General features: G+C 42.1%; 1 protein-coding gene across 1 annotated transcript; it reads left to right on the top strand.

The window, feature by feature from the left end:
* The first annotated feature begins 30,691 nt into the window (after positions 1–30,691).
* Positions 30,692–143,726, top strand: TBC1D15 (TBC1 domain family member 15). Its single transcript, XM_089674099.1, has 17 exons — positions 30,692–30,834; positions 48,380–48,478; positions 50,543–50,617; positions 53,952–54,084; positions 69,093–69,303; positions 77,016–77,118; positions 81,275–81,472; positions 89,932–90,060; positions 92,290–92,393; positions 105,746–105,840; positions 117,919–118,035; positions 126,539–126,639; positions 127,513–127,612; positions 127,707–127,804; positions 134,437–134,553; positions 136,819–136,905; positions 140,350–143,726. The coding sequence occupies exons 1-17, from the start codon at positions 30,811–30,813 to the stop codon at positions 140,563–140,565; spliced, it is 2,007 nt and encodes a 668-aa protein (XP_089530225.1). The 5' UTR covers positions 30,692–30,810; the 3' UTR covers positions 140,566–143,726.
* Positions 143,727–144,179: the final 453 nt, after the last annotated feature.

Genomic DNA, 144,179 nt, shown 5'->3' with positions numbered 1-144,179 from the left:
TGTAGAAATTTGAAAACCCAATAAAACGCTGTACGCCCTTCTTATCTGCGGGTATCGGCCAATCTAAAATTGCCGTGACCTTCTGAGGGTTCATCGCGACCCCTGCGGGGGAGATGACCAGTCCCAAGAAAGTGATACTATGCTGTTCGAAACAGCATTTGTCAGCCTTAGCATACAGCCCATGTTGGCGTAAGCGTTCCAACACCCTCACCACATGATCCCGATGAACCTCGAGTGAGGGGGAGAAAATTAAGATATCGTACAAATAGACGACCACGAAAACATCAAGGAAGTCACGAAAGACATCATTAATAAAGTGCTGGAAGGTGGCCGGGACGTTGCAGAGCCCAAAAGGCATAACTAAATATTCGAAGTGACCGAATCGTGTACGAAAAGCCGTCTTCCATTCGTCACCTTCCCTGATGCGAACCAAATTGTAGGCCCCCCGCAAGTCTAACTTAGTAAAAATCACCGCGGTCTTTAATCTCTGGAGGAGTTCGGGGACCAAGGGTAACAGATAGCGATTCTTTATCGTGATCCTATTCAAATCACGGTAATCAATGCAGGGCCGCAACGACTTGTCTTTCTTTTCAACAAAGAACAACCTGGCCCCGGCTGGGGACGTGGAAGGGCGAATAAATCCCTTCCGGAGATTTTCATCAATATATTCCCTTAGTACTCCTGACTCAAGCTCAGACAACGGGAAAATACGGCCGAATGAAATTTCGGACCCCGGCAGGAGGTCTATAGGACAGTCATATGATCGGTGTGGTGGGAGAACGTCTGCCCCTCGTTTGCTAAACACGTCCAGGAAGTCGTGGTAGGCCGGGGGAATAGTCTGAGTCAGGTCTGTGTCTCCATCCATGCATAGGAGAAGTTGGGGCGCCACGGGCCCTGAAACGTGGCAATGTTTTTGACAGTATGGGGACTGAAACCGAACTGTTCCCTTCTCCCAATCAATCTGGGGGTTATGGGCCTTCAACCAAGGGAGCCCCAGGATGACTGGGAAAAGGGGGGACGCGATGGCGTCTAGACGGAGAAATTCTCGGTGATGGTCAGCAACTATGGTGTAAATAGGGGGTGTCTCCTGATCTACCACCCCTGATTTAATGCTGGACCCGTCTGCTAGGAAAATATTAAGCCCCATTTCTTTGGTTTGTAGAGGGATTTTTTGCCGATGGGCAAAAGTGAGATCCACAAAGCAACTACATGCTCCCGAATCAATGATTGCTGTCACCGACACGGTTCTTCCGGGGAGCTGTAAAGACACAGGTATAGCCAGGTAACTAGACTGATTAACCCTCTCTGCTGATAAAGAAGAAAAACTGGAAGCGGACTTACTCATTTTTGCCGGACAGGTTCGCACCAGATGACCAGCTTCTCCACAATAGAGACATAGATTCTGTACCTGTCTCCTCTGGCGTTCTTCAGCCGATAGTGACGGCCGGGCCAGTCCCAGTTGCATGGGTTCCGAGGTGTCCCCAGGTTCCGAGCTCCGAGTACCTCTCCACGGGGCTGGAGCTGCTCCCCTTGGTGGAGTCCATGCTGCCCTTTGACCCTGGCTGCTCCTCTCAAACCGGCGCTCTCTTAGCCTGCGGTCAATCTGGATGGCCAACTCAATCAATTTTTCTAACAAGTCAGGAAGGCCTACCCGTGCTAACTCGTCCTTTAGGGCCTCAGACAGCCCGATGCGGAATTGGTGGCATAATGCCGCATCGTTCCATCTTGTATCCCCCATCCAACATCTGAATTTGGACGCATACTCCTCGGCTGCCCGTCGGCCTTGCCGCAGAGAGTACAGGGCCGTCTCTGCGGAAGCAACTCGCTGCGGATCGTCATATAAAATGGCCATGGCGTCAAAGAATACTGTCACGGATTCAAGACGGGAGTCGTGATTCTCCATCAGACGATGAGCCCAATCCTGGGGCTCATCCTGAAGTAGAGAGACTATAAATCCCACCTTGACGGTCTCGGTGGTGAAACTGTGGGGCTGTAGGTCAAAAAATAGGGTGCATGCATTCCGGGAGGCCCTGAAGCGACTCCGGTCCCCACGGAAGCGTTCCGGCAGGGGCACACGGGGTTCAGGAGTAGGTGATGCGGCTACTGCTCCGGAAGCTGGGGTAGCTGGCGACTCCCCGGAAGGTGACGCAGCAGCAGGACCCTGGGCAGGGGGTGCAGGTGTGACTAGCGTCTCCATACGATTCTCTAAATGGTTGTAGCAGTCGTGCAATGTCTGGACGGCCTGGGTTAGCGCTGCTAGGTGCTGGCAAATATCCTCTAGGGAAGCCGGTCCTCTTCCTGGCTCTGTCATGGCCGCAAGGTACTGTTACGAATCTGCCTGGTGGTGCCTCTGGCAGCCCACTAGGCAGGATTACCCAGAGCGTGGAGTCTAAGTCCCGGTCTGCGTGTTCACCAGGGCCCCTGATGGTGGGGATGGACTTGAAGCAGACCAGGACCAGGTCACGACCTCCGAGCAATCCCACCCGTGGCAGAGGGAACCCCCGGGGATGGATACAGGTGGAGAGCCAGATGTGAGGAGGCCGGCAGGCCCAGGCAGGATGGATGGATGGACGGATCGTGGTCAAACTAGCCAGTTGTCACCGAGGGGGCAGCGAGGTACAGAAACGGCAGGCAAAGGATAGTCAGGTCACACGCAGGGTCAGTATAGGAAAGGTCAGTCTGCAGAGAGGTCAAAACAAGCCAGGGGTCAGGACAGGAGAAGGCAGCGTAGTCAGGGCAATCTGGGTCAATATTAGGAGAAGGCAGCGTAGTCAGAGCAATCCGGGTCAATATTAGGAGAAGGCAGCGTTGTCAGAGCAATCCGGGTCAACAATGGTACAGGCACAGGAACACAGGAACTCAGGTACAGGAAGAGACCTTGCGGCAATCCATGACAGCGCAGGGCATCTTTAAATACCGCGCCCTGCGCTGTCATTGGCCGCCCAGCAGAGACTCGCGGCACCTACTGCGCATGCGCGAGTCTCCCTCAGCCGCGGCCGGCCGGGACCTAGTGCCCGTATCCCGGCACGAGCTGACAAGACCGCGCATGCGTCGGGCGCGATGCCGCGGCGGACCCTGACACTGATGTTAAAAGGGAGAATCTCTTCAGCTTTCTCCCCAGGCATGACAGCCTTTTCTAGTGTCCCAGCAGGGGGTGTCTACTGAAGCCAAGGGCCAATTGCCTCATTTGGGGAGGGGTGTTAGTCAGAGACCCAGGCTGTGACCCAAATCCCTTGCCAGTTTATACCATTGTCAATAACCTTCCATAAGTACATGTAGCATTCTATACACTGGTATAATAATATGCAGAATCATATTCTGAATGTTCAGACACCAAATATGACATATCTGGCTGTGACGGATAAAAAGATATTGCTTTCTACTCTCTGGTAGACGTTACCTAGGGGTGTAAGGTATCAGGTGACTTATATTAAAATGACATATCTGAATATATGCTTTGTTTTAATAGGCCTTGTTCCTGTCGGGATTTATGAATTTGTATGAAAAAGTGATTCAAGTGGGATGTACATTTTACAGCCACTCTGAGATAAGGTTTCATGTCAAGTGAAGGACTGAATTATAGTTTTACGACCTGGCCAGATGAAAGGGTGTATCAGACATGGTGGAACCAGACTAATTGGGGCTACAACCATGAAGCTATCCAGCTGTGCCTTATGCACTTGTGACCCCAGCACACACACACAGACCACATTCCTGCAAGTGGAGTGGGACTGGAGGGAGAGAGAATGGTATTTGCAGGGTCTGATACAAAATATGGTTGTCATCTGTGCGCACAATTATCACAGCAACAACTGCAATCAAGCATTTGCCATATCTGGCAATGAGTCTTTCACATTGCTGTGGAGGAATTTTGGCCCATTCTTCTTTGTAGAATTGTTTTAATACAGCCACACTGGTGGGTTTTCGAGCATGAATGGCTCGTTATATGTCATGCCACAGCATCTCAATCAGATTTAAGTCTGGACTTTGACTAGGCCACTCCAAAACCTTACATTGTGGGTTTTTTTTGAGCCATTCAGAGGTGGACTTGCTGGTGTGTTTGGGATCATTGTCCTGCTGCATAACCCAAGTGCGCTTGAGGTCACGAACGAATACCCAGACATTCTCTTCCAGGATTTTATGGTAGAGCACCAGGGGCGGACTGACCATTTGGAAACTCGGGCACTGCCCGAGGGTCGGGGGTCAGTAGGGGGCCCCATGAGATGCCCCTGGTACCTTTTTCATGGGCTTTTTTGAGTTTGGGCAAGGACACAGGGGCCCCATGATTCCCTATTACCCGGGGGCCCCATGAGTTGTCAATCCGCCCCTGTAGAGCACAGAATTTATGGTTCCATCAATTATGGCAAGATGTCAAGCTGCAAAGCAGCCCCAAACCATCACACTACCTCCACCATGTTTGACTGTTGGTATGATGTTCTTTTTATGAAATGCTGTGTTATTTTTTCGTTAGATGTAACAGGATGCAAACCTCCCAAAAAGTTCAACTTTTGTCTCATCAGTCCACAGAATATTTGCCCAAAAGTCTTGGGGCTAATCAAGATTTTCTTTTGGCAAATATGTTATTTTTGGTCAGCAGTGGCTTTTGCCTTGGAACTCTCCCATGGATGCCATTTTTTCCCAGTCTCTATCTTATTGTTGAATCATGAACACTGACCTTAACTGAGGCAGGTGAGGCCTGCAGTTCTTTAGTCGTTATTCTGGATTCTTTTATGATCTTCTAGATGAGTTGTTGTTGTTGTGCTCTTGGAGTAATTTTGGTTAGCCAGCCACTCCAGGGAAGGTTCACCACTGTTCCAAGTTTTCTCCATTTGTGGATAATGCCTCTCACCGTTCTTCCCTGGAGTCCAAAAACCTTAGAAATGGCTTTGTTACCTTTTCCAGACTGATACATGTCAATTAATTTGTTACTCATCTGTTCTTGAATTTCTTTAGATCATGGCATGATGTGCTGCATTTTTAGATCTTTTAGCGTGCTTCATTTTTTCAGACAACTTTTATTTAAGTGATTTCTTGATTCAACAGGTCTGGTAGTAATCAGGCCTGGGTGTGGCAAGCAAAATATAACTTTGATCATCTGAATCTTTTAAGTGTGACAATTATTTAAAAAAAATAATAATAATCAGGAAGGGGGCAAATACTTTTACACAGCACTGTATATGGGTGTACATTAATAAATATAAAAGCCCAATATTGTTCAGATGATTATTAACTTCAAATATTTGTGTGGGATTATTTTCAGATTAAAAATAAACCATCTACAGATGTTGAATGGGTTGGAGTAATAGATAAATCTATTTAACTTCAAAGCAACCCATATGAGAAGCTAAACACGAAATAGGTATAAACGCACAAAAAATTCTGTGTTTAGTACAAAAAAAGAGGTAATGCAGCAACCTATGTTAAGAATTACAAAAAATACTTAATCTAAAAGGTGCACAAAAACAGTATATCTGTGGTGATCAATACAAAAATATGGGTGTGCAAAATGAACTTAAGTCATATTAAATCATAACGAACAATGTGCATCAAATAAATGGTGAAATAGCAGTCCCATAACACTGTATATACTATAATTCACTTATGCATAATAAAGAAGTCAACTTCAAAGAAAAAGATATAAAAGTCCAAATGTGAAATCTTGAAAATGATGAAAGTCCATGTGTAAGAATCCCAAACCACCTCACAGACAAGTGTATCAGTTCCCTTACCAAACAATAATGAACTCCAAATGATAAGAGATCAACAGCACAGAAATCCAATTGGGGGGCCACTGACGGTCATTCATTGATTATCTAAAGCCAGCAGTAGAGTAGTATGCTAAATGATTTAGTAAAAGTAGATATACTCACAAACGTTACAAAATAACACAGGCAAAACACACCACATCAGGGATCAACAGATGAAATGCATGTAGGGTGAGGCCAGTGACATATGATGTTGTACACCCGCTGTTGATCCCTGGTGTGGTGTGTTTTGCCTGGTTGTGTACCAGGGGAATAGAGGAAAGAAACTTACATTCAGCTATGTTCCTGCCCTGGCAACAAGAGGTGGGACGATCCAGCATTGTCCTATATCACCACTATGTGATACTATACTGAAGAGGTAGAGGGGCAGGTCTCTGAGTGGTGGTTGGCTAAAAAGGGGAAGACTGAATAGAATGGCTTGGCTAATAAGGACAGGTATTTTCTTTCATTATACCCACTTAATGTCAGGCAATTAATAACTATAGAGCTGTTAGTGGGACATATCAGAATACGGGACAGTTGGGGGGAGTAAACCAGCACCAGGATCTCCTTCCCATACACAAGTGCTGGATGGATCAAAATGCATTTCACTGCATTTCTTGCTCAGCAATGTCCGCCACAGTTGGGCCCACCCCTCCTTGGGGCCATGTGCACCGCATACATTGCGCCCACAAATGATACGCCACCGATTGTAGTTTTGGATAGAGTATGAAAGAGTCAAAACCCTTGACTTTTTTTTTTTGCTGTCTTTGCCCTGTTCAGATTTTTCTTCACTTCCTGACCAGACACATCAGTTAGAGAGATTTACTCTCTCTAATTGTTCTAATCACCAATTTCACCAGGAATGACAGTGAGGGTAAATCTAAAATTCTGAGTTGCTAACAGATCAGGTACAGAGGAGAAATCTCATAACGGAGACACTTGTTCCCATAACAATCGTCTAAAAGGGGATTTCCTTCATTGGAAAAATATTGTCTCACAGTCACTGCCTAGGGTGGTATAATAGGTTCTATCAGAATAAGCAGAGCTTCGTTGGTGTGATCTGTTGTACTTTGTATTGCTACAATCAACCTTTATCTTCTTTCATCACTATATCATTGTTAGATTTTAGAAATTCCAGTGCTGATTGTCCTAACTTAAGCCTAGTACACATGGGCCAAATGTCGGGCAGCATTGGTTGGTTCAATAGAAGCCGTCCGACATTCGGCCCGTGTGTATGGCAGCTGGTCCGACAGAAGCCAGATGTTCATCCGGCTTCTGTCGAAGGGACATGACTGATAAAGGTCTGACTATCGGCTCCCGATCCCAGAGTGTTCTGGCGGAGGGGGGCGGGGGGGTCTCCAGTCAGAACACAATAGCACAGCTGAGGATATTGCTGTACTGACATCGGTTAGTTAGTATAGGGGCTCCTCCTAAGTTGTCGGGGTTTTTTTTGTTCAGCCTGTTGGGTTGAACAAGAAAAAACCTAGTAGTATGTACTAGGCTTTAGTGAGATTGTGTGTGATTGTGTTTTCACATCTCCTGTATATCTCCTGCACACAAACCTCGATACCTTGTCTAATATGGAATATCATACTAATCTCCACTCCCTGTTCCATTTCCGATTATATTTGCGAATTGGATTAGGTGTATGGTGTTTTCCTTTTCTTTGGATTAATAGAAAATTAGGTAAATGGAAGAGAAGAGGCTGAGGCATAGCAATATTAATTTTTTTTGTAAAGTATACATATCTGCAAGCAGGGGCTTGTGGGGAGTCATTAAACATATTTATGCTGTTGTATTCATTGTACTGTGTAATGCAGACAGTTACAGGCTGCCCATGATGGGAAGGGGTTAACTGTGACTAGACCATTTTCCTGATCTTTGCCATGCCCGCTGCTGCAAGCCAAATAAAAACAAGAAGAGGGCTCAGAGCTCTCTCTGTTCCACATAGGATTTACAGAGGAACATCTGCTGCAACATATAGTCCTCTGAAGCACGTGGCTCTCTTCTGGGTCTTCTGAAGACCACTGATGACTACCCCTGCTTGGCATGGACACCTGCTCTGCTGTTAGCAAGACCTAAAGGCATTTGTGCCACTCTGCACTCCAGCACCTTCTGTCAGGGGCCACGAGTCAGAGGTGTAAGGGAGCCCTTCTTCATCATATCAGGCTCTGCTACCAGATATGTGAATTGCACCAATTACCTTTACAGAACTAGTTAATACTTTTAATGAGTAGCAGTGATATCCAGGGGCGGACTGACCATTCAAGCACTCGGGCACTGCCCGAGGGCCCGGGGTCAGTAGGGGGCCCCATGAAATGCCCCTGGTACCTTTTTATAGGCTTTTTTGGGTGTGCTTTGAGTGTGGGCAAGGACACAGGGGCCCCATGATCCCCTATTGCCCGGGGGCCCCATGAGTTGTCAGCCCGCTCCTGGTGATATCATCACTGTGCTGTACATAGCAGATGCAGAAAGCAGAGATGTGGGAGGGACCAGCAGATCCCACCCACTGCAAACTGCCTGTGGAATACTATTGGAAGGGACAAAGACAAGACCTGTCACCCTGCACAAGGTAAAGAAATCAGCAGTGACTGGTCTTTATTACAGAAAGCTTCTGCACAGAGGCAAAGTTTCACACTGGATTATTGCACAGATTTCAAATAAATACACAAAGCAAACCAAGATTCAAGGAAGAATACCTATGACTCCTATATTAAGACAATATTTGCTTTTCTCAGAGTTCAACTTTAGGCTTTGTGCGCACTAGTGTTTTTTGAGCTTCTAAAAGATGTTATTAGCATTTTTTTCTGCTCCTAGAAGCTAAATACACTGCTCAAAAAATTAAAGGAACACTTTGAAAACACATCAGATCTCAATGGAGAAAAATCTCATGCTGGATATCTATACTGATATGGACTGGGTAATGTGTTAGGAACGTAAGGATGCCCCATCATCGTTTGATGGAAATTGAAATTAATCAACCTACAGAGGATTGAATTCACAGACACCCGAAAATCAAAGTGAAAAAATGATGCAGTAGGCTAGTGCATTTTACTGAAATTTAATTGCAGCAACTCAAAATGGTACTCAGTAGTTTGTATGGCCCCACGTGCTTGTATTCATGCCTGACAACGTTAAGGTATGCTCTTAATGAGACGACGGATGGTGTCCTGGGGTATTTCCTCCCAGATCTGGACCAGGGCATCACTGAGCTCCTGGACACTCTGAGGTTGAACCTGGCGGCGTCGGATGGACCGAAACATGATATCCCAGAGGTGTTCTATTGGATTTAGGTCAGGCGAGCGTGGGGGGCATTTAGTATCAATTCCTTCATCCTCCAGGAACTGCCTGCATACTCTTGCCACATGAGGCCAGGCATTGTCGTGCACCAGGAGGAACCCAGGACCCACTGCACCAGCGTAGGGGCTAACAATGGGCCCAAGGATTTCATCCCGACACCTAATGGCAGTCAGGGTGCCATTATCTAGCCTGTAGAGGTCTGTGCGTCCCTCCATGGATATGCCTCCCCAGACCATTATTGACCCACCACCAAAACGGTCATGCTGAATGATGTTACAGGCAGCATAACGTTCTCCACAGCTTCTCCACACCCTTTCACGTCTGTCACATGTGCTCATGGTAAATCTGCTCTCATCTGTGAAAAGCACAGGGTGCCAGTGGCAGACCTGCCAATTATGGTGTTCAATAGCAAATGCCAATTGAGCTCTGTGGTGCCGGGCAGTAAGCACAGGGCCCACTAGAGGATGTACAGCTCTCAGGCCACCCTCATGAAGTCTGTTTCTGATTGTTTGGTCAGAGATATTCACACCAGTGGCCTGCTGGAGGTAATTTTTTAGGGCTCTGGCAGTGCTCATCCTGTTCCTCCGTGCACAAAGGAGCAGATACCGGTCCTCCTGATGGTTAATGACCTTCTACGGTCCTGTCCAGCTCTCCTAGAGTAACTGACTATCTCCTGGAATCTCCTCCATGCTCTTGAGACTGTGCTGGAAGACACAGCAAACATCCTGGCAATGGCACATATTGATGTGTTATCCTGGATGAGTTGGACTGCCTGTGCAACCTCAGTAGGGTTCAGGTATCGCTTCATGCTACCACTGACACTGACCCTAGCCAAATGCAAAACTAGTGAAAAACAGTCAGAAAAGATGAGTAGGGAAAAAAATGGCAGTGGCCTCCACCTGTAAAACCATTCCTGTTTTGGGGATCGTCTCATTGTTGCCCATCTAGTGCATCTGTTGTTAATTTCATTAACACTAAAGCAGCTGAAACTGAATAACAACCCCCTCTGCTACTTAACTGACCAGATCAATATCCCAGGAGTTTAATTGACATGATGCTATACTCTGATTAAAAAGTGTTCCTTTAACTTTTTTGAACAGTGTAGTATTGTCCCATGCACACTATTTTAGGCTAGTAGTGTTTTTCAAGCTTCAGTGTTTAGGAGCAGAAAAAAAATTGTTTTTGTAGAATTTTTGGGAGTGTTTTTTGACAGAAAAAACGCTAAACGCTACTAAACGCTAATAAATAACGCTAATACCAGAGTTTTTTATCCAGTGTTTTTTTAGCTTAAAAATGCTAGTGTGCGTGGAGCCTAAAAGCAGTAGTAAAGTCTGCTATATGATTTTTACCTACAGGTAAGCTTGTAATAAAACTTACATGTAGGTAAAATGAATATCTCCAAAATGTGCACTGTTTAGGAAATATTCGCTCTTTTGGCAGCTGGCACATGCGCTCTGAAGGAATGCCATAGCTGTACTGTTCCTTCAGAGCACTGTGCTGTGACCTGTGACTCCCGTCTGCATGCGCGGGAGTGACGTCATCGCGAGTTGGCCATTCAAGCTGCATACTAGCACATTATGCAAATGCATTGCAGGGGATTTTTTTTTTTGAAAGCCGTTGTTTACTACTGCTTTAACCACTTGCCAACTGTGCTATAGCCAAATGACAGCTACAGCGCGGTTGTCCAGTTCTGGGAGGGTGTTATATGACCTCCTCCCAGAAAGAGCCCTCCTGCGTGCCACCAGCAGTGTGCACCCTGCAATCTCCATGATCGCTGTGTCCTATGGACACAGCTGATCACGTGATGAGGTAAAAGGCTAATCACAGCAACCTTTTACCACGTGATCAGCTGTGTCCAATGGTTATCAGCTGCACTTAACTCACATTACTCTCAGTACTGCTGATAACTGGCGATTATCACAGAGCAAATCAGCACAGCACTGATCATGAGAGTACTGATCATCAGTGCCCTCATGATCATTGCCACCCACAAGTGCCCAGCAGTGCCACCCACCAGTGCCCAACAGTGCTGCCCATTAGTGCCCAGTTAGTGCCGCCAGTCAGCACAGCCCATCAGTGACACCTATCAGTGCCCATCATTGCTGCATATAAGTGCCTCCTCATCAATGCCCACCAGTGCCGCCTCATCAGTGCTACCTCATCAGTGCAGCTTATCCATGCCACCTCATCAGTGCCCATCAGTGCTGCATATCAGGACACCCTAATCAATGCACATCAGTGAAGGAGCAAAATTATCTGTTTGAAAAAAAAAAAATTCTTAGTTTCTATTATAAAATTTAGCAAATTTTTTGCTCTTTTTTTGTTTATTGTGCAAAAAATAAAACACCCAGTGGCGATTAAATACCACCAAAAAAAGCTCTATTTGTGTGAAAAAATTATAAACATTTCATATGAGTACAGTGCTGCATGACCGCGCAAGACCGCGCAATTGTCAAAGTGTGAGAGCACTGAAAGCTGAAAATTGGCCTGGGCACGAAGGGGGTAAAAGTGCCCAGTAGGTCACTGGTTAAAGACTACGCTGGGTGAGTTTTTCCTGCTGGAAAAATGTTTCCGATACAAATAGAAAAAGATTCAGAAAAAAAGAAAAACTGGTGTAGGCAAGTATACATGTTATAATAAGAGGATAATTTAAATGTTTAAATCCAATAGAACAGTTAAGAGTTCAAAGTGCGAGTGGTGGTAACATGTGATATCAAGAATGTAGCATTTAAAAGAATGTGCTATCTGATAAGATATCTCGGAAGGAGGTGAAGAAAAACATCATGGTCTTGTACAATCCCACAAACAACCACCCCAATACCATCAAAAACAATAATCAATAACAATAAAAAAAATCAGGAAATCAAAGTGTGGGAAAATATAGCCACAACCCTTTATTGTGGTTTAGGCAGGATATGATAACAACTTTTTTATAACAGACCTGTTTAGCTTTAGACAAACACAGCAAAAATGTTAACACTTTAATGCATACCTCTCAACTTTTTGAGATGGGAACAAGCTATTAGCAAATGTATGTAGGCATAGGAAACACACCACTGCCATGCCCCCCATAAGGAGAATTACACAAAACAAAATTAATTTGTTGAACGTACAAATGCTTTTTTTTAACCACTACTATTCCTTTATATTGGCTTTTGAATTTTACAACTACAACAATCTAGCAGCTGGATGAAAGGTTTAGCACTGTCAAACACTTTTTTGAAAGATAAATATTTTATATTGTATATACAACTATACAGATAAGACCAAAATGAGGGAAAAATTTGGAGTAAAGAGGGACAGAGGAACTTTGTTTCAAATCAGGGACAGTCTCTTGAAATCAGGGACAGTTGGGAGCAGGGGCGGACTGACAACACATGGGGCCCCCGGGCAATAGGGGATTATGGGGCCCCTGTGTCCTTGCCCAAACTCAAAAAAGCCTATGAAAAAGGTACCAGGGGCATCTCATGGGGCCCTTACTGACCCCGGGCCCTCGGGCATTGCCAGAGTTTCCAAATGGTCAGTCTGCCCCTGGTTGGGAGGTATGCTTTATTGATAATCACATGCTCAGTCTTCAAGACTAGAGCACCAATTGCCTATAGTCCAACCACAAAGGTGGGAAGCATTACTATCACCAGCCAGGTCTATATCATCAGTGAGAAAAATGAGCCATCACCATTGCTCTGATGAAAATAACATTTACTTATATTAGTACAAAGTCACATGCGTCATGTAATGTCAAAATTTTGGGGCCACGTAGGGTCCCTTCCAAAGGCAAAATAGCGACTACCTAGTTAAGCTAGCATATGGCGCCACGTAGACCACAGTAATAAAGATAAGTTGTCACCAGTACTCTGATACAAATAACATACAGTTCTTCAAAAAAAAAAAAAGTGGCCGCAATGTCCCTTTAAATCCAAAAGTGCCAATGTACATATATTAACCACTTTCGATGTTCCAGGTGGACGTCATACAGTATGACATCCTCCTGGAACGAGCCTTGCAGATGACTGATTAGTGTACCAGCTCGCTTCCAGTACCAAGTGATCGCTGTGACCAATTACAGCAGATCACATGACAATTGGAATCAATGAATGGTTTAGATTCATGCCATTGTTACAATTGTGGTATTAGCTGTGATTGATCATTGTGGTCACATGATACAGACAGGGGCAATCAAAGCCCACCTGTACCATGTGATTAGCTGTAGGCAATCACAGATAATCAAAACAAAACAAACTAAATTAATCAATTTCATTCAGTAAAACACTTGCTTATAGCAGTGAAATTCACTGCTATAAGCAATCATAATATGTAAAAAAAAAATCCTGATCACTTCCCCCAGAGTAGTACAATATTACTATGGTAACATTATATTGCTTTGGTTGCAGTGGGGTTTATTTACTAAAGCTGGAGAGTGCAAAATCAGGTGCACTTCTACATAGAAAACAATCGGCTTCCAGGTTTTATTGCCAAAGCTTTAGTGAACCAGCTTTAGTAAATCTCCCCCAGTGTGTTAAAAAAATCATTAAAAAAAGTGTAATAAAAAAGAAAAAAACATTTAAATTTTTTTTAAATTTCTTCATTTTCCAAAAAAATGTTCACAGTGCAGTGTGTTTAAAACCATAGATGTTTAGATGTTTATTGATAGGCTATCAATACCCCCTGATGAAGCCACGTGACTAGTGGCGTAACGCGTAGGGGTGGGGCTGCAACGTCACTCGGAGAGAGCCGGAATATTACACGGACGGCAGGTGCATGACTCAATGGTCGGCGGAGGACCCGCTACATTTTGGATTGCCGCATACCGTCTTCACTATATGTGAGTGTACTACTTGGAAGGAATAAAGCAGTGTTTTAAAAAGATAAAACACTATGTCTGGCATTTTTTTCCTGCATGTGGAGAAACGCATGGAGAGGAGAGTATAGGGGTCTGTATCACTGTGAGGAGTGATTAACCCCAGAGAGGATAATCAGCTTTAAAGGATATTCCTGCTCCGTAATTTAAAGAGAAAATTCTAACAAGCAGGTCCCAAAGGAGGTGGACCAAAAGTGTATATAGCCTAATTGCAGGCATATCAGGAGGTGAGCTTACATCTGCACTAATTGGAGGATTCACAAATATTTTTATCACGGATTCACAATCAGTCACGGATTCAAGATTTTTAGGACACAGAGTCACTTTACTTATATTTTCATGATTAATGGGACTATGCTTTTGCACTAAAAATTAATTTATTTATTTTATGAGTATTTATTCACGGTAATTTTTATATTTTGTCACTAAATTATGATTCACAATTAATTATTATTTATTATATAATCACGAATATGGATTAATATTATATTTTTTTATATATTAAGTTATTATTTTATATATGAATTTATGATTATTTATGTTTAGGTAACTTTTTTATATTTGAACATTATGAAATATAATATTCACTTTGTCACTATAATTTAATAAGGAGCGCAACACAAGATGATGAAATAATTTGTGTACACAGTGGTAGTTATGTGTTGGGTGTTTGCGATCCATTAATATCAAGGACATATATTTTTGTCCTGAGTTGTGCCACAAGGTGGCTATTTGTCACATAGTGCTTGGCTCGCAAGATATATACAGATTTGCATGTGTGTATATGTTTGTTTATTCAAATTTTAAATTGTCCATATGTACATTTGTTCCTCTGTACAGATTCAAAAAAATATTTTTTTCTATTTTATTTTGTTACAAATTTGTATGTACTCAGTTCACACCATTAGTACCTTTTTATAGTTTGATACCATAATAAGTTACAACTTTAATATATGCACATTGGCACTTTTGGATTTAAAGGGACAGCACGCCTACATTTCTTGTATTTCTTTATCATCTAGTATCTAGATTGTGTAGTGGATGCAGTCCTCATTTATGTTTTATTGACCAGCGCAAGGTCACTAGTACAAAGTACAATTGACTAGTACAAAGTCACATATGTAATGTAAGGCCAACATTTTTTGGTGGCCATGCAGAGTCCCTTCCTCAAGACGACATAGTGACCACCTAGTGACACTAGTGGATGACACCGGTAGAGCACAGTAAGAAAGATAAGCCATCACCAGTACTCTGATGCAAATCACACACACTTTTATTAGTGTGAAGTCACATGCGTCATGTAAAGCTAACATTGCGCAGGGCCCCCTTCTTCAAGGCGATATAATGACCACAAACACCCATCGGTCACCAAGGTTGAACGGTCATAGGAGTGTAGTCCACACCTACAGTGCTGCAAGGTTTATACCAATTGCAGCAATCTCAGGCATGGGCTGGCATCAAACATTAAAATTATCATAACCAATATCAGACAAATGAACAAAACAGGAAAAAAAACTTTCATCTCAGAAAGGCGGAAAGAAAACCTTTCAATGGTAGGCATTTTCTAATGTTGTCCATGTACTGAAGTTCAGGAGAAGAAGCCCACAACAGATGAGGGACAGTTTCAGAGAAAGCTAAAAAGAACATAAAGCATGGGCCGAACTTATAACAACAGGTTAAACAAATATTCAGCCAGGCTGTGCCATCTAATGCTCCTACTACCTTTAAGAGAATGAGCAGCTTGTCTGTTAAAAAGAAAGATTCTCTGTGTAAACTCTTGTTAAAACACTTCTAGTTCTATGGGCCCAAAAGCCAAAAGATTTGGGTTATGATTCAAGCTACTGTAGTGATCTACTGCCCTCTATGATCTGAATTATTAAATGCCTGTATATACATTACGTATGCACCTCTTGCCCATGGGTCATTGGTTTTGAATCCCTGGAAGGAAGAAGTGGGGAGAGAGACAAAGACTCAGCCACATGTCCTGCCCATGCTACTAAATCCTGGACCAGAAGAGATTATTATACACTACTTAGGAGGGGCTGCAGGAAAGTGAGGGTCTACATCTCCCAGCATGCCCAGGGGTGCTGTACTGTTGTGAAGGAAACATGTAGAGCACTGCTGTGCTGTGCTCATAGTTCCCAACTGTCCCTGATTTCAAGGGACTGCCCCTCACTTTGGATCAAAGTCCTCTGTCCCTCCTTCCCCATCATTTGTCCCTCATTTTGGTCTAATGTATCTAGTTGTATATAATATGCACTATTTATCTATTAAAAAGCGCTTTAGCATGCTAAACCTTTCATCTAATTTCTAAATTGCTGCATTTGTACATTTTAAAATCCAATATAAAGGAATAGTAATGGTAAAAAACACACTTTTAGGTTTAACCAGTATATTTTTTGGATAGTTCTCCTTTGAGGGGGGTGTGAAAGGGAGTGTGTCCTAAGCCTACATACTTTTTCTAATAGGTGTCTCTCATTTCCATCTTAGAAAGTTGGAAGGTATGGTTTGCTGCATCCACAAGAGACTGGGTTGTTGTGACCGTGTTGCCCAAGGAGAGCTGCCCGAGACTACACTGTAGAGGAGAGCTATTACAGGTACTGTGCTGCGCTGCTGTTGGAGACTCCATGAGAGAGAATAAAAGACTGCTGCAGAGGATATCAGGGACCATCTGGACTGGGGCTGCTACTGCTGCTATATTTTCACCCATATCATCAACCACAGGGGTAATGAGACAAGATTATGGAGAAGGTGGGAGATGAAGAGAAAATAACTCTACCTAACCTTGTATATTGGTTTTACTGGTACCACACCCCTAGGAAAATAGTTGAAAAGACCCTAACCAAAAAAGCTAATGGGGCTTTAAAAGTACCACACCATAACACTAGAAATATAGTAGACACGTACGTGGCACCTGTGGGTCGGCGGGGGCACGTGCGCGCCCCCTCAGTCCACAACAACCGTGGGAGCGTGAATCACTTATATATACGTGATCCTGCACACAGGGGCTGCCCTTTAGCAGTAAATGTACTGTAGGCGCTCCTTAAGCAGATATTATAGTTTTTAGATGCTATAACTTCACACAAAGCAATCAATATACAGTTCATCCAGAAAGTATTCAACGCGCTTAACTTTTGCCACATTTTGTTATGTTACAGTCTTATTCCAAAATGGATTAAATTAATTTTATTCCTCAACATTCTACAAACAATACCCCATAATGACAACATGAAAGAAGTTAGTTTTGAAATCTTTGCAGTTTATTAAAAATAAAAAAAACCACATGTACATAAGTATTCCCAGCCTTTGCTCAATACTTTGTTGAAGCACCTTTAGCACCAATTACAGCCTCAAGTCATTTTGAGTATGATGCTACAAGCTTGGCACACCTATTTGTGGGTAATATCTCCCATTCTTTTTTGCAGTACCTCTCAAGCTCCATCAGGTTGGATGGGGAGCGTCGGTGCACAGCCATTTTCAGATCTCTCCAGAGATGTTCAATTTGGTTCAAGTCTGGGTTCTGGCTGGGCCACTCCAGGACATTCGCAGAGTTGGCCCGTAGCCACTCCTTTGTTATGTGGGATGTGTGCTTAGGGTCGTTGTCCTGTTGAAAGGTGAACCATCACCCCAGTCTAAGGTCCAGAGCGCTCTGGAACAGGTTTTTATCAAGGATGTCTCTGTACATTGCTGCATTCATCTTTCCTTCGATCCTGACTAGTCTCCCAGTTCCTGCCGCTGAACAACATCCCCACAGCATGATGCTGCCACCACCATGCTTCACTATAGGGATGGTATTGGCCAGGTGGTGAGCGATGCCTGGTTTCCTCCAAACATGACGCTTGGCATTCAGGCCAAAGAGTTTAATCTTTGTTTCATCAGACCAGAGTTTTGTTTCTCATGGTCTGAGAGTCTCTCAGGTGCCTTTTGGCAAACTCCAGGCGGGCTGCCATTTGCCTTTTACTGAGGAGTGGCTTCTGTCTGGCCAGTCTACCATACAGGTAGAAAACATATAGCAGAATACATTTTGGCCTAAATTTATGACTCACGTTGAGTTTACTATATTTGTGCTCTATTTGTGAAAAAAGGACATAAATTTCATTTATGTAAGGCATTCCATGACCGCGCAATTGTCAGTTAAACTAGTGCAGCGTGTATAGCAAAAAATGGCGAAAATTGCATTATCTATAACATAGTTTGTAGACGCTGTAACTTTCACACAAAGCAATCAATATACACTTATTGGGATATTTTTTTTACCAAAGGCATGTACCAGAATACAAATTTATGACTAACTTTGGGTTTACTATATTTTTTTTATAGCCAAAAGTAAAAAATATAATTTTTTTCAAAATTTTTGGTCTTTTTTTGTTTATAGCGCAAAAAATAAAAATCACACAGGTGATCAAATACCACTAAAAGAAAGCTCTATTTGTGTGAAAAAAAGGAAATTTAGTTTGGGTACAGTATTGCATGACTGTGCAATTACCAGTTGAATTAGTGCAGAGCCGAATATCAAAAAAAAGGCTTGGTCAGGAAGGGGGGGTAAATCCTCAGGACGGCAAGTGGTTAAACATGTCCAGTAAAAAAATTTTAAAAATCAAATTTCATCATAAATTTTGGCCAAAATGTATTCTGCTACATATCTTTGCTAAAAAAAATCCCAATACGCATAAATTAATTGTGCACAGCCATGCAAAGCAGTGTGCACGAGCTGACAGGGAGGAGAACTATATTATTTACATACAGCTTCCCCCCCCTTCGGAGATCCTAGGCAATCACCGGGCGCCGGCAAGTAATCACCGGCCAGGACACGGTGATTGACAGCTGTGGCCGAGAATGGTGGCGTGGGTAGGGCTCGTGTGCGCCCCCTATCCGGAAATGCAAAGTCACGTAAATATACGTGATTTTGCGCACCCGTTCCGCCCTGTGGCAGTATATCTGCTATAGGGCGGATAGGAAGTGGTTAAAGTAAATTCTTCAATAACTCAAAATATGCACTTACACTTTAACCGCTTGCCGACAAGTCACAATAGATATACTGTGGCAGTGCGGCACCACTGCACAAAATCACGTATATATACGTGATTTTGCATTTTGGGTAGGGGACGTGCGCAAGGGGTGTGACCTCCCTACCCACGCTGCCGATTGCTGCCGCGGGTGTCAATCACTGGGTCCCAGCCGGTGATTACCCGCTGGAGCCAGGCGATTACCGGCAAACACTGACAGGGAGGATGGCTGCATTGTTTTCAGTGCAGCTCTTCTCCCTGTCAGTTTGAGCACACTGGTCCGGATGGATGAGCTCAGCTTTCCCAATCAGTGTGCTTACAGTTAAGCAGATACCCCTGCCCACTAGTGAAACACTCCCATCACACAGTTAACCCTTTGATTGCCTTCTGTTAACCCCTTCCTCCCCAGTGCCATTAGTACAGTGTCAGTGCTTTTTTTTTGCACTGATCACTGTATTGGTGTCACTGGGGATGTCAGTGACCCCAAGTCAGTTCCAGCCCAGTGTTAGAATGTCCACCGCAGTCCGCAGTCCCACCATAAGACGCCGATCGCTGTCATACGTCTCTGATCGCCGCCATTATTAGTATAAAAAAAATAAAATTTCCAGCATCTATACCGCCATTTGTAGACGCCATAACTTTCACGTAAACCAATTAATTTCCACATATTCAGATTTTTTTTAGCAAAGACATGTCGCAGAATACATTTTGGCCTAAATTTATGACTAAATTTGATTTTTACATTTTTTTACTGGACATGTTTTATAGCAGAAAGTTTTTTTTTTTTTTCAAAATTGTCAGTCTTTTTTTTTATAGCGCAAAAAATAAAAAACGCAGAGGTGATCAAATAGCACTGAAAGAAAGCTGAATTCTTGGGAAAAAAAGGACATAAATTTAATTTTGGAGCAGCATTGCATGCGCAATTGTCAGTTAAAGTAACACAGCTCCGTAACACAAACCGCATCTCTAACTGCTTCCTAACCGCCCTATATCAGAACTACTGCTACAGGGCGGCACAGGTGCGCAAAATCACATATATATATAAGTGATTTGCACTCCCGTGGTTTTCATGCCCCTCACAGATAGCATCAGATTGTCCGTCAGTACACCATTAATCACATTTAACCCCTTGATTGCCAGGAACACGCTCATACACAATAAACCTCCATTGCTAGTATAGTGTCTGAACGGATCAATATCTTTCATCAGATCAGCACTATACCAGCGTTCACATTAGTATAGTGTCCCCAAAAACACAGCATTAGCGGGATCAGCCCAGGCACCTGCGTTTAGTCCCTATGCTTACCCCCCACTTCTCCCCCAGCAAGTGCAGTGTCAGTAGGTCGCTGTCACTTGATACATTGCACACAAAACCACAGTGTTCGCAGATCAGGCCTGATCTCTGTTAGCAATAGCCAGTAAATTTTGATGACTCTCATATGCAGCAGAGTGCCAGTACTAGTGCCACGCTACCTTTTGGTGAACTGGCAAGCACCAGCGGCCTTGTAAATTCTGGTCTTTCACATACCAGCACTGCAGTATCTCTTGGTGACGTGGTGAGTCCCATAAGTGCAGTGCAAGCTGGGGTGGTAGCGAGCACAAGTGGTGTCCCGCAACCACCAAGAATTCGCACATAGGCCCATAGAGCCCCTAGTATCCTTCCGGATGTGCTTGCAAGTCCCGATTGGCAGCCCACGAATTCTGCAGCACCCGTACTTCCCCCATTCACTGCCCAACCCAGAATTCAGGTGGAAGCAGCAAATTTAACTATTCCCCTTAGTTTTTTGGAGCTGTTTTTCACGGAAGATCTGTATGCATTGATTGTGGATCAAAGCAATTTATATGCACAACAATTTATTGCCGCCAACCCAAATTCAAACCTTGCCAGACCATTCGCATAGAAACTTATTATTTTTTGGGCCTAACCTTCAACATGGGCATTACTAAAAAAATGAATTGCGGTTGTATTGGTCCACAGACCCCATTCATCATATCCCATGTTCTCTGCTGCCATGACCAGGCATAGATATGAGAGTATAATGTGTTTTATTCATTTCAACGACGATAGACTCTGTCGTCCTTGAGGTGACTCTGAATTTGACCAGCTCCACAAATTTCAGCCGCTCGTACAGTTGTGTCCAAAATTATTCAACCCCCACTGAAATTGAGTGTTTTGGCCAGTTTGACATTGCTTTTGATCATTCAGTCATCTTGCTTACATTTACATTAAAGAGGCACTTGTAGGTCAGACAAATATAACATAACAGTTATAATGAAATAACCACAAATGTCTTTTCTGTGCTCACAGCATTATCAGTTTTATTCAACCCCCAAGTGACATTCAATCTTAGTACTTAGTACAGCATCCTTTTACAGTTATAACAGCTTTTAAACGTGAAGCATAGCTTGACACAAGTGTCTTGCAGCGATCTACGGGTATCTTCGCCCATTCTTCATGGGCAAAGGCCTCCAGTTCAGTCACATTCTTAGGCTTGCGCACTGCAACTGCTTTCTTTAAGTCCCACCAGAGGTTCTCAATCGGATTTAAGTCTGGTGACTGCGATGGCCACTCCAAAATGTTCCAGCCTTTCCTCTGCAACCATGCTCTAGTGGACTTGGAGGTATGCTTGGGATCATTGTCCTGTTGAAAGGTCCAACGTCTCCCAAGCCTCAGGTGTGTGACGGACTGCATCACGTTTCCATCCAATATCTCCTGGTACTGAAGAGAATTCATGGTACCTTGCACACGCTGAAGCTTCCCTGTACCTGCAGAAGCAAAACAGCCCCAAAGCATGATTGACCCTCCACCATGCTTCACAGTAGGCAAGGTGTTCTTTTCATCATAGGCCTTGTTCTTCCTCCTCCAAACATAGCGTTGATCCATGGGCCCAAACAGTTCTAATTTTGTTTCATCAGTCCACAGAACACTATCCCACAACTTTTGTGGTTTGTCCACATGGCTTTTGGCATACTGCAGTCGACTCTTCTTATTCTTTGGAGACAGCAAGGGGGTACGCCTGGGAGTTCTGGCACGGAGGCCTTCATTACGCAGTGTGCGTCTTATTGTCTGGGCTGAAACTTCTGTACCCACATCTGACAAATCTTTTCTCAGTTCCTCAGCAGTCACACGGGGACTTCTCTCCACTCTACGCTTCAGGTAGCGCACAGCAGTCGAAGTCAGCATCTTCTTTCTGCCACGACCAGGTAGCGTTTCAACAGTGCCCTTTGCCTTGAATTTGCGAATGATGCTTCCTAAGGTGTCTCTTGGTATGTTTAACATCTTTGCAATCTTCTTATAGCCATTGCCCTTCCTGTGAAGAGAAATCACCTCTTCTCTTGTCTTCCTGGACCATTCTCTTGCCTTCACCATGTTTGTAACCACACCAGTAAATGTCTAGAAGGAGCTGAGTATCACAGTCATTTTAAAGCTGCCTAATTGGTGCTTATTATGCTTGATTGCTGCTCGGTGACATCCACAGGTGTTTTCAATACCTGATGGAAAGCACCTGTATGAACCTCTGTTCTTCAGAGTGGTAGTCTTTAAGGGGTTGAATAATTGTGGCAATGAAGAAACCACATAAGAACCATTTACTACTGTATTACATAAACAATTGATGTCATTTTAGTTGCATTTGGGTAGTTACAACGTCCTTGTAGGATTTGATTCTGAATACAATTCCAAATGTACACTATAGTCCCTAAACCCCTTTACAGCATTGGGGGTTGAATAATTTTGGACACAACTGTAAATCACCTTAACCAAAAATTTGCAGATGTCTATATTCCCCAGCAAAACATCTGCGTCCCTCCTTAATTTTTCTGGCCGCCCTGCATTCAATTTCTCTCCAGCAAGCATGGCAGATATGGGGTCAAGATATATAAGACCTGTGAGAGGGCAACAGGCTACACATATAAGTTTTGGATTTACGAGGGAAATGTTAGTTACGTGGAGCCCCCCAGATGCCCAGACTACATGGGCAGTAGTGGCCAGATAGTGTAGGACTTGGTGTTATCCTTTTTTCCATATGGGGTACCACTTATACGTGGACAATTTTTATTCAAGCGTGCCACTATTTAGACATTTGTACAAACTTGGAACTGTGCCACCTAATGTGTGCCCACCATTAGAAGTAGGAGAATGCAGGGTGGTATATTCTAATGGTGGGAATACCACACACTTTTTCTGGCAAAGATTTCTTCTCTTTTTTTCATTCAGCCCACAGGCTGCATACAAAAAAAAAAAAGAACATAGCATATATATGCAACAAGAACCAGCGACGTACTGGTACATCACTGGAATTTGAATGGTTTTTGCAGGATGATGCCTACAACTGCAGGCATCATTCTGGTATCGTTTTTTTCAGCCGGCAATCGGCTTTCATGTAAAAGCAATCCTAGTGGCTAATTTGTTGCAGGATTGCTTTTACAAGCAGCAGGAAATGATGCCCCCCCTCCCCCACTGCCTTCCACGGCCTTCTCGGGCAGTCCCGTGCCATCGGGGAACCTGAGAATGCAGCCAGTGTTTCTGCCAGCTGACCATAGAGCTGATTGGAGACCAGAATGGTGCCAATCATCTCTATTGTCTAAGAAATCGGAAGCTACGAGCATTTCATCATTTCAGTTTCGCAGGATATAAACAGCGCCATTTGTAAATTGTGAAAGCATCTGATCACACCGATCTTGGTGAGATTAGATCATGTAAGGGCAGAGGAGATATCTAGAGTCTGATAGACCCCAGATTTATCAAAAAAGAATATATGACAATGCCCATTGAAGTTATAGGGGATATTTGAATTCCCTGTGATAGCATTAAAAGTGATCAAAAAAATAAATGAAAGGGACAGTGTAAAAATAATAAAAAAAAAAGAAAAAAAAAAGCACCCTCGCCCCCCCTGTGCGCACACAAGCGTTGACCTTTGTGCGAGCGTTGACCTTGTGCCGGTATGTAAACAGCGGTTGCACCATGCATGTGAGGTATCGCCGTGAGCGTTAGATCAAAGGCAGTAATTCTAACATTAGACCGCCTCTGTAAATCTAAAATGGTAGCTTGTAAAGGCTTTTAAAAAGTTGCCTATGGATATTAAAAGTATGCAGTTTGTCGCCATTGCATGGGGCATGTGCAGTTTTAAAGCATGTCATATTTGGTATCTATTTACTCGGCATACCATCATCTTTTATATTTTACCAAATAATTGCCCATTATATTGTGTTTTTCTGTATTAAAAGTAAAAAACGTAGTGGGAGTGCTGGGATCGGTAAGTGGTGTCCTCTCTCTCTCTCCTGTGGCAGTAGTGCCCCCATCTGTGTTCTCTTATTTCCATTTTTCTTTTTCCCTGGTGCTAGTGCTTGGCTATAGCAGCTGGAGCACAGTGCTGCGCTCCAGGCTGCCGCATGCTGGTCCACAATTCTTCCGGCATACTGCACATGTGTGAACCAGCCTCAGAAAGAGGCTTGGCCTTGCGCTTTCGCAGTATGGAAAGATGGCGGGGTTCTAGGTCCTGTGCAGTATGGCGGTGGTGATGTCATTACTGGCGGCAGATTTAAACAGCTGTCAGAGCTGTTTTAAATGGGAACCCTTGCGGGCTCAATGCCGCAGCTTCCCCAAGTGCTGTGGTAGACTGTGAAAGTCAGTACCTGTTCCCTCCTGCCCCCCCTGGTGGTGTGTTGGGATTCTGCTTGTGACATGTCATCCTTTTTTTTTACAGCTTGGTTGCCTTCACAGCTGACCCGGCATGGATGTTTCACCGCCTCCTTGTGGCCAGCCGTTGCGGAGTAGGTACAAATAAGTGGCTTTATCCCCTTGATCTTCCACTAGTGCCTTTCTGTGACTTTTAATTATTCCCTGTTCTGTGTTTTTCAGCCCTTCTTGGTCTGATCGTCACTATACGGCACTTGCTGACGGAAGTGCTTCAAGGTCTCGACGCCATCACTCTTCCTCTAAATCCAGACACCACAGGTCTCCTTCCAGCTCCAAGCGTCATAGGAGAAGTTCTCGTTCCTCCTCCAGGCATCACGTTAAGCGTCTCCAGCAGAAAACAGGCTGGGAGTGCGAAACTCAGGTACCTGACGACAGGTCGTTGTGTGACTCCAATTTTACCTGGGCGACCGGCGAGAGAGAAAGTGCCAGCTAACAGGTAGAGGTTTTGGTTAGGTGGGTGGTTCAAGAGTCCCTGAAAGAAATAGGCATTAGTCGTACCCGCAGCCCAACGGTCGTGGTGTGCTTCCCTCCCAAAGATCCGCAAGAGGGATTGAAACCTTCGCAGCCTAGTCACCAGTCAGCTGGAGCTTCAGACATTGACGCGGAAGGATCCGTGTGTGGGTTTCGACTTCGCTTAGCTGAAGTGGGAAGAAGCCGTGCAGTCTCCTCCTAAACACAGAAAATTCTTTAAACATCTAAAAAAAGATTGTCCAAACTTTTTGTTCCTGGAGGAAAATTTCACTGAGGAGTGGAGCAATGTCGATAGGAGGGCCTCCTTGCTGAACAAATCAGTGAAGCTGTATCCATGCAAATTAGAAAACGTCAACTATTTAAAATCTGCCCCTCTGGTGGATGCAGCCTTGATGAGGCTTGCTAAGAACATTGCTCTCCCTCTCGAGGATTCGGTGTCCTTCAAGGACAACCTGGAAAGGAGAATCTCAAGCGAATCTACACAATGGCAGGGATGGCTTGCAAGGCCTTATCCAAAGCTATGGAAGTATGGTCGGATAACGTTGATGCAGCTCGCAGAGGAGTTCTGGAAGAGGTGGTGAGGAATTCAACCATCCGGGAGCTGAGGTTGGCATCTGCCTTTCTGGGGGAGGCCTCGATTGACCTTACCCATCTGCTGGCTTGGGTTATGCTGTCCTCAGTTACAGCCAAACGTGCATTGTGAATTTGACCCTGGTTGGCCAATCTGGCCTCTAATCAGGCATGGTGCAAGATCCCTTTTGAGGGTTCTTCCGTTTGGGAACAAACTGGACATCACTATAGCCCAGGCTACAGGCAGAAGGTCTGGTTTTCTGCCCCAGTATCGTCGTCTGTTAGGCCAGAAGAGGGCTCAGCCCAAAAGTCAAGGCTCGGAATGAGAAAGGGACGCGTGCCTCTACAAGCCGGGCCGCAAATTCAAAAGAAGCTGGAGAAGTCGGTCATCTTTTCAGAAATCCTCCAAAGGCTTGACCTCTGGAGGTCATGAGGCCACAAAGTCGTTTTGAGATTGTACCTGCTCAGGCAGGCCAGGTGGGGGGCACGCCTTCGCCATTTTTAGCATATCTGGGTGACTTCAATCCAGGCTGTCTGGGCTGTCAGCACAGTATCTTCAGGGCATCTTTGGGCATTCAAGAGCCCTCCTCATCTCAGGTTCATCCCTACGGACTTTCCACATTCTGGAGAAGGGAGGAAGAACCTGCTGTACTACATGAACTCTCTACTGGCACAGCAGCATCCTACATAAGGGGACAGGGCAGGACCCGCAGCCTGTCCCTCTTGCGAGAGGTAGAGCCAATCATGACCTTGGCTAAGAGAAACCTGTCCAACATATCAGCAGTATATGTCCCCGGAGTCCAGAACTTGCAAGCAGACTTCCTATCCAGGGTGTTTTCAGGTGGAAACTGACCCTTGGGATCAGTCCGGAATTCGACCTGTTTGCCTACCCGTGCAACAGCAAACTGGAGATGTACTACAGCAGGAATCGCTATCCCCAAGCCTTTGGGGTGGATGCTCTGATGAATCTGTGGAGGTTTCACACAGCCTATGCTTTTACCCCGGTCCCTGTCATTTTCAGGTTTCCTCGGAGGCTCAGAGCAGAAGCAGTGGAGGTAGTGGCCGTAATTCCATACTGGCCAAGCAGACCATGGTTTCCCTTACTGGTGCAGCTCAGCTTTTGGGATCCAGTTCCTCCCACTCTCAAGCCAGACCTGCTGTCGCAGGGGGCCATTCTTCACCCTTGCCCAACCCGACTTTATCTAATGGTCTGGTTCTTGAGAGGGGGAAGCTGGAGGTCTTAGGCTGTGCTGCTGAAGTCATCCCTACCCTGATGAATGCCAGAAGACCAAGTACCAACAGGATCTATGGAAGAGTATATCTCGGCTGTGGGCGTTCTGGGATTCCTACAGTCAGGCCTGGACCTGCCCGTCAGTCAGTACCCTTGGGGTTCAAGTGTCAGCCAACTCGGCCTTCACTGGAGTATCATGGGCCGACCATTCTCTTGTCCGGCAATTCTTCAAGGTGGCAGCAAGGTTGAGGCCCCAGAGAAAACTGAGCTTCCCTAAATGGGACCTCCCACTTGTCCTCAACTTCTTCTCTGGAGGCATCCCAGAATAGGTTGGTCCACCCATAGTGAGGGAGCTCTCCATCAAGGCGATCTTTCTGGTGGCGGTTACATCAGCAAAAAGAGTCTCTGAAATCGGGAACCTTGGCTGCAAAGAACCGTATTTGACATTCTTCCTGGATGGGACGGGGTGGTCCTCATCCCTATGCTAGGTTCTAATCTTAAAGTTACCTTGAAAACTAAAAATTCTTCCTGCGCCCAGTGAAACACCCTACTTCAGGTTCTATCCTGCTGCTGTGCAATGTGGTCAACACAAATTGTGAAAAATAAAGATAAACAGCGCAAACATAGACCTCTACATCAAATCAACATACAAAGTGCAAACATATATAGAAAATTAAATTGATAGTGAAGTCCATCAAAATTAATAAACCAAAGTTCAAAAAATCTCAAAAATATTTTTGGTGCAAAAAGAAATTTTCAAATTCTTCTTCTATTATAAAGAAACTTCCACCTTCCACCCGTGAAAACCAACATCAAATGCACTCACCAGATTTAGGTGAATGAAACGCCTTTAAGGAATTTATGGGCTCCTAAACCCTCTTTCGTATCCACTCTGTAGGAATCCTCACCTCCAGCATAGGCTCCACCATCCGACCAGGGAGAAAAAATCTCAGATAGTGTAATATTGCAAAACACCATTCATAAGTGAAATCAAGGATTAAGGCCACTCACATTAGAATCACTTTAAAAAGGCATATTTATTAGGACCAGCTTCTTTCCAGATGAACAGTAGATGTAAGGCAACCTCCCACGGAATCTCACATCGCAGCTCCAGGTTACAGCAGAAGCTCCACAGAGACCACACATATGAACAGTAGATGTAAGGCAACCTCCCACGGAATCTCACATCGCAGCTCCAGGTTACAGCAGAAGCTCCACAGAGACCACACATATACTGTATATGTGTGGTCTCTGTGGAGCTTCTGCTGTAACCTGGAGCTGCGATGTGAGATTCCGTGGGAGGTTGCCTTACATCTACTGTTCATCTGGAAAGAAGCTGGTCCTAATAAATATGCCTTTTTAAAGTGATTCTAATGTGAGTGGCCTTAATCCTTGATTTCACTTATGAATGGTGTTTTGCAATATTACACTATCTGAGATTTTTTCTCCCTGGTCGGATGGTGGAGCCTATGCTGGAGGTGAGGATTCCTACAGAGTGGATACGAAAGAGGGTTTAGGAGCCCATAAATTCCTTAAAGGCGTTTCATTCACCTAAATCTGGTGAGTGCATTTGATGTTGGTTTTCACGGGTGGAAGGTGGAAGTTTCTTTATAATAGAAGAAGAATTTGAAAATTTCTTTTTGCACCAAAAATATTTTTGAGATTTTTTGAACTTTGGTTTATTAATTTTGATGGACTTCACTATCAATTTAATTTTCTATATATGTTTGCACTTTGTATGTTGATTTGATGTAGAGGTCTATGTTTGCGCTGTTTATCTTTATTTAAAGTTACCTTGGTCTTCCACGAGAACCAGGAGATTGTCCTGCCAATGTTTAGAGCCTCGGGAGTCAATGATGTTCACCCTCTGGACGTAGGTGAGACCTTAAGGCTGTACTTGCAGGTTACAGCATCCTTCCATAGGTCAGACCGTCTATTCATCCTTTTCCATGGGAAGAATAAAGGAGACCGGGCTTCTCCCAGGTCAATTGCGGCCTGGATTGTGCAGGCCATCCAAATGGTCTACATGGCTAAGGGCTTGGCGCCTTCGGAGGTGGTGATCGCACACTCAACCAGAAGTGTGGCTATGTCCTGGGTGGCTTCCCGGCACGTCACCCCTGAGATGATCTGCAGAGCGGCCTCATGGTCTTCAATCAACACTTTTATGGTTCATTACTGTGTAGAGCCTGTTTCCTTATCCTCTGTAAATTTTGGTTTGAAAGTCCTTTCGGTTGATGGGGGAAATTAAAGTTTTTGTTTGAATAACAGTATAGCTAGTTATTTCTCATACGTATGCTATCATGCAGTCTGTCAGGAAAATGGAAAATTTCCTATCAAATAATTACCGTAAATTTCCTTTGCTGATGGACTCTATGGCAGCAGTACCCTTCCAATGCCATGAGTAGGCTAATTATGGAATACGGTCTCTGGTGAGGAGCTGTCAGGGACTCCGGGAGTTACCATGGCGCGCGAGTCTGCGCCTGCGCAGTCTGTCTAGGTGCACTAGCATGTGGGCGCTAGGACCTGGGCGCCCACGGCAGCAACGGCGGCCGCGCATGCGCACTCATGCTCACGGACATGCGCCTGGCAACAATGAGTGCACAGGGCGTACTATTTAAACAGGCTCTGGCAATACTCAAATTGCCGTATGGTCTTTCCTGCTGTTCCTGTTATCCTGTCCTGAGAGATTGCTAGTTGCCGACCCTGATCCGTTGACCGTCTCCTGCTCTGACCCCTGGCTCGTCCCTGGCTACTCTTCTGCCTGCTCCTGAATTATTTTACCTCCTGTTGCCGAACCTTTTGCTCATGACCCGGTTACTCTCTGCCTGCTGCCTTGTACCGTTCTGCCTCTGCTGTTAACCGACCTGGCTTGTCTGACCCCGCTATACTCTATACTGGCATCCACCCATCCATCCATCCCGCTCGGATCCAGTCGCCACTGTCCAGGGCCTGGCAGTCTCTTCACATCAGGCTCTCCTCCTGTACATACCTCCGGCGGTCCTCTCTACCTCAGTTGGGCGTACCCAGGGGCCGCGACCTGGTCTCAGTTCTGCTCCAAGTTCATCCCCACCATCAGGGGCTCTGGTGAATAAGCAGACTGGGGCTTAGACTCCGTGCCCTGGGGAATCCTGTTCTGTGGTTCACTAGAGATACTGCTGGGTGGTACATAACAGGAGCAAAGGATTTATGAGAGTGGGGTCCTATAGGAGAGGAGAGGGTGGTGCTAACACACATGTATGCTTCCATGGAGTCCATCAGGAAAGGAAAATTACGGTATTTGATAGGAAATTTTCAGTTTTTTCTTTCAAAACTTTGGCCTTTTTCGTTTTTATATATATTTTAAAAAAAATCCAGTGGTGATGAAATACCACAAAAAGAAAGCTCTAGTTATATGGAAAATATGATATAAATTCCATTTGCATACAGTGTTGCATGACTGCACAATTGTCAACTAAAATAGCACAGTACCGTATAGCAAAAAATGGCCTAATGGGGTAAGTTCTTCCGGAGGGCAAGTGGTTATGAAGCATTTGATATTTCACAATGCATAGGATTTACTTTTCTATAAATAACCCCCATGTGATCATGTACAGGTTCTGAAAATAAGAGCAGGCTGTTGATCTGACAGTGAGGTTCGTAACTCATGACAGCATCAGGTGACATCTATCTGGTAGCAAGGCTTGCAGCATGTGACAGAGACCTGGGAGGCTTAAAACGCTGGGACACGGATATGGTAGAAGTTTGGAACACAAGGTACTGATCGGGGAGCGAGGCTTGGAACGCAAGGTACCTATCCAGGAAGGAGGCTTGGAACGCAGAATACTGATCCGGGAGCGAGGCTTGGAGCGCAAGATCCCGTAACGGGCTTTGCCTATGTTGTGCTGGGGCACGTGAAGTGTGCGACGTCATCATAAACACTCGTAGGCAAGATGGAGGCGCATGTCACAGGAAAGGTAACGGAAAAAGGAAGTTTTGTTTTCCCGGTGAGCCCGGAAGCTGAGTGAAGCGCGGGCTCGGTAGTGCACGGTGTGACATTCTGTGTACAGGCACCGCACTGTGTTCTAGTGTATGGTGTAGTACAGTTCCTGGCTGCCAACCTGTCTCTACTGTCACCTGTCAGTCACAGCCCCCTCCCTGCTCCAGGAATAGGCCCCTAGTGGCCTCCCCTGTTTGTTTACATGATGACAGTATATCCCAGTCCCGTGTATAGGTCTCACTTCTGTATGAGTGAGGGTATCAGATTTCTGAAACATAGACTGACACTGCAAGGGCTCCTTCATGAAGAGCAATGCACATTGGATTCCTCTTCAGAGGGTATTTGACAGGCGGTGACACTGCCTGAATTAACCCTGCACATGCTGCTTCACTGACCACACGTGCTGGACACAATAGACTGTTTAACTACTTGCCTACCAAGCACTTATACCCCCTTCCTTACCAGGCCAATTTTCAGCTTTTAGCACTGTCGCACAATTTGAATGACAATTGCGCAGTCATGCAACATTGTACTCAAATTACATTTTTATAATTTTTTTCTCACAAATAGAGATTTTTTTGGTGGTATTAATCGCCACTGGGTGTTTTATGTTTTGCGCTATAAACAAAAATAGAGAAAGAAATTTGAAAAAAAAAAAAGTTTTTCTTTGTTTCTATTGTAAAATTTTGCAAACAGGTCATTTTTCTCCTTCACTGATGTGCGTTGTTGAGGCTGCAGTGATAGGTGGCACTGATGGGCAGCACTGATAGCTGGCATTGACGGGCACTGATGGGTGGTGCTGCTGGGCAGCACTTATGGATGGCACTGCAGGACTGCACTGATAGGCACAGGTGGGTGGCACTGCTGGGCACCGATCATCAGGGCACTGATCATCAGTTCCGTGATGATCGGTGCCGATCCCTCCTCTGACAACTGCAGATTCTCGGCAGTACTTTCCTCACACTATGACAACAGCGTGAGGAATGTGCAGCTGATAACCGGCAATTGCATTTCCCGGTGATCAGTGTGTCATTGGACATGGCTGATCACGTGGTAAAAGGCTGCTGTAATTGGCCTTTTACCATATTACGTGATCAGCTGTGTCCATAGGACACAACAATCACGGAGATCACCGGGTGCATGCCCTAGGGGGCGTGCAGGAGAGCTCGTTCTGGGAGGACGTCATATGACATCCACCCAGAACTGGCCGGCCGCAGTGCAGCCATCATTAGGCTATCTGCAGTCGGCAAGAGGTTAATGTCTGCACAGCATAAGTACAGCCCTGACAGGCTGCACGTTCATGTTGGGGGGCAGTAAAACCACAGCTCAACTTACTGGTTTTTCCACCCCACTAGCTCCGTGTGTGAGCGCCACCCGCCGCAGGAGCTTGGTAGTTTTGGGTTTTCTGTTCTGCGCCTCGACTCCAAGAACAACCTGGGTCTCTCTGACACACCTTGACTAAAAATCACTGCAAGCACGGATACATACACAAATGTAAAGTACCTTTAGCTGCTTGCTCTCCAGAGGATTTACCCCCCTTCCTGACCAGGCCATTTTTTAAGTTACGGCGCTGCCTTAATTTAACTGACAATTGCGCGGTCATGCAACACTACACCCAAATGAAATTTACTTCCTTTTTTCGCCACAAATAGAGCTTTCTTTTGGAAGTGCTTGATCACCTGTTCAGTTTTTATTTTTTGCAGTATGAAAAAAAAAAAGCTGACAATTTTGAAAAAAAAACAATATTTTTGACTTTTTGCTGTTAAATATGTCCAGTAAAAAAACGTAAAAAATCAAATTTCGTCATAAATTTATGCCAAAATGTGTTCTGCTACATGTCCAGATTGTAAGCTCCGAGGAGCAGGGCCCTCCTAACCCTCTTGTATTGAACTGTATTGTTGCTGTATTGTCTCCCGTTATCTTGTAAAGTGCTGAGCAAACTGTTGGCGCTATATAAATCCTGTATAATAATCATGTCTTTGCGAAAAAAAATCCCAATATGTGTAAATTAATTGGTTTACGTGAAAGTTATAGCGTTTACAAATGGCGGCATATATACTGGGATTTTTAAAAACATTTTTACTAGTAATGGCGGCGATCAGAGATTTATAGTGGGACTGCGGCAGGCATTCTGACACTGGGGGGAACTGACTTGGTGTCACTGACATTCCCAGTGACACCAATACAGTGATCAGTGCTAATGGCACTGGGCAGGAAGGGGTTAACATGTTGGGTGATCAAAGGGTTAACTGTGTGCTGCTTTACTTGGAGCTGTGTATGTGTGCGCTTCACTGACACTGGGCAGAACTGACTTGGTGCCACTGACATCCCCATTGACACCAATACAGTGACACTGTACTAATGGCACTGGGCAGGAAGGGGTTAACATGAGGGGCGATCAAAGGGTTAACTGTGTGCTGGGTGTTTTTTACTATGGGTCTGTGTTTGTGTGCTTAACTGTAAGCACACTGCTTTGCATGGCTGTGCTGTGCACAGCCATGCAAAGCAGTGTGCTGGAGCCGACAAGGGACAGACAGCCGTGGCTGCGAATGGCAGCGCGAGTAGCACGCGCCTTGTGCACACCCCCTACCCGGAAATGCGAAATCACATATATATATATATATATATATATATATATATATATATATGTGATTTTGTGCACCCGTGCTGCCCTGCAGCAGTACTTCTGCTATAGGGTGGACGGGAAACGGTTAACCTGGCTGTGGGTTACTACCAATAAATAGGAAAATGCCCATTTAGTGGTAAATACTCCTAATCTATTGATACGGATTGGAATAAATGGCAATTTGAACATGAATGAGCACATAGCTGATAGATTATGACACAGTCTGCTAGACAAAGAAATAACTATGCCAATTTGTCAAAAAGTAGATTTTATACCCCTATCTAGAATCAAAAGGCAAGTTAGCAGATCAGCGATAAACAATATTAATGAAAGTTGAATGCAATGTAGATGACGATAATGCTACACTGGATTAGAGGGATTGACTGGGGTACAGAGTCTTTTAAGAGGTACCTCTGTAACTAAGCAAAGGGACAAGGCCTCAGGGCAGCAGCTGTTAGAAGCAGTCTTTAGTCCTAACTCTTCAGCCGGCTAAGCGTTGAGGTCCGGTAACCGTTGGTGCACTTGGGCAGTAAGTAATGCCTGCAGGCAGTATTAGGCTGCATGCACACTGGGCATTTTATTAAGGCTGGTAGTGTCAGCTGTGTAAAGTCAAGTTAAAAACATGAGTTTATTAGCGTTTTGCCACATTTTTCTGCGTTTGGGTTTTTTGACCTTTTCTTTTTTTAAATTTTGCTAAAAAAAGGCCAAAAATGCCGGTTTGCCGTGTTTTTCAGCGTTAGAGCATTTTTACAGCTAAAAAAAAAACTCCTCTAGAAACCCACTGGTTCTGGGTTTTTTTCCAGCCAAAAAATGCCCCTGCCAAAAATGCTGATTAAAGCCTATGTGTGCATGGACAAGTAGGATAACATGCTGGGCAGTTTACTGGTTGTAGGAAAAACCACCAAAAGCCAAAAAGAGCAGTTGCAAAAATGTCCAGTGTGCAAGAGGTCTTAGAGCTATAGGGTAGATGGTAGGCAATTCCTAACGGCTCAGTCTCTAGCGGTGGTAACAAGTAGCGGCCACAAGGCCTCCTCGCCAGACTTGGCGACACAGCAGCAGTGATCCCTCTAATCAGGTGTTTGTTCACTCTGGGTTGGCCATGGTGACTCTGGTAGGCAGCACAACAGGTCCATACCCTGACATTAGCTTCGTCCTTCCGTTCACTGGTCATTCTCTGTACTCTATGGTAGTCGCACACACGGTAGTGGATGTTCGATTGCATAGGTGTAGCAAACTTGCTCATCAGAGTTGGACGCGGAGTTCCCCTTTTTTATTAGAAGTATGCCTCAATCCTTCTCCTTCCCCCTCCCTTCCTGAGTGGCACAGTGACAGATGTGTGTGTGTGTTAAAAAAGTCACTGGCAGGCTGGAGAAGCAGGGGGCCCAGAACTACAAAGTCCCCCCATAGAGGCAGAGCCTCTCCATCTAAGGCCCGTGTAAACTCACACCTCCTAACCAAGATAAGAAAGTTCCTTTCCTGGACTTGAAAGAAGTTGGAACCTCATAAACCCTACCAGCCAGGTGACAGAAAGTAAATGAACATTCCTCAGGTCAGCTGTCACCTATGTTTCATATCATGGATTATGAAGCTGTCAGTTTTAATGCAGAGCCCATCCGAGGATCCCGCCCAAAACAGGGTATTGGCCAGTATTCAGAGCCACACCCCCCCCCCCTGCAGGGGGACTTTAAAAGACAGGCTGGCAAGCCTAAAAAAGTTAAGCTAAAGAGATCTCCTAATTTTAACATCGTAACAGCAGGAGATCAAAGACCCTTTTCGCTCTGCAACTTGGATCTGCTTACCTTAAGGCTGAACATGGCAAGTAACTTAACCTTTTAACTTCTTCCTGTTATCTCTTTGCTGTGCTGGCTGTTTCCTATTTTTCTATATATAAATATATATCTAGTTACATTTTCTTTGTAAATATTTTATTGCGCCTGTTTGACTCTTTTAGTAATAAATCTTTCTTTCTGAAAGTGTTAAACTGTTTCCAAGCGCTTACTTGCAATTTATGAATTCCTGCCTTTTGAAGAGACGCTACTGTGTTTGTTTAATCCTCTGCCCAATCGGCCTGCGGTGACCGTATTGGACAGGAGACTTTCAACCATTACAGTGTATATTGGATAAAGAGAGTTTCCCCTTTCTCTGTACAAAAAGGGGTGGTGGCAGTGAAGGGTTAGTTGCGTGATTAACCCGACACAGTAACAAGCGCATTCAGGCTGCCGGTGCGTCGATTGTGTTCCATTAGCTGGACAGTCGTTGTGCAGGGTGCAGCTGAGTTTGGCATTGTTACGTGCGTCGCATCGCGGTTTTAGATCGTCCGGTCCTTTGGTCGCGAGTTTGGTGAGAAGGTCTGGGGTCTGACGCCGCGGGCATGACGTATTATTGTTGGTCGCGGTTGTGCGATTGTCGCATGTTGAGGGTGGCGATGGGGCGACCGTGACAGTAGGCTCTCTTTCCCTCAGACGGCAAATCCCAGCATGGTCCTCTTGCACACTTTGCCTGGGTAGCACGCAACTGAGGAGAAAACGTTTTCTGTAGCTCATCCTCCATTATTTCCAATGGGCAGCCTATCTCTGGGGACTACATGTCCCACCCTCCTCCTATCTTCCCTGATGATTGGTCTATTGCTGTTGGTAGGATGGAGGGGGAAGAAGAGTCAACGCACACAGTCCGCTCTTGTGGTTAAACTCCACACTGCTGACAGGAGGAGGGGGGCAAGCGGGGAGTTACACAGACAACCTGCAGCTCACCTCCCCCCTGTCTCAGCACAGCCGGCTGTTTACACAGTAAACTGGTGAAGAGGGCAGGCAGGTGAGCCGGGAAAGATCGGCTGTCCAGCTACATAAGTCTAGTGAGTATTCCACAATATAGAGCTTTCTAGTTTGTGCCTTAAAGTGGTTGTAAATCCTTCCATAAACCCGGTGAAGTGACTGGCTTCAGGTGTTAAAGAGATTAAACAAATATTCCTATATTAGTTTATGTTTATCTGCAGTCTTCTCTTCTCTACATCCATTCAAAGCCCAGAATTTATAAAGTTTGAGTGTTTAGAAAAAAGGTGCACAGAGCTGAAGTTACACTGTACCGAGCTCAGTGAGGAGAGCTCTGATAGCTGATTGGAAGGAAGGCACACAACACCTACACACAGCATGCAGGAACAGAGCTGAGGCTGTCAATCAGCAGGAGCTCCCTCTCTTGTCACCTTTTTTCTCTTGGTGTCAGGAAAACTTGTCAGAAGTGACTCATGCTGATAGCAGAGGAATGAGGCAGACAGAAATGACAGTTAGTGCTCTCGATAAGACAAGTACACGCTCTGGAGGAATATTCTTTGTTCATATTTTATGTCTGAGGTTTACAACCACTTTAAGGTAGGACCCCTTTCAGATGGGGCTGACTTTGTTTAGATCCGCAGGGGATCTGACTGCTGATCCCTTGTTGATCAGCGCAGAGTAGGTGGAGGACACATCCATGTCCATTCTGCACTATGGGTGGCTGGGAGTAAATGGACTCCATTGTCTGTTTACTTTCTGATCTGATCTGCCTAAACAGAGGAGGATGGATCCCCTTCTTTTTTTTTTATTGGGCCGGATCAGATTGGAGGTAGGTGGGTGTAAACAGACACAAGTCTGCTTACTCTAGCCAGCCCATAAGGAAAATGGACCATCTGCCCAGGTTTTCATGAAAAACTGACAGGCAGATCTGATCGGACCCTTCGTGTGAAAGGGACCTACATGTGAACAGTCAATTCAGTTCAAAATAGAAATGTAAGCAAAATATTTTTGACTTTTTGGTATTAACCACTTCCCAACCGCCCTATATCAGAAATACTGCTACAGGGCGGCAGGGGTGCACAAAATCATGTATTTTGCATTTCTGGGTAGGGCCGCACCATTCGTGGCCACGGCCGTCAATCACTGGGTCCCAGCCAGTGATTAACCGCCGTGCCCGATGATTACCGAGCATCTCCAACAGGAATTAGCACTGTTTTGTTTACTAACAGTTCTCCTCCCTGTCAGCTTGGGTACACTGCTCTGGATGGATGTGCACAGCATATCCACCACAGTCCCTCTATAAGTCGCTGATCGCCGCCATTACTAGTAGATATAAAAAAAATTCCAGTATCTATACCACCATTTGTAAACGCTATAACTTTCACATAAACCAATTAATTTACATGTATTGGAATTTTTTTTTTTTTTAGCAAAGACATGTAGCAGAATACATTTTGGCCTAAATTTCTGACATATTTGATTTTTAAAATTTTTTACTGGACATATTTAATGCAAAAATTCAAAAATATAGTTTTTTTTCTCAAAATTGATGGTTCTTTTTTTTTTTTTTCTCATAGCGCAAAAAAAACAAAAAAAACCAGGCAATCAAATACCACAGAAAGAAAGCTCAATTGGTGGGAAAAAAAGAATGTAAATTTAATTTGGGTGCAGCGTTGCATGACTGTGCAATTTTTAGTTAAAGTAACGCAGATCCATAACACAAAAAATGGCCTGGTCAGGCCATTAAACATGTCCAGTGAAAAAAAAATTTTAAAAATCAAATTTCGTCATAAATTTAGGCCAAAATGTATTCTGCTACATGTCTTTGCTAAAAAAAATCCAAATACGTGTAAATTAATTGGTTTACATGAAAGTTATAGCATCTACAAATAGCGGTATACAGTGGGGCAAAAAAGTATTTAGTCAGCCACCAATTGTGCAAGTTCTCCCACTTAAAAAGATGAGAGAGGCCTGTAATTGGCATCATAGGTAGACCTCAACTATGAGAGACAAAATGAGAAAAAAAATCCAGACAATCACATTGGCTGATTTGGAAATAATGTATTTGCAAATTATGGTGGAAAATAAGTATTTGGTCAATATCAAAAGTTCATCTCAATACTTTGTTATATATCCTTTGTTGGCAATGATAGAGGTCAAACGTTTCCTGTAAGTCTTCACAAGGTTGGCACACACTGTTGCTGGTATGTTGGCCCATTCCACCATGCAGATCTCCTCTAGAGCAGGGATGTTTTGGGGCTGTCGCTGGGCAACACGGACTTTCAACTCCCTCCAAAGGATTTCTATGGGGTTGAGATCTGGAGACTGGCTAGGCCACTCCAGGACCTTGAAATGCTTCTTACGAAGCCACTCCTTTGTTGCCCGGGCGGTATCTTTGGGATCATTGTAATGTTGGAAGACCCAGCCACGTTTCATCTTCAATGCCCTTGCTGATGGAAGGAGGTTTGCACTCAAAATCTCACAATACATGGCCCCATTCATTCTGTCCTGTACATGGATCAGTCGTCCTGGTCCCTTTGCGGAGAAACAGCCCCAAAGCATGATGTTGCCACCCCCATGCTTCACAGTAGGTATGGTGTTCTGGATGCAACTCAGCATTCTCTCTCCTCCAAACACAACGAGTTGTGTTTCTACCAAACAGTTCTATTTTGGTTTCATCTGACCATATGACATTCTCCCAATCCTCTTCTGGATCATCCAAATGCTCTCTAGCAAACTTCAGATGGGCCCGGACATGTACTGGCTTAAGCAGGGGGACACGACTGGCACTGCAGGATCTGAGTCCCTGGTGGCGTAGTGTGTTATTGATGGTAGCCTTTGTTACGTTGGTCCCAGCTCTCTGCAGGTCATTCACTAGGTCCCCCCGTGTGGTCTTGGGATTTTTGCTCACCGTTCTTGTGATCATTTTGACCCCACGGGGTGAGATCTTGCGTGGAGCCCCAGATCGAGGGAGATTATCAGTGGTCTTGTATGTCTTCCATTTTCTAATTATTGCTCCCACAGTTGATTTGTTCACACCAAGCTGCTTGCCTATTGCAGATTCAGTCTTCCCAGCCTGGTGCAGGTCTACAATTTTGTTCTGGTGTCCTTCGACAGCTCTTTGGTCTTCACCATAGTGGAGTTTGGAGTGTGACTGTTTGAGGTTGTGGACAGGTGTCTTTTATACTGATAACAAGTTCAAACAGGTGCCTTTGATACAGGTAATGAGTGCAGGACAGAGGAGCCTCTTAAAGAAGAAGGTACAGGTCTGTGAGAGCCAGAAATCTTGCTTGTTTGTAGGTGACCAAATACTTATTTTCCACCATAATTTGCAAATAAATTATTTCCAAATCAGCCAACGTGATTGTCTGCATTTTTTTTCTCATTTTGTCTCTCATAGTTGAGGTCTACCTATGATGCCAATTACAGGCCTCTCTCATCTTTTTAAGTGGGAAAACTTGCACAATTGGTGGCTGACTAAATACTTTTTTGCCCCACTGTATATACTGGGTTTTTTATTTTTACTAGTAATAGTATCGAGTAGCGACTTATAGCGGGACTACGGCATTCTGACACTGGGGGGGGAACTGACTTGGTGCCACTGACATCCCCAGTGACACCAATACAGTGATCAGTGCTATTATTAAGCATTGACACTGTACTAATGGCACTGGGCAGGAAGGGATTAACATCTGTGGTGATAAAAGGGGTAACTGTGTGCTGGGTGTATTTTACTATGGGGCTGTGTCTATGCTTCACTGTAAGCACACTGCTTTGCATGGCTGTGCTGTGCATGAGCTGACAGGGATGAGAACTGTTTTGTTTACTAACAGTACAACACCCCCCATTGGAGATGCTCAGCAATCCATGAGCTCTGGCAAGTAATCACTGGCCGGGACTCGCGGCCACGAATGATGGTGCGGCGCACCCGTGCCACCTTGTAGCAGTATATCTGCTATAGGTTGGATGGGAAGCGGTTTTTAATAAGTGATCACATATCTCCTGTTCTCAGTTGCATAACAGGCTTGGAGAGGTGGGGGTGGTGACTGCATGGGGGAGTGTCAGCAGGAGCCAGAGAAAAAGCAGCACACTTATTTTCCCTGTGAGTAGCTGTGCAGGGAAGTTTTCAGCATAAGTCTGACCACTGGATTAGAGGTAGCCTGGGATCCTAAGTAGAATGCAAAGAAGAAAACCCACTACGTTGGGAAGGATCTGTCTCATGCATAGTGAGGTTAGTTTGTAATAAGATAAAAGAGAAGAACAGGGGGCGCCAGCTAAGTGAAGTAATTAGATGCTGTATTTAATAATCTAGAATTAAAAACACTCACAAGAGGCAAAAAAATGAGAAGCTCATCTGTGTAGGGGCATGAGGCCACTCCTCTCCGTCCTGCAGGTACCGCCGATTAAACACCTAGGGTGCCATGGATGTAAGCTGGAGCAGTGTGGAGCCGTGTATGCTGGTTGAGAGACCACCCGGATGTCATGGGGATACAGCAGAGCCAGTCCAATGCCGTCTGGACCAGGATGAGTCTGCACTGACCAGCGTGGAATGTACCTGCGGAAGTAATGTCACAGGAAGAGGCGGAGGGCCGGATGTAGAACACAGAGGACACAAAGAACACTAGCAAAGAACACAGGCTACGCGCTCGGAGCCTCTCGCTCCTTCTACAGGCCCAATTGTACATGCAATGAGTGAAACCTTAAATCTCTCAACCAGCACACACGGCTCCACACTGCTTCAGCTTACATCTATGGCACCCTAGGTGTTTGACCGGCAGTACCTGCAGGACGGAGAGGAGTGGCCTCATGCCCCTACACAGATGAGCTTGTCATTTCTTGCTTCTTCTGAGTGTTTTTAATTATTAAATACAGCATCTAATTACTTCACTTAGCTGGCGCCTCCTATTCTCTCTTTTGTTTTTGCATGTAGAGTTGGCTTTACTCTATAGGATGGCTGCTGTTATCTGACACCCATAGTCCCAGAGACTTTTTAAGATTTGGTTATGTCTATGGGCATTTTATGATTTATTCTTTTGTATTTCAATAGTTTTTATTAATTTATAACAATTAACACAGGAGCAACAAATCACTCCCATGCAGGGGCTATCAATTGCACATAGAGGAACTAGAAATTAGAGAAATCAGTGCTCTAACACCAACAGGGCAAAAGATACGCCCAGGCAGTGGCCATCAATGGCACTTAAATAACAAAACAGAACTATAACACTGATAATAACTCAGACTAAATGCAGCTATCCACTGCCACACCAAAGCAAACAGAGAAAAAAAAGGGGGGAAAGGAAGGAGAAGTACAAAAGAAAAAAGGATAGCCAAACCAAGAGCAGGGATCCAAGAATCCCAAGGTCGAACAACATCACATCCCCAGGCTAGCCGGGAGGAGCGTGGGAAAGGTATATTGCAACCACGGCTCCCATATTTTCAAGAATTTCCATTGGGAGTCGTTACAGATACTCGGTATCTGTTCACTGAGCATCATAGCGGTCATACGATCCCGCACCCCCTGAATGGGGACAAACAGGCTCTTCCAGGCCTGAGCAATTGTTCTAGAGGCCGACAAAAACAAATAGGAAGCCAACTTCTGCTGGTGAGCCAAGCGGCCCAGTATGATGATTTATTCTTTTAACAGTGTTGATTTACATTCAACCTGTGCCTGTCTCTAGCACAGAATTATGCATATAAAAGTTACATATACACATGTCATTTGCCTTGTGGGCATCTGACATTATTCATATTGTTTATAATTCATATTGTATCACATTGGAATAATCTCACCTCTGTGCACCAGAATTTCTCCTTTATTGCTAGTTTGTAATAGGAAAGCAGAGGGACTGGCAGTAACACCAGGAGATTCGTACAAGGGAAGCAATATTAATAAAACAGGATACTTTTTAATAAGTACATGGTACAACAGGCACATATCAGGAATATGAAACTTTAAGAGCTAGTTCACATTAGATGTAGTTCAGTGCGCTTTTTTTCTGCATCAAAAATGCATGCACAGTGTTTTCCATGTATTCCAATTGCACTGGTTCACATTGGTGCAGTCAGTTTCTGGTGCAGAAAAAATGTAGAACATGCTGCATTTTTTTCTGCACAGAACCATACTGGAACATAGCAAACTGCATCAAAACTGCACAGGAACGGAGTGTGGTGTGAACTGTAAGCAAAAACGGACCTGGAGTGCATTTTTGTAGTGTGAACTGGCCCTAAAGCTTAGGGTTGGACATAATAACATTGATCTAGCTTGGACCAATGTAAGTGTGCCTGTTCCATACCTGGCCAGTCCTTGTGATAACTGGAAATCTTTGTCTGGCATTTCTTCTATAGTGACCACTAACCTCCAGACCCAGTGCCAAGTGACTGCCCTGCTGTAAAGTGAACACAGGAGGTCACTCGCTCTCACAGGTGCCATTCAGGGAACACTGCGTTTTTTTTTAAAGTACAACTAAAGGCAAAACTTTTTTCTACTTTTTGGATAGAGTGCAGAGGGATTAGGACACCTGTCACTGTTTCTTGCTGTCTGTGTCCGTATTAGGGAGATTCACACTCTATTAGGGAGATTCACACTCATCCCCTATGGAGCAATTTTTACATTTTTGCTATGGACTTATTTATTTAAGAGATAACTTTGTCATTACTTAAGGCTAGGTTCACACCTATGCAGTTTGTGATTAATCCATTTCTGCAGTGTTTTTTGCGGTGTGCTTTACATTTTTGCACATGCGATTTTGATGCATTTTTTTCCAACTTGTTGCTGGGCAGATTCAAATGCATGAAAAACACACTACATGCATTTCTGCAGAGTCTCCATTGAAATCTATTAATCTAAAAATGCAAAGTTTTGCATTTAAAAAAAGTCCTGACCCTTTCAAAAAAACACATTGGGTGAAAATGCAGAGATGTGAACCTGTCCCATGTTAAATGGGCTGCAGTGCGTTTCTGCAAAATGCAACAGAAAACGCGTAGGTGCAAAAATGTAATACATATATTGTTTTTTTTTTTAAGGACAAACCAGGCTTTTTTTGTGATTGTCTTGCAAAAATGTTTTTTTTTCGCAATCCTTAAACAATTAAACATAACAAAACCCACTTTTTCTTTTTTTGAGCCGTGTTAGTTTACTGTGCATAAAATGTGCAGATTATTTTTCTGTAATTTGTCCTGTTTTAAAATGACACTAAAATTATGATTCTGGTATAAAGCATTGCAAAGTTACTCACAAATGAAATAGGTTTTTTTTTATGTGAAATTTTAAAAATATGTTAACAATGTACAAATATAATGACCAAAACAAGTTTAAATAATAAAATAGAAATTAAAAAAAAATCAGCAGGAAAATAATAATTGAATGGAGGAGAATAAAGAGTTAATTAGGGCTAATAAGAATAAACTAGGGGGTTAAACAAAGGGACATTTAATTAAAAAAAAAAAAGCAGACCCTCTGCAGATAGAAGTTTATCCCTTTGACCTGTAGATGAATAAACAAAATGAAACATTGTTTCTTTTGAGCAATGTTGTTGATAAACATTGGCAAACTGCTTTTCTTTGACAGCTCCAGCTGTCAGAACTTTCTCTACAAGGCAATTCCTGCTTTGATTAATCAGAGCTGAATTGCTGACAGGGGAGGTCCTGGAAGCAGGGCCGAAAGACTGGATGTGTTACACTGTCTAACACATTCCGAGTTTGCAACTGGTTACCATTATCATCCAAAGTGAAAGAAAATCCCACATTTTTGGGTTGTTCCCAGAAAAGCAATAGAGGGGAAATCTTCCAATGGTGACACTAGTTCTGGTGTCCTGGGGGGTCCCCAGGGAATTCTCTTAATTTGCAGGGATTTCCTTCACTTTCTGTTTGGCTATGTGACAAGAAGTGAAGGTAAATCTCCCCAATGGGATACAGATGGCAAAAAATAAACTGACGCGTTATAACCCTCCCTTACGCTATCCAAAATGGAAAAAAAAAGGTTTTGCCTATAGTTCTACTTTAAAGAATTCAAAGTGTTCTTTAATTGAACAAAGTGGAGATTGTGATGTTACCACCTCAGCTCTCCACATCATCCAGTCAAAGAACCCTTTGCATTCTTTGAGAAAATGCTTTATGAACAGGGGCAGACTGACCATTTGGAAACTCGGGCACTGCCCGAGGGCCTGGGGCCAGTAGGGGGCCCCATGAGATGCCCCTGGTACCTTTTTCATAGGCTTTTTTGAGTTTGGGCAAGGACACATGCGCCCCATAATTCCCTATTGCCCGGGGACCCCATGAGTTGTCAGTCCGCCCCTGTTTATGAATATGCAAACTGTGAAGGAGAACAACAAAAGAGAAGCGCACCAACCTTGCGCATTACCTCAGTAACCAAAATTTATTAAATAAAAGAATGGTACTCACAAACAGCGAATAAAAACAAGCATGTAAGTCCTCAAAGGGACTTTAGAGGCAAGATGCCAATGCGAATCCCATCATGGAGGAAGCCACTCAGTACAGTTGACGCGTTTCGAAGGACATGCCTTCTTCCTCAGAGCTCTGAGGAAGAAGGCATGTCCTTCGAAACGCGTCAGCTGTGCTGAATGGCTTCCTCCATGATGGGATTCACATTGGCATCTTGCCTCTAAAGTCCCTTTGAGGACTTACATGCTTGTTTTTATTCGCTGTTTGTGAGTACCATTCTTTTATTTAATAAATTTTGGTTACTGAGGTAATGCGCAAGGTTGGTGCGCTTCTCTTTTGTTGTTCTCCTTCACAGTTTTGTTTGGGCTTCCCCAGCCTTGGTGTGGAGCTGCACGACCTTGTCTATTCCGGTGGTCCCTTCCTTTTTGGAGTTTTATTCCATCTACTCACCACCGGCCTGGGTCCCGGAGCGCAGGAGATATTGCATTTGGTTTATGAATATGCAAACTCCTGTGTTCACAGTGCAACAGGGCAGCCACTCAGCATAGGACCTGGAAGCTAGTGGATCTCCTAGATTGTAAGCTCCAAGGAGCAGGGCCCTCCTTTCCCTCTTGTATTGAACTGTATTGTCTCCTGTTATATTGTACAGCACTGAGCAAAGTTGGCGCTATATAAATCCTGTATATTAATAATAATCCGTGTACTAGGGGCGTATGATACAGGTATAGCACATACTTACATTGTGCAAGCTGGACCAATGTAACTATGCAAAAATATCTATACCTGAACTTCAAATTTAACGTATGATTTAAAGCTGAATTCTGGAATACTAAAAATTCCTCTCTTGCAGTGGGGATGCGCCACCCAGCAATGGTTGATTCATAGTCTAGAGCAGCCTTTTTCAACCAGGGTGCCCAGGCACCCAGCTGTGTCTTCAGGGATGCCTTGGCAAAATGCCTAAAAATTGCCCAAAAATTGTATACAAGCCAGCAGATGGATCAAGCCTGCCCTTTAGTTACATGAAGAAACAGGTTTTCATTGTGCACCATTACAACCTTCTAACCACCGGCATCCTAACAACCAACAATGTCATCAGATAAGGAGGACGTCGGGCGCCTGCACAGCATCCTTGTTTGTTCCTCTTCTGCCCTTCTCTGTCCACACTAGGGTTCCATTAGCTGAGTGAGGGAGAGAAACTGAGGGAGAAGAGAAACATTGAAATACTAGTCACTACCAGTGAACAAGGGAGGTGTATTTGCTTTATAAGACTAGATCACCTCTAATGTTGGGTGTCTTACGTGTGTGGATATTGTTGCATTATGGAAAACTAATATTTTAGTTTTTTACATTTTAGAATGGGGTGCCCTGAGAGTGTGCAGGATTTTAAGGGGTGCCTTGACTGAAAAAAGGTTGAGAAACACTGATCTAGTGGACAGGAAAGGCCATTTACTTGCCTGATCCTCCACTACCCCTGCAGATGGTGCTCCCCTATGCTTCAGCAGTGGATTGTTTCTCAGCATCTTCTCGTCCAGTGCAGGCCATGGACTTTGCATCACTCTTGCTGTGCTGTACATAGTAACTAATCTGGTTCCATCCTCAGCTTGTTCAATTAAGTTTTAAAAATTAAAGATAGAAGCTGATTGGTTGACAAGCACAGCAGCTTCAGATTCTGTCTGCTCCAGTTTTAGTAAATTCCCCTCTTTGGCTTCATGTGTATGGGCTTATGAAAATGAGCAGTATTTTTTTGTCAGAATTTGGCAGAAAAAAATGTCTCTGATGTTACAGTATGCACAAATGCATTCTGCTGGCCAAAACATGTTTACACACATATTCACGTATGCATGTTTTTTTTCTGCTCAAAAGTTTCCTTTAGAATGTGCCTCTCTGTAATAAAATAAACTTATTTGCCTGATCACAATCTTCTTCAGAAGGTACACACAGGATTGGAAATCTTGGGAAGTCTTCGAATGAGGATTCTTGTTCCTATGACAACTGTCTAAGTCCCTTTTTCACATAGAGTTTTTTTGCATGCTTTTGCGCATGTGCTGACACTCAACATCAAGAATCTTTACATTCGAGGCATATGTTCTTTGAGCATACAGCTGTTACTTATCTCAGCCTGTTCAAAATGGAAATGTAGAATATGACTTTTTGTGGTAGCGTAAAGATTAGATGCTGCTTGGCAAGAAGCAGTCAGTGCGCACAGGTTCAAGTGGCGTAGTAAAGCCCAACAGTTCTAAACAAATGAGGAACAAATGGGCAGAAACACTGGAGTCAATGTCTGTGACAGAACTGTAAGACATCGCCTAAAGAAAATGGGATTTACATACAGAAAGCCAAATGAAAACCATAATTAACACCTAAACAGAAAAAAAAACAAGGTTACACTGGGCTAAAGAAAAGCAATCATGGACTGTGGATGACTTGATGAAAGTGATATTCAGTGATAAATCACGAATCTTCATTGGGCAGGGTGATGATGTCTTTGTTTGGTGCCGTTCCAATGAAATCTATGAAGATGACTGCCTGAATAAAACATGCAAATTTCCACAATCATTGATGTTATGGGGTTGCATGTCAGGTAAAGGTACGGGGGAGATGAGAGTAAATAAATCTTCAATAAATGCACAAGTTTATATTGAGTTTTTGGAAACTTTTCTTATTCCATTAATTAAAAGGATGTTTGGTGATGATGACATCATTTTTCAGGATGATAATGCATCTTGCCATAGGGCAAAAGCCGTGAAAATTTTCCTTCAAGAAAGCGACATATAGGGGTTTATTTACTAAAGCTGGAGAGTCCAAAATCAGACTCCCTTCTGCATAGAAACCAATCAGCTTCTAACCTCAGCTTGTTCAATGAAGCATTGGCAATGAAACCTGGAAGCTGATTTCTATGCAGAAGGGAGTCTGATTTTGGACTCTCCAGCTTTAGTAAATAAACCCCATAATGTCAATGGCATGGCCTGCAAATAGTTTGGATCTCAATCCAATTGAAAATCTATGGTGGAAATGAAAGAAAATGGTCCATGACAAAGCTCCAACCTGCACAGCAGATCTGGCAACTGCAATAAGAGAAAGTTGGAGCCAGATTAATGAAGAATACTGTTTGTCGATAGGTAAATCCATGCCTCAGAGAATTCAAGCGGTGGTGAAACAAAGTACTAGTGGTGTACTGTTGTGTTTTTTTCATGATTCCATAATGTTTTCCTCAGAATTGAGCGTTTTCAGATTTTTTTCCTCTGCTTGGTCTGCAAAATCAGTTTCAATTGAATGCAGTTTTCTTTCTTTTTTATTTTTTTTTAAGTGTTTCTTAAACAGAAGATTGGAATGTTAAATGAAAGTAGTTTTGAGGCATGTCTGTGATTAGTTTTTTTTCTATGCAATTAACCAATTGAATGCATATTTTCCAAGAGTGGTGATTCCATAATTTTTACCAGGGGTTGTATTTAGCAATTCAACAGCTCCGATATAGGATATAGTAGTTATGTTGTAGCATTGTAATCTGATTTACTTTTTCTGTATGTTAGTCTGTTTATGTTTCTCACCTTATCTATATTTACAGTAGTGGATTACCCAATGTTCTAAAAAAACCCCCCCCCCCTCTTTTTATTATGTATCAGCAGTTGTTAGCAACGTATTTCACAAAAATCTAATCCTTTGTTGTTGTTTTTTTTTGAATGACTGCTTATTTAACTTAAAACATTTTCTCTTTCATGTAACAGATTGTGTATGACCAGGAAGGAGTGTTTATACATTCCTCCTGTGGAAAAATGGAAGATCAAGACAGTTTAATTCCGGGAATATTACATGTTATAGAAAAGGTAGAGTTGCCTTTTTTTTTTTCATTTGTTATTATGAATGACAGTTGCAGAGCACTTATGAGACAAAAATATGGCACAAAAGAGAGAGGATATTGAGTTCCCTGACCGCAGGAGATTGCAGTCCACATTGTGTCATATAAACTAGACAGTAGGAAGTTGTTGAGCAATAAAGTAATCCTCATTTCTGCAATTTAAACAATTGCATTAGCCATAGTGCAATAAAAACATGATTTAGCATGTGCAATGCATAAATAACGATTAGTTGTGTATCAGTAGTGAAAAGTACAATTCGTGATGAGATCTCCACTGTACAGATATCTCCCTCATCCTACACTCCTTGTATACCTGCACAATCTATACTTCCCTTGTTTAACCCAGCTACTATAGAGGAGGTTGGTAAACTGTTTTCTAAAGCCCACCTAACCACCTGCCCCCTGGACCCTGTTCCCTCACAAATACTACGGTCACCCTCTGGCTCTATCCTTCATTCTTTAACTCATATCTTCAATCTCTCCCTTTCTACTGGCATCTTCCCCAACTCTTTAAAACATGCTCTAGTTACCCCCATACTTAAAAAAGCCTCACTTGGACCCCACCAATCTTGGCAACCTAAGACCCATCTTTTTACTCCCTTTTGCCTCCAAACTCCTTGAACGTCTAGTCTGCAACCGGCTGAGCTGCCACCTTATTGAAAATAACCTTCTCGATCCCCTTCAATCTGGATTTCGCCCACAACACTCCACAGAAACTGCTCTCCTAAAACTCACAAACAAATTACTGTCTGCTAAAAACAATGGTCACTATTCCATATTCTTGCTCTTGGACCTCTCTGCTGCCTTTGACACAGTTGACCACCCCCCCTCCTCAAAAAACTCTATTTACTTGGTCTCTGTGACTATACTCTCCGTTGGTTTGAATCTTGGCTATCTCACCACACCTTCAGTGTCACTTACAACTCTACTTCCTCCTCTCCTACCCCTCTTGTTGTCGGGGTCCACCAAGGTTCTGTCCTTGGAGCTCACTTATTTATTCTCGATCTACACTCCTTCCTTAGGTCAGCTGATATGGTTTCTAATACCATTTCTATGCTGGTGACACACAAATCTATCTCTCTACTCCTCAGCTCACCCCATCAGTTTCCACACACATCATCCATTTACTAACAGATATATCAGACTGGATGTCACTTCACTTCCTAAAACTCAATCTATCCAAAACTGAGCTCATAATATCTCCTCTCCCACGTGCCTCTTCCCCTAATTTTTCCGTCAGGATCAATAGCATCACTATCAACCCATCCCTGCATGCCAAGGTGCTAGGTGTAACCCTGGATTCTGAACTATTCTGTCAGGCCCACATCCAATCCCTGTCAAAATCATGCCTCCTCAACCTCCGCAACATCTCTAGAGCTTTTGTTTCTTGTTCAGGCATGGATGTAGTTAAAGTGGAACTGTGGTCGGATTATGGACACTGAAATATTTGCATATTCCTAAAAGCAGTATATACGCTTTGAAATGAACCCTCAATAATATCTGTAGTTACAACCACCATGGATCAATTCATCCTCAAAGTTCAGTTGTCTCTCTCCTCTCTTCCTGTGCACCTGCTTAGTGTTTTCTTTACAGATTAGAAGATCAGCAAATTGCTAAATCACTGCTAGCAGGAGGGAGCTGGTCTGCAGGGAGGAAGTGGAACTAGGAAGCTTCTGCTGCAAACCTTAAGAATTAATTACTCCAGAGTGTCTGCAGCAATCGAGTTCAGGGCTTGTTTTAAAGAATATTTAGTGCTTATTACAGATATGTAAAAATTTCAATGTACATCGTCTGGCCAGTTTTACTTTAAAATCTCTTTCTTACCTGTAATATGATGTTTAGGGAATCTCAGTTGTTCACCTGTGTGGAACATGTCCATGTATCCCTTTGTACTTATTGTTGTCTCTCACGTAGGGCCAGATGTCCAATACTGTATGGCAATAGTACAATATGCTGAGTAAAGCTTCATATTTATGTTTAACTGCTGCATTGAAATTTGTGTTTTTGTTTTTAATAATATTTTGTTTTATAGGATGTTGACGTTATAGTAGATTGGAGACCTCTTGAAGAAACTTTGGATTCATCAAACATTCTGTGTGCTGTAAAGGTATTTTACTTATGAGTATCCATCCATCTAAAAAATAGTAAAGCTTTTCAACTTTGAGGAGGTGAAACAGAGAATGATGGGCACTATAGTACCGTACATGAGAAACTCAATGCTATTGTTAATGATACCCCCCCGAATTTCTCAAAGCCTGGTCCCTTTGACTAGAGTATAATTGCCATATGAATTTGGAACGTTCTCTTCTCTCACTCTAAAACTGTCTCCAATGAAACCAATGTTGCTTTGGGTTTGGTTGGGTGGCACGGGTCTCCCTGTTTCCTCTTTACTCCTTCTTCCTTTTCTACCCTTTAATGTTTTCTCTCTATTCTCTTATGCTCTTACCCCTTCTTTATTCCCTTTTCTCTATCTTCCTTTTCCCCTCATTCCTTTGTTCTTTTCTCTTCCACTTCTCCTTTCTTTTCCCTTTTCTAGCTAGATTCATATGTTCTCCGTTTTTATGCCATTTTTCTTTCAACCGTTGTTAGAAACTAGGACAATTGTCAAACAGTCCTGCAACATATTGATTACCCCTAACACTATGACCTTCGGCACAACTTGTAAATTGCAGATTGTATGACTTAAACCACAGTTGCCAGCTGTCCTCTCAGTTTGTATGCATATACTTACCCTTGCACACACACTTTCTGATTTTGGATCTATCTGCCCCCCTCTTCTTTATATGTTCCTTATCTTGTTGCTCTATACCCCATTATCCCTCTACTATTAAAGTGTTATTATAACTTTATGTATGTCTTTCTGAAACTTTCAAAACCTAATAAATGCTTTGCAAGGCTTTATTTACTCTAGCGGTGTTCTGTGAAGAGCAGTCCGCATTCAGATCGCTCTTCAGAGATCATTAACAGGTGGTGAGGAGACATTGTATCATCTTCTCACTGCCTGTTTAAACCCTTTAAATGTCGGGCTACCGCGCAGCAGTCATGTGCAATGTGTGCAGTTACGTGGCGGTTGCAGCATGCCCTCATTCACTTCAATGGGTTGCCTTTGGTGGGCGGCTGCTGAACGCGACAGGGAGTATAATTCCTGCTGTGGCTGTGCCATGTGTACACCCCTGGCTGCTGCCTTTCCAGCTAAAGAGGAAGGGGGGTGGTTGGTGGATGGTAATAAATGCAGCTCAACCATGGGCCTAACCCTGAATCCCCCTTGGTTAGCTAAATGACCTGTTTTATATTTAGCAAAGATGTATAAAGTGAGTTAGAGTGGTTGTTAAGACCTAAGGTTTTTTTTTTACCTTAATTCATTCTCTGCATTAAGGTAAAATAACCCTTTAGGTACAGCCCCCCCCCCCCCCCAATACTTACCTGAGCCTGATCTCGATCCAATGCTGTACCCGAGAGCTGCGGCACTGCGTTCTCTCTCCCTGCTTACTGGACTCAGTGACAGCAGCAGGAGCCATTGGCTCCTGTTGCTGTCAATCAAATCCAATGACAAGGGAACAGGGGGCCAGGGTCGAGCTGCACTGTGTATGTCAATAGATGCACACAGTGTGACTCTGAATTGAGCATGCGCAATACCCCTTCCCAGGAAGTGGCTTGATATGGGGGGTACTTGGAAGGCAGGAGGAGTCAGGAGCAATGGCGGGGGACCCTAGAAGAGGAGGATCAGGGCCGCTCTGTGCAAAACCAGGGCACAGAGCAGATAAGTATAACATGCTTGTTATTTAAAAAAAAAAAAACACAAAAGGTGTGTAAGTGTAAATGTATGTCTATATGTATCTTGCGAGCCAAGTAGTATCTACTAAATATCCACCTTAAAGCACAAATCAGGACAGAATATGTCCTTGATATTACTGGATCGCAAACACCCAACACATAACTACCACTGTGTACATAAATTATTTCACCTTCTTGTGTTGCGCTCCTTATTAATATCTCTTTAGATACTTGCAATCTCAAAATAAATAATCATATATTACTTAGTGATCAAATATAAAAAAGTTGTATAAACATAAATTCATAATTTTCATAAATTCATATATAATAATAACTTAATATATAAAACATATTATTAATCCATGTCCGTGATTAAATAATAAATTATAATTAATTGTGAATCATAATTTAGTGAAAAAATAAAAATTTAAAAAATGCCGTGATTAAATACTCATGTAAAATGAATTGATTAATTTAGTGCAAAAGCAAAGTCCCATTAATCAAAACAATATATAAAGTGACTCTGTGTTATAATAAATCTTGAATCCGTGACTGATTGTGAATCCGTGACTGTATTTGTGAATCCTCCAATTAGTGCAGATGTAAGCTCACCTCCTTATCTGCCTGCAATTAGGCTATATGCGCTTTTGGTTCACCTCCTTTGGAACCTGCTTGATTAAGATTTCTCCTCTTTAGATTGTGGAACAGGGATATCCTTTAGTGCTGATTTTCCCCTCTGGGGTTAATCACTCCTCACGGTGATACAAGCCCCTATACTCTCCTCTCCATGCGTTTCTCCACATGCAGGAAAAAAATGCCAAACATAGTGTTTTATCCTTTTAAAACACTGCTTTATTCCTTCCAAGTAGTACACTCACATATAGTAAAAACGATATGAGGCAATCCAGTATATAGCGAATCCTCCGCCAACCATTGAGTCATGTACCCGCCGTCTGTGTAACAATCCGGCTATCTCCGAGTGACGTTGCAGCCCCACCCCTACACGTTACGCCACTGGTCACGTGGCTTCATCAGGGGGTATCAACCCCTTTATTTCATTGATGTACTGCAATTTTTTTTTTTTTCGCTCTTACACTTTAGATATTGGAGTCAAATCTTGTTCTGATAACTTTACAATAGTGCTTTGTTCATTTTTTTTTTTTTTTTTTTTATATATAACTTTAATGTAATATTAGAGTGAGATGCTTTTATTTTATTATAACCTTAAGGCTGAAGCTTAGTTAAAATGTTACAACATAGCTTAACTCTAATGACATGTATCCTATGTCCTGCTGGTTACTGTAAAAAATTTCCTTTTAGTGATTCACAGTGGTGAATTTCAAGACTGCATGTGTTACCTGCCTCAGCTCTAACAGAGAAGTATCACGCTGCTCTCTCTCCCCTAATATTATTGTCGCAGATTACAACGCTTTTTGCCTGCCTCTCCTCCAATCACAGAATGCTTTGCATCACTGAAAGAAGAATCTGGCATTACCAGCTTCCAGCAGAGGATGTGGGATACAACTAATAAAATGAAGTTATGTTCCTGGTGCTGTCTACCCAAAACATTTTTAATTAAACTTCAGCTTTAATGGAAAGTGAGAGTGAGCATTCTCATGAGAAGCTTTTTTATGAATATCTTTTATGAATAATCTTTTATTTTTTAGGATTCTAGTTCAGTTGTAGAGTGGAATCAAAGTCCAAAAGAGCGGCCTGTCTGCACTGAACATCAGAACAGCTATGAAGCAGAGTGGGATATGGTCAACACAGTTTCCTTCAAGAAGAACCTTCCAAAAGGGGGTTTGTATTACATTTGTTTTGATTGACATGAAGGAATACTATGATTAGCCTGTGTATTGTTTATAAGCACAAACTACTGTTACTTAGAATGTTTTTTAAATATTAACCTCTTCCTGCCTAGCCCTGGGGTCCCTTTAACTGGGCTATTATGCCCAGGGGCAGGAAGGTCTGCTCGAATATGTGACTATTGTGATTGGCTTTCACAGTGGTCACATTGTGCTGCCAGCACTTGATGATTAGTACAGACCGAGAGCTGTCTTTTTTTTTTAACTTTCTCTTTATTTCAATTTAAGAAGAAGAAAAATCACAGAAAAGAGAAAAACATACAATGGTAGAGTACAGAAATACTAGGCATCCAAAAAAGTAGAGTAGAATGGTACAATAACAGTACATGTTGTACAGCATAGATCCAAGAGATATCCAAAAGAAAACAAGAGAGCTGTCTTCAACAGCTCAGTCACTGTGCTGGGGCATGCAGTGAGCATGCTTCCAGCACAGAAATCCCTGCTGCCCATGGACACATATGTGCGGCGTGTAGGCGATAAAGCCCACCTTCTTTGTCACCGCACATATGCGATATGTGGGTGGCAACAGGTTAAGGCGATATTCTGCTTCCTCACACAAGATCTGTGTAAATGAAATGATTAAAAACCAGGTACAAATACTTTTATAGTTTTAGATAAAGTGGGGTTCAAATCTTTGTCAGGTTTTTATTGCTGTTTGTTTATGGGAAATTCCTCTATTTCCTATTTCCCTGTACCAGAGAGAGATTGAGGGGAAATCCCTCCAAAGTTGAAACAAATCCACAAACAAAACACCCAAGGATTGAAGAGAACTAGAACAATTGTTGGATAATTATGCCCGCCTGAGTAACTTTTGTAGTGGAACATAAAGGGGTTGATTTAGTAAAGGTGGATAGTGCAAAATCTGGTGTAGCTTTGCATGGTAGCCAATCAGCTTCTAACTTCAGCTTGTTCAATTAAGCTTTGGCAAAAAAACCTGGAATCTGATTGGTTTCTTTGCAGAGCTGCAACAGATTTTGCATTCTCCAATTTTAGTAAATCAGCCCCAAAATGTCATTACCCCTGACAAATTGAGAGCAATTTACATCTTCTCCTAAGTAACTCAGATGTCCAAGACATCATAGCATTGGAATTTGGTAATTGTCATATGTAAATTAGAATTGACTTTAACACCTCCATTCATGTTCCTGGACAGGCACAATCTACTGTGACACATTTCCTAACACCATGGTGATTGGTTTAAAGTGGTTCTAAAGGCTTAAGGTTTTTTACCTTCATGCATTCTATGCATGAAGGTAAAAAACCTTCTATGTGCAGCAGCCCCTAGCCCCTCCCCCCACACACAAACAATTCTTACCTGATTTTCTTCCGATCCAGCGATGTTTACAATAGCCATGGCTGTATGGGGGCCCTCCCTCCTCTTCATTGGCTGAGATAGCAGCTGGAGTCCATTGGCTCCTGCTGCTGTTAATCGTAGCCCGCGAGCCAATGAGGAGAGAGCGGGGCCGAGCTGTGGCACTATGTGTCTTATGGACTCATAGAGCAGTGACTCCAGGGCAAGCAGCTTTTCCTGGGGGCACTGCTTGAGGGGGAGGAGCCAGAGCACCGGCGGGGGACTCGAAAAGAAGAGGATCAGGGCAGCTGTGTGCAAAACTACTGCACAGAGCAGGTAAGTATGACATGTTTGTTATTTTGAAAAAAAACAAAGCTTAAGTATCATTTTAACCTCTTGCTGCCCACATAATGCATATGACCGAGTTGTCAAAAACAGCTCTTGGTCCGTACTAATGAGTTGGTGGGACTGGTTCTCGATCATGTGACCACTGTGCAAGCAATCACACTGGTTACGTGATTGGCAGTTCATTCCACCCCCTGCGCATACAGACCCTATTAAAGGGACTCCAGTGCTGGGTATAAATACTGGAGCATGTATTTGTTCTCAGGAAGTTACTTGGGTGAATGATGAAATTATTTCATCTTCGCAGAACAAATCCTGCTGGATATGATTAACTACTTTCCTTTTCTCATTTTGTATCTTGTGCTTTTTCAATTTGTTTACTTTTACAGTTTGTCAAATAAAGCCAAATGCAGCTGAAATTTTGCATTCTAAAGTAGATATTTGGTTTTCTAAAGTACTGTCTGCCATAAACATTGTTAATTTTTTATGATCATAAAATGGTGGGGGTTTTTTGGCCTTCAGTGCTGCTGATTTTCTACAACCTTTTTTAACTACTTCCTGTTTATATGTACTTTCTCAAGAATTGGCTACAGCTTACTCTGGATAAGCTTTCTGATATACAAAATGTGTTGGCGCAACCTCTTGTAGTCTCCTCCGACGTTTTAATCTTTGTCGCTTTTGGTCAATATGAGATGTACAGGCAATGAATAATGCATGTGGGGAAACTGCACATAACAGAATATCATGTATGTATTCTATAGAGCTAGGAAAAAGTCTGCATTTGCAGCACACTCAAATTAAATTTATTCAAGATGAGATCAAGTGATCAAGTTTATGGTGTTTCCTAAAAGTTACAGTTCGAGCTTGCGTCAGCCCGTCAGACATAAAACACTAGTGATTATATGAGATCCTACACAGAAAAACATTCAGATAGGAACCAGAGGCATAGTAATTGGCTAATAATCGAATTGGCCTAATATAGCAGCCTTTTTCAACCAGGGTGCCTTCAGGTTGAGAAACACTGTAATTTAGCATGTGTACCTCTTAAGAAAAACCACAACGAAATAGTACACATGCAGACGAGAAACAAGTATATTCTCATAATAAGATATCATCACACAGTTATTCTGTAATTAACCAGAAAAAACAAATAAAGCGCAACAGATTTCAAAGGCATAATTGTAAATGTTAATGCAATTCAGAATTAAGCCTTTGAGGCTCTAATGTACCTAAACCGTAAATCCAGTTTGCTTCAAGATGAAATCGCAATCTCCTATCCTCCTGCTCTTAGGAATATAATCAACTTCCATGAATTTTAATTGTGACACTGAATGGGAGCCTTCCACAAAATGTCTAGCTACTGGTAATTGAATTCTTATGTCCCTAGTATTTATGACATGCTTATATGTTCTTAACTTTTTGTGTGATCTCACCTACATAATACAATCCACACTAACATAACCCAAAAGGAAAACTTCCCCTGTTCCTCCTCATCACCCCCTCCTATGCCAAAGTTGGCATTTTTTTTTTTTGGGGGGGGGGGGGAGCAGGTACCTGATTTTGATACCACCGCCACTTCCACCTGACTACCTAGGCCAGTGGTGGGCAACCTTTTTTTTCAACTGAACCAAATCTCGCTAAAACCACGATTGAAATTTATTTTGAGAGCCACATTTTTAAAACTGAAAATACATCCCCCATATAGTAATTCATCCCCCATATAGTAATTCATCCCCCATATAGTAATTCATCCCCCATATAGTAATTCATCCCCCATATAGTAATTCATCCCCCATAGTAATTCATCCCCCATATAGTAATTCATCCCCCATATAGTAATTCATCCCCCATATAGTAATTCATCCCCCATATAGTAATTCATCCCCCATAGTAATTCATCCCCCATATAGTAATTCATCCCCCATAGTAATTAATAACCCATATAGTAATTCATCCCCCATAGTAATTCATCCCCCATATAGTAATTCATCCCCCATATAGTAATTCATCCCCCATAGTAATTCATCCCCCATATAGTAATTCATCCCCCATAGTAATTCATCCCCCATATAGTAATTCATCCCCCATAGTAATTAATCCCCCATATAGTAATTCATCCCCCATAGTAATTCATCCCTCATATAGTAATTCATCCCCCCTATAGTAATTCATCCCCCATAGTAATTCATCCTCCCTAGTAATTCATCCCCCATATAGTAATTCATCCCCCATATAGTAATTCATCCCCCATATAGTAATTCATCCCCCATAGTAATTCATCCCCCATATAGTAATTCATCCCCCCTATAGTAATTCATTCCTCATATTGTGTCAATTCACTTACCTTTGCTCCGCGCGTTCCTCTCGCCGTGTTCCCGCGCCGTTCCGGTCTTCAGGGCGGACTGTGAGAGGAGAGGAGTTAGTCACGCTGCCCCGCCTACATCCTGACAGCCAATGTTTGCCACGCTCCGTGGGATTAAAAGGTCCGCCGGGCCGTAGTTTGCCCATTGCTGGGCTAGCTGCAGAGTCCTGACTTTTGGGGCGGCCGCCCGAGAGGAGGGAGGGGAGCGGGCGCCCGGCACACAGAAGAGACGCATTAAAATGTGTAAAGAGCCGCATGTGGCTCGCGAGCCGCGGCTTGCCGACCACTGACCTAGGCAATCGGAGTGGAAGTTTTGCCTCCCCCCTCCTCTCCGCAGCCTCTTGGGACATGTGACAGGTCCCAAGAGTCTGCGGGACCATTCACAAGGCACAGCACGGCTCGAGCATGCGCAGTGGGCAGCTGGCTGTGAGGCCACAAGCAGTCACAGTTGGCTGCCCATAGTGAAGATACAAGCGCCGGGGACCGATGAGCAGAGAAGAAACCCACTGGGGTGAGCATGGCACTGGATCCCTGGACAGTTTTTTAAAAGCAAGCAGCTACAGTTTTTAATTTTCACAGATAGGATTGAAGAATTTCTTTAAGAATGTATACAGCAAAACTGGTCTGATAGGTGTAACAGTCTTGCATTTTAATTTGGCGCTTCTGGTGTAACTGATAGAATATGGGTGATTTAAATGCAATTGATGCAGAAGAAGGGCTCAATATTATGGGGTCCCATACATGTAAATATATGTAATTGTACTTGTAAATATAAATAAAATTATATAATGTGCATGGTGTGCATTGCATATTAGCACATGATGACAGACTCAGCTGCTGAACGGACCCCTCCAGCAATGCACTCTCGGCACTCCCACTGGTTAGGGGTGCTGTCATCTCCTCTTGGTCTTCCTTCTGGATTCGGTCTATTTGACTGCTTCACGGCACAGAGTGATGCTGTACATGTATGCTGAGCTGCGCATACAAAGCTGATTGTACATTGCAGCTAAGTGGGGAAAGCATTTATGACAGAAGAGACCAATAGGGTCTCTTCTGTCATAAAAATAAACAAGAAGAGCGTGTGCTAAGTGCAGTAGTGTTAAAGATTTTAATGTTAAAATCAAATGAAAATTGGCCATTCGCCATATTAAAATAGAAAAAGCATGTACTTAACACTCCCATGCATGGGCGCGTCTCTGTATTCACACATAGTCCTGGATAGCAGTGTTGCAAGATTCATGTATAGCTTGTGGAGCCACTGCAAGCAGGAATATACTTCTTCCTCAGATCCTCAGGATTCATGGGGTGGTGGCAATATCCCCGTGCTGATCCAGAGTGCAATAAGTGTGTCTGTATGGGTATCACTACCCACCTAAACAACCTAAGTAAACCGAAAGTGAAAGGAAACAGCAGCCTGCAGGTCTCTGTTAAGCAGTGACGCATTTAGCCCCACTATGTGAGTGAGCGGCTTTCCTCATACAGACACACTTACTGCTCTTTGGATAGCAGTGCCATCAGATGGAGAAATTGCTGCAGCTAAATGACAGACCAACTCCCTGTACACAGGCACAGTGTGTTGCATCAAATCTCCTAGATGATGTCACATGCATGTGGAGCAGTGGGCATAGCTATTTCAAAGGGCCTCCTTCTTTGCCAAGCCTGGTCTTTGCTTACTTTCAACAAGCTCTTTTATTTAAATTTCTACAGTTACAAGTATTTTCAGCATGATAAAAAAAATGTTTGGTTTTATTTCTGTTTTAAAAACCCTGCCTGTTGGTTTTTTTTTTTTTTTTAAATTGTGAGTTTAAATTCACTTTAAGGATGTATACAACAAAACGAGTGTGAGAGGTGTATTAGCCTTGAGTTTTAACTGGGTGTCTGGTGTGGGTTATTAAAAAAAAAAAAAAATCCTTTTTTCATTGAGCACATTGTATGCAGTTGTGACAGGGAAAGGACCTTTTATCGCAGGGTCCTATTAATGCATTTACAGCTGTTTTCATAGTAAGGCTCACTGCACTATACTGTATGGCTTCATGCAGTTCAGCATACACTGGGCGTCCTGAGTAAGCAGCAGTGTATACAAATGTGTATTATACAGCAGTGTCCTCTAGTGGATGCTGCACTAACACCACTTTCTGTTTCTGTAAAATACAGCAGTGCCCTGCACTAACAAGAAGGAACACAACGGTAGCTGGGAGGAGGGAATCTGCGTCCTGGTACTGCACCGTAGATGGTGCTTCAGAACCACTGCTCTTGACTGTATTTATTCTCCATCTAATCAAGTTTAATGTGTAGCAAGGTAGTTTCTGTTACAGTCCTCCTGACATGATTGAATTGATTTGAAGACCCCCAAGTGTGTGAAAACTCGTAAAATGCAGCAAATGATTGTCACAGCTGTTGGCATGTTGAAAAGTGAGTTGTAGCTGAAACCCACAGATCGCAATCACTTTTCACCCGGGAGGTTTAGTAGTCAATTCACTCGTGTAATACTCTGTTCAAACGAGACTTGATGATAATGATTATGGAAAATAAAATTACATTCTGGAAATTACCCACAAAGTATGCTAAAAAAGAATAATTACAGACTTCAGAGACACAACAAGATTGTAACACATTCCATTTCTTTCACAATATCATACATTTTTTCCAAGATGTATATGGCATTATTAAAAAATACATTGGTCTGCACTGAGAAACAACTATTCAGTTTTCTGAGTTTGTGCATCTGCTAATACCTTCATTTGGTAAAAGTTTGTCTATTTTTTATTTTTAAATCGTTTACTTAGATTGGATTACTGTCCTGTTAAGCATGTGTACATACAGTTGTGTTCAAAATAATAGCAGTGTGTTGAAAAAAGTGAATAAAGCTCAAAATCCTTCAAATAGCTTTTATTTCCATACACACAAATGCATTGGGAACACTAAACATTCTATTGCAAATCAAAACATGAAGAAAAATATATCAAATTTGTGTTGTTCCTCTAAAAAAAATTGAATAAAAGTGAATATTAGACTGTTCCAAAAAATAGCAGTGTTTGTATTCTTCTTTACAAACTCAAACATTCACTATATAAACTGAAAAATGTTTGAAGATTTTGCTTTCCTTTGAATCACTTAATTAATATTTAGTTGTATAAGCACTGTTTCTGAGAACTGCTGGACATCTGTGTTGCATGGAGTCAACCAACTTCTGGCACCTGTGAACAGGTATTCCAGCCCAGGATGATTGGACGACATTCCACAGTTCTTCTCTATTTCTTGATTTTGCCTCAGAAACTGCATTTTTGATGTCACCCCACAAGTTTTCTATTGGATTAAGATCCGGGGATTGGGCTGGCCGCTCCATAACGTCAATCTTGTTGGTCTGGAACCAAGATGTTGCACGTTTACTGGTGTGTTTGGGGTCGTTGTCTTGTTGGAACACCCATTTCAAGGGCATTTCCTCTTCAGCATAAGGCAGCATGACCTCTTCAAGTATTCTGATGTATTCAAACTGATCCATGATCCCTGGTATGCGATAAATAGGCCCAGAACCGTAGTATGAGAAACATCCCCATATCATGATGCTTGCACAACCATGCTTCACTGTCTTCACAGTGTACTGTGGCTTGAATTCAGTGTTTGGGGGTCGTCTGACAAACTGTCTCCGGCCACTAGACCCAAAAAGAACAATCTTACTTTCATCAGTCCACAAAATGTTGCGCCATTTCTCTTTAGGCCAGTCAATGTGCTCTTTGGCAAATTTTAACCCCTTCAGCACATGTCTTTTTTTCAACAGTGGGACTTTGCGGGGCTTCTTGCAGATAGCTTGGCTTCACATAGGCGTCTTCTAATTGTAACAGTACTCACAGATAACTTTAGACCTTCTTTGATCTTCCTGGAGCTGATTGTTGGCTGAGTCCTTGCCATTTTGGCTATTCTTCTATCCATTCGAATGGTAGTTTTTCACTTTCTTCCACGTCTTTCAGGTTTTGGTTGCCATTTTAAAGCATTTGTGATCATTTTAGCTGAGCAGCCTATCATTTTCTGCACTTCTTTATATGTTTTCCCCTCTCCAATCAACTTTTTAATCAAGGTACGCTGTTCTTCTGAACAATGTCTGGAACGACCCAGACATTGAAATGCACTGTAACCAGCATGTACAACATTTGCTGCCTTCCTTCCTTAAATAAGGGCAATAATTGCCACCTGTTTTTCAAAGAATGAATGACCTCACTAATAGAACTCCACACTGCTATTATTTTGAACATGCCCCTTTCAATTAGTGATTCAATTACACAGAATCAGCAGCATGCATGTCATGACTGTTGGGTCTGTTGGATTTCTATTATTCTACTATACCTGCTAGTAAATTATTTGCCATGTAGAAATATCATTTCTACCAAAAACAGTGATTGATCAGGTTAGTGATGTCTGACTGCTATTATTTTGAACACAACTGTACATTTGTGGGACCCCGTTATAGCAATCCCTTCTGTTGTACCAGTTGCATACAATTTACCCATATGATGAAAGGATAGCTTTTCTATCAGCTACACCAGACATGCCAAATTGAAATTCAAGGCTATTACACCTGTCTGTCCAGATTTGTGGTATGCACGATAGTAAACCATGTTAAGAAAAAAAACCCTAGTCCCCCCGCAGGCTCATATAATAATGTGTTAGTGTGCACTGACCTACCTAAAAAAACAAAAACAAAAAAAACGGATCCCTCTAGTGGCTCTCTGTCACCGATAACAGGTCTTCCGGCTCTGTCTGTTTGGCTGAGTTGCGATGATATAACTCCCGCTCATGTGCGTGGGAGTCACGTTCAAGGCACAGCTCTCGGCTGCTACACATGTACCTATCTCCTAAATGGTGCACGTTTAGGAGATATTCACTGTACCTACAGGTAAGCTTTATTATAGGCTTTACCTGTAGGTACCATGTAAAAGGCGGAGTTTACTACTGCTTTAAATGTTTGTGTGGATTGTATTATGTAGGCGAGGCCACACGAAAAGTTAAGGACAAATTAGCATGCCATAAATACGCTATTAGGGACAGATTAATTCAGTTACCGGTAGCTAGACATTTTGCAGAATGCTTCCATTCTGTGTTATAATTAAAAATGATTGAAATTGATTATGTTCCTAAGAACAGGAGGGGGAGGTGATTTTAAATTCATTTTGAAGTATACTGGATTGACCGTTTAGGTACATTACACCCCAGAGGGCTTAATTCTGAATTGGATTTACATTTACAATTATTCTTTTGAAACATGTTATGCTTTATTTGTTTGTTTTTTTCTGTTCAACTACTTTAACTCTCTTTGTGATTATTTAGGACAACAAAGTAATACATATATTGTTTTTAAAATGACACTAAAGCTTTGGGGGTTTTTTTCTTCTAAAATAAAAACATTACTATACTTACCTGCTCTGTGCACGCTCCAGCTTTTTAGGGCTTTTTGCCCCCTATTTTTTTTTTAAAGAAAACGTCTTTTACAGAAGTTTTTTTTTTTTTTTTTTTGCAGGGGTTCTTACCAACATATAACTCTGCACAATACATTGTTTTCAGCCTCTTGGCTATTCTGATCTGCTCAGATAGTCTGTTACTACATAGACAGTAGAGCCAAGTTTAGGCATGTGGCAAGATTGGTGTGCCTCTGAAAAGTGATCCACGTTCAGATCGTCTTTCAGAGGTGTTTGACAGGTTGTGACAGTCAATATGTCTAGCCCTATTTGCTTGAATGGGTTGCACTTGGTGGCACTACCGGCCTCAAAGTGTGACTGGAGAGGAGGGGGGATAATGTTTTGCCACACCATGTAAACACCCCTATTCACTAACTTTGTGTCTAGTGAACTTTGTGTCACAAGTCTAAATGAGCCCTAACTCACCTTAAGGCCATTAAAGTTCACCTTTACTGTTTACTATGACTTTCCAAGGTTGCAGTCCTCTGCCACCCTTTTACTCCTGAAATACATAATGCAGCCATATTGTCTGTCATCAAAGGTCTGGCTGTCTGAACCCAGAATAGACAGCCAGGCTCCTGATGATGTCATAAAGAAAATAGTGCAGTGAGATGTGGCTTTACGTCAGTGTAGCGGTGAGTGACAGAAGGACCACACTGGTGTTTATGTGGATACCAGCAATGACAGTGGTAAGGGGAAGGAGAGAGGGAAGAATGGGGCAATATTCCTGTCCCAAAACCCCCTCAGTTCCCAGATATTTGCAGAGTGTTGTTAAAAGAAGAGAGGATGCAACACCGTGGTAAACATGGCTCTGTCCCAACTTTTTTTGCGAAGTGTTGCTGCCTTCATTTTCAAAGTTACCCTATTTTTTCTGAATGGTATTTTCTCTGGTTAAACATTTGATATGTTTTCTATTTTGAATAAAATATGGGTTTATGAGGATTGCAAATCATTGCATTCTGTTTTATGTAGGTTTTACAGAGCTTCCCAACTTATTTACTTATTTCTAATTTGGGTTGTATTTAGTGGTTCTATTTAGCACCTTTTGTTTACATTACAGCTTTTACTCTGTTGGGATATGTCTCTACTAGCTTTGCACATCTAGATTTTGCAATATTTGCCCACTCTTCTTTGCAGATCTGCTCAAGTTCAGTTAACCCCTTCATGCCTAAGAGTAATCTTAACGCCTAAGCACAATCTTGTAACTTTGACATATCATCTCAACTACTTTGTGTATACAGATGGATTATACCTTGTTTTTTTCAGGACAAATTGGGCTTTCATTTGGTGGTAAATGGTAATGGATATCTCTGGATTTTGTTTTCTATTATCAAAGGAAAACTGGCCCAAAATATAAAAAAATAATAATTTTTTATAATTTAGCTGTGTATTCCTTGTTACTAAGATAACCTACCACCAAAGAATAACCCAAAATAAATTTTCCAGCTCGACAATCGCAGCGATATGTATATATATGTGTACGTTATTTGTTGTCTGTACCCACAGAACGGCCCAAAACAAGAGTGCACATTTTTGTTTTTTTTTTACGTAAAACACATTGACACTAGCTGACTCTGATCCTAATTTGGGAAAAAAAATCCTGACCTTTGACCTTGACTTTGACCTTGACCCAAACACTAACCCTGGCACTGAACTAGATCAAACCTTGATCTAGGTATTTTTTCTTTATTTTTTTCTTTTATTTTTTAATATATTTTTATCTTTTCTTTTTTTTTAACAGTTTTTTTTTCCTTTATGCAAGGAGAGAGAGAGAAAGACACTGTATCTCTCTCCTCTATTCATAGAGAGAGAAAAAAAACAAGGGGGTGGGCGTTACGTTGACTGATCACTGTAATATCCAATCAGAGGCTATCACAGCGATCATGTGACCCGGAATCAGGAGCCCGGGTCCCGATCGTTAGAACGGGACCCGGAACTCTCAGTGACACCCCGGTCTTTCTGCTGGGAGCACGCTGTTTGGTTCGCTCCTAGCACAAAGACAGGTAAGCAAATATGCAGCAACACGGAAAAAACCCAGTTCTGTTAGGCCACATATTTGTGTTACGACAGTGTGAAGGGGTTAAATTTGAAAGTGATCGTTTGTGGACTGCAGTCTTCAAGTCATTCCACAGATTTTCAATGGGGTTTGGACAAGGACATTCATCTTTTCTCCTTCAACCACTGTGTGGTCATTTGTGCTGTGTACTTTGGGTCATTGTCATGTTGGAAGGTAAACCTCCTTCCCATTGACAGCTTTCTGGCAGAGGGCAGCAGATTTTCCTCAAGAATTTGATGGTATTTTGCCCAATCCATTTTTCCTTCTATCCTGACAAGTTCTCCCGTTCCTGCTGCAGAGAATCCCCCTATAACAGGATATTATCACATCCATGCTATACTGTAGGAATGGTGTTATTATTGATAGTGAGCTGTATTGGATTTCTGCCAGGCAAATCGTTTACTGTTGAGGCCAAATAGTTAAATTTTAGTCTCATCTGACCATAAGACCTTTTCCATGTGGCCTCAGAATCTTCATGGTGGGTTTTGGCAAAGCTCAGTTGTGATTACATGTGGCCTTTCTTGAGGAGTGGCTTTTTTTTCTTGTAACCCTCCCATACAAGCCACATTTGTGGAGAATGTGTGATATTGTTGTCACATGCACACACTGACAACTCTTTGTCATAAATTCATGTAACTGCTTCAAAGTTGCTGTAGGCCTCTTGGTAGCCTCTCTGACCAGTTTCCTCCTGGCTCTTTCATCCAGTTTGGAGAGACATCCTGATCCAGGGAGGGTCTGCGTTGTACCAAATGCTCTCCACTTCTTAATAGATTTCATTGTGTTTCTAGGCATTGATAAAACTTTTGACATTTTTTTGTATGCATCTCCTGACTTGTGACTGTCCACAGCTTTATCCTGTAGATCTTTTGACAGTGCCTTGCCACTCATAGATGATTGATTGCTTCAGTTGCACTATCAGGGCCTGAAATGCTCCAGGAAAGCTCTTTTCATGCTGAGCTAATCAAAATGACCACAGCTCATCACAGTTGAAAGTCAAATGGCTTTGTGTGTCATTGAGTAGGTGATTAGCTACACCTGATAAAGTTTACAAGTCATTTTTAGGATAGAGTGATCCTTTTTCCAACTCAGTGATTCTGTTTTTTAATGTTATTTTTTCTGACATATTGGTGTTATATCTTTTACTTGGATGTTATAAGTTGCACTGAGTAAATACAGCTGGACAAAACAAAAACTGTGTCTGTCTTCATTTCAGGCTGCAAAGCAACAAAGTGTGTTTATTTTAAAGGGGGGTGATTCTTTTCTATACCCACTGTAGGATGATATTGCTCTGCCTGTTTCCCAGTTATGCTCCTGCATTGTCACACAGGGTTCTGATGTACATTACAAATAGATGTTTGATTTACTAAAAGTGGAAAGTGCAAAATCTGGTGCAGCTCTGCATAGAAACCAATCAGCTTCCAGGTTTTATTGTCAACACTTACTTGAACAAGCTGAAGTTAGAAGCTGATTGGCTACCATGCACAGCTGCACTAGATTTTGTGCTCTCTAGTTTTAGTAAATCAGCCCTGTTATGTAAGCATAATGCACAGGAAGTATCTGCAAAGAGATTACAGAATAGCATCGGCATGAAGATGCAATAAACAGTAAAGTATACGGTTAAAACAAGAATTTTCTTGAAAAAAGTGTTTATGATAAACAGCGCTTTAGCAAACTGAATGACATTCAGTGAAGGGGCAATCAAAAGAAACAGATATTTGCCAACTTTTCAACAATATAAATGGGCTGTTAAATAGTTTTTTACAGTTGTGAAGTAGAATGATATAATTTTAGCATACAATGAGTGATGAAACCAAAGTAAATACCAGAAAGTGACAATCATATCTTTAATACAAGACAACAAATGGAATTGTTTTTCTTTTGTCTTTTTAATGGTTTGAAATGTACTAATATACTTTAGATGCCTGGTTTCCAATACTATGCTTATTAACCACTTGTCCTCCAGAGGATTTACCCCCCCTTCCTGACCAGGCCATTTTTTGCGATAGGGTGCTACGTTATTGTAACTGACAATTGCGTGGTCATGCAACGCTGCACCCAAATGAATTTTACGTCCTTTTTTCCCACAAAATAGAGCTTTCTTTTGGTGGTATTTGATCGCCTGTGTGTTTTTTTATTTTTTGCGCTATAAAAAAAAAAGACAATTTTGAGGAAAAAAAACAATATTTTTGACTTTTTGCTATTAAACATGTCCAGTAAAAAAATTAAAAAAATCAAATTTCGTCATAAAGTTAGGCCAAAATGTATTCTGCTATGTGTCTTTGCTGAAAAAAAAAAAAAAATCTCAATACATGTAAATTAATTGGTTTACGTGAAAGTTATAGCATTTACAAATGGCGGCATATATGCAGGAATTTATTTTTTACTAGTACTGGCAGCGATCAGCGACTTATTGCTTGACTGCAGTGGGCATTCTGACACTGCGGGAACTGACTTGGTGTCACTGACATCCCCAGTGACATCAATACAGTGATCGGTGCTAATAAAAAGCACAGACCATGTACTAATGGCACTGGGCAGGAAGGGGTTAACATCCTAGATTGTAAGCTCCAAGGAGCAGGGCCCTCCTATCCCTCTTGTATTGAACTGTATTGTTGCTGTATTGTCTCCCATTATATTGTAAAGCGCTGAGCAAACTGTTGGCGCTATATAAATCCCGTATAATAATAATAATGTGGGTCGATCAAAGGGTTAACTGTGTGCTGTTTCACATTATGTGCACGTCACTGTAAGCACACTGCTTTGTATGGCTCTGCTATGCTATGCAGAGCCATACAAAGCAGAGTGCAGGAGCTGACAGGGGAGATAACTGTATTGTTTACATACAGTTTTCTCCCCCCTTCAGTAATACCCAGGGATCACTGGCTGCTGGCGAGTAATCATCCGAGGGGGACCTGGTGATTGACAGCCGAGGCCGCTAATGGTGGCACGGGTAGAATGCGATCGCCCCCTATCCAGAACTGCAAAATCACGTGTGTGTATATATACGTGATTTTGCGCATCCGTGCCGCCCTATAGCAGTATTTCACCTATAGGGCGGACGGCAATCAGTTAAGTACATCCATGTGGCAATGTGAGCAGTATTGAGTTTTGTTTGTTGTTGTTTTTTTTATTGATCTTAATAATAGCCTATTAAAAGAAGTGCATTATTTACACTTGATCTACCCAACCACATACTTAAATCTTGTATACTGAACTTACTAAATCCAGACCTTGGTGGGTCACTGGTTTAGCATGCCAAAAATACTAACCATGTAATAACTGAAAGAAGCTGTATTCATATCCCTTATTGTGTTTGATAATATAAAAGATTACTAGAGCTTGATATAACAAAACTTTTTTCTTTACCCTAATGTGTTCATTTATGAATATTAGGTGATCTTGTTCTTGTTTGTTTCTTTGTTTCTGTAAACTTTGTTAGGTGTTCAGAGTCCAGTAAATATCCAGAGCAAATGGTCATTCCTCTTCAGCTTGACTGACCTCAAGTCAATTAAACAGAACAAAGAAGGCATGGGGTGGTCTTATTTTGTTTTCTGCTTGAAGGATGATGTTATCCTTCCAGCTCTTCACTTCCATCAAGGAGGAAGCGAACTTCTGCTTGAGTGCCTTGAAAAATACGTGGTGCTGTGCGAGTAAGTATCACATAATGCTTTAGGTGTTTTCGTCTTTGATGTTTGAATTTTGCTATAAATAAAAATATCAGTAGAGCAATGATCACAGCATTACAGATCTCTTCTTGTACACAACAGACAGTATTCTTAAAGAATATTTAAACCCGACATTTGTTATTCTCGATATGTGGCTCCTGTACCATGTGCTTGTATGAGAAAGTATCCTGTTCTCTTTGTATTGCTTCCTTTGTGTGAAATCTTTGGTGTTCCTGCCAGTTCCTCTGCTTTCCTATTAAAAGCTGACCACACTAGGCAGCAGAGCACTGCATAGTCAGTTCTCCAGCTGTGCTCTCTAATGATCAGACTTGTCCTGACAACCTTCCCCCCTGCACATCCATTCACTGGGAAGATTAGCATGCTGCTGTTTCTCCTTCCCCCAACTCTTAAGCAGCTGAGAACAAAGATTATGTGATCGCTTATAAAACAGGAAACGAAGATGTTTATAATGTTTTTTATAGCTATACAGAAATGTTTTGCATTTCATTTATATAATAAACTGAATGGGTTACTTTACAAGTTGAAGGTTTGCATATACTTTTAAAGCAGAACTCCAGACACAAACATTTTTTAAATTTCCTATGTGGTCAGGCGCAGATCAGTTTTATACTGTACTCTTTATACCAACACAGTGGCGTTCTTTCCTGGCCACAGTCATGTTTCTTTTCCTGTTTTGTGTTTGTCCTGTGACCCTCTCCATCCCCTCTTTCTGAAAGCATCAAACATTTGGGGGTTGTAATGGTCCTTTTTCAAAAAAAGATTCCCCATTTTTGAAGACCTAAATATTGATTTTCTTTTTCAATCATTTTTTTAGAATTTTCATTCCATAGAAAAACAACAAGCATAACAAATGTGCAAATGCTCAAACAGCACCATTCACACACTTGTAATGGTACACATAGAAACCACAAAAACACAGCAGGGCGTGAGTCCTTACCTATTCTGGAGGGGAGCATTGTATTGGATAAATTAATGTATCAATGAACATAAGTCTAACTACAAAATAGCGGATATAACAAACATTTTAAAGAAACAGTGACTTAGGGATGATTGTGGTTGAGGAACATTTAGAAAAGTCGCAAGAATTTTAGTGAATAATTTCAGATCATTATTAATTAAAGAAATTGGCCGATAATTGGCCACATCACTGGGATCCTTGTGGGGCTTTGGGATGAGGGCTATGAATGCTTTATTGGAGTCCAGATCAATAGGGCCTCCGCACTGTATTGAATTGAAGTATTGTTGCAAGGGGGAAGCTAGAATGGAAGGAAACGTTTTATAATGTAGTCACAGCTGGTAGAGTGAGGACATTTTGGTGATGGTGGGGTAATGAGAGCACAATAGAAGGGCAAGGAAGAAGAGGTAAGGAATTCGTACTGGTGGGGGAAGGAAATTCTGGAGCTGTTGGGTCTAAGGAGAGCCTAGTACAAGGAGAAAGAATAGGTGAGTAGTGTTGGCAGGGTAATAAGAGACTAGTGATAGAGGGAAGGATGGAGAAGGTGAGCATTGCTGGTGGCAGAAGGATAGTCTTGTGCTGGTAAGGGAGTCCAGTACAAGGAGGGGGAAGAGGTAAGCAGTGCTCGTAGGGGAAGGAAATCATTGTGCTGTGGGGTAATGAGAGCTCAGTGCAAGGTGGAGGTAGAGATAGAGATGAGCAGTTCTGCAGGGGAAGGGTATCTGGTGCTGGTGCAGTAAGAAAAGTACAGTGCAAGGAGAAGGAAGACGTGGCAGTTCTGGTGGGGGAAGAAGAGTCTGGTGCTGGAAGGAGGATGCGAAATGTGATAAGGAGACCCAATGCAAGAAGAAGGATAAGGATGAGCAGTGGAAGAAGGTTATGGCAGCTTTACCAGACTGTTGTGATGACACACATGATTGGGGCAGGTACAGACAGAGCAAGAGTGATTCTGTGTATGTTTGGGCTTGAAATTGAGCAGGGCTTTGTGTGACGGCAACTGCACACGCAAGACTGAACTGCACAGGAGGGTGGTAAGTTGGCTCCAAGTGATCAGGGTTAACATTTATCAGAGCATTGGTGAAGGGCTGACAAGGGTGCTTACCTATACCCACAATGTAAAAGAGACAGCTTTGAAGAAGGAGGTGAGACCCTTAACATGTGAAGCATGCAAGGTAAGAAGAGGGAGGTAAAAGTGCCTGAGAGTGACACAAGAGTGTAAAACAAGGCAGAACTTGTTCTGGAGGAGGCGACAAATGATGTTTGCACAGAGCAGTCTGTGAGTTTGCACAGAACAGCCCTGATCCTAGTTTTCCTGGGTCCTCCTGCCATGTGCCCCCATAGCAAGCCCCTAGCTATGGGGGCACTTGTGCGTGCTCCTCCCAAGCCGGCTGTGTTTGTTAATTTGCACACAGCGCGGTTCAGCCCTGCTCCTGCTCAATGGCTGTGACTGACAGCAGCAGGAGCCAATAGCTGTTGCTCTTGTGTACATCGCTGGATTGAATCAGGCTCAGGTACGTATAGAGGGAGGCTGTGGGGGATTTACATGCAGAATGTTTTTTACCCTAATGCATAGAAAGCATTAAGGTAAAAAAAAAAAAACATTCTGCCTTTGGAACCACTTTAAGTACTCCTTTTTGCCCCCTGCATGAAAAACCTATTCAACCAGTCAGCATCCAGTTGTCATAAGTTTTGCAGAAATTGTGTGCAAAGTTCGGGCCATAGATGGCCACCCCTAGACAGTATATGCTTGGCTGTTTAAAAACATGTCAAAGGCCTTCGGTTGAAACTTGTGCATTGGTGGCTTTTTTTTATGGTAATCTCCTGTTTGATTTCCTCTCGCCTCATAATGACATCCCATCCTGTTGTGTTGAAAATAAAGAGATAAAACTTATTAAAGATGCTATCTTACACTTTAATAACACTCCAGGTAGTCCCAGCACAAGTGGAATAAGAAAATTCATTCTTTGCCCCTAGCAGAACAATTGCTGATTATATCACTATGATTGCATTTAGTTCAGGAGAGTAATATGTGGCCGGTGGAATAGAGCTGTGTACCAGAATAAACATACTGTTTTATGCAGGTAGTCTACTGAGGCCTCCTCTGCCTTTGTTATCTATCATGTCTTTGCTTTTCTGAGGCAAATAATAATAATGTCTTTTTTTGTTTCTACTTGCCAACAGCTATGATGTTGTCTATAGATTGTACAAGGATACTTTGTCCTCTGCAGTTATTTTGTTAAAGTACCTACAGATATATCCATTGACTGAATTGTACTATTGTCTTTGTTTTGTAGATTTGGGGGAAAGAAACTCCAGCTGATTGTTCTTGGGGACAATGGCTATCAGTTGTGCTCAATGTTTTTTTTTTTGATGGTCCTACTGATAATATTTTCCACCAGATAATGTCACTGATGAGGTTGTCTTGTCATACAGCCTGCTGGTGTGATCAGAACTTTCACTGAAGTAATTAGTTGATATTTAGAAGGTGAACCACATCTGATGTCTGTGGTCGACTTTAGAGGTCTGGATATCAAGTTGGTATTGCTTCCAACCGTTTATTCTTCTTAGCTCGGTTTGTCACTACATACCATAATACCTTCAGCATTAAAAAACAAAAACAAAAACAAGTTTAGCGGGTTTTTTTTTCCGTAACGTTTTTATAAACCCATCATTTGAATTACATTGTACATATGCAGAAATGTACCGTATTTTTCGCTCCATAAGACGCACCTGACCATAAGACGCGCATAGGTTTTAGAGGAGAAAAACAAGAAAAAAAATATTCTAAACCAATGGACTGCAGACACAGTACAGGGGATGACCAGAGACTGCAGACATAGTACAGGAGATGACCAGAGACTGCAGACAGTACAGGGATGACCAGAGACTGCGGACACAGTACAGGGGATGACCGGAGATTGCGGACACAGTACAGGGGATGACCGGAGATTGTGGACATAGTACAGGAGATGACCGGAGACTGCGGACATAGTAGAGGAGATGACCAGAGACTGCGGACACAGTACAGGGGATGACCAGAGACTGCGGACACAGTACAGGGGATGACCAGAGACTGCGGACACAGTACAGGCGATGGCCAGAGACTGCGGACACAGTACAGGGGATGGCCAGAGACTGTGGACACAGTACAGGGGATGACCAGAGATTGTGGACGCAGTACAGGAGATGGCTAGAGACTGCGGACGCAGTACAGGGAATGACCAGAGACTGCGGACATAGTACAGGAGATGACCAGAGACTGTGGACAAAGTACAGGGAATGACCAGAGACTGCGGACACAGTACAGGGAATGACCAGAGACTGCGGACACAGTACAGGGAATGACCAGAGACTGCGGACACAGTACAGGGAATGACCAGAGACTGCGGACACAGTACAGGGAATGACCAGAGACTGCGGACACAGTACAGGGAATGACCAGAGACTGCGGACACAGTACAGGGAATGACCAGAGACTGCGGACACAGTACAGGGAATGACCAGAGACTGTGGACACAGTACAGGGAATGACCAGAGACTGTGGACACAGTACAGGGAATGACCAGAGACTGTGGACACAGTACAGAAGACCAGAGACTGCAGACAGTAAAGGAGATTACTAGACCTAGCGGACCTTTGAGGAGGGAGGGGGAACGGGCACCTGAATTTGACAGGTACCCACTCCCACTTCCGCGGAGTTGTCCTTTCTTCTTCTTCCCGCGGCAGCTTCTGTGACAGCCGGGTGCCCACTGCGCATGCGCGAGAAGCGCTGCGCTTTGTGAATGGCCCGGAGCCTTCTGGGACCTGTCATGTGTCCCAGAAGACACTGGAGCATTCACAAAGCGCGGCGCTTCTCACGCATGCGCAGTGGGCACCCGGCTGTCACAGAAGCCACCGCGGGAAGACTGCAGCGCTGGAGCGAGGAACAGGTAAGGTCCTGCAGGAGAGAAGAACTGAGCGGCCGGCCCGATATTCTGACATGGTGGCGGCAGAAATACCGGACCGGGTGCTTTACATTCGCTCCATAAGACGCACTAACATTTTCCCCCCTTTTTTGGGTGGAAAAAAGTGCGTTTTATGGAGCGAAAAATACGGTAAATGATAATTGCTGTACTTGCATGTGGCTAGTTCTCTGTTCCAGAGCTAAATAGGTCTGAAACATAACAAGGCTCTGCTTCTCCCACCTTTGTTCCAGCTTAGGATGTTGTGTCACATAATATGTTCCTGGCAGTCAATCCCCAAGGTGCAAACATTTTCACGATGGCTGCATAGGAATTAGGAGGTGGAATGGTTTCCTGAAGCTGGTGCAGCATAATGAAGGCTCCTAGTTAATCAGGAAAGTGTTATATCCTTTTAAAAGTGTAAGATAGGAGCTGGGGAAAGCTTCCAGCTGTGACAAGTACAGGGAAAGTTGACTTCAGCTTCAGAAGTGCACAGTCCCTTTGAGGGCACCTGACATCAGAACCTTTAAGCTTTTGGTATGTATCTTACTAGAATCTCCCTGCTTGTCATTGCTGCTAGTATGTATTTCCCTTTCTTCAAAGTTTAGGACTTTTTAAGGATGTTCGCTAAATAATATTGCATGACTGACAGCTCTCATTTCATATTTGTCCCTGTTTACCTTGCAAGTAATGATTGGCAGGCCTTGGACTGCTTCTGATTCTCGCATAAAAATATAGTACACAACCATTTGTAATCACTATGTGTGTACTTGATTCAGCTATAAAGTTCTGTGAGTGTGCTTCAGTATACCTGTCATTACCATTTAGACCACAAGCTACCAATTGAAATGTTTTCGGAAGTTTGTGTGCCTCTAAACAGCCTTTCAGAGTGTTCGCTGTAATGTTTTTTAAAAGTGAAACTCTAGGCAGGTTTTAGAAAACCTTTTGGCCCTGATATATAATTAATAAATCATTATGTGGACATTTATCAAGAAAAGCGACACAAGTTGAAAAACTGTTGCAGCCAAGTAAGACAGTTTTCAAAGTTCTAAGACAGATTTAATACTGAAAATGAGGCAGATTTTCACTTGAAACAGAGGTGTTAAGAAGTTGTCAGGGTCAGGTTTAATGCAGTCACAAGTATGGACTTTAGAGCAGCAAAATGAGGAATTTATGACTTGGCCTGTAACCTTGTACTAAATCTCTCTCATGAGAGCATTCCCTATGAATGTACAGTAGTCACATATTAATGACTTTACCTGAAATATGTCACTTTGGTAATCTCCCACAACCCCTTGCAAATCAGATGCTATGTTGAAACTCAAAGTGACAGCACTGTGACCAAATTAAATTAAGTTGATTTGTGCAGTTCTATTATTCTCACATGTTTCAGGAATTGGGGACCAAAGGTGGTCAGGCAAGCTTAGAGGGGTGTCACAGTGAGGGCATCACATGTTCAAGCTTATTCATGAACCAGTGAAAAGGTTTGGGGAAAGAAGACCACACAGAAAGCTGCAAACATAGTGATGTCATGCTAAGCCTATATGGTGTGGCAGATGAATGTGAATCACTACACCAATTAAAAAAAAATTCATATCTTTCTAACTGCATATATCATGATTGCAATCATTATTTTACTTCTACATAACACTAATATTAAGTGTTTGGCCCCTTATATTTTTGGGAAAGCAGTGATATATAAGAATGACCCATTTGACTCGCTGTGTTAGTGTACTTGACTACACTGTCTTAAAGAGGAACTCCACTGTTCCTATCCTCCATGATTTCCCCTCCCCCCCCTTACCTTTTCTTTTCTGGTGTTATGTATAGTTCACCTACTCACCTGGCCTGTGAAATCCAGCATTGCCTTGCTATGATGCACTTTGCTGTTGCCACACGCCTTGTCCAACACCACCATCTGTGTTCCTGATATTATTGGGAGCCAGATTCCTTTTCCTGGTTCAGGCAACTCAGCCCCCTGATGATATGCTGCTGAATCCACCCTTCAGTCACAATGAATGGAGCATGAAGCATCCTGGGATATGTAGCATGCAGTGAAGCAGACATCATGTGTGTTGAAACAGTTATGTATATTCTCCTTCAGAAGGCTAGGTGAAAGAGTGACAATGCAGAAGCAAAAATGAGTGACATGGACAGTGTGTTGTCACCCTAATTCAGGAAGTTCCTAAATAAGAACCTTAATAGCAGGATCTCTGGGAATTTTTTTTTTTAATATAAGCTACAGATTTACAAAATGTATATCCAAAGCCTTTGTTTTAGGTTTTGAGTAGTAGGGAGGGGTCACAATCTCTGTAGGCTTATTATTTTTTGCTGTCTGTACTCTTGAGAAAATTTCCATTTGCTTTCTCAGAGGCACAACAGGATGTTAGTGGGGTGAATCTCCCCAGTGGGGACACAGACAGAAGTAAGGCCTGGTTCACACCTATGCAATTTTTTTTAGTGCTTTTTGCAGAAACTTACTACAGTCCATTTAACATGGTTTCCTATGAGACAGGTTCACATCTGTGTGTTTTCAGCTGCTGCGTTTTTTGATAGGGTCAGGGACTTTTTTTCCCGCAGCAGATTGCAGCACGAATAGGTGTGAACCAGACCTAAAAGCTTGTGATAGATTGTCTAACACTTTCCCACTTTATCCAAAACAAACAACAAAAAGAGTTACATATATGGCATACATCTTGTATATATGACTTATGAAGTTGCTGTAACATAAACTTGCATGGCTTTACACATATTTTTACCTCCTCTTGTTTTAATTATAGGTCAGATCAGGATGGTCGAATTCTTCTTGTGGATAGCCAAAACAGAAGCCTTTCCCAATCTTTCGAAAACCTCCATGAAGAGCCCACTGACGGTTTACTACAGGTAAATATCTATCCATTAATTTACTATTAATATATCAAATTTGGCTTAGAATATCTCTATACAACTTCCACAACTTCTCTATATATACTTCCACAGAAGATATATTTTACGTCTGTATGCAGCTTATTATTCTTTGTAGTTTAGGCCAGCCTTTCTCAATCAGGGTGCCTTGAGGTTTCTCAAGGCAAGTGGGTAGAACAAACCTGTCTTTTAGTCACAGGTTTTCATTGTGCACCATTACTGCCTTCTAGCTGCCGACGTCCTGACAACCAATGACATCATCAGTTGATAAGGAGGTTGTCATTGCCTGCACGGCATCCTAGTTTGACCCTCCCCTACCCCTCTCCATCAGTGCTGGGGTCACATTAGCTCAGTGATGAATAAAAACTGAGGGAGAAGAGAAACATTGGATTACTATTCTGTACCAGTGTGCTTTGGAAGAATAAATCCCCTCTAATGTTGGGTGTCCTACATGTGTGGATGTTGCTGCGTTATATAAAACTGTTACAATAGTTTTTCACATTTTAGAATGGGGTGCCCTTTTAAAATTATGGACAGTCTAGAAACGCCCCATTTCAAAGGGTGCCTAGGGACTGTCCACAATTTTAAAGGGTGCCTTGACTGAAAAAAGGTTGAGAAACGCTGGTTTAGGCTAAGGGATTTTTAAAATGATGGTCATTTATATTCTCACATTACATATGTCCTTTATTTTCTCATATGATAAAGCTGCTTGTTGTTTTTGGCATCAAGCCTCCAGGTCCTGTAAATTGTTTGGATGTGTGGCATGTAATGCATGTTTGAGATCTCCACAAATTGGCTCAATGATGTTGTTGATGTTAGGAGATTGATTGCCACTCCAGAACCTTCACTTTTCTTTGCTGTTCCAGTTGGGAACTTTAGCTTATGACAGATCAGTGTCATGCTGGATAGTCCAAGTGTGCCCAGTGGGCAGCTTTGGACTGATTCTTTTCCAGTATTTTGTGATAATATGGTGCATTCATCTTGCCAATAATTTTGACTAAATTCTCTGTCCCACTGCAGCTTACACCCCCTCCCAAAACAGAAGCTATTCACCTTCATGCATCACAGTAGGGATGTTGTGCTTCTCTTTAAAGGTCTTGTTGATTCCTCTTAAAATATGGTGTTTATGGTTGTGACCATAAAGAGCAATTTAATAATTTTTTTTATATCAAAATGGTGATGATTTCCTGGGTGGTGTTTGGCATATAGTAAGTGGGCTGTTTTGTGGTGTTTGTGCAACAGAAATGGGTAATGTTTTACTAATTTTGTCAGAGATATGAAAAACGTACGAGCACAACTGTAGATGCCTATAACTCCAGTATACTGAAAGCACCCATTTGTGACCTAGAACCATGTAAGCCTGTAAGTGTGCTTGGAACTCATAAAATGACCTTTCCAAGCCCCTTAGTAGTGTTAACAAGTGGTACCCTTGCATATCTTACAACTCGCATTACCAAATTTCATCTGATTGACAGCTGGCTCTGGCTTTCAGCATGCAGCTGAGAGCTGAGCACAGCTGCGCCTGCTCTCTCTGTAGTCTGGCGCTCCAGTGAACACTGGTTGAGCAGAGTAAACCAAGAACTGAGCTAACAGTGGTCATGTGATTGCTCAGTTGTTGGTCATGGAGCCAACAAGTGACATAGAGATGAGTATATATGTTGTTTTTTTTTTACTTCTCATATTTGCCCTTAAATTCTGGGAGTGCTAATCTCTGAAGCAAGCACTGCTGCTGGGAGATAGGTAATGGTACTCACCAATGCTTGCTGAGGGCCTTGGTCATGACCAATAATAGCTGTCCCTAGCAGATTTCATTTAAAGTACAACACTCTTGATGAGTGTTACATTTTCTTTGGTTTTTAATAGTTCTAAAAAATGCAAAAGGAATAATGCAAATGAGTACACATACAGTGGGGCAAAAAAGTATTTAGTCAGCCACCAATTGTGCAAGTTCTCCCACTTAAAAAGATGAGAGAGGCCTGTAATTGCCATCATAGGTAGACCTCAACTATGAGAGACAAAATGAGAAAACAAATCCAGACAATCACATTGGCTGATTTGGAAAGAATTTATTTGCAAATTATGGTGGAAAATAAGTATTTGGTCACCTACAAACAAGCAAGATTTCTGGCTCTCACAGACCTGTACCTTCTTCTTTAAGAGGCTCCTCTGTCCTGCACTCATTACCTGTATCAATGGCACCTGTTTGAACTTGTTATCAGTATAAAAGACACCTGTCCACAACCTCAAACAGTCACACTCCAAACTCCACTATGGTGAAGACCAAAGAGCTGTCGAGGGTCACCAGAAACAAAATTGTAGACCTGCCCCAGGCTGGGAAGACTGAATCTGCAATAGGCAAGCAGCTTGGTGTGAACAAATCAACTGTGGGAGCAATAATTAGAAAATGGAAGACATACAAGACCACTGATAATCTCCCTCGATCTGGGGCTCCACGCAAGATCTCACCCCGTGGGGTCAAAATGATCACAAGAATGGTGAGGAAAAATCCCAGGACCACACGGGGGGACCTAGTGAATGAACTGCAGAGAGCTGGGACCAACATAACAAAGGCTACCATCAGTAACACACTATGCTGCCAGGGACTCAGATCCTGCAGTGCCAGACGTGTCCCCCTGCTTAAGCCAGTACATGTCTGGGCTCGTCTGAAGTTTGCTAGAGAGCATTTGGATGATCCAGAAGAGGATTGAGAGAATGTCATATGGTCAGATGAAACCAAAATAGAACTGTTTGGTAGAAACACAACTCGTCCTGTTTGGAGGAGAGAGAATGCTGAGTTGCATCCAAAGATCACCATACCTACTGTGAAGCATGGGGGTGGCAACATCATGCTTTGGGGCTGTTTCTCCGCAAAGGGACCAGGACGACTGATCCATGTACAGGACAGAATGAATGGGGCCATGTATCGGGAGATTTTGAGTGCAAACCTCCTTCCATCAGCAAGGGCATTGAAGATGAAACGTGGCTGGGTCTTCCAACATGACAATGATCCCAAACATACCGCCCGGGCAACGAAGTAGTGGCTTCATAAGAAGTATTTCAAGGTCCTGGAGTGGCCTAGCTAGTCTCCAGATCACAACCCCATAGAAAACCTTTGGAGGGAGTTGAAAGTCCGTGTTGCCCAGCGACAGCCCCAAAACATCCCTGCTCTAGAGGAGATCTGCATGGAGGAATGGGCCAACATACCAGCAAGAGTATGTGCCAACCTTGTGAAGACTTACAGGAAATGTTTGACCTCTGTCATTGCCAACAAAGGATATATAACAAAGTATTGAGATGAACTTTTGATATTGACCAAATACTTATTTTCCACCATAATTTGCAAATAAATTCTTTCCAAATCAGCCAATGTGATTGTCTGGATTTTTTTTCTCATTTTGTCTCTCATAGTTGAGGTCTACCTATGATGCCAATTATAGGCCTCTCTCATCTTTTTAAGTGGGAGAACTTGCACAATTGGTGGCTGACTAAATACTTTTTTGCTTCACTGTACATACGTTCAGTTCGACAGTGCAATTTTGAGTCAAAGTCCATAGAACAATTACAATAAGGCGCATATAACCAGGAGCTGTGGACCTTTTACTATACAACCAAACACAGTATAATTTAAGGAAATTTAACAAAGGCTAGCCTAGAACAAATTATATTCATCTGTTCCTATATAGGCCTATTAAAGGACAAATTTCAGGGTGACTGAGTTGGTTCCAAAGTGTATATTCACTATAGCTACACTGCCCAAAGGAATATAGGAAGGACCTTCAAAAAATGTATGTGATAAAACAAATAAGGGGGGTTGGGCAGCCAAATATGACTATATTTGCAAAGCTCCAGAATTAGTTCAGAAGAAGGCTATTTATGGGGACAAGAGTTTAAGAACTTTCTTGTGGCTGTCTTAACAAAATAATTATTTTTCATTAGGCATTGTTCGAGTGTTACATTTCCAATTAAAAAAGTTCACAAACTAAAGGAGTTATTTGATTTAATCCTCATCATCAGCATAGTATCAGTTTGGTGTGAAGGGAACCGTAAATCCTAGCTAACTGCCATTTAATTTCCTTGGTTGTACAGCAGGTTTTGTATAGGTGTCTAATAATAATATGTACATTTTTGTTCTCAGAAATTTAAGAAGGACCCGTATGCTGCCACAATGATAAACTTTTCCAAAGTTACAAACTTCCTGGTTCACTCTTTACGAGGTTCTGATTCAGCTACACACCGCAGGCCACCTCAGGAAATGGCTGATTTCCTTGTTGATGCAATTCCCGATTTAAAAATAAATCAACAAGAAGAATCAGGGTTTGAAGTAATAACTCGTGTAAGTATTGATGTCTTTAATTTTTTGTCTTGCTGTAGGCCATAAAATACAGCAAAGAAGATTGTAAAGCTGCCCAGAGCCATAAACATATTCCCATTTAGCTGCTGAGGATGATGTATCCGGACACCAGACTGTCGCAGAGATTCTCTGTGCATGGTTTTGAGTTATTTAGCCTGGTCTGGTGCCACAGGGCTCCGTGGGGTATTGGCAGTCAATTTGTCTCCACTTCCCTGGGCAATAAGAGGTTGCATTAGTATGGCTTTGTCTCATTTTCCTTTTTTTTTTTTGACCCAGTCCAAGTTTTAGATAATCTGACTCCAGCCTATTTTTTTTTTTTTTTTAACCAATGCATCTTAACAGAGATGTCATCGAAATACAAACCCTTTTTTTTCTTCAGACAACACATTTTTTATGGACAAGAATGTGTGTATTTTTGTGCACAGTTTATAAATGGATAGGCATCATTTTTATATGCAACTGACCATTTATTTTACTGATTGATCATCACTGTTTATACAACACGTTGGTTTTTATGGACAATATTGTGTTTTTTGTATGCTCAGTTTGTTGGAAAATAGGTTAAAAAACACTTTTATACCGGCCACTTTTCCCCTCTTCTTGCCCAGGCCTTTTTCAGCTTTCAGCGCTGTTGCAATTTGAATGACAGTTGCACAGTCATGCAACACTGTACCCAAACTAAATTGTTATCTTTTTTCACACAAACAGAGCTTTCTTTTGGTGGCATTTAATCACCACTGGGTTTTTCATTTTTTGCTAAATAAACAAAAAAAAAAAGAAAGAAAAGTTTGAAAAAAGTGTTTTTCTTTGTTTTCTGATAAAAATCTGCAAATAAATGCTCTTCATAAATTTAGGCCAAAAAGTATTTGCTACATTTTCTGGTGAAAATAACCCAAATCATTAAGATAGTAGATATATAGCGAGCGCTCAGAGAAATCAGCAGCTGGAACACTTCAAGGAATCATCGGACCTTATAACAGAAATACAGTATATATATAGTGCAGCGCTGTGATGTGATTAAAATATCATGATTTAAAATAGTTCATCAAGTCCTTAGTCATAATAAAATCAAATATGTGCAGGCCTTCTCCTCATTAGGTGACTGGAAAACAGTAAAAATGCGCACTCACCGACCGCACATTTTAAATGCGCCTGTGTGTAATCTTATCCAGAGGACCAGCCAAGCATGCAGCTCCAGAACACATATGGATCCTCCCTCTCAAGCACTGACATCAACCTTGGGTGTAGTAATACCTCCAGATCCAGAGACCCTCTCGCCCCAGATGATAGGTAGACAGGGATCCCCCTCCTGGTTCCAGGTACCCCAAAAAAGAAGATGTAGATCCGGCAGTGGTAAAGATTAGAGACCACTGGACCTCCTTGTGGTCTCAGTGGTCAGGAAGTCACACTTGCTAATGGCTCCTCCTGAGGCCTTTCGTGCCAAATGCACTTCATCAGAGGATGGACATCAGTGGCGTCCATCCTCTGATGAAGTGCATTTGGCACGAAAGGCCTCAGGAGGAGCCATTAGCAAGTGTGACTTCCTGACCACTGAGACCACGAGGAGGTCCAGTGGTCTCTAATCTTTACCACTGCCGGATCTACATCTTCTTTTTTGGGGTACCTGGAACCAGGAGGGGGATCCCTGTCTACCTATCATCTGGCGCGAGAGGGTCTCTGGATCTGGAGGTATTACTACACCCAAGGTTGATGTCAGTGCTTGAGAGGGAGGATCCATATGTGTTCTGGAGCTGCATGCTTGGCTGGTCCTCTGGATAAGATTACACACAGGCGCATTTAAAATGTGCGGTCGGTGAGTGCGCATTTTTACTGTTTTCCAGTCACCTAATGAGGAGAAGGCCTGCACATATTTGATTTTATTATGACTAAGGACTTGATGAACTATTTTAAATCATGATATTTTAATCACATCACAGCGCTGCACTATATATATACTGTAACCCAAATCATTGTTTAATATTTAGTCTGTAAAAAAGTTACAAACTATGGTATATATCTCAAAATCGATCAATCCTGATGTACTGATGACCTATTTCATTTCTTGAGGCCCAAAAATACCAGGGCAGTACAGATATCTCTCAAGTGACCCAGTAGACAGTCCAGGATATTTAGTAAGAGGCATGGTGAGTTTTTTGAAGTTGTTATTTTTTGGTCATCATTTTTTGGAAAATAAAGAAATTGCAAAATATACATTTCTAATTTTTTTTTTTTTTAACATACTGTCACTGGTGCAGTACAGCATCATTATATAATGGGTGTGGCGGTGACCAGGGACACTGACTAGTGATAGTACGAAAAAAAACAAAAACATTTTTTTCTTTCATTACATTTTTTTTAACACACTGTGACCAGAGCAATATATTGTTACAATACTAATATTATTCATTATTATTGCTTATAGCATTTAATTGCACTGCTATACACAAGCTTTTTACTGAAATGAAATTGATTCATTAACTGTATTTTGTTGTGATTAGTTGTGACTGGCCTCAGCTAATCACATGGTACAGATGGGTTGTGATTGGCCCTGTCTGTACCATTACATTTTTTTTTAACACACTGACCAGAGCAATATAATGTTACCATAGTAATATTGTAGTACTCTGGGGAAGTGATCAGGATTTTTTTTACTAATTATGACTGCTTATAGCATTGAATTTCACTGCTATATGCAAGCATTTTACTGAATGAAATTGATTAATTTAGTGTATTTTGTTGTGCTTAGTTGTGACTGGTGTCAGCTAATCACATGGTACAGATGGGCTGTGATTGGCCCTGTCTGTACCATGTGATCAGCCACAGCTTGCAACACAATTGTACACAATTAATGACATGTATCAAAGTCATCCATTGTTTACAATTGTCTTGTGATTTGCTGTGATTGGTCACAGCGATCACATGGTACCGGCAGCTGGCCGATACAGTGATCTGTCATTGGCTATGTCTGGTGGTCATAGCTGGTGACAGATCGCGCCCGCGAGGCATCTGGAACTATGAAAGTCACGCCCGGCAGTCATTTTGCTAAGTTGTTAAAGTGTCAATAAAGGCAATTTTTTTTCGTTTAGGATTAGAAAACCTGTCAGGTTTTTTAGCTTTCTGTGCTTCCATTAGGAAGATTTTGGGTTGACATCAGAACAGGAATAGTTGGGTAATCTAGTTCTGGTGACACGCCTGGATTTCCACACTTTGGAGGGATTTCCTCTCACTTCTTATTTTGGCAGTGGGACAGGATGTGAAGGGAAATCTCCCCAATGGGACACAGATGGCAAAGAAAGAAACTGACAGGGGTTATCACCCTCCCTAACTCTATCAAAAATGTAAAAATGAAAAAAAAAAAAACGTTTTGCCTTTAGTGACGCATTAATATCAATATATGCATATATCATTTGTTTTACTGATTGATTGTCATAAATTGTTTGGGATAATGATTTATTCTTGTATAAGACAAACCTGCGCTCGGAAATTAAACTTCAAAATGATAAAGCAGCTTGTACATTAAATAGGCCAACAGTTACATTCATAAAACAATGGCAGCGCTAATTGTACATATAACTTGAAGATCCAAAAGATAAAAATAATTATACACAGATGACAGCAAAGTCCATGTAGGATTCCCATATATAGATAGAAATTGGTGCATAAGAAAGAGAATTCCAGTCCAGAAAGAAGACCGTCACCTAAATAAATTGGCCTCTCACCAGAAGGTCTGACCTCCCAAAGGGTCGGCCAGCATGAGCAGTGTAATATATCCAGCTGATACTGCAACCAGTCTTCAATCGAAATCACTTCCAGAGCAATCAAAGATGTTTCTCCAAATTAAAATTCTGGAGGGAGTCACGCCGTGTGACGTCATCACGCTCTGGAGGGACAGTGGCCATCTTGTTGGTTTAAAACGTACCATTCTGTCATGCTGTTTTTTGATGCTTGCTATGTAGGTGCAATTTGAATAAATCTTCTGAATTAACTAATCTACTACACTAGGAGCTGGCAATTTTTCCTTCGATGTGGCATTCTGTTGCCTGATGGGAAGTTTGCTACTCAGAATTTTAATTTGGAGATCAAATTAGTGGTGGTGCACTTGTATTGAGGATTTACAGCACTGGGATTTGCGGTGCAGTCACCAGTAGGAAGATTCTCTTCTCCATCTGGATTTCTTGAAGAGTTTTTTTCATTATTATTTGTGTGGACCTAGTCACGTTGGAATTGAATTTTGATTTTTTTCATTTTTCATTTTACATCATTATTGATTTAGAGCAGTTCAACACCTTTATTCGCTTGTATACTTTTTTATGGGGACACACATAACACGTGTTTGCAGCAGCTCGTTATATATGTGTTAGCCTTTACACTTAATTTTATTTTGTACTTTGGGAGCGCACAATTTTTTTTTGTTTTACAAAAGTTTACATACCCTGGAATTTTTGGCCTTGGTGCAGACACACAAGGTGACACACAGGTAAAAATGGCAATTAAAGATTAACTTCCCACATCTGTGGCTTTTTAAATTGCAATTAGTATCTGTGTATAAATAGTCAATGAGTTTGTTAGCTCTCGTGGATGCACTGAGCAAGCTAGATACTGAGCCATGGAGAGCAGAAAAGAACCGTCAAAAGACCTGTGTAACAAGGTAATGGACAGTTATAAAGACAGAAAAGGATATAAAAAGATATCCAAAGCCTTGAATGTGCCAATCAGTATTGTTCAATCACTTTGTTCTGGACATAATACTGGAAATGTTATAGATCGACAACTCCTATCCTCATATAGATTAGTGTTTCCAAATTAATAACTACTGCAGTAGCGAACAGACACAAAAAGATACACTCAGCACCTTTCCAAATCACTGTTCTGTTTATTCGGTGTATTTGAAGTTTTCTTTATACACATGGTTGTGTAGGTATCACATTAATATTACAATTGCACTTTTATGGTAACAAGGGGTGTTACATAGGCAGGCTAATTTCTAATCAGGACTTTGAAGGAATGCAGACATAATCAAAACGTTATTGGTGCCGTGTGCACCAGTGAGTGCAGTGTACAATACATAGATAAAGCATACAAAATAGAATACAATTTTATACAGAATTTACACATTTCCTTTGCAAAAAAAGCCTGGGTACAATATGCCTGACAACACCTTCACACGCCTCACTAGGGTTTTCTTTTGTGGCATTGGCGTGGTAAAAGCTTCTCGACCAAACAGCTCATTTTTGTTCAAGTATCATTGTATTGCGCTCCTTAAAGACAATCACACTGTCTTTTTCCAGAACAGCCTGTATTTCTCCAGAGGTTACCACTGGGTTTTTCTTCGTATCCCGAACAATTGTTCTGGCTGCAATCTTTCTTGGTCTACCTGACCTTGGCTTAGTATCAAGAGATCCCAAAATTTTCCATTTCTTTATAAGTGATTGAACAGTACTGACTGGCATCTTCAAGGCTTTGAATATCTTTTTATATCCTTTTCCATCTTTATTTAGTTCCATTACCTTGTTACTCAGGTCTTTTGACAGTTCTTTTCTGCTCCCAATATCTAGCCTGCTCAGTGCATCCACGTGAGAGCTAACAAGCTCATTGACTATTTATAGACAGACACTCATTGCAATTTAAAAAGCCACAGATGTGGGAAATAAACATTTAATGGCCATTTTAACCCGTGTGTGTCACCTTGTGTGTCTGTACCAAGGCCAAACATTCCAGGGTATGTAAACTTTTGATCAGTGCCATTTGGGTGACTTCCGTTGTCATTATGATTTAAAAAGGAGCCAAACAACTATGCGCTAATAAATTAATTCATATGATCATCGTCCTTAAATAAAATGCCGTTTTTTGGCATGATCAGTCATATTTTCAATATCAATGCCAAAATGTCATGCTTTCTGCCAGGGTATGCAAACTTTTGAGCACAACTGTAGGCATGGAAAACACAAACTAATACCCGTGTCTGTAGATGGCGTCATGACCTGTCCACGTGCTGCCATGTTTGATGTTTTCTAAATAAAGATGATCTATATCTTGGAGCTGTGACATATCCATACTTGTTATAGAAGAAAAAACTAAGGGGCCTTGTCATTTGCCAGAATTTTACTTGTTAGTATTAAACCTGCATTTTGCTATACACATTTCTAAAGCAACTTTGAAAATTCTACTTTTACTTTATTTAGTTAATAAAACAGGTTTAGTCTAAAACATCCATATTGTAAGCAATCGAGCGCTTTACTTTCAAGGCCACATTGCTGTCAGTTTTCTGTTTAAGATGGAGGGAAAAGGTAATTTGGGATTTGGTGCTGCAAATACCTATTGTAAATAGAGTCTTAAACAGCAACAAACCGTTGCGGGTTGTCAAGTGAGATAGTATATGTCTTTAATATCTCATCTGTTGGAGAAGGCAGTTACATCTTTCATGGTGACTCATTGCCATGCTCTGCTGTAAATCAGGGGTTAGTTTTCACTTTTTGTTAAAACTTGTTGTCTGTGTAAACTCCCATTTAATAGTATCAATAAACAGATTTTCAAGTGTCTGTATAATAGAAACATTAACTATTTACTTCGGGTTGAGCTGAGTGAATTTACTGATATCATTTTTGTGAAGAAAAATATTAACAATGAGAAAACCCTAACTGTGTTAAGTCAGTTTTTACCTTTATGTTGAACAGAAAAATATTTTTTGTGTAAGCTGCTTGGCCTCTTCAGTCTTTAATATATCTTGCAGTGGTCAGATTTACTTTGATATATAATAAAGTGAATATAGCCACATATTTGATTTTATGTACATCTTTCTGTATCTGTAGCTGAATTATTTAAACTTCTCCTTTGTTCTGATGTATTTTAGAAATCATTTTAGGGAAAATGATGCAAGACATTGGCTTTACTCCCTTTCTCAATGCTGAAGTCTTTTGGTCTCACAACAATCTATTACTGTTCATCAAATTCTCTAGCAATATTTTTCCTTACCAGAATAGCATGCATTGAGTTAACACACTGTCAGGGCCAGGCCAGTAGCTATAGCTGTAGAGAGGCTCCCACAGCAGGATAGGTATACAAGCAGGTCACCTTGGCAGAGGAGACAGGCTCACTTGAGGTGCGGGGTCTAAGTACAGTATTCTCCAGAGCTCCTGATGGTGGAGATGGGTTTTGTTGCCTGTTATCACCAGGTCGTGGTCCTCAGGATCACACCATCATGCGATAAGCAAGATGGAGTTCAATAGCAGATATAGTAGGTAGGGATCAAGCAGAAGCATAATCAAGGAACAAGCCAAAAGTCAGAAACAATTGGTTGTAGGTTGGGATCAAGCAGAAGTGTAATCGAAGAACAAGCCAAAGGTCGGTAACAAGTGATTGCAGGAAGGTATCAAGCTGAAGCATATTCCAGAAGCAAGCCAAAGATCTGTAATGAGTGATAGTATAAGTATACATACAGCAGTAGGAATGACAACAGCGAGATACTGGCTGGAGAGAGCACAATAATCTGGCAAACAGGAAGTGCAAAGATGTGGCTTAAAGCGAAGCTCCACCCAAAAGGGGAAGTTCCACTTTAAGGACTGGTCCTTTGCTTCCCATGAAGAATTGGCACCTTTGGGGGGCGGATTTTGACAGGTACCCGTTCCCAGTTCCGCTTCAACTGCCTAGGCGTTCAGAAGCAGAAGTTCTCCTCCCCCTCTCTCCCCGCAGTCTTCTGGGATACGTGAAAGGTCCCAGAAGACTGTGGGACCATTCACAATGCGCAGCCCTGCTCACGCATGCAAGAATGGATGGTGAACACACCGCTGGATCATGGGACAGGTGAGTGGCTGTTTTTGTTTTTTTGTTTTTAAGTCAGCAGCTACAAGTTTTGTAGCTGCTGAATTTTTTTTTCCCAGAGAAAACTGGACAACTGCTTTAAATAGGAAGTCCATGTGAGGAGCAAAGGGTTCAAGAGAAACAAGACAGAAAGCAAGATTATCTAATACATCAGGCAGGGTGCTGTCCAGCATCCCAGGTGGCTCAGTAAGAAGAGATACTGCCAGACACAGCAGAGGTTGCAGGTTCAGAACAGGGTTCTGACACACACACGGGCTAAAGCATTGAATCTTTTTGGCCTTTGAGGTAGTTTTCTGTAATTGGTACAGTGTAAATCTGTCTTTTGTCCTGATCCACCCTCTTCTACAGTTTGGAACTGCAGATGGAAATAATGTATACTTAGTCTGATAGCTGGCTTGCATCACACTAGGAATTCCAAAGCTGTACTGGTCATTTCTTGGTCAACTTAAGTTGAAAGTAAATCATAACTTGTGGGCTATTTGCCACCTTGCATTGGTAGCAATGATTAAAGTGGAGTTTTCCTACACGTGTACCATATTTTCTATACATTTTCCAATTTTCTCAGTTATTTTTCAACTAAACCTTTCACTTTGCACCATAAATCTAATGCTTGATTCTTTTAGATTGATGTTGGAACTCGCCCAGAAGTCCAACGAAGAGATCCAGTTTCGACTTCTGAATGGGATAGCCATATGGATTCAGAAGGAAGAATTCAGAATGTGGACCATGTAAAGACCATGATATTTAAAGGGGTGTGTGCCACTTTAAAAACCTATTCTTGCTCTTTAGTTTGAAATATTGTTTTGGGTGTAACAATTAGGTTGGGTGGGTGAATTGAACTAGGGAACTGTAAATGTTTAAGGATGTAGGAGTTCATAAAATGAATTACTTGATGCTTTGTAGCTAAAGCAACATATACAGTAGCTTTACACATGTATCCTTTTTAATGAATAATTTAAATATTAGCTCTATATGTGAAGTTAACAGCATGCTGCATCCAATAATGGATGGTTTGGCTTAAAGTAATATACTGATTTCTTATTGAGTGAATATTTTTCATTTTTGCAATGTTAAAGGATACGTATATACAGTATAATGTATAATCAGTATAATCAACTGCTTCACCCTCAACATCCCTATGCACTCCACTACAGGTGACTTTTGCATACCATAGCCTGGGCTGGGCAAGGAGGTGCTCCTTTTCTTTGGTACTCAGAGGATAGGCATCTTCATCCTGATCCTTATATCTCTTTAAACATCTGTGTGAGCCAGGAAATAATATTTGACAAGTTTCCTTTAGGGAGGCATTGTATTCATGTGTGTCTTGGGAAGTAAGATGATTTTCAGACCTGTCTGAAGTATAATATTATGTTGTTACATAGTAACCCCTCCCACTAGTCTGGTATTGGTTATTCATGTAGCAGTAGGATGCAATATAACAATCATTTTGATGAACAAGTCATATCATTCAAACAATCATATGATTTAAAATCCCAGTGAGTTTAGCCAAATCGATCATGGCGCATAGAGCAATCATTTTACAACAAAAGATTGTTTGAAATAATCGCATACAGTATATGATCAATGGGTTGTTCATTATCGCATATTATGCCTGAAGATGACTTGATTTTGCTATTTCTTTATTAAGCTTCATGCACACAGGGTATCTCTGAACACCAGAACTCTTGGCAGGAGAAAAGATCCTTAAAAATGCACCTAAAGCCGCATATTGCACATTTTTAGATGTGTTTGGTCAGAATATTAAATTATTCTTGCCATTTGAGTGCTACGGCTAGCGTTTATGCGCGTTCAATGTTTTTTCAGCTCCTCTCCTGATCTTGTGTTTGGTGGTTTTTTTCCTCTACCTGTAATGCACCTCTGTTAATATGCCCATAAACACCCGTGCACCTTTGTGTGCGTGGACACACAATCTTACAGAGAGGTGCTTTTATAGGCTGTAAAAAAAAATCTAAACACCTGTAAAGGCGATGTTTTTTTTTATTTTTTTAAACAGTGTGCATGAGGCCTAAAAGTAGGTCTTTTGAAACAAGGTTTAAACATTAAAAGGCAAATAATTTCAGACTTAATATTCTTTCCTGTTTTTTTCTATGTATTATGTTCTTTTATTTTTTTTTAAATATTTACTTTAGATGCCTTTTAATTTTGTTAATGTATATAGGATTAAATTGATTATAAAATAAACTTTACACTTTCAAAAAGATAACAAACATTAACCGAGGTGTAAGCATTATTTAAAGCTCATTTATAAAAGCTCCATCCTTTCCCACATCCTCTTGCTGGGTGTTTATCACAGAGTAAATCAAGTGTAAAGCCAGGGTAGTTATGTGTAACACTATTTCAATACTCTGCTTGGTTATTTCCAGAATTCATGGTACTTTCATCACATCTTGTCAACATTTAATTTCTCTCCACTGCTCAGTACATTGCTTTTGTAGTTCCACATTTGACAGCTCCTCTTTGAACCTGATAAGCAGGAACCTTTTGTATTTGGTAGCGATAACATAATCGTAATCACTTGAGTTCACAAATGCATTTCCCAGAAACCTATTTGGTCTGTTTTACAAATACAGAGTGATGTATTTTTGTTGCATCCAAAATGTCAGTTTTGAAGCGTTCAGAGTCTGTACTTACTGACCTCCTTATATCACCAAAGCAGTCCTTGTAATCTCTTTACAACATGAGCATATCCTCATATGTTCAGAGCAGCCTATGCATCTAAGACGGCGATAATCTTTGTAGAGAAGGCTTTGTACACTATTTCTTATTAAAAGGATGGCTTTATGGATTTTCAGCCTTGGTTGGTGCTTTGAGTTTCATGAACTGTATCTGTAAAGCTACTTTTACTGGTGTCTAATAATCTAAGCTGAACTCTTCATTTTAAATACAACTCTCATAAACATTTACAAACATTTTACTGCAGTTGAGGTGGAAGGGCTAATTGCAGTTGTGTTTTGCTGCAGGGGCTCTGCCATGCCCTAAGAAAGGAGGCTTGGAAGTTTTTGTTGGGATATTTTCCATGGAACAGCACAAAAGAAGAACGGGCTCTGCTGCAAAAAAGGAAAACGTATGTACTTCAATAAATGTCACCAACTTTATATATTATGTGTAATCCGGAATAAATGGACACATATATTTAGGTCTAAGTTGTGCTGCCTTAATATTTTCTGCAATTTTTAAGGTGGTCATCTCTTTCCTATAACATGAGACATGCTACAGAAGAAATATTACCTTTCACAGACCAGTAGTTTTGATTTAAAGTGGTTGTAAAGGCAGAAGATGTTTTACCTTACTGCATTCTATGCAGTATGGTAAGAAAAAATAAAAAAAACCTTCTGCATGCAGAATCCCCCACAGCCCCCCCTAAATTTATACCTGAACTTGATCTTGAGCCAGCGATGTTCAAAAGAGCGGAGGCTTTCTCAGCTCTCTCACTCATTAGCTCAAATACAGCAGCAGGAACCATTGGCTCCCACTGTTGTCTAATAGAGCCAGGGACTTGGGAGTAGGAGGTGGGTTCAAGCCCTGCTCTGTGTGTCTTATGGACACACAGAGCAGATCTCAGGAGTGAACAGGCACGAGTGCCCCATAGCAAGTGGATAACTATAAGGGCACTTGTTGGGGGAAAGGAGCCCTGATCACCAGCAGGGGACCCGAGAAGAGGAGGATCAGCTCTGTACAAAACCATTGTACACAGCAGGTAAGTATAACATGTTTGTTACTTAATAGAAAAAAAAAAAAAAAGCTTTACAAATCCTTTACAAACGCTTATTATTTACGAAAATACCCAGATCCTTCTCAACCAATGACTCCCCCATGCATGTTTGTAGCTTCCAAGTGCATTACTTTACATTTACCAATAAACCACATTTGCCACATAGTTGCCCAGGTAAATAGTGCACTGAAGTCAGATGTAATTACGTCTAATTAGACATAATTAACACCTAAGTTTGCTTCTCTCTTCAGCTATTATTTTCCTGAGGATTTTTTTTTCTTTTTTTTTCTATTTTATTACCTATGAATATTTAAACTTTTTTAATTATTATTTTTATACATTTAAGATATATTTACACAATTCACATTTAGAACAGTGCAAAACTGAAAAAATAAAAACATTTTACAAAGTTAGAGACACTTACCTGTCCAGGGATCCAACGCTGTCTTCAACGCTGTCTTTTTTCTTTGGTCTTTGGATCCCCTGTGTTGGCATCTTTGCTATGGTAAGTCAGCTGTGAGTTATAATGGCTTCACAGCTGGCTTCCTACTGCGCATTTGCGAGCCACGCTGGACATCTGGTCCCACAGCTAGGACCTAGGACCTGTGATTGGCCCCAGAAAGCTGCAGAGAAAGAAGGGGGGGGTGAACATCTATTCAGATTTCTTAGGCAATCTGAGCCAAAGTGGGATCAGGTACCTGTCAAAACTAGGTACACACCCCCCCCCTTTCCCCTTTTGGATGAAGTTGCGCTTTGTTTTTGAGATTGTAACAATAAATAAGGTGTGGCACCTTCTATCTAAACTTTTTTTGTTTGTTTTGTTCAGAAATATTTTTACACCTTTAACATATATTTATATGTTTCATTTTTAAAAAAAGTGCAAAATTAAAGAAATGTTTATTTGATTTGTAAATAACTGCAATGCTTTGTACCAGAATCATAATTTTACTGTCCTTTTAAATAGAAAAAATTACAGAATAGAATGCACATATTTTATCTGCAGTAACACAATTTATTTTTAAACTAGCACTGCTCAAAAAAAGCAATAGAAAAAGTTAATTTTATTTTGTTTTGTTGCGTTTTATAGTATATGGATTGTGTGGGAAAAAGATTATTGTTGCAAGACAAAAAAGCCTTGTTTGTCCTTACAAAAAACACACACACACACACACACACACACACACACACTTGTTATCTTAAGTAATGGCAAAGTTACTGTCAAACTAACAGGACAGGTGTATAGCAGAAATGTACAAATTGCTCTGGTTCATGGGGGGGTGAACAAGTGTGAGAGGCGACATAGTTAAAGTGGTATTAAAACCAAAAATATACTGTACTGCAGCTTACCAATCATTGGATGTGGTGGCTGCATTAGTTTTCTTTTTTTTGGCTTTTGCCCTCTGCTTTTACCAGTGATTTGGCCAGTAACACACCTCCTGTATTCGTAAGACACCTCTCTGGATGAATGAGAACAGGGGGCACATTTGGAAAGCAGCATTGTCAGTCTGGGGAAGGGAGAAGGGGGATTGTTCTCATTTGGTGAAGACACGTAGTTTGAGGCTTTGAAGCCGCATGGGCTAAATGGGAGAGCAGCAATCCCTCTTGCACACACACTAGGCTTCACTTCGTGGGTAAGTATATGGATGCTGACACTCTGTTTTTCTGAGCATCCGGGAAAAGAGTTTTCTCCTGCTTATGAGCGGGGGGCCACAAGTTTCTTGCTTTAATATTGGGCCATATTAACTGCCTATGTATTAGTGTGTGACTGAGAGCATTATATAGTAGAAGAGCTCCGTCAGAGAAAATTTGGTAGGCTGATTAAGGATAGACACTGCTCCGAAATGCCATGATAGCACAGTAAGGTGATTGTCATTTTTAAAAATGTATGTAGTATATGAAAAGAAAAAGCGTGCTTTGTAAACTGCAGGAGAATATAGGCACTGGTTCAGGCTTGCAAACTTTTACATTTTGGCCCTATTTATGCCACGCTGATAATAATACTTTGCTAATTGACCATAACTCCAACTTGTTCTGTTATCAAAGTAGATAAGTAGTAGGGCTTAAAAAGAGGGGCTTAAAGTGGAACGGAAATCTTTTTAGAATAGACTGCGACAAAATACACCTACTTGTCTACTTACAGTCTACTGCGTCGTGTAACCTGAGCTGTGCACACACAGCTCAGCTTACATCTCCGGCACAGTCCCTGTGTGCCGGGATGACTGACTTCTGCACATGTGCAATGCACAAAAATGCATTGCAACTCATTTAAATCAATTGAAAAATAAATCCTGCGATGCATACACAATGCACACTTTACGCACCAAAATGCATGCCCTGGTCCTAAAAGGGATCTGCCAGGGACAGTAAAGTTGGAAAGGACTAGATGATGCTCGATGTCCTCCAGTGAGAAAATGAGGCAAGCTCTCTCTGACTATACGCAGCTTCTAATACATTCTGTGTGAAGCTCACAGAGTGCAGTGAAATCAGTGTAAGCAATTCCAGTACAGGAATGGAGCCTGTACTACTCATTCCTGCCTTTGACTATCCTCTGAGGTCTGTAGACATCTTTATAGTCAACCAGGCAGATATAAATATGTTTTCTTTAAAAATTTCATTTCTCTTTCATTCATTGAGGGACATAGCATCTTCTTCTTTATCCATGACCAAGCAGGGTTTTATAACCCCACCTACAGGAGTAGGACACTAGGCAGAAAAAAACTTGGCACCTCCTATGGGCCGTCCTCTCTGGGCATAAAACCCTCTCTATGCTATAGGCCTCCAGTCATTCTGCCTAGTGTCTTCAGGAGTATGAACGTGACTTTTTACTGGGACTTGTGATCCCATTACTTTTCCTTTTTATTTTTCCTGGTATTTTGTTTTTCCTGTGGAGATCTCTTATCAACAGTTGGGCTGACGGGAAGGATAATCTGGATCCAGTTGTCACCCCAGTCTAACCAGCGAGCGCGTGCGCAGACCACTAGCCCTGCGCTTGGTCGTCCACAACTATGCCCCATCCTGGACCGGGTGCCTATAGTCTGTGACACAGTGTTACCCCTGACTGACAGCCCCCCCTCTTTCGTGGAGAGGAGGATCTGTCATGGGAGCCTTACCCACACACTCCACTGGATTGGCAAGTAGAAAGCCCCCTCCCTTCCAACCCTGGATGCAGTGTTGGGGCGCGGGTACTCTCTGGGGTGGTCGGTCCTGCTGGGTCCCCTCCTTCCCTCCCTACAGGCCTGGGCTCCTGTAATACGCCTTACACCCCCCTTCCCCCCTCCTCTGCAATGGTGGTGTGGGGCAGTGGGTGTCCTATGCTGGCGTGTTCTCTGTGGCCACGGTGCCTCCTGCTGTAAGGTGTCCTACCTGTGTCCCTGTAGTGGTGGCTGGCCCCCTGGTCTTGGCCAGGGGGTCTTCCAGGGCCTGGTGTATGGGCTGCATGCAAGTCCCCTTCTCCCTCTAAGTCGGTTGTGAACTGTTGTGGACATCTGGTCTTGGCAAGATCTGGGGCGACGCAGTCCCAAGAGAAGTTTCTACTGCTGGCTGCTGTGGAAAGGAACTGTTCTGAATCCCCCTTCCTGGCCTGGGTGACAGTGTCCTATGGGGGACCCTTCATAAATTTAGCCTGGGGATTTGCAGCCTTTATGGGCCATTTTGCCTCTGAACACCCGCCCCTTCTTAGTTCTGCCCATGCTCTGTGACAGAGGCAGAGGGGCTGGGGCTTACACCTTATTCCAATGAGTGGCACTGTGGGGGCGCTGCTTAGTGAGCGGCAGCGGCCTGAGCTGCAACCCTGCTATTTGTTGGGGGGTACACTCCCTCCCCTACTTCCCAACCACGGCCATCTGGCTGTTAGGTTGAGAGGGTGCTAAGGCTGTATAAGAGACTCCCTCAGGTGGCCTAGGATACCTGAGCCAGCGGCTGGCATTGAGTGTTCTGCTGGTTGCAGGCTCTGACTACAGCTGCTCTTTTTGGTGTGTTTTCCATGAAAGGAATACAGTGCACATCAGAATAAAGATCTCTAGCAAGCTTCCCCGGCGAGGTGCAATGGCTTAGTGAATAGCCCTTCTCCTGAGTGTTACTGGGGTCCTCTTTGCATTCCCAGTCAATACTCTCTCATGGTGATAGTACAGTTTTCACACCCTTCTGACTAGGTCATGTATCCATTTGTTACATAGGGTTTGTAGTGGAAGCTTGGTCCATCTGGTACTGCTGGGGGGGCTCCAGCTAGTTAAGGCAACTCTACACGTCCTGTATGCAACTTGCTTGGGACAGCAGACACATTGCATACTGCTATGGCTAACAGTGGTGGGTCCCTGCCTTTTGGGGACCCTCCAGGTTGTGCGATGGTGGTGTTGGCCAGGGACCTAGCACCTCAAGCGCCTGCTGAGAGGACCTTGATAGCGCATTAGGTCTGTTGCCGTACGAGTGTCCCCAATCAAGGAATTCCCCTCCTTTGGGGACACTACAGGCACAGTGCAGAGGTGGTAACCCATTTCTATATTCACCATTGCTGGGTCAGCGCCTCAGCCTGTGTTGGCCACAGCCCGGGTTTTACAGTCAACGCCCGCATGGGCCTAGGTCCTGCGATATGCCTTACTTTAAGGCCTGTTACCCAAGTGTACGTGGACCGGTGGTTCGAAGATTTCTTCGTGATGCATCCCTCATGCAGCCCCGCTTCTATTTTAACTTATAGCAGCTGTGGAGCCTCCGGGAGCCTTGGCTAAAAGCGGTGGGCGGTGGCCTGAACTTCAATCAGGCTCTGGTGGACTTGCCTTGCAACCATTGGTTTGGAGCTGTACTGGACAGCATTATCTGACACCATGTGAGTAGCAGGTTTTTACCTCCTTCAGGTCAAGAAGGGGCAGGGGCTGTATCCGGAAACAGGGCTCACCTTCACGGCACATAAACAGAATTTTTTGTCCCCTTGAGTCTAGCCCTCCATGGCTGTGACAAGGTGGTTGAGTGTTTAGGGAGATGGACTGCTAATCCATTGCACTCTGCATGCATGAGTTTGAATCCCATCCTCATCAGCTGGGATTGATTTGTTCTCCCATGGATAGGCTCTCATTGACATGAAGAATTGTCTCCACCACTTTCTTGGGTGAAGGGTCGCCTGCGCAGTTTTTTTGCGCCCATAGCCCATCCTGTTCCTGGACCAGTGGGCTTCATCCATTTCCGTTGGATAGATTCCTTCTCCTAGCAGTTCACGGTTCCTGGGACACTCAGGTTTGCTAATTCCGGTCCACTAGTCCAGCATGAAATTTGGACGTTCAGTAATAACTTCTCTTCTATGGGAGATTACCTTGTTTCCCTAGCTGTCTGGGATGATTTACTGCTCATTCCCATCTGTGAGGGGCATCAACTTTTCCTCTGTTTTTGGCTCGGAGTTGCGCACTCTCTTGCAGTGCGATCTTTTAGTCTGGCCTCAGCTCCTGTGTGTTTACCACAGTTTTGACCCCAGCCCTTCTCTTGCTGAGACAATGAGGGATGCTGTGGTCAGGTCCCTGGTCAACTTACTCTTACTCGTGGAGACTAGTTCGTTCCTGACGGACTGTGTGGAGATCGCCGTGTGTTCACTACAGGACTTCGGTTTGATCGTGAAACTCAGGAAGTCTGTTTACACCGTCTGGGTGCTTGGAGTATCTGAGGTTAATTCTCGATCAGAGCAGGCCAGGTTATTCCTCCTATCTGACACACTAATACAGGCAGGTTTTTGGGCCTAATAGTGGCTACCTTCGAAGCAGTCCCGTATACCTAGTTCCGTACGGGAACACTGCAGGAGAAATCCTGTCCAGAGGGGAAGATCACCCGTTTCCTTGGAAATTCTAATTCACCTGGAGTGGTCGGCAAGGTCCTCTCTGCTCTGGTGGCTGAAGTCTCCCGTCTCTACAGAGCAGAAGGTCCTTCCTTTCCCTTCATCAGACTGTGGTCACAACGGATGCCAGCCTTTAGGGCTGGGTCGGTGTCTTGAGATCAGACTCACTGGTCTCTGGAGGAGACTTGAATGCCCATTACAGTCCGAGAGCTTCGGACATTCAGGTTGTCACTGACACATTGGCCAGATCGTGTATAGGGTCTGCCACTCTAGATCCTTTGAACAACGCTGTCAGGATGGCGTATGTCATTCATCCGGGGATCTCAGGGAGTGCAGCAGTGGTGCTGGAGGTGTCTCACATCCTGAGATGGGCTAAAAGGTTAGTTTCTGACTCTGTCCAGTGTACATTTTCTGGGGTCAAGAACTGGAAGGCAGGGGATCTCAGCCGTCAGATGCTGGATCAGGACGAGTGGTCCCTCCTGGACCCGGAGGTCTTCCATATTCTGCCTTCGCTGGGGGATGTCGGTAGTGGACCTTCTGGCAACCCACCTGAACCGGAGGTTTCCATGGTTCAGGCAAGATCGTTGGATCCTCTGGTGGTCACAATGGATACAGTAGTGGCACCGTGGAATCAGTACGTTGCCCCACCCCCCAGGCTGTTCCTCGTCTACTACGCAGGATAGAGTGAGAAAGGTTCCTGGTTAACTCGCTTGCTCCGAATTTTCCTCACTGTCCGTGCTACGTCAATGTGACGCGTTTGGGTGCGGACGCTCCCTGGCGGCTGCCTTTTTGGGAGGACTTTTCTGTCTCAATGGCCTGTATTCTACCCTGCTTTACCATTGCTGGCCTGACTGGAATAGCTATTGCAAGCCATGTCCTGAAGACCAGAGGGTTGCCTGGCTTGGTGTTTCTGACTGTGTTACTGACTCCTAAGTTTATCCCCTGGAAGATTTTTCATTGTACCTGGAGAGCTGATATGGGTAATACGGAACCTTAGTTTCCATCCTCGCTCTTTCTTGTTGGCTCGGGAGTTTCCCTCCCTCCTCCTTGTCATGGATCTGAGGCTTTCTTTTAGCACACTCAGGATCTGGTCTCTACTCTGTTTACTTTCAGTGGCCTTGGCCATGCATCCCTTGCTTCACATTTTTGTTCAGCAGGTTTGTTATGTGGTGCCCCTGTGTGCTCTCCATTGCCACCGTGGTTCTTGAATTTGGTGCTACCAGCTCTTCATACGCTTTCTTTTGAGAACATTCTGGATATTCCCTTACTTACACTTTCACAGAAAGCTGCCTTCGTAGTTGATATTACTTTGGCCTGCATGGTGTCTGCGTTATAGCTTTCGTCCTGTAAGCCGCCACATCTAGTTCTACACAAGAATAAGGTGGTGCTTCGAGCTTTCTCTTTCATTCTGCCAAAGGTGGTGTCGGATTTTCACTTAAATGACTTTGTCCTTTCTTCTCTGTGTCTCGGCATGTCACACCCTAAGGTGGTTCTGCACTCCCTGGATGTAGTGTCCCCGATTCGCGTGTACCTTTCAGTGATGGCTGGGTTTCAGAGGTCCAATTCTAACTTTGTGCCCCGAGATGGTCCGAAGAATGGCCTGGTGGCCTCTTCTGCCATTGTATCCTGTTGAATTAGGCAGACAGTTGGGCAGGCATATGCCAGTAAGGGGCTGGAACCTCCCTTCCCTGTTACAGTGCACTCCACCAGGGTGGTTAATACAGCTTGGGCGTTCCAATGTTGGGTGTCTGTTTTCTCAAGTTTGCAAGCTGCGACTTTTGTTGCTGTTTAGGATTCCTGGGCACCCCTTGGGGTAGTTTGGAGTGGTGGCATGGTGGCACTGCTTGGGAGTGAGTGGAGGCTTATAGCAGAGAGGGGGTTTTATGCCCAAGGAGGACTTCCCATAGGAGGTGCTGAGTTTTTTTCTGCCAAGAGTCCTACTCCTGTATGTGGGGCTATTAAACCCTGCTTGGCCATGCATAAAGAAGAAGACGCTGTGTTCGTCAATGAACTCAAAGAAAGGGATTTTACGTTGAGTACAAAAGAAATCTTGTTTTTCTTTGCATACAATTAATTCAAGAATGTGGATTTCCTGCTTTCTTTGTCTCAGCCTGGGACATTGTGTTGCTGGATGGGAACGAGGTGCATCCAAATTCTTCCCTGCTAGGAATTAGACTTAAGGAGGGCAGTGTGCAGGCGTAGATGGGCACTTTGCTGCATAAAAAGATATGAACTGTCATCATAAAGTGTCAGCTGCTAGCTGCAGCCCTGAGTTAATACGATCTAAGTTTCTCGCAAGTTTGTTATAACTGCAGTAGAGAAAAATAAGCTTGGGAATCTGGTTGAATGTTTCCATCAGGATTCCATGGATCATGAGACTGCCTAAACAGAATTTCAAATCTTTCCAACTGTTTATTAGTTGTTTGGCTGGACTGCAAGTGTAGGGCATTTGGGGTTTTATATAATGATGAACTCTGAAAGCACTGACACTTTCATAGAAATCAGGATGACTAGGTAAGAATCTCAGCGTGTGAATCTGGCAGGTATTCTTTAGGTTGTCTGTATTGGTAAATGGTGCAATGCATGTGTTTGTTTAGTCTCAGTGGGGTTTATTAATTTTACTTTTTTTATTTTTTTATTTTGCGGTTTTACAATGAAATGTGGTTTCACCTGTGCAGTGTAATCTGTACTGCTTTTCATTTAAGTCAGTGACCTGTGTTTAGTATTGGCGCAGAGCAGTCTAGCGCAATGTACTACAGAATGTCATGGATGAGGTGGGTAGACCTCTTCTGTGTCACCTTTCTTTTTACCTTGTGCTTCACTTCCCAGCTAGATTTATATGCATACTGCATTTGTTTCTGCAGGACACTTTCTGCTCAGTTTGTTTGCTCCAGGGCTGTAAGCTGCCTTCCTGCTTACTGTGTAGCTCACTTTCCATTACCCACATCTCTTCTGCTTATCACATCTGATTAGGCAGCTTTTACTGACTGGAAAAGGCTCATACTCCTCTCCAAACATTTCAGCTTACTTAACATGACAGTGATTAAGTAGTGGCTTCAGCAAGTTTATACCACTGAACAATACATATTTCTACCAGGGCTGTGTTATTTGTTACTCATGTTATGAAAAAGTTTATGAATCCTTAGTACATTTCTAAAACAGCTCTTAAAGGCCAAGTTCAAAATAATAAATTATTTTTTAGGAAAATGTGCATTTATTATTATATTTTAAGTTCTAAAGGCAGAATGTTTTTTTTTTTTTTACCTTAATGTGTTAACTGCATTAGGGTAAAAAACCTTTTGCATGCAGCTCCCCCCTCCCCAGCTGCAATTATACTCGCCTCATACTGATCTCCATGCAGTGATGTGCACAAGAGCAGCAGCTCTCTCTGCTCTCTCCCTCTACATTGGCTCCGACACAGCATCCGGAGCTATTGGCTTCCAGGAGGGGGCGGGGCCGAACCACGTTCTTTAGGTCTATGAACACACAGAGCATGTTCAGGAGCGAGCCCACATGAGTGCCCCCATAGAAAGCTGTGTTCTATGGTGACATTCAGCGGGGTAAAGGAGCTCAGAGTACCGGCGGGGGACCTGAGAAGAGAAGGATCAGGGCTTCTCTGTGCAAAACCATTGCACAGAGCAGGTAAGTGTGACTTGTTTGTTATTTTAAAAAATCCTTTACAATCACTTTAACGTTTTTATTTAGTTTAGAGTTTCAACAAAACAGAGAAAGGAAAACATCAGTTACTGAACAAATCATTAAATGCCAATCAATATATAAGAAAGTACCGGGCAGCTGACCAAAGGATTTTTTTTTTGTATAGGAACCTGCAGACATTGTACCTGCATTCAGTGGATCACGGGTGCAATGTCAAGCTCCTGCAATCTTTTTCCTCTAGCTCTTGGAGGAAGTGTCAACAGACTGTAAGTGAGTGGATACTACACTCATGCTCCATTAGGAACTAATGCTGGTGGCAGACACGACTTGTAGTTTATTCATTCACAGATCTCTGTGAATGAATAACGCGATAGTGTGGGCGAGCCCAATTTTACACCAAAAAAACTGACATATTTCTCTTTGGTATTCCCCCACTTTCTCTGAAAGGTACTGTGTGTGTATCTGTTTACATATATATAGTCCTAGGGTTCAATATTGAGTTGGCCCACCCTTTGCAGCTATAACAGCTTCATCTCTTCTGAGAAGGCTGTCAACAAGGCTTAGAAGTGTGTCTATGGGAATGTTTGACCATTCTTCCAGAAGTGCATTTGTGATGTCAGGCACTGATGTCGGACGAGAAGGCCTGGCTTGCCTTCTCTCCCTTCACTGGAACTATGAAGCCAAGCCTGACCCCTGAAAAACAACCCCACACCATAATCCTCCCCCTCCACCAAACTTTACACTTCGCACAATGCAGTCAGGCAAGTACTGTTCTCCTGGCAACCACCAAACCCAGACACATCCATCAGATTGCCAGACAGAGAAGTGTGATTCGTCACTCCAGAGAACACGTCTCCACTGCTGTAGAGTCCACTGGCGGTGTGCTTTTCATCACTGACTCCAACGCTTTGCATTGCACTTGGTGATGTAAGGCTTGGATGCAGCTGCTCAGCCATGGAAACCCATTCCATGAAGTTCTCTATGCATTGTTGTTGTGCTAATCTGAAGGCCACATGACGTTTGGAGGTCTTTAGCTATTGACTCTGCAGACAGTTGGCAACTTCTGCGCACTGTGTGCTTCAGCATGCGCTGACCCCACTCTGTCATTTTACATGGTCTACCACTTCGTGGCTGAGTTGCTGTTGTTCCCAGTTGCTTCCACTTTGTTATAATACCACTAATAGTTGACTGTGGTATATTTAGTAGCAAGGACATTTCATGGATGGACTTACTGCACAGGTGGGAACCTATCACAGTACCAATCTTGAATTCACTGAGCTCCTGTGAGGGACCTATTCTTTCACAAATGTTTGTAAAAGCAGTCTGCATGCCTAGGTGGTTGATTTTATACACCTGTGGCCTTGGAGGTGATTGGAACACCTGAATCCAATGATTTGGAGAGGTGTCCCAATACTTTTGGGATGGATATATATATATATATATATATATATATATATATATATATATATACTGTATAATGCACACACATTAAGGAATATGTAAATCCAACATTCCTGATATGTGTCTCCTGTACCATGTACTTGTATGAAAAAGTACCCTGTACTCTTTGTATTACTTCCTTTGTATGAAATCCCTGGTGTTCCTGCCAGTACCTCTGTTTTTATATTTAAAACTGACCACACTAGGTTTGAGATCAAAGCGTGGTCAATTCTCTAGCTCTGCTGCGAACTCAGTCTCCTATGCTCCAATGATCAGACTTGTCCTGCCACCGCCCCCCCCCCTCCCCTGCACAGCCATTCACTGGGAAGATCAGTGTGCTGCTGTTTTCCTCCCCTAGCTCTCTCAGCTCCTTATGCAGGTGAGAACAGAGGGAATTTGATCACTTATAAAAAAAGGAAAAAAGTGTTTATAACGTTTTTTTGGTATCTATACACACAAGTGTGTCACCTTTCATTTCTCTTTTAATCTGAATGGGTTATTTTACAAGGTCAGTGTTCACAAATACTTTACTGCTTAGACATTTTTATTTAATAAACTGTTTTCTGCAAACACTTTCTTCAGTCACTGGTTAACCCCCCATCTGTAACTCAGACTTGTGTCTACCTCTAATCCGTCATGATTAGCTCCGGTCTGGTCGGATTTAGAGGTAAGTGGATGCAAAACGAACAAACTACTGTTTACATCCGCCTGCCCAAAGACTTACAGTCAGATTTGTCTGAAAAACTGACAGGTGGACCTGATCAGAAACCCTGTATGAAAGGACCCTTCAGTTTTAATATGACAGAATCAAGTACTAAAATGAGAGATTATCATTTTTAAAAAAAAAATGTTACTGACTTGCATTTTGCAGGACTAATGAGTCCAGTGTTTTGGGACATGATAAAATTCAATAACATTTCAAATAAAATTTGTCAGTTTAACAACAATTTAGCCACATATTTATACACAATAAACTACTACTTTCTCTGAAGTGCCACACAACGCTGTTCAGAGAATCACTGAGATATTATTGTTCTTGAATCAGTGTAGCTGTGAATGTGATATAATATGGTAGTTGTTTTTCTTTCTGACCACCAGGAGGCACTTTGTCATAAACCTCTAATTCATTATTTTTTTTTAATTAAATGGATAATGTACGTGCGCATCAACTTTATATAACAAGCAAGGTTCCCTGTTCTGCAGATTTTACTTGAAAATACTCATTGTCCTATTTTCTCGAGCCAAGTTTAGGCTTATCAGCTCTATTCAGAAAATGAAAAGGACTATTCAGGCATTGCCTTCACATCCTAAGCATGTATATTCCTCAGCTTGTGGATAGACAGACCTTTTCTACATTTATGGCTCATTACATTAAATAGTTTTATTCAGCTCTGGACAGAGTGATCAGATAGGAGAAGGGAGAAAGTCATTTAAAGTAGAATAAAACCTCCAGTTTCTCCCTTAATTCGATTAACCTTTTTTTCCCTACATTGCGCTGTATAACAAAGGTGGGGAGTAATCTTTTTCTCTTGACATTTTTATTAGCGCTCACTTCTACATGGTAATTAAAGTGCCATTTCACGGCATTGTCTAATGTTTTATTTCAGTTTCTTCACAGAGAGAACAGCGTAAACTGATAATATAATTTATTTTCCATAAATGTATTAAGACGTAATGTGGGATTCTTTACCTGAGCAAACTTATTTTGGAATTGTTATAGCTAGATTGGCTTGGCCAGGGCATTTTTTCAATAGCTATTGTAATTGGTATCCCCCCTAATTCTTTTATTTAGAGACGAGTATTTTCGAATGAAACTCCAGTGGAAGTCGGTCAGCGAAGAGCAAGAAAAGCGCAATTCAAGACTAAGAGACTACAGGAGTTTAATAGGTATGTTCAGAAAAGAATCAACACAATCTTAAATCATTATTTTAACCACTTGACCTCTGGGAGGTTTAACCCCCTTCATGACCATGCCATTTTTTGCTGTTCAGCACTGTGCTACTTTAACTGGCAATTGCTCGGTCATGCAACACTGTACGTAAATTAAACTTTTATAATTATGATTTAGACAAATAGAGCTTACTTTTGGGGGTATTTTTTCACCAGTTTTTTTTCTTTGCTATATAAAGAAAACATACTGAAACTGTAAAAAACAAACAAACAAAAAAACACATTTTTCTGTTATAAAATTTTGCAAACGAATAATCTTTCTTGATAAATATAGGCCAAAATATATTTCTATACATTTCTTTAGTAAAAATAAGCCAAATCAGTGTAAATTATTTAGTCTGTGTTAAAGTTATAGAGCAGTGGTTCTCAACCTTTCTAATGCCGCGACCCCTTAATACAGTTCCTCATGTTGTGGTGACCCCCAACCATAAAATTATTTTCATTGCTACTTCATAACTGTAATTTTGCAGTGGGAGGAGTAGTGCCATGTCATTGGTGTCAGTGGAAGGAGTAGTGCCCCATCACTGATGTCAGTGGGATGAATAGTGCCCCATTGTTGGTATCAGTGGGAGGAATAGTGCCCCATCGTTGGTATCAGTAGGAGGAATAGTGCCCCATCGTTGGTATCAGTGGGAGGAATAGTGCCCCATCGTTGGTGTCAGTGGGAGGAATAGTGCCCCATCACTGATGTCAGTGGGATGAATAGTGCCCCATCATTGGTATCAGTGGGAGGAATAGTGCCCCATCGTTGGTATCAGTGGGAGGAATAGTGCCCCATCACTGATGTCAGTGGGATGAATAGTGCCCCATCACTGGTGTCAGTGGGAGGAATAGTGCCCCATCACTGATGTCAGTGGGATGCATAGTGCCCCATCGTTGGTATCAGTGGGAGGAATAGTGCCCCATCACTGATGTCAGTGGGATGAATAGTGCCCCATCACTGGTGTCAGTGGGAGGAATAGTGCCCCATTGTTGGTGTCAGTGGGAGGAATAGTGCCCCATCGTTGGTGTCAGTGGGAGGAATAGTGCCCCATCGTTGGTGTCAGTGGGAGGAATAGTGCCCCATCGTTGGTGTCAGTGGGAGGAATAGTGCCCCATCGTTGGTGTCAGTGGGAGGAATAGTGCCCCATCGTTGGTGACAGTGGGAGGAATAGTGCCCCATTGTTGGTGTCAGTGGGAGGAATAGTGCCCCATCGTTGGTGTCAGTGGGAGGAATAGTGCCCCATCGTTGGTGTCAGTGGGAGGAATAGTGCCCCATCATTGGTGTCAGTGGGAGGAGTAGTGCCCCATCATTGGTGTCAGTGGGGGGAGTAGTGCCCCATCATTGGTGTCAGTGGGGGGAGTAGTGCTCCATCACTGGTGTCAGTGGGGGGAGTAGTGCCCCATCACTGGTGTCAGTGGGAGGAGTAGTGCTCCATCACTGGTGTCAGTGGGAGGAATAGTGCCACATCATTGGTGTCAGTGGGAGGAATAGTGCCCCATCATTGGTGTCAGTGGGGGGAGTAGTGCCCCATCATTGGTGTCAGTGAGGGGAGTAGTGCCCCATCATTGGTGTCAGTGGGAGGAGTAGTGCCCCATCACTGGTGTCAGTGGGGGGAGTAGTGCCCCATCACTGGTGTCAGTGGGAGTAGTGCCCCATCACTGGTGTCAGTGGGAGGAATAGTGCCACATCATTGGTGTCAGTGGGAGGAATAGTGCCCCATCATTGATGTCAGTGTGGTGGAGGGGAGAATAGTGCCCCATCATTGGGGTCAGGGGGGGGGGGGAAATAGTGTCCCGTCGTTGGTGTCAGTGGGGGGAGGAATAGTGCCCCATCATTGGTGTCAGTGGGAGGAATAGTGCCCCATCATTGATGTCAGTGTGGTGGAGGGGAGAATAGTGCCCCATCATTGGGGTCAGGGGGGGGGGGAAATAGTGCCCCATCGTTGGTGTCAGTGGGGGGAGGAATAGTGCCCCATCGTTGGTGTCAGTGGGGGGAGGAATACTGCCCCATCGTTGGTGTCAGTGGGGGGGAGGAATACTGCCCCATCGTTGGTGTCAGTGGGGGGAGGAATAGTGCCCCATCGTTGGTGTCAGTGGGGGGAGGAATAGTGCCACATCGTTGGTGTCAGTGGGGGGAGGAATAGTGCCACATCGTTGGTGTCAGTGGGGGGAGGAATAGTGCCCCATCGTTGGTGTCAGTTGGGGGAGGAATAGTGCCCCATCGTTGGTGTCAGTGGGGGGAGGAATAGTGCCCCATCGTTGGTGTCAGTGGGGGGAGGAATAGTGCCCCATCGTTGGTGTCAGTGGGGGGAGGAATAGTGCCCCATCGTTGGTGTCAGTGGGGGGAGGAATAGTGCCCCATCGTTGGTATTAGTGACACAAATGATGGGGCACTATTCCTCCCACTGACACCAATGATACTTACTTTGCTGACCCCTGCTCCAGCCTGGGCTTGCTCTCTCACTTACCTGTCAGCTGTCTTCCTTCTCTGGCCGCTCTCCTCTTCACTCGCTCCGGCAGCTCCCTCGGTCTTCTTTGATGTACGCGCGCTGCCGCTCGGCTCCTCCTCTCCAAGCTCCACCTCCTCGCCGGTGATTGGCCGCCTGTGTGCCTCTCCTGAGCTACAGTTCCGGTGGCCAATCAGCGGCGAGGAGGCGGAGCTGCTGAGCGATCCCGGAGGTGTGGCCAGGTGACAGCAGCGTATCATCCCGCCCACACATCGCCGGAGACTGCAGCGGTGTCTCGGTTCCTAAGACCATCGGAAATATGTGTTTTCCGATGGTCTTAGGCGACCCCTGGGAAATGGTCGTTCGACCCCCAAAGGGGTCGCGACCCCCAGGTTGAGAACCGCTGTTATAGAGTCTACAAACTATGGTATATTTATATATTTAAAAATTGATCTGTCCTGCTGTGCTGATGGCCTCTCACATTTCTTGAGGCCCCAAAATGTCAGGACAGTGCAAATACGCCCCAAAATGACCCCTTTTTGGACAGTAGACAGTCCAAGGTATTTAGAAAAAGGCATGGTGATTTTTTTGAAGTTCTAGTTTTTTTTTGTCACAATTTTTGGAAAATTAAGATAATATTTGGGGTTTTTTTCCAATTTTTTTTTGTAATATACTGTCACCAGTGCAGAACAGCATCATCATATGACTGTATGACTGATGTGGCGGTGATCAGGGATACTGACAGGTGCCAGTATGTCAAAGAAAAAAAATGACATACCATAGTGACATTGTACTACTCTCTGGAAGGTGATCAAAGATTTTTTTTACCATTGTTATTGCTTATAACAGTGATGATCACTGTTAAAAGAGATTGTTACCTCTAATAAATGGCTTTCCATACATGACAGCTTGCCTAGTGGTGACATGCCGTGATTGGCTACTGCTCATCACATGGTAGAGGGTGCCAGATACCTATGTGATAGCTGTGGGCTATTCTCAGCATTACAACAGTAAGCAAGCTGTTTATGATTGAAAGCAATTCATAACAGTTGCTTACAAACTGCATGGAGTTTTCATGTTCTCCCTGTGCCTGCATGGGTTTCCTTTGGGTACTCCCGTTTCCTCCCGCACTCCAAACAATTGCTGGCAGGCTGATTGGCCCTATTATGTGCATGTATGAATGGGAGTTAGGGACCTTAGATTGTAATCTCCTTGGGCAGGGACTGATGTAAATGAATATTATATACTTAAAGTGTTGCATTAATTGATAGCGCTATATAAGTATCTGAAATACAATAAATAAATGCATAATTTCATGTGACCACTATGATTTGTCATAGCAATCACAAGATATCCTGTCCACTGTGATCACAGCTACGCATCCCAATGGGCACGCCAGTGTGCATGTGCTCAGCAATGTACAGGCATGTCTCTAAGCCTGTAGCTGCTACATGCTCGCAGTACATTTAATGTGAGCAGGTCGTAAAGTTGTTAAACCCTGAAAAATGCGCTACACAGAGATTTTTTTTTTATGCGTTTGATGCATTTCCATGCTTCTGCTGTTTTTTTTTTTTCCTAGTAGGAGGACACTGTTGAACACTAAACCCTACAAAATGCACCAGAAATGCACATATGTTTTGATTCAAATTTGATGTGGTTTCATTGAAATCTAAAAAAGCAAAAAATGTACAGTGCTGCATCTAAAAAATAGTCTGCACCTTTTCCAAAAATGCACTGCAGGAAACTGCACTGATGAGAATGGGACCCCTTGGAAATAATGTTAAATACATTGTGTTGTGCTTCTGCAGATCTGTAAACTCACTAAAAAAAACGCACAAATGTGAATAGCTGATATTGTCTACCGCATTGATCTGTTCATAAATCAAACACTGTGTTAAGCTGCAGTTTATATGGTGCCAAGTAACAGGTGTTTTTTTTAAAGTACACCTAAAGGCTAAACCGGTCCTAAATCTAGTTACTATGTGGTACATAAGCCTGGTAAAGTAGAAAAGAAAACTTAATTTCTCTCTCTGAGTGAGCTTACATTTGTGATTCAAATGCTTCCCTTCCCAGGCACTGCTGCTCACAGTGCATGGATTAGATCAACAGAGACAGCCCTGCCAATCCAGAAAGAAGTGGGCAGGGGTAGGTGTAGCCTAATAAGTGACAGACTACAGGCTTGTGAATCATTAGAGACAATGCTATAGCCACACCCTCCAATATCTTTTCTGGGACAATGGTTTTTATTGAATAATAGTAACAGAGTACAAACTGAGCAGTTAGGACCTGCGCAGGGGACAGGATCACAAAAGAAAACTTGTGATTGCAAACAATTCACATTTTCAAAACAAGAGAACAGTAGCATCCAGCAGCCAGTGCTGGAAGTGGCAACATATGTCTGGGTGCAAGGACCCAGGGCTTGAGATGGTGAAGGGAGTGGGTATTCCGTACCCTTGGTGGAGTGGGAGGGTAAAATAATAAGGGAGGAGGAAGGAAAGGAAAAAAAAAAGGTGGGGCTGGGAGAGGAATAGGAAGGAAAGGTGGGGAAGGGAAGAAAAAGAGAAGACAGTGAGGAAGTGAGAGAAGAGAGAGAGGAGCAAATCTAGGTAGGAGCGAAAGAAGGTGCCTGTGACTCACATGGCGTCCCATAACAATCTGGAATACCCAGGCTGATTGGAGGCAGAGTGGAGAGCATAAGACCACCATGGGCTCTGCAGTTTGAGGAGTTTGGAATGGGGGTCATGGAGTATACTTGTCATTTTCTCATGAACCATGAGTGATCAACATCCTCTTCACATCCACGCACCCAACCCAGGGCTTTTTCAAAGCCCTGGCGATTGGTGCCTTTTGCAGCTATCAAGAAGTAGGTGGCCAATTTCTGGGAGTGGGCAGTGGAGAAGTGCATGTCGGGGGTCCTTGTGGAAGGGTACATGGAAAAGGGTCGAAAGGAGGCCGTAGACCGGCGACCAAAAGCCCACCAGGCGGGGGCCGGACCACCATATATGGATCTCATCCTCTGCAATATCATTTCATCCCACGGGAGTGCAAGCAGGCACAGCCTGCATGAGGGTGACAGTAGCAGTAGCAAAAAGGTGCACAGGGTAGACTTTACTGGTAGAACTAAAATGGAACTTCAGTCTGTCTCCCAGGTGGCTTTGCTCCCGCCTCAGGTGCCACTAAATGTGCCCATGGGCTCTGCTAGGCTGTTTTGCCCTGAAAGAGCCTGTTGGCACATCGGTCAACTTGCAGGTTATTTTCTATGCATGCAGATAGAGGAAAGGTCTCTGACTTTCGTGGTAGCAGTCTTTGTGTGTATGTATACATGTGTGCAGGAAACCCTGCTCAGATGGCTTGGGAACCTCAGACCTGATCCCTGCAGTACATCTGCTCATGTGCAGGGGGGCAGAGGAAATGTTTACCTAGGCGGGAAACACAGAAGTGCTGTTTTGCAGCACAAATAAATCATTTTTTTCCCCTAACAATGTCAATTTGCAAGCAAGGGAGGAAGGAGGGTAGAATAACAGAGTCCACTTTAAAGTGCTAAGTACTGCAGCACAGTTTTTCTTTTCTTTTTTTTTTTTTAGTGGTATTTCTGGACCTTCTGGTTTAGCCCCACAAAAGCTGTGTTCCTTTAACTGATTAAAGTGGTTCTAAAGTCTTAAAGTGGGGGTCCGCAAGCCGTTGATTATGTTTGACCTGTCGACCGCAGAGAGTAGCCAGGTAGATCGTGACCACAGCTGTGCCTCCCCTCAGCCTCCACCGCTCTCACATTAACTGCAGAGCAGGGAGCAGGAGGCAGCATAGTTCTGGATGCAGGGCAGTGGTGGAAGCTGCCTCAGTGATTGGTTGCTAGGCAGTTCTAGAAACCAATCACCAGCTTGTTATTATGAACTCTGGCAGCACCCACCTTCCACCCAGCACTGTGCTGTCTCCTGATCTCTGCGCTGCTGTACACATGCTGGCAGGTAGGGTTAGCTGCACAGGGGGCCAGAGGACACTGCTGATGGGGGTATGGTGAGGGGGGGGGGGGTTAGAGTATACTACAGTGGGGGAAGGGGGTGTGATGTGAAGGAAGGCAGAGGGCACTAAATTGGGGAAGGGAGGGGGTGATGTGAATGGTGGCAGAGGACACTGCTTTGTGGGAGGGGGCAAAGGACACTGCTATGGGGGGCAGGGGGGATGTGGAGGGGGAAGAGGACACTGCTATGGGGGGCATAGGACACTACAGTGAGGGGGGGAGGGGGCAAAGGACACTACAGTGGGTTGGAGAGTGATGTGAAGGGGGGGGGGGGCAGAGGACACAGTATTTGGGTGGGGGAACAGGACAATAATGTTGGGGAGGGGGGCAGGGAACACTACGGTGTGGGGGGAAGGGTGATGTGAAGGGGGAAGTGGACACTGCATTGGGGGGGGGGGTCACAGAACAATACTGTTGTGGGAGGGGGGCAGAGGACACTACAGTGGGAGAGTAATTTGAAGGGGAAATGCAGTGAGGAGGAAGTGGAGGGCGGAGCTAAGTCCTGCTGTATGTGTCTGTGGAGCGCTGTGCGATCACTTGATCACACTGACAACAAAGCTTTTATGAATCTACCTGATTCATAAAAGCTTTGCTTCTGTTCTTGGAGAGCTGTGATTGGTCCACAGCTCACACATGGGGCCAGTTACAGCACCCTGTACCATGTGACCAGCTGGAGCCAATCACAGATCACTGTAATTTGAACTGTCATGAACTTAACACATTCATGACAGTTCAAAGCAAGCTCCTTACTCCTGCAATGCAAAGTGTCAAAAAAAAAAAATCCCAGATCACCCCCCCGGAGTAGTACAATGTTACTATGGTAACATTGCATTACTTTGATGAAAGTATTTAAAAAAAAAAAAAAAAAATTATATTTAAAAAAATTAGAGAATTAATTTTTTTAAATTACTTGCCGCCCACCAACAGTGTGCGAACAAGCAGTGGCACTGGGCAAAGCGACGTAATCTTACATTGCTTTCTATTTCTGGTGTGCGTGCACCCTCCGCTGCTCCCTATGCCATCCAGGGAGAGAAGAACGAACATGGTACTGAGTAAAAGCACTACATTTTACACACATATTCGATTAGCACATTTAATTCTTTGATCGCCCCTATTAACCCTTTGATCACCCCACCACCCAGTCAGTGTCATTAGTACATTTTCAGTATATAGAATTTTTCACAGATCACTGTATTACTGCCGCTAGTGACATCAGTGAGTGTCAGGGTCAGTTAGCGCCCCTCCCAGCCAGGGTCAGCTAGCGCTAGATTGCCCGCACACTATCACACTCACACTATAGGCCACTGATCACCGCCATTACTAGTATAGTGTTTTGTACAGATCAATATATTGATCACGAACAGAACTATACTTGTGCCTCTTTTGTATAGTGTCCCCAAAAACGCAGTGTTAGCAAGATCAGTCCCATTCGCTGCTAGCACTTGCATTTAACCCCTCCGCTGTTGTGCACGGAAGATTTGTATGAATTGACTGTGGGCCAAAGAAATTTATACGCACAACAATATATCTCCGCCCACCCAAATTCAGCTCTTGCCAGACAGTTCGCATGGAAGCCTATCATGGCTTCCGAATTTAAAACTTTTAAATGGGCATTACAAAAAAGAATGAATTGCGGTCATATTGGCCCAAAGACCCAATTCATCTTATGCCCATGTTCTCTGCTGTTACATATATGACCAACATGGACCAGCAACTTACTGGTACGATGCTGGATTTGAGTTGGTATTCTCGGGATGATGCCTGCAGCTACAGGCATCATCCTGGTATCGTTTTTTCAGCTGGCGGTCAGCTTTCATGTAATAACAATCCTAGCCAATAATTAGCCGCTGGGTCGCTTTTACAAGCAGCGGGAAAGGACTCCAATAAATAAAAGCAAAATAAATGATAATAATAAAAAACATTCACCCCCATCCTTGTGATTGCGCACAAAGGCTAATGCAAGAGATTGCACCATGCATGTAAAGTATCACCACAGACGTCAGATTGAGGGCAGAAATTTTAGCACTAGACTTCCTGTGTAAATCTAAAGTGCTAACCTATAAAGGCTTTTAGATGTATTGCCTATGGATATTAAAAAATTTACATAATTTGTCGTCATTGCACGGGCGTGCGTAATGTTAAAGCATGTCATGTTTGGTATCCATTTGCTCGGCATAACATCATATTTAATACCTTATCAACAAATTGGGCAGTCTTTTGTGTTTTTGTGAATTAAAATTTGAAAAAGTGTATGCTTTCCAATTTGCATTTGAACAATCACTGCGCAAATACTGTGTGACTTAAAAAATTTCAACACCCGCCATTTTATTCTGTAGGACACAGGTGACAAACTGGCAGCCCTTCAGCTGTTGCCAAACTACAAGTCCCATGAGGCATTGCAACATTGACATAAAATACAAAAATCCCCCTGCGCTCCACAGAACCTAGTGAGCAAGCTGCTATCACCTGTTCTTTATACCGCAAGATATGTGAAATCAAATCATATAAGTGGTGAAGCGCTCAACTTATAATTCCCTAGTGAAATACACAAATCATATCTCTCAATAATACAAATAATAAATATTAAATAAAACTAGTGCAATATCTTCATACACATAACAAATATATATCCCTGGTGATATAGTGAAAACTTATATCTCTTAAACTGTGCAGAAAGTGAAATCCAATGATTAAAATAAATGGTGATGCCACACTGTGAAAATTAATGGCAAAGTGTTCAAAATAATGTCACTCCATGCTGCAAATAGTGCTCTTCGTGTAAATCTTGACGTGACTCCCCTCAATAGTAGAAATGCCCCCTCACCTTCCACATTCGACCCTTGCGGGTCACAGAGCTTTTTTATATATCTCTCTCTGTTAGATGTTCTCCACTGCCTCCACCGACCATAATCCACCTCCAGGCAGTAAGTACCTCTCCAATTACTCCACTTTGCCAGGTAAACCTCTCCTCCACTGCCACCTCCGACCAAGATCCTCCTCCAGGCAGTAAATAATATCCAATACCCCTCACACAATGGACTCAGGCTCAGAGCGATTCATATAAAATGATAAAACAGACCTCCATAGTGCAACAACGTTTTATTAAGGTAATCCAATGCAGTAGAACATTAAACTCACATGTCCTCACGATTTGACAAGCAGTTTCCCATATACTATGGGTATATACAGGAGTCCCAAGATGGCGTCCGAACCCGGAACCGGAAGTACGTCACCCCTACGTCGACGCGTTGCGCCACTGTCACGTGGCTTCATCAGGATCTGATTCCTGATGAAGCCACGTGACAGTGGCGCAACGCGTCGACGTAGGGGTGACGTACTTCCGGTTCCGGGTTCGGACGCCATCTTGGGACTCCTGTATATACCCATAGTATATGGGAAACTGCTTGTCAAATCGTGAGGACATGTGAGTTTAATGTTCTACTGCATTGGATTACCTTAATAAAACGTTGTTGCACTATGGAGGTCTGTTTTATCGTTTTATATGAATCGCTCTGAGCCTGAGTCCATTGTGTGAGGGGTATTGGATATTATTTACTGCCTGGAGGAGGATCTTGGTCGGAGGTGGCAGTGGAGGAGAGGTTTATCTGGCAAAGTGGAGTAATTGGAGAGGTACTTACTGCCTGGAGGTGGATTATGGTCGGTGGAGGCAGTGGAGAACATCTAACAGAGAGAGATATATAAAAAAGCTCTGTGACCCGCAAGGGTCGAATGTGGAAGGTGAGGGGGCATTTCTACTATTGAGGGGAGTCACGTCAAGATTTACACGAAGAGCACTATTTGCAGCATGGAGTGACATTATTTTGAACACTTTGCCATTAATTTTCACAGTGTGGCATCACCATTTATTTTAATCATTGGATTTCACTTTCTGCACAGTTTAAGAGATATAAGTTTTCACTATATCACCAGGGATATATATTTGTTATGTGTATGAAGATATTGCACTAGTTTTATTTAATATTTATTATTTGTATTATTGAGAGATATGATTTGTGTATTTCACTAGGGAATTATAAGTTGAGCGCTTCACCACTTATATGATTTGATTGCAACATTGACAGTTACAAGCATGACTCCCAGAGGCAGAGACATGATGGGGCTTGTATTTTCACAACAACTGGAGGGCCGCCAGTTTGACACCCCTGCTCTAGGGCCTCTGCTTTAAAAAAAAATGTAATGTTTGGGGGTTCAAAGTAATTTTCTGGCAATAATATTGTTTTTCAAGTAAACAAAAAGTTACCATTTGAAATAGCACAGTGCCGAATAGCAAAATATGGCCTGGTCATTAAGGGGGGTAAATCTTCTGGAGGACAAGTGCTTAAGGTTTTTTTTTTTTTTTTTACCTTAATGCATTTTTGCATTGAGGTTAAAAAAAAACAAAAAAAAAACCTTCTACCTTCTGAGTCCAGGATTCCAACCCCCTTATACTTATCTGAGCCTGACCTTGATCCATCGCTGTGCACAAGAGCAGCTGCTCTCTCCACTCTCTCCCTCCTCATAGGGCAGATTGATAGCAGAGGGAGCCATTGGCTCCTGCTACTGTAAGTCAATTACCATGACAAGAGCGTGAGGCAAAGCCCTGCTCTTTATGTCTATAGATGCTGGCAGCGGGGTTTGGGAGCAAGGTAGGTATTCCTCCTCAGCAAGCCACTTGTTAGGGATGGGTACTTGCCATGAGGGAGGAGCCAGGAGCACCATCAGGGAGGAGAATCAGGGCCGCTCTGTGCAAAACCATCATACAGAGCAGGTAAGTATTTTTAAACAAAACGTTTTAAGGTTTAGAATCACTTCAGTTTAGTGCGGTGTGCATTTATCAGCTGTACTGTACATTTTCTGACCTGTTTATCATATTCAAAGATACAAAAATGGCTTTGAACATTTGGCTATTCATTGAATGATCAGTAGAGGGCAGTCTTTATGCTGTTCCTCCCATGCCTTCAATCCAGTTTTCTGCACAATATGAAGCTGACTGGAGCTTATAAAGCTTTGATTGTTTGCTGTAGCAGACGACCATGTTTCTCATTCTCTGTCCTGGATAAAAAAAACTCAGGACCTAATTACTACAGCTTTGCTGTGTGTTTTTTTTTTTTTAATTTTTAGATGTGCCTTTTCCATTTAAATTTCAGATTGTACATGGTAATCAATGTGTTGATATGTAAAATTTCAGCTGTATGGAGAACATGATCTGTATAATGTTTTCTTGCTCAGTATAATGTTTTCTGTGTCGGCACAGTCTCGTGTTTTCACATTGAGCCTTTGCAGGTTGGTTAAACATGCAGAAATCCCCAGAATAAAAATCAGCATTGTTACATAAAGATGTATTCGGTTAATGTGAAATATAAATCAGCTTAATGTAGCGCTGCCCTTTGAATGATCTGAAGTGCCCTGTAATGCATTCCTCCCTGGCATTCATTATGAGGAGCTGTCATTCTAAGCTCTCCGACAGAAGTATGCCAAACACTCTGTGCACACCAGATATGGCTTTGTTGTAAATTAGCCATTCCTCTCTTAAATATTTAATGTCATTTTCTTTATCCATCATGCTAGAGAAAGATGTGAACCGCACAGACCGAACAAACAAGTTTTATGAAGGCCAAGATAATCCTGGATTAATTTTACTTCATGACATTTTGATGACATATTGTATGTACAATTTTGATCTTGGTAAGTGCATATTCCAATTTTGCAGAGGAAATGTCTTTTAGTTTTAATTAGTATAACTTTCTCAGTGCTAGAAAAAAATGCAACTCTCTTCCCATATCACTTGAATGTCAAAAATCTTGTGTTTTATTTTATTTTGAAGAGATGAGAGAAGTATTTTCATCTGACACGACAGTTGAAGACACACTGAAAAAATGTTAGGCCTTTCTTCAGGATCTGCAATCATCCCAATATGCCAACACATGTTTTACACTATTGTAAGAATACATCTCTGGGGACTAGGATGTGACATTTGTTTTCCTTTGTAATACCACATTCACGTTAGTACAGAAGAGCAATGATGATGTTCAGTGTGCTGTAACCTGAAGCTACCAATCAGATCTTATCTTTCATTAATTTCAGTCCATACAATAAGATGCCTGATGAGTATGCTGTGGGTTACATAACTTGATACATTGCTCAGTGCCTTTTTAACTACTTCAGGACCAGTATGTTGCACTCTTTTCCTGCCCAGGCCATTTTTCAGTTTTCTGCTTAAAATTTTCTAAAAGCGGAGGCCCCAGAGAATTAATGGTGGCTATTGCAATTTTTTTTTATATTGCACAGTCATTTATCAAAGGCAAAATTTCAGGAAGAAATACCCCTAAATGCATTTTTGTGCACACAAACAAAATGTAATACCTATTTTTTGGTAAGATACAAAATATGAGGTTGTGCAAAGTAAATAGATACCAGACGTGTCAAGATTTAAAATTTTTCAAGCCCATAAGCAAGGAAACACAAACCTCATAGTGTACTAATATGCTTCTTCTAAATGAAAATGCTGTACATAGACACAATTAATCTCCAAGAGCCGAGGACCACTTGTGGCGAAATTCAGAAAGACCTGGAATTAGCAGTGTGACGGAGAAGTGGGTGGAACAGAACACACGCAGAGAGCAGTGGGACACACAAGACTTGTATTAAATGATAGTGAGGACACACACGATTAGTATAGCAGAGTTCTGGCAGAAAAAAAGGGTTAAGTCCGTAACACAGGGTGGGGCACACAGCAACGATGACCGAGTTCTGGTAGGCAAAAGTGGGTTAAATCCGTAATACAGGTTAGGCACACAGCAGGGGGCAGAAGTCCAGTAGACAAAGTGGGTTAGTCCATAGCACAGTGTGGGCCCACATCAGGGAGGCAGGACTCTGGCGGGCAAGGGGTAAGTTCTCGGCACAGCAATTGGCACACAGCAAGGAAGCAGAACTCTGGTGGGCAAGGGTTAAGTCCTCAGCATGGGGGTTGGCACACAGCAAGGAGACAGAAGTCTGGCAGGCAAGGGTTAAGTCAGGGTTAAATCCTCAGCACAGGGGTTGGCACACAGCAAGGATGCAGGACTCTGGCGAGTGGTGGAAAGAGCAAGGGGCCAGTAGCAGTGGCAGGCCAGCCAGGCTCCTCGAGGTCCATGGTTGCTGGGATGGAGAGGAGGCTGTAGGATCTGACCGCAGCACAAGACCTCTCTCAGCACAACAGCAGGTGAGGAGAAGAGCTAGCAGGGGGGACAGTCCCAGGAAGCCACAAGGACAATATGAAACTACAAGTCCCAGCAGTTTAGAAAGCAGAGCACAGCCCATACAAAGACTATCTTTCTCAGCAGTTCTGCTTATCTTCTAACTTCCTTCTAGGAAGACATGCAGCCCTCAGCTCCTGTGTGTCCATCACAGGCGTAAACTCAGGAAAAGGTCTGAGCCATTCTGCCAGCATAAAGAAAATATATTGTCCCTTCAATTCAACCAAACCTCAAACACCTGGTGCTGACACATCTGGCTTTATCCAGCTACATGACACTGCTCTCTGTGCCTCCCGCTGAGATCAACTTCATCTCCCACCCCCCTGTGGGGCACAGGAACTCCTAAATTTAATTAAGCAGACAAGCTGACTGCTTGACTTCAACAAAACAACACAAAAATAAAATATTTCTGCTGTCACAAGCAGGTACAATTGTTTCAAAGAAAAGAGTAATAATGCACTCAATCGCCATGGCCTGTATGAAAGCTCACCTCACAAGACTCCATTACTGAAGAAAAAGCTTGTTTAAAGTTTGCTGCACAACATTTAGACAAGCCTATGAAATACTGGGAGAATATAGTCTGGGCAGATGGAACCAAAATTGAACTCTTTGGATTTCTTAATACACACCATGTTTGGAGGTCAAATGGCAAAATGGCACTGCATATCACCCCAAAAACACTATACCAGCAGTGAAGTTTGAAGGTGGGAACATCATGGTGTGGGGCTGTTTTTCAGCATACGGTACTTCCAAACTTCATATCATTGAAGAAAGGATGAATGGGCATTCTTGATAAAAATCTGCTGCCATCTACCAGGATGATGAAACGAGGGTGGACATTTCAGCAAGACAATGATCCCAAACACAAAGCCAAGGAAACTCAATTGGTTTCAAAGAAAGAAAATAAAGCTGCTAGAATGGCCCAGCTAATCACCTGACTTGAATCCAATAAAAAATGAATGGAAAGATCTAAAGATCGGAGTTCATAGAGAAGACCCACGGAACTTTCAAGATTTGAAGACCGCTTGTATGGAAGAATGGGCCAAAATCACAGTTTAGCAAAGCATGCGACTAGTTTCTCCATACAGGAGATGTCTTGAAGCTGTCATTACCAACAAAGCATTTTGTATGAAGTATTAAATAAATTTTGAGTTAGCTTGTTCAATGCTTTTTCCCTGTGTCATTCCATTTTATTACACATAACTTAATTTCTAAACTTATTTGTTTTGGTTTCTTTGTATGTATGGATTGCATGAGTTGTTACCGACATGAGGTGAACATATCATGTCAATAGCATCTTTAGAAATATATATACTGAGAAAAATGGTGATGTGTTCAATACTTATTTTACCTGAAGTAAGCGCATATTAAAATATTGTATGGTGTCATGTATATAAACTACAAGTTCTGAAAAATTTAAGATGCAGGACTGGCAGTTCCAGTAGCCGTAAGGATTTGTAGACTTGTCTGGTGAACATGACCATTACTGTGTGTGTATTTGAGGCAATAGGCTCGTTTTACAGTGCCTTGAAAAAGTATTCATACCCCTTGAAATTTTCTACATTTTGTCAGGTTATAACCAAAAACGTAAATGTATTTAATTGGGATTGCATGTGATAAACCAACACAAAGTGGCACACAATTGTGAAAATGATAAATGGTTTTCAAACTTTTTTAGAAATATCTGAAAAGTGGGGCATGCACTTGTATTCAGCCTCCCTGAGTCAATACTTTGTAGAACCACCTTTCGCTGCAATTAAAGCTGCAAGTCTTTTTGGGTATGTCTGTTCCAGCTTTGCACATCTAGAGAGTGAAATTTTTGCCCATTCTTCTTTGTAAAATAGCTTAAACTCTGTCAGATTGCATGGAGAGCGTCTGAGAACAGCAATTTTTAAGTTTTGGCACAGATTCTCAGTTGGATTTAGTTCCGGACTTTGACTGGGCCATTCTAACACATGATAATGCTTTGATCTAAACCATTCCATTGTAGCTCTGACTGTATGCTTAGGGTCATTGTCCTGCTGGAAGGTGAACCTCCGCCCCAGTCTCAAGTCTTTTGCAGACTAACAGGTTTTCTTCTAAGATTGCCCTGTATTTGGCTCCATCCATCTTCTCATCAATTCTGACCAGCTTCCCTGTCCTGCTGAAGAAAAGCATCCCCACAACATGATGCTGCCACCACCAAGTTTCATGGTGGAGATGGTGTGTTCGGGGTGAGGTCCAGTGTTAGTTTTCTGCTACACATAGAATTTTGCTTTTAGGCCAAAAAGTTACATTTTGGTCTCATCTGACCAGAGCACCTTCTTCCACATGTTTGCTGTGTCCCCCACATAACTTCTCACAAACTGTAAAAGGGACTTCTTATGGTTTTCTTTCAACAATGGCTTTCTTCTTGCCACTCCTGCATATAGGCCAGATTTGTGGAGTGCACAACTAATAGTTGTCTTTTCAACAGATTCTCCCACCTGAGCTTTGGATCTCTGCAGCTCCTCCAGAGTTACCATGGGCCTCTTGGCTGCTTCTCTGATAAATGCTCTCCTTGCCTGGCCTGTCAGTTTATGTGGACGGTGATGTCTTGGTAGGTTTGCAGTTGTGCCATACTCTTTCCATTTTTGGATGATGGACTGAACAGTGCCCCGTGAGATGTTCAAAGCTTGGGATATTTTTTTTATAACCTAACCCTACTTTAAACTTCTCCACAACTTTATCCCTCACCTGTCTGGTGTGTTCCTTGGCCTTCATGATGCTGTTTGTTCACTAATGTTCCCTAACAAACCTCTGAGGGCTTCACAGAACAGCTATATTTATTCTGAGACTAAACACACAGGTGGACTGTGTTTATTACTTTGGTGACTTTTGAAGGCAATTGGTTCCACTAGATTTTAGTTAGGGGTATCAGAGTAAAAGGGGCTAAATACAGATGCATGCCACACTTTTCAGATATTTATTTGTAAAAAATGTTGAAAACTATTCATAATTTTCCTTCCACTTCAATATTATGTGCCACTTTGTGTTGGGTTATCACATAAAATCCCAATAAAATACATTTATGTTTTTCGTTGTAACATGACAAAATGTGGAAATTTTCAAGGGGTATGAATACTTTTTCAAGTCACTGTAAATGGAATAATTTTGTTTGTCTGCAGTGTAACTAATGCATTGCTGGAAAATGGCCAGCAGCCACATAGTGACAGTATCTAGAGTTTACTGCTGGTGCCTAATTGTTCTGAATGTTCTTTAACATTGTAATGGAAACACATGCTCATAGACTGAGCTGACTACTGAATTCTGTAATTCTTTTGTCCTTTTCTACTAGTATGTGGGATATCAGCGAGGAAATGATATAAAGGTACACAAGGGCCAGTTAAGTCAGTAAAACCAAACATCAACCAGCATGTGCTTGGGCTGTGTCCAGGAAAAAATCATGCAAACGCAAGATTACGGGGCCCTTCAGCCCTAGAGTGTCACTTTAATCCTGTTTAGTGCTGGCTACTCCTGAATCAGCATCATTGCTCTTTAGTCATTGCAAATAAAGAGTTTTGCTTTGGGAGTGTTTTCTACATAGTCACTTAGTTGTTCCACTTAATTAGAGTCTAGGTCTAAAGCTTTAGAAGATGGAGTAGCGTAAATGCTATGCATGTTTCCTTTGATCCAATTTGTCATCAGTTAATCCTTTTGATGCTGGAGGGGGCTTATTGGTTAATTATATAATGGTGCAGCAGTGAGTCTGGGGCCTTTCAGCAACGCATGTGTTAAATAGCATGCTGGGATGATTTATCCAGATCGCTTGTGCAGTAATGAGAAATTGATTGTTAAGATATTATCAGGCTGACATTCAAATCCTCCTCTTTGAAACAAAGTGTTCAGCTGTGACGGTAATGTCTTCTATCCATTTCCTCCCAGTGTTTGCCTGATCAGGACAGAAAACATTGTTCCAGGACAAGAACAAGGCTACCTAAATACAGTCTTATATTTTAAGCTTTGCCAAGTGCAAAAACTGCACAAGAACAATTTGTTTCCTTTATTATAGTTTTCCCGATATCACACTGAATAATATTCAGAGTTGTGCGTAACTAACAATCTATAGTACTGTCAATTCTTAACGTGCTAGAGATGGATGCAGTGGTTTAAACAAAACTAATGTGATGTATAGGAGTCCAGGCTCATTAGGCATAGTGAAAGCATATTGGATATCAAGTGTCAAACATTAAGCATGGAAACATTTATGAGACATGGCTAACATTTCCAGGGCTTGACCGCTTCAATATGTCAAATCCTCAGGTTGCCTGTAACCTTGTGGTTCCTCAATATACTAATCCTGAGTCTAATTATTCACGTGATCGCTCAGAATGAAAATATGTACGCTTCAGCTTCAGCCTCCAGGAAGAATTGAATGCAGATGGATGCATTTCTCAGGGAGGGAAGTGTCACAGAATGATTGACATTAGGTTGCAGCCTAGCCTGGAGACACTGTGGAAGCCCTTCTTAGTCTGGCCGTGAGGTGTCATGAGACATTATTGAAGGATTTTAATTGAAAAAGTTGTACTGAGAAAAATATAGAGGCAACCGTTGTTGATCTTTTTCTGTAAATAGCAGCTGCCAGACTTCAATACTTTTTCTGTATCACTGACCTAGGACAAATATACAGCAAGTTAGGTCAAAGTGAAGTCCAAATTCCTGATCTGCATGTTCTGGGTTAGTGACTAATGGTTTTTTTTTGTTTTGTTTTTGGGTTTTTTTTTTTTTAGAAGTTGTAAGCAGTGATCATCTCCATAATTCTTTTCGTAAAGGTCTTTAAAGTACCTTGAGTGGGCTTTCTAACTGTTGGCATGCCTACTAAAGACATCCAGGGCTGATCACTCACAGGTGATTACTGCATGCGCGATTACATGTGAGCATCTGCGAATAGCAGCGGGAGTCGGCAGCCTTACTTTGCTTTCAATGGGGCTGCCTCCCACAGCTAATCACCTGGAATCCCCCCTGGGGTTCTTGAATGTAATCAGTGTTGGGCTTATTCGCAGATGTGAATGTGGCCTAATGCAGGCCATAGATGGGTCAAAAACCGGCCGTTTTTTTAACAAAAAAATGAAAAATCGGTCGTTCAATAGGCTGACGTTACCACCAACAGTAAAAAAAAATCGGCCGATTTTCCTCCCATCTACGGCCGGCATTTAATTACTTCTGTCCCTGCAGAGAGCTCCGCTATTATATTTGATATTTAAAAGTATAGCAGTTGCAACATTGTATCTATTTGTATCCATTTCGGATACAGATGTTTTTATTCGGATACAAATAGATACATTGTTACAACCGCAGTACTTTTTCATGGCAAATATAATAGCGGACTGGAATTCTTCTTCTTCTTACTTCTTCTTTCTTCTTCTTCCAGCTCACGGCTCATGCGCAGATTTTTTATTGGTAAAAAGATCGGCCAATTTGCCCATCATTGCCGCTAAAATCGGCCAATTGGCAACATCAGCCGATTTTTTTTCCAACTTTACCGATTAAAAAAATGTGCCAAAATCCAGAAAAATGACCGACCAATTAACCCATTAACGGTGCGAAAATTGGCCGATTTTTTTTTCGGGCGAAAAATCAGCCGATTTTTGACCCATCTATGGCCTGCATAAAGACTAATTCACACAGTGTGTGTGGTGACAGACGTTTTACTGCATTGTAAAACATCTGTCACCGCAAAGACTAACAGGAAACAATTGTTTCCTATGTGTCCCACTCACACTTAGATACTTACTTAGATGAATTTTATTTTGGCGCACAGAATTGCATGACACTGTAAGGCAGCATAGCACACTACAGTGCTGTACAGCGCCATGAATGAAGTGTACGTTTTGTACAAAACACACTTTATACAAAACAAACGTTTGCACAAAACAACAAAAAAAAGGGAGCCATAAGATGCGCACTATACTGCCCCCTACTACACCCGGCAAAGTATTCTGGCAGTTGTCCGATATAGTGTGTACTTTACCTAATAGTTTTTTTTTTTTTTTGGAGTTTAGATTTGAAGGAAAACTGAATTAAGGCTAAGAATGTTTTCAGCAAGTTTAGAAGATATCGGTTAATCATGCCAGAAATGCAGTATCCTTGTCACTTCCTGTGAGCTGAACTGAAAACACAAACATTGTTATCTTCTTTCTGTAAATTACTGTTCCCCCCCACCTCTCATGTAATGGAAATGAGGAGTAGATGTCATGTCCAGCCTGGGTGACACCCATGGCTTCCTTTATAGATACGGTGGAGGAGTGAGCATAACCACTCGTGTTCAAAAGTGTTTAATTTAGAGGATTACCAGGTATAAAAAAAATGAAAAACTGTGTGTGTTTGAGTTTAATAATCCCTAAAATAAAACTATAGGCAAAATGTTTTTTTTTTAATTTCAGATAGAGTAAGGGAGGGTTATAACCCGTCAGTTTATTTTTTGCCATCTGTGTCCCATTGGGGAGATTTTCCTTCACTTCCTGTCCCATAGCCAAAACAGGAAGTGAGAAAATGTCTGCAAATGAAGGGAATTCCTTGGGGACCCCCAAGTTAACCAGAACTAGTATCCATATTGGAAGATTTCCCCTCTATTACTTTTCTGGGGACAACCCAAAATTTTCTTTTACTGCCACTTTCAATGATATTGGTAAACAGGAGAAATAGAGAGGGTAGATCTCCCTAACGGGGGCACAGACAGCAATAAAAACCTGACAGGTGTTCTAATCCCTCTCCACTCTATCCTAAACTAAAAAAAAAAGTTTTGTCTTTAGTTATGCTTTAAGCTTCACCAAAAAAATTCACACTTTTTGTTGTTTTGAATAGTTTAACATTGGCCATATGCGCTAAAATCATGTGGGGATCCTCAAGAATAGCTGCATGTAATGTGTTGCTGAATACTGCAACCCTATTTGTTTTTCGTATTATTCATTCTTTTCAATTGTTCTCTGTTTAAGGATATGTTCAAGGCATGAGTGACTTACTTTCCCCTGTCCTGTATGTGATGGAAAATGAAGTGGATGCTTTCTGGTGCTTTGTATCATATATGGATCAAATGGTAAATGAACTGATAATGTAAACTTGTGCTTTGAGAGAAGATTCTGCAGTAAAATAATTTTTCAGTTATTACTTAAATGAAGAGTAATATTATACATCATGCTTTCTACTCCCTACTGGTCCTTTATAGTGATAGACTAATGGGCAAATGGGGAGGTTTGAGTGTCATGGTGGGGTAGGATTGAATTGTTTGGTTTAAAAAAAAGAAAAAGAAAATCAGTTTTTTTTTTATACAAGTTGCAGGGAACATGCAAGACATAAGCTCAGTTAGCTGATTATTCAACAGCATTGTTACTGTGTACTTGTCATTAAAGTGGTTGTAAACTTCTGACATGAAAAATGAACAAAACATATCCCTCTTTAGTGTGTACTTATCTCAATCTGGAGCACTAAGTGTAATTTCTCTGTTGCCTCCTCCTTCTGCTATCTGTATGAGTCACTTCTGACACGTTTTCCTGGCACCCAGAGGTAAAAAAGGTGGCAATGGAGGGAGATCCAGTGCATAGCCTGTGATTGACAGCCTCAGCTCTGTTGTTGTGTGCTCTGGGAAGGGGAGTGTGTGGCCCTTCTTTCCAATCAGCTTTCAGAGCTCCCCTCACTGAGGGGAGTTCTCTGCCCCTTTCTTTCTGAAAGCTCAGACAAGCTGTATAAATTCTGCATTTTGAATAGCTAGAGAGTATAGATGGTGCAGATAAACAGGTACAACTTATGTAGATGGATGTGTTTCTCCTCTGTGTATCACCTGAGGCTAGTCACTTTGCTTGGGTATATGAGAGGGTTTACTGTCACTTTAAACCATTCTACTATACTTTATCATATGCTGGCAGCTCTGTTGTAAGCCTTTACTCACATATTTTTTAAATGTATTTTTTAGCATCAAAATTTTGAAGAACAAATGCAAGGCATGAAGACACAGCTGGTGCAGCTTAGCACTTTGCTGCGTTTACTGGACAGTGGATTTTGCAGTTATCTTGGTGTGTATTATGTCACAATAATGTTGGTCTAAGCACTAAGAATACATTCAGCACGATCGCGTTAACATATGCTTTGTGTGCATTCCTTTTCTAGAATCTCAGGACTCTGGTTATTTATATTTTTGTTTTCGTTGGCTGCTGATCAGGTTTAAAAGGGAATTTAGCTTTCATGATATTCTTCAAGTGTGGGAGGTAAGTTCCAATACCATAGAAAATAACAATTTCAGATCATTTAACTCTTCCTGCTTACCCTTCCTGCTCTCTGTCTTGTTTCTTAATTTATTTATGTGATTTTGCTGTCTCATGCGGAATTATCTTCAAATCCTCGGAAGATTGGAATCTCTGTTAGTTTTTCACTGCTTTCTGTATCGCCATTAGAGAGATTTACTTTCTGGTCTGGGGACCTCTGTTGCTAAGACAGGGAGTTAAAGGAATTCCAAAATTTCTGGTATCACCAGGACATAAAGTCAAAGAGATCTTCCAGAGAGGACACATTCTGGTAACAGCTATCAAAGGTGGGATTTCCCCTTGTTTTCTTTTTGTTTATCCAGGACAGAGAGAAGGAAAAGGCTCTCCAGTAAACACATAGACTTGAAGAAATCCTGAAATATGTTTATTGATCTGAATGTTTGAAAACAAGCCAACCCGTTTCATAATTCACCAGCAATTAGTGTAGAAAGAAGTACCTTGGAGTCCCCGAAACATTGATTATTTGTTTTTAAAGGAGAAGGGATAAAACTCTTTTGGCCCTACTTCTCCTGTAGGTCATAGGAGTGCACTTAGTTCAGCACTCCTGTGACCTGTATTCAGCTGACAGCGGGTTAAAGTAAGCTCTCGGCTGACATCACTGAGCTGGTCCAGGCTCTGCAGAGACCCTGAGTTTAAAGTCAGGATCTACCCAGATGTCTAGACTGGGAGCTGGCTTAGCCTCTCGCCATGCTGCTGAGGACCTGAGCCAGCCCCTCCACAGCCTGACGCTCCAGTGAGTGCTGGAGGGGTGGAGCAGAGAACCGGTGACTGACAGTCACTGGCTCTGTGCTCGCTGAAGACCAAGAACTGAGCGATCAGCAGTCTTTGATCGCTCAGTTCTCGGTCTTGCAGACGACAGGGGACACTGCAGCATAGGATCGATGATACTTCAATCTAGGTGAGTATGACTGTTTGTTTGTTTTTTTATATCTAAAACTTCTGTTTTAAACATTTTGATCAGTAAACAAACTTAGACTTTTTTTACACTCTCTTATGTCTATACCATACAAAGTCTGGCTGAAACGCCACCTCCTAACTGTTTGCTCTAACAACAACCTCAGCAGAGTTACAACACTGTAATGTACTCTTTATTTTTTTTTTCCCATAATACATTTTTATTTGGTTTTACAAATATAGTTACAACAACAAAAACAGGACAGTGAAAAGCTACACAATATCACAGTATAGGTGCCGTAATATACTCTTTATTAGGAGACCAAACAGATTGGTATTCAGCTATCCTAACCAATACCTGCTAAGCAATAGAAACCCCAAAAAATCAAATATATTGGAAATCCCATCATTAACCAATAGCTGCCCGGCAAATAGCTGTTTGGCGGCCGGGAAAAGGCTGTAGATTTCCGGGTGGACACCATATGGCGTCCTCCTGCACATGCGCAGTTTTCGCGCTTGCAGAGCCGCGCAAACTATCACCGGCCGCGTACCTCGGACACGGCCGATGACAGATCTGAGTACCGGCCCCCGTTGCCGGTACCATGTGACCTGCTGTGACCAATGACAGTTGTATACAATGGATGGCTTCATTTATGCCATCCATTGTATACTAGTGTCTAGCTGTGAATGGTCACAGCGATCACATGCACATATCATGTGATTAGCTGTGGCCAAATCACAGCTAAGCACAAAAAAAAGAAAAACCCTGAATGAATCAATGTCATTCAGGTAAATGCTTGCTTATAGCAAAGTAATTCTTTGCTATAAGCAAATTGTGTAAAAAAAAAAAAAAATACTGATCACTTCCCCAAAGTAGTACAATGTTACTATGGTAACATTGTACTACTTTGAACATAGTGAAATATGAAAAAAAAAATCTTAAAAAAAAGAAAAATAAATAATAAAAAATTAAAAATAATAATAAAAAAAAATATATATTTTTTTTAATACTGTCACCAGTCAGTGTCCCTGATCACCGCCATGCCAGTTATATGATGACGCTGTACTGCACTGGTGACAGTATGTAAAAAAAAAAATAGTGAAAATAATTTAAATTTTTTCATTTTCCGAAAAATTATGACAAAAAAAATACAACTTCAAAAAACTTGCCATGCCTCTTATGAAGTACATCGGACTGTCTACTTTGCAAAAAGGGGTCATTTGGGGGATATCTGTACTGTTCTGACATTCTTAGACCTCAAGAAATTAGATTGGCTGTCAGTACTTCAGGATTGATCAATATTCAGATCTATACCATAGTTTGTGAACTCTATAACTTTCCTACAAACTAAATAATACATCCTAATTTGGGTTATTTTCACCAAAGACATGTAGTAGAATACATCTTGGCCTAAATTTATGAAGAACAATTATCTATTTGCAAACTTTTATAACCGAAACAAAGAAAAACGTGTTTTTTTTTCAAAATGTTTGGACTTTTTTTGTTAATTTAGCAAAAAATAAAAATCCCAGCGGTGATTAAATACCACCGAAAGAAAGCTCTAGTTGTGTGAAGAAAATGATAAAATTTTAGTTTGGATACAATGTTGTATGACCGCACAATTGTCATTCAAAGTGTGAGAGCGCTGAAACCTGAAAACTGGCCTGGGCAGGAAGGGGGTAAAAGTGCCCGGTATGGAAATGTTTAATAGTGTAGCCCAGGGGTGGGCAAACTGCGGCTCTCCAGCTGTTGCAGGACTACAAGTTCCATCATGCCTCTGCAAGTCATAGCTGTAACTGTCAGTTTTGCAATGCCTCATGGGAAATGTAGTTCCACAACAGCTGGTGAGCCGCAGATTGCCCACCCCTGGTGTAGCCTGAGGAATGTGTGTGTCAGTTAGCAGTGCATGTTCCATAGGTTTTGTCCAGTACAAGTTTTCTAGAAGTACAGTGAACAAATCTGTTTGTCAGCAAATGTGCTGATGTGGTGTTCACATTCTCATGAATATTTATAGCTGCTTACATAATGTAGCTCCATATAATACAGTACTTTAGAAGGAACTACACTGCAGTAAAATATACAGCTAGTATAATGGCAAGTTTTAGATATTAATGTATACTTTGACATGGGTTTTTTGTTCTCTGTTTTGTCAGTAGGTTCACAATAAGCCTGGGTTAGAAGTCATGGCTAATTTTAGTTTGAGGATATTTTATTGAACGTGTGCACAATAATTATATTTCCGCATTTTTACTTTTCCATTTCAAATCTTTTATTTCTTTTTATCATCTTTAATCCTTGCTGTGCTTTATTTCTAATAGTGTATTATAAATACAGATCTGTAGATGTTTCTTCCAGTTACTCTCTGTATACTTTAATCATTTAGACCTCATTCAGCTACCAGAGTGTAGGTGAATTTTTATGCATTGTAGTAAAATAAGCATAATACAAGTAAATGGTCCCACATAACTAAACAAATGATGCCTCTATGTGCACCACCTTTATCTATGTTGTACAAAGAAGCAAGCACATGCCTATTTGTAAATAAAAGGGTTCTAAATGATATACAGTTGCAAGAAAAAGTATGTGAACCCCTTGGGATTACGTGGAGTTTTGCATGAATTGGGCATAAAATGTGCTCTGAACGTCATCTAAGTCACAACAATAGAAGAACACAGTCTGCTGAACATAATACTACACAAACATTAGATGTTGCCATGGTTTATTTGCACATAACATGTAAACATTCACAGTGCAGGGAGGAAAAAGTATGTGAGGCCCTAGCTTAATGACTTCTCCCAGAGCTAATTGGAGCCAGGAGTGAGCCAACCTTGACTCCAATCAGTGTGATGATATTGGATGTGTTGCTGACAGCTGTCCTGCCCTTAAAAAACACACACCTGTTTTGGGTTTACTGGTTTCAAGAAGCACTGTCTGATGTGAACCATGCCTCGCAGAAAAGAGCTCTCAGAAGACCTACGATCAAGAATTGTTGACTTACATGAAGCTGGAAAGGGTTACAAAAGTATCTCCAAAAGCCTTGATGTTCATGTGTCCACGGTAAGACAGACTGTCTACAAATGGAGAAAGTTTAGCACTGTTGCTACTCTCCCTAGGCATGGTCGTCCTGTAAAAATGACTGCAAGAGCACAGCGCAGAATGCTGCATGAGGTAAAGAAGAATCCCAGAGTGTCAGCTAAAGACCTACAAAAATCTCTGGCACATGCTAACATTTTTGTTGACACATCTACAATAAGGAAAACATTAAACAAGAATGGAGTACATGGGAGGACACCACGGAGGAAGCCATTGCTGTCCAAAAAGAATATTGCAGCACTTTTGAAGTTTGAAAAAGAGCACCTGGATGTTCCACAGCACTACTGGCAAAATATACTGTGGACAGATGAAACCAAGATTGAGTTGTTTATGAAGAACACACAACACTATGTGTGGAGCAAAAAAGGCACAGCACACCAACAACAAAACCTAATCCCCACTGTAAAACATGGCGGAGGGAGCATCATGGTTTGGGGCTGCTTTGCTGCCTCAGGGCCTGGACGGATTGTTGTCATTGATGAGAAAATGAATTCCAGAGTTTATCAAGACATTTTGCAGGAAAACGTACGACCATCTGTCCGCCAACCGAAGCTCCACAGAGGATGGGTGATGCAACAGGACAATGACCCAAAGCATACAAGTAATTCAACAAAACAATGGCTGCAACAGCACAGAACACGCCTTCTGGAGTGGCCCAGTCAGAGTCCTGACCTCAACCCGATTGAAATGCTGTGGCATGACCTTAAGAGAGAGATTCACACCAGACATCCCAAGAACATTGCTACACTGAAACAGTTTTGTGAAGAGGAGTGGTCCAAAATGACTCCAGATCGTTGTGCAGGTCTGATCTGCAACTACAGGAAACGTTTGGTTGAGGTTACTGCTGCCAAAGGAGGGTCAACCAGTTATTAAGTCCAAAGGTTCACATACTTTTTCCTCCCTGCACTGTGAATGTTTACATGTTATGTGCAATTAAACCATGGCAACATCTAATGTTTGTGTAGTATTATGTTCAGCAGACTGTGTTCTTCTATTGTTGTGACTTAGATGACGTTCAGAGCACATTTTATGCCCAATTCATGCAAAACTCCACTTCATCCCAAGGGGTTCACATACTTTTTCTTGCAACTGTATGCTTATGAAAACAGATGCAAGCACTGGAGGTTAAATCATGTACACTGAAGTAGCAAACTGGATATAAAAGTAAAAAAATCTATTCCCTTCTTCATGCTGCGAGGCTACTCATATGGCAATGAAGTCTTAAAGTTATTGTAAAGGCTCAAGTTTTTGTACCTTTATGCATTCTATGCATGAAGGTAAAAATCCTTCTTTGTGCAGCAGCCCTGCCAGCCCCTGCTAATACTTACCTGAATCCCATCTTGATCTAGCGATGTGCATGTAAGGCCAGCCAGTGATCCAATGAGAAGAGAGTGGTGAGCAGGGCCAAGCCATGTTCCGTGTCTGATTAGACAGAGCAGTGGCTTGGGAGCAAGCCTACTCAAGTGCCCCCATAGCAAGCTGCTTGCTCGGCCCTTAATATTAGTTTAAAGTGGTTCTAAAAGCAAAAGGTTTTTTACTCTAATGCTCTCATCTCACTGGACAGAAAAGCAGCAGTGGAAGCTAACGACGGGGCCAAGCTACACTCTGTGTGTTCATGTACACACGGGGCCGGCTCGGGAGCAAGTATGCACCAGTGTCCCCAGAGCAAACCATTTGCTATGGGGACACTTGGCAGGGGGGAGGAGCTCCGAGAGCTGGCAGGGGACCTTAACAACTGCTGGCACAAAGTCTAGTCCTCTGAGATGAGCATTTTCTGGCTACATTGCTCAACTTGTCCCTCCGTTTATGTAAACAATAATAACTAGTAACAGTCTTATTCAGCTGAACTTGTTTTGTAATGTTGTTATGTAGCCATCCAGGTGGCTTCCTCAGTTGTAATGGGTTTCAAGAATTTCTCTTAATGTTTTTAGCTCCATAGGTAGCTCAGTCACCCAAATCCACCATCACCATGGTGTTATGTATTCAAAGCAGGTGCTGATTGTCCAAGAACATGACTGGAGTGTGGAAGTTTTTGAAATCACTGTGTTCTAATTTATATAATCCATACACATAATGTCCAGCTAATTCAATTACTCCTTTTTGCTTGCATAGTTTCATCTTTTCAGGTGCTGGAGGTGGTTAGATTGTACATGGTTTACTCTCCTATGACTACCTCACTAACACAAAGCAGACCCTGCTTATGTAAAGTGCGAATATAGCAGCCACATTAATGCATGTATAACCGCACACTATGCATACAGACAAGGTGTTGAAAGCACTACCATACAACTTACATTACGTAGATCATTTTCACATGTTTACCTTTATAAAAACATCATCGAAAAGGTTATAGTTTCCTTTTAAACCACTGTGTCTGCTTCTAATGTAGCTACATAATTCACTAATGGAATTCATGATCACAAAATTGCTGAGTCATGCAAACATAATTACAAGGTTCTCCTTTGAATGAGAAATGTGGATGATAAAAGATCAGTAATTTGCACTTATTCCTGAATTTTATTTTAGCTGTGATGTCATTACTCATAGCAAAGAAAAAGTTTCTGTGTTTTTTTCAACAATTTTATAGGTGATATGGACAGGCTTACCCTGTCAAAACTTCCATCTGCTCATTTGTTGTGCTATATTGGAGTCGGAGAAGAAGCAAATAATGGAGCAGAACTATGGCTTCAATGAAATTCTAAAGGTATATTATGGACTTTATGATCACTTAACGTATCAAAATAGTTTTTAAAGTCCCAAGTCCAATAAAATATGTATATAAGTATGTATTATTTTTCACTTTTGCCACACTCTTGTTTTATAAGGTGTTCTTATTCTTCAATAATAATTCTTAAGTGCAGTTATCCATACCAACCAACTCGAATCCATCTTGTACTGGTCTGAGTAAGCTCTGATTGGTTACTATGGGTTGCTGCACATAAGGATTAGTACTTGAATAAGGCCATTTGTCACTTTTGATGTACAGTTGAAACTGTTATACTGCTGCCATTGATCACTTTGACATGAGGGGAACTCTGCCAGCCTATTGATTGAGCCCTTTAGTTCTCCTGTAACCATGAGTAAGGGAATTTCTAGGGAACAGTCTGAACATGCTGGTTGAGTTCCTAACTTTCAGTAATAGAAGATTTGTAGAATAACTGGCATCTAAAGCGTGTTTGGCCTGACTTTGACATTAATATGTGATAGTCTGAACAAATTGGCAGCTTCAAAGAAAAGTGATTTGCCAGTGTGTGTGGAGATTAATACTGATAATCGGTTCCCATTTTAGTAAATCCATGTTGATGTGTCTGTAGAGATTACTATATTTGAGCTCCATGAATAAAAACTGGAAAGGATAAAGTTCTGTTTTCCTAAGTAGCCAGTCAGACTACAATTATTATTGTATTGTACATAGTGAAAGAATGTTTGAATGGTCTGTGTAGATGACAAAAGATTCTATGCTTTGCAGCTTTGCAGTCATAGTTCTTTGTTAGAAAATGCACTTTGGCATTCTGTTTGCAGTCCAGCAATTACAGTGCCTTACAACATTTCACTATCCTTAGTCCTGTAATAAGTTAGCAAATTGCTAACCAGAATAAGGTTTAAACTCTAAGGGGTGGGTTTATAAAGTAGGGAATCTGACATTGAGCAGACATTCTCTACAAGTGAATCTTCTAGGTACATGTGTTTTAAATGTCAGTGATTGTGTCACCTCCGGAGAATGTTTGGTGAAAGTCAGATTCACTGCTTTACAGTATAGATCCCCTAGTGTAGAGTAAGGACATACGTGCAAGGGTTTTTTTGCTCCATTATCAAAAGGGAAAAAAACAAAACAGGACTAAAGACTGAAGTAAACTGCAAGCTTGTTACTATACTTATGACATTAATCAGTCAAACCTTTTTTTTTATACAGTGCTTGCAGTTTCTTTTAGTCCACATTAAGTTTTCAATCCACCTAGATTGCCTTACGTTGGTCATTGTACAGCACGAAAAGACTGAAAGCCAAATAAATACTTGAAGAAAACTGATTGGCTTGGGGTGTATCTGCCTGAAAATCAGGTGCCTAAACAGGCAACATGAAATATGAAGTAATGCGAGGGGCGTTCAAGTCAAAGCGGGACATTTGAGTTTATATAATAAAGGAACAAATTTCAAGGAGTGGAAACTGCATTTATTTTTCGACTTACTCCCCTGCTACATTTATACACTTATCCCAGCATTTAATGCCTGGAAAGCTTCGTCATAGAAAGATTTGTCAGTACCCCTGAATCATCCTTGGACTGCCTGCTTCACTTCGTAATCATTGTGTTCACCGTTCCCACAGAAACACAACAGTTTACAACTACAGCCTTATGTCCAGTTGGTCCTGAGAGGGACACAGAGCCAAAACCACTGTCAGTCACCACCATTGAGAAGGAGAAGAGGTGTGGCTTTATCTCTGAATCTCTGCCTGTGCTTTGAATGGCTGCATGTAAGGTTGTAGTTCTAAACAGGAATGCACATGAATGGGAGACTCTGGCGAGGCTCCATAGGTTCCGGTAAGCACATGGAGCATCACCTGCATACCTGAAGTCAGCCATTGTGGCTGAGTCACAGTTAGTGGAGCAGGAGGAGAGGAGAAATGTTAAAAAGAATAATAGCCAGAGCATGAAAGTCCTACTATAAGCATCTCTTTAAAAAAAATGGCTTTAATATCACAGTGCACAATGAACTGCATCTGTTTTTTGTCTTTATTATTTTTTAGTAGGTGTTAATCTGAAGCCATTTAAACTGTACCAATTTGCCATTTGGTATAGTTACTGCTTTGCAGCTCTGTCCATCTATACACCTGATGACATACAAAATTTACATTCTGATCTACTGACCTCTCAGCTGCAGTGTAGACACATCAAGCAGTCGTAGATGCATTTGAACATTATAAGTATAGAAAAATGTGTTATTTTATGAGTTATGTTGTTTTGTTTTTTAGCATATCAATGAACTTTCCATGAAGCTGGAAATTAATGATGTTCTGTGTAAAGCGGAAGCAATCTCTTTGCAGATGATGAAATGCAAGGTATTACAAAGTCTTGTGCATGACCTTTTATCGCTTTCAGTGTATTACAATCTCATTTTACAGGAACAAGAAAGTTTTTATTCTGTAGAGCCTCAGGGCAGTTTTTTTTTTAGTTTTTAAGTAAAGGTTAAAATTATGATTTTGTGACATTGTAAAAGATAATGAGAATGCTCAAACAAGGTTTTCCACTGAGTTATCCATAAAATGGCATTATTTTAGAACCGTTGTTAAAATGTTTGCTTTAATATGTAGAATTAAACTGATGGTGAACCTGTTTACTACATTTTTGGATTACAACCAATTTAATATTTAAGATATGCAGTTGTTATGTTTTAGTAACAGTAGGAGTAACCACACGGAAGCCCAAATAAACATTGCATAAAGCTACATTCACACAGGTGATTAGTGCCAGTGCAAATTTTTCTTCTGATTCCTGCTGCGGCTCTTAGTGGTTAGGTACAGCCGCAGGCCCTGTTCAGTATAATGACAGGTCCGCAGAGGCCGCAGCTTTTCGTAGCTCTCTGCACCGCCAGCGTTCCCTACGACGATTGCTGCTGGACACACACAAAGTTTGTCCAGCAGAAATCCCTGCAGGTAATCACTGGCTGTGCCAACTGCTGTGAATACCTGCAGCCTTTGGCGACCTGTCATTATAGTGGTCTGCACCTAGTTGCTGAGAGCCTCTGTAAGAATCTCTGATTCCTGCCGCTAAAATTTGTACTGGCATTAATTGCTAGTTTGAATTTAGCCTCTGTGTCTATAGCTGAACCTCATGCAAACTGTTAAATATTAAGTATACATTTTATAAAAGTATTTGTTACTTTGTAATCCAGCTACATCTGTAAGGCAGTGCTGTCAAGATGTGGACCCCCTGTAGCAATACAGGCAGGTTGGGATACTGCTCAGTCTGTGATTGGACTTTGAAGTTTTAGTAGCAAATTGATGATGCCATTCTGTTACCTGCTCCCTTTAAGCATGTTGACAGTGTTAGACTGTGCAAATTAATTGAGCAATAATTGGCTCCTACTGCTTCCCCTGCTACTGTGTAGGAGATTACAGGAGGCTACAATCAAGACAAATTCAGGCACATACTGTATGCTAGTAGTATGATTTTACAATGAATCCATAATTGAATTCATTATTACATTCTCGTATCAGCCTTGAGTTCAGCTTTAACAGAAAAACTAAATGAACTGGATTTACCAGTCAGAGGCAGTTGAAGAATATACAACTTTTGTAAGGGCTGTCAACAGTTTGTCACTGTTTTATGCAACATCCACTAATCTACACAGGGAATAAGCCAAGCAGACAAGAAGACTGAACGCTGTGCAGAGAAAATGTATGCCTCTTGCACCCTGTTGGTTAATCGCTATCACTTATTTATCTGCAGTAGACTCCAGCTGCTGTTTTACAGATTCCCTCCATTCCCTCTGCCTGAACAAATGCTCATTACAATTGGCATGTCTGAAATATGTACTCATAGTCTGTGATAGCAGCAAAAACTAAAAGAAGCTCATTAGAGATAACTTATCACAAAGATATTATTTGTTTGTAATACTTCCATACATATAAAGTGTGCCTGCACCGTAACAATGATCTGCTCTGATTTGCTCCCTCTTGGCCTGTTAAATTACCATTAAAAGTGTTATGTCATATCTGTAGGGTAAGTGTAAAAATACCTGTTGATATTGGCAGAAATTTTGTGAGCTGATACTTTCCTGTGCACAAGGAAAGATTATAAGGATGGGGGGGGGAATGACAAGAGGTCTGTGTTCTTTGTTATCCTTTAGAAATAAAGACATAAAGTAGGCAGGGCTGACACCATATGCTTAGCCATTCAGAGCCCAAATTAAAACTTGCTGTCATATGGCGTAAGCATTTTTTTGTAAGGATACACACCTGCCTTTCCCCTGCTCCTTCACATGGACTCTGAAGAATGAATGCACAGAAAATGACTGGTTAAAGTATATTTAACCCTTACTTTGTAAAACAATCCATTCACTTTAAGTCAGAAATGAAAGGCAAAACATTTTGTATATACTGTATAAAAAAATGATAAATACCTTTTTTTCTTTTTTTTTTAATATGTGATCACATAACCTCTGTTCTCACCTACACAAGAGGCTTAGAGAGGTGTTGTGGAGAAATAGCAGTACACTGATCTTCCTAGTGATTAGTTGTGCAGTGGGGCGTGCCCGCACAATCTGGCCATTGGAGGACAGGCAGGCTGTTCTCCCAGCACAGCTAGAAAACTGACCATGCTGGGATGGATGTGCTCTCATGCCTTGCGTGGTCAGTTTGAAATAGGAGAGCAGGAGACCTGGCAGGATCACCAGGTATTTCTTGCAAAGGAAGCAATGCACTTAGAACAGGATACTTTTTGATGAGATAATATTCCTGGAAGTGGAATTAGAATAGGGTTTAGGAAGAACAGAAAGATATGGATTTAAAGAGAGAAAAAGGAAAGTGGAGCGTGGGTGGGAGCGGGAAGGGGGGGAGGGGAGGGGGAGTTTGGGAGGGGGGATGGTAAGAAAAGGAAGTTTATATATATGGTCAAATAAATTATATAAATTACTGTTTTGATAATTATAATAATAGAAATGTTGAAATGACATGCATAAGACTTGAAAATAAATAAATATTTATAAAAAAAAAAAAAAAAAGAACAGGATACTTTTTCATACAAGTACATGGTACAAAAGGCACAAATATGAATTGTTGGGGTAACATATTCTTTAACCCACAAGGATTTTTCTTTTTTTAACTAACATTTTTCTTTTATACTGGATTTGTGAAATAACAAATGTAGTCATTTGGAGATTGGATGAAATGGTTTTGTGTAGCATAATGGGGGTTAAATAGTGTGGGTTTTTCTAGAGGTTTATACATCAGACCCAAAAAGTGGGACAACTGAGGAGGAAATAAGTACATTAGGGACAGTTGGGAGCTATGTATTGTGATTCAGTAGAGTAAAGTAGAATTGAATGGTTGATTATAGGCAGCCAAGATTTTCACAGAAACAAGAAAAAAGGCTGTAACAGTTTAGGATGCTATTAAGCTGGTAAGAGCTGTCATGCAGCGAGTGACAGAGACTTGCCCATACTACATCTGATTCATTGAACCATAGCTCTTCTGCAGTTTTTCTGTTACACTCAGACAGTGCTTCTTTGCAGTACAGTAGCTGTGCCTCTTTTATCAAGACAGAAATAATCACAATCTTTTTTATTCAAATAGAATAGGTAAATTAATCTGTAAGGATAGAAATATAGGAGTTGCCTTTGCAGACTTCGTGTTTAAGCAGCTGGTTTAGGGACAGTCATCCTACTAGAGAAAGGGATCTGTATGCTTTAGAACTTTGCTTTAGAACTTTGCTGTAGACTCATGTTTTAAATATGCCACATCTAAAACAATTAGCTCAGCAGATCTGTGCTTTCTGTTGCTCAGGATTTGCCTCCAGCAGTTTGTGAAGTTCTTGGCCTTAACAACAACACTGCACCACTGTCATATGACACAGCCGAGGATTGCATTGTCAAGAAGCATTACCAAATGTCACCGTCTCAGAATAGCTCTGTGCCTGTACACCCCACTAATGGGACAAGAAGTAATTCAAACCTGAAAGCTCTGCCAAACAGTGTTCACACACCAACTTCTGCCTGGTAAAAAAAAGCTCCTATCAAGACACGTGTCTACAATACCTTGACAAGGACATTTGATTTATTATGTGGTGTTAATCTCGGAGACTTTGGAAAACTCATTTTGTCTACAGCAGTGTCTTTGCATTAAAACTTTTAAAACAAAGGATCTAACTTAATTATTTTTGTAGTTAAAGCTGAACCAAAATAGACTCTCCATCATTATCATTCCATTACTTTTCACTAGTGAGATACAGATGACCTGGTGAATTGAAAAAGTCTCTTCTGTCTGTTAAGTTTAAATAACTACAAAATACTAATGAATCAAATGTTTTCATTTAGATATGTGAATTAGCACTTGCACAAATGGAATCCTAAGTGACAAGGTTTAGCAGGACATTTCATGCAGCATTTCTTATTCAAACCTGCTTTTTTATTTTATTTTTCTAACCTAAAGTGGCCTGTTAATATATGCTATGAAACACCATGGCTCAAAAATGCAGACCTAACTGATCAAGTTAAGAAATATAATAGTTAAACCAGGTTTTTTCATGCATCGGTTGCTTAAATTGGCAAAACAATCTTGGAAGGGTAACTTAATATGGGCCCGGTATGATAAGATGTATCGTTATAGTACCTAGATGTGGCTGTACCCACTTGTAGTTGTCAGGAAATTTCTGCTACTTTTGGGGAGTCACAGAACCTGGGTGCACTCTGCATGCATTCCTTGACATAGACTCCAAGTTGGAGCTGGAGAACGCTCACCCCTGGTTTCACAATGTTTTGTGGCTGCCTCCCTGTGTTGACTTCTGAAGTGCCCACTTTGCCTTGTGGGATTCTGTGAGGAAGATCTTACCAGATTCTGCTTTGGACCTCTAATCAAGGATTGCATGTAGAGCGCACCCAAGTGTGGGGGCTCCTCATGCACAGTCTTTTGCCAACTAAGAGTATACGCAAGTCTGTTTTGGTGGATGCTGATAGAAGTTGTATTAGTTTTATCTAGTGTTTCATGGTGGGTTTATTTTAGCAGCCTAAAAATATTCATACAGAAAGGTTTTCTGACCATTCATATTAGAATGGTCAGAATTGAATAATCCCTTTTCCATGCCTGCTTTAGTATCTGTTCAGAGCAGATGAGGACAGCTTCTAACACTGCTCACCCAAGCTGATTACACAGGTTTTTGTTGATGCCAGCAGATTGAGTGTATGCCTCCAGCAGTGAGATGTTCCAGCTCTACCTCCTCCGCTGTACATTCTATCTTTGCTGCGACTAGAACAATTTTACTCTTCCTGCTCTGTTCTTCATAAAATAAAATAACGAAAGTCTAACTGGGGTATTTCCATCCCCAAATAATGTGCAAGTGGTAACTCAAGAGGGTGATTAAGTCCATCAGCATGCACAAAGAACAGAAATATCTCTGTAGAGCGCTGTGCTGGCTAGCGTCAGCACTGTCGGCAGTAAAGAGCAGCAGGTTGGCCAAATGTCAAACCCTCACACTTAACTTTTAATTAGCCCAAGCTTTTCTGCTGTGATTACTTTTCAACTTGCATTGGACCTTATCTGTCAAGCTATAAATGCTCTTCCATTTATCCATTATAAAATCATTTTTTTGAACAGAGATCCTCTGCTAATGCTTTGTTATGTGGTTTTGAAAGAAGATGCTTTTATTGTTACAAAGAAGCAATTATGCTAAGAAGATGCAATAGGAGTCTTCCCTGAATAACCCCCCTTGTATGACAAAGGAAAAAGCACTCTTACAATATTACTTGTGAGTCACATAGGGTCACGCTGTTCTAAGGAAAAGCAGAGCAGCATAAAATGGCCATCCGGCATTACCTATAAGGGTTTACGTACTCATTGTTTAATACAGAGTAATGTAACCATTATAATAGAGTGCAATGCTATTTTTAAATATGTTGTGGCCAGCAACATGAACTGTGAAAATACCACTGAAAAAAACCTGGTTAATACTAACAGGGTACAAAGGTGACCTACTTTTATTGGGAAAACCTGTTTCTAAACATGCTACAGATGTATCTTGCTAGGGTGCAGCCTGCTGCATCTGCTGGGATACCTCATTAAAATACTTGGGCCTATTTACTAAGAGTGGGGCTTCACATCTCTGCAGCATTTATGTGTAACTGTCTTGAGATATGACGTGATGACTGCATAATTAAAAGTGTAGCTCCACTACAGAATTCAGGGACTGCAGCAGAATAGAACAGAGGAAATTATGTCAAATGTTACCCTGTTTGTGTTTACAGTTGGCAGGTGCTCTGTGCAGTGAAAGCTAGAGTCTGAAGGCCTGGTCCTTTTTATACTTAGGACCTGAAGAAATTGTAATTAAAGGGTATTGATTAGACAACATTTGCAAGGCTTCCTGCTTAGGATAGAATATAATAAAGGCTGTGTACAGGCAAGTACTGTGGAACCACCAGGAGGCCATTGTGACATTACAGGGCTAAAACAAGCAAATGGCTCTCAAGCAGCTTATTGAGAACTACCACCTAGCTAACAAACACCCATTACTCATTGTTGCCGTGGTCTGTATCAAATTGAAAATGAAATTGTTCAACTTTTGTTTTAATAGCATATTTTTATGTGAAGATCTGTAGTATTGATTTTCTTAAAGAATATGACCTTGTAACTGAAATGCCTACAATTCCTGTGTGTATATGTTAATTCCCTTTAAAGGAGCTGGTCATGCTGCAGTTTTTCTGAAGATAAGCAGAACATGATTCTTAAATTAAAATACCCTTTGATTGCTAAATAATATACTCATTTTGGGTTTTTTGCAGTGCATTTTCTACTATGCTATTTTTGTGAAGCTAATTTTAAAATTCATTATTACTGATAATGTTAGTCAGTATGAGGACTATTCATTACACACACAGTCATTCACTAATAACTTATTTTATATTCTTTCTGGTGAAGGTTTTTTCTATGTGCTGATTAAACCAGATACGCACAGTCATTTCCTGCAAATTATGCATTTTGTTAAGGTCAGCCCGCAAATGCATGAATATTAGTTGTGACGTGCACATGACTAAATCAATGTATTAATTGTATAGTGAAATCTGTAAATATGAAATAAATTTCAAGTGTAATTATGTCCCTTGAACCTTTTACATGCAGTTTGGTACTTTGCAATAAACTGTTCTATAACATGCCTATAGCAGGCATTTGTAGCTAGTTGTTGCTATGACTTTTTTTTTTAACTAGAAGGAACCTTGATTGAATGCATAGATATGATTTATAATGGAGTGAAATGTCTGGTATTGTGAAAAGTAAGGTACTGTGAAATGTAGAAATTGGTGAAGAAAGCCTTTAGGCCCCCAATAGCTATTATGAATATTAGAGCATAAAACTGATGGAAGCATATGACAAGCTCTTCGGATTATTTACAAAGTGTTCAGCAACTTCATCTCAACAGTAACATTAGTGATAAAAGTTCACTTGTATTGAAAATGAACCCTAGTCAGATATAAAAATACAAATTAATTTAGCACAGTAACCATTAATACGTAATTACATGTATATTCTAAATGCAAGAAGTATAAGTACCTGAATATCAGCATCTTACATTCTCTGAACAGCGGAATTGGAGTGTGGGAGGAAGAAGCAGTACAAAGAGCCAATCA

Source organism: Staurois parvus, unplaced genomic scaffold (assembly GCF_062004578.1).
Source record: "Staurois parvus isolate SC_StPar_1 unplaced genomic scaffold, SC_StPar_1.0 ptg000147l, whole genome shotgun sequence".
In the NCBI taxonomy this organism is placed as follows: domain Eukaryota; kingdom Metazoa; phylum Chordata; class Amphibia; order Anura; family Ranidae; genus Staurois; species Staurois parvus.
Note: the sequence above shows the minus strand (reverse complement) of the source record. Positions and strands in the feature narration are given on the sequence as shown.

Coding starts and splice junctions, on each gene's coding strand:
- TBC1D15 (XM_089674099.1), top strand. CDS start 30,811: ATGGAGGCGCATGTCACAGGAAAG. Junction 126,640..127,512: donor TATCATATATGGATCAAATG/GTAAATGAACTG, acceptor TGTATTTTTTAG/CATCAAAATTTTGAAGAACA. Junction 134,554..136,818: donor GCTTCAATGAAATTCTAAAG/GTATATTATGGA, acceptor TTTGTTTTTTAG/CATATCAATGAACTTTCCAT.